Source organism: Myiozetetes cayanensis, unplaced genomic scaffold (assembly GCF_022539395.1).
Source record: "Myiozetetes cayanensis isolate MyiCay16 unplaced genomic scaffold, myiCay2020 scf1, whole genome shotgun sequence".
Taxonomy (NCBI): Eukaryota; Metazoa; Chordata; class Aves; order Passeriformes; family Tyrannidae; genus Myiozetetes; species Myiozetetes cayanensis.
The window spans coordinates 27,088,727-27,232,905 of NW_026086604.1; the positions used below are offsets into that span (position 1 = coordinate 27,088,727).

The window sequence follows — 144,179 nt, forward strand, 5'->3', positions numbered from 1 at the left end:
TCTAGCCTCACTTACCTTTCTCACAACAACTCTTGGGGTTTTTTTGACATCTCTCCCTACACTTGCAATACCTGCCACTTCCATTATATTCAGCCACAGCAATCTTTTCATTTAAAAGACATCCTAAAGATTGCCTTCCTTGTGAGCACATAGAAGGATATTATTCATTCATACAACTGTCTAATTTTCCCCTTCATTTAAAATTATTGAGTTTTGGGGAATGCTGCAATATGCTAGTGATCATCTGTGTCTGTTTCTAGGTGAAACTACCACTACTACCTCTAAGTTTTGGTACCTGAGACTCATCCCCAAACTTGGTGTGAGACATGGCTGTATCCTACCAGCATGCTGGCACCACCCTACCTTCTGCTTCTCTCCCATACTCTCACATTCACTGTGAAATAAGACATGTGGGCAGTCCAGAAGGAAAGGATCAGCATTCCAGACACTGGAACTGTGTTCAGATGACATCAAGACAAGTAGTGCAGAGCACACTGTGCAGTGGACTTGCCTCTCAGTTTCTGTGGTTTAGGGGTTTCCTACCACGCTTACTCAGTGAAACTTGACAGAGATCAGATCTGCTAAGGAATTCCCACTAGAGCTCATCTCTCCTAAAAAAAGCCTTTGTTCCATGTAATCATCCACCACGATAAACACTGCCTAATAATAAATTCTATGTCAAGGCCTCAGATGAGTGATTGATCTTCCTGTGATAACTCTTGTTCTATCTTATCAACTTCAGTCTGAATTGTTTCTTATCACTTGTTTCATCCTGTTCAATATAAAGTTACAAATCCAGCCAAAAATAATTATGCTTTTTTACATGCCTGCAAATGTTTAGCACACTTCTGGGCTCTGCAAGATAGCAATAATGATAACCACTAAACAGCAGCCTCCAGCCTTAGAATAGCCTGCAAATGTTAATGCCTAATTAACATGCCAGTGTGCGACATACCCTTGAACTGGAATTCACAAGGTAAAGTTGAAATAGAAAGACACCAAAAGGCTAAATAAACAGAAAGCAATGGATAGAGTCCTTCTCTGAAGGACAGAGATTTTGTTCTTCTTCAAAGCCAAAAATTTGTATTATCTGCAGAATTTTCTACCATAAATGAAGTACACTATTGTATAATATTCATTTAGAACAAACTCCATTTTGCTACTTCACAAGGCATGATTCTATCCAACTTTACATGCATGGAAGTCAGGTACAGCAGTACTTCAAAGTCTACTTCTAACAGAGAAGGAAAAGCCACTTGAATTTTGGCGAGCTCAACACAACTGAGCACAATGCAGAAGCTCACTTAAGTGTGGCAGTACTGAACATTGCCACCCTGGCACTTACTGAAGCACAGGGTGTGCTCATTTCCATATCAATGCGACACATGTTTCTCCAAGACAAAGCTGTTTCACACCACTGCTGCTATTTGAACTTTGGAAATAAATGGAAAGGTTTCTGTGTTATTGTTAAAAAACAATGAATTTCATATCCTTTGTGCACAGGATACAGTTAATGAACACTGCCCTTTGTAGGGCTGTATTAGTGATTGTGGGCAGAAGGAATGCATTGTGACAGAGCTGTGTTGTGCAGGAAAGACGAGCATCACTTTAAATTCAGAACACAGGGCTGCCCAAGTAATAGTGATGCCTTTCAGATTAGAAGATTATATTCACTGCAACTTTGTTAGCTTGCTTAATGAGCCTATAGCAAAACCTGGGAATAGACAATAAAGTGAAATTTAAGTCATTTTACCAAGGTCACAGAGAAACCTGTGAAACAATGAACTGTCTATCACACTTATGTGTCTGCTCATGTTTTAACAAGTTTCTTCTTTGCCCCACAGAGAAAGAAATACTTTTGAGACCTCTCACAAATCAAGAATAAAATATATTGTGCCATACAAAACAGTAAGATGTAGAGCATTAGGAGGGAAAAAACAAACCTTCAACAAAGGCTGTATCAAAGGACTAGAAGCTCTGTCACATCACATTACAACCTAGGGCACCATTGTGTCCAAAAGGGTATTACTGGGAAAGAACCACCTCTTCCCTGCAAGTGAATGTTTCAGTGATGTAAAACAAAGACCATTTAAAATCACTACTTTTAGCTAAGAGCAAACTAACCATTTTTAAACTTGAATCTTCAGAGGCATGTAAAGAACTCATTATTGTACATGAATGTGACTCCTCAACCAAAATGCCTAAAATCCCTGCCATAATAATTTTATTTAGATTGAAAAGCAATCATGTAGTCTACTACTCAATTAACAATAATTCCTTATTCTGTGCTCCCTGGGTTTTCCTTACAATGTTCTTTTCACAATGATTACAGGGAAGAAAAAAGAAGGCAATAAAAAAATCCCTTATTCGGAAAAAAAGTATCAGAAAGTACATTCAAAGATTACCTGTCAACTTGCCACAAGTTGAATTTTATTTCATCACAAAACAGCAAATGAGAGCAATTTTTGCTCCCATACTCTTTGAAGAATAGATGCTTTTAGATACTTTTAAGAAAACAGAAATAGAAAAGGTGCCTGGTATCCTTTTGTTCTGCAGCAACAGCAGGATAGCAGGCTCTAAGCTCACAAAATCACAGAAGGATTGTGGTTGCAAAGGACCACTCAAAAACATCTAACCCAGCCTCTGCTTAAAAGCAGGGTCAGGTAGAGCAAGTTGTTCATGGCTGTGTCCAGTCAGGTTTTAAATATGATCAAGCAACTACCCCACGGGGAAATCTATTCCATTGTTTGATCACCCTTACAGTAAAATGTGCTTTCTTATGTTCAGATAGAACCTTCTGTATTTCCATTTGTGCCCTCTGACTCTTGTCCTGTCCCTGGGTACCACTGAGAAAAGCCTGGTTCCAACTTCTTTGCACAGTCCCATCAGGTATTTCTGCACATGGGTAAGACACCACTGAACCTTCTGTTCTCCAGGATGAATAATCCCAGCTTTCTCAGCTTCTCCTCATTGTCAGATGCTCCTAGTTCACAATCATCATCATGGCCCTCTCCTGTACTTACTTCAGTGTGTCTCCATCTCTCCTGTACTGTGGAGGCCAGAACCAGACACAGCTCTCAGACGTTACTCACCACTGCTAAGCTGCAGGGATGGATCACCTCTCTCAACCTGCTGGCAACACTCCTCCTAATGCAGCCCAGGATACCATGAGCTGCCTTTGCAGCAAGGGCTCATTGCTGGTTCCTCTTCAGCTTGGTGTCCACCAGGACTTCTTCTGCAAAGCTGCTTTCCAGCTATGCCTCCCCAGGGGCAGGACTTTGCATCTCCTCTCGTTGAATTTCATGAGACTCTTAACAGCCCATATTTTCAGCCTGCTGAGGTCCCTCTAAATGGCATCAAAATTACCTGGCATATCAACCATTCCTCACAGTTTTTTTGTCTACCAAGCAGATGAGTGTGTATTCTATGACAGAATCAAGATTATTAATAAAGATGTTAAACAAGACCAGACTCAGATACACCACTAGTGACTGGACTGCTTTCAGCCAGTTTTCAGTCCACCTTATTGTCCACTTACCTAGACCATACTTCCTCAGTTTCTCTAAGAGGACGTTACATGAGACCACATCAAAAGCCTTTAACAAGTCAAGATAAACAACTTCCATTCCTCTTCCCTCACCCACCAAGGTAGTCATCTCATCACAAGAACTATTAATGTTGGTCAGACATGCTTCCTCCTTCCTAAAACCGTGCTGACTACTCTTAATCACTTTATTGTTGTTTTCAGGAATGGTTTCCCAAATTATTTGCTCTATCCTCTTCTCAGGGATTATATGCTGGCCTGCAGCTCCCCAGATCCACCTTCTCATGATCCTCTTGAAAGAGGATGTGACATTTTTGTCCTGCCAGTCCACAGGAACCTCCCCCAATGACCTTTCAAAGGTGACTGAGAGTGGCCTTGCAGTGACATCAGCCCGTTCCCTCAACAGTCATGGACACATCCCACCAGGTCGCCAGACTTCCATATGTCCAGTTTGTTTAAATGTTCCCAACATACTCCTCTTCCACCAAAGTAAATCTGCCTTGCTTCAGGTGTTCCCACTGACCTCAGGGGACCAGGAATTCCTGAAAGTTTATTTTATCAGTAAAGACAGCAAAGAAGGCAAGGAAAGCAGGACCCCAGTGGAATATCACAAAATCTATCCATTGTCAAAATTAAATGTTTTGTTCTTATTCCAGAAGGGTAGCCAGATGTCAACAAGTCTCCAGTTGTCAATTTTGCCCAAGCATCAGTACAATCAATTACCAGAATACTTCTAAAATATTAATGATACATCACTGTTAGCAGATGGTGAACCTAACTGCTTGCTATGATCAAGCTCAAGCAAGATATATCCAGCTCAGACATGGGCTGAAAATGCTGATGGTGAGAATAAAAAGGAAGAAAGAAGGAAGGACACAATATCCTAGGGATCCTGTTACAGGACAAAAGTAAATGTTGTTACTCATAGTATTTTAAAACCCACACTTAGAGGTTATTCCCCTGAAAAGTCTAGCCATAACACCCATAAGGTTCTCTATCCAGAAGCAATCCTTGAGAGAAATATTCTTTATAACTCAAAGTAGACCTAGCCTGCGGAAGGCAGAAATTTCTTAACTCCTTGGAGGCTGCTGCTTCTGCTTTCCTACTTGAGGACTCTCATCTGAGAGAGAAGCACCATAGACATAACTGAATAGAAAACTTTTAAGTCCCATTCATAGCCCAGTGAATCACCAGAATAATATGCAACAGCTGAACTACACATGTGAACCTGCTATTCCACAAAAAGCCTATCAAGTCTACTTTTATTCCATAAAAAGACTATTATCAGGATACCACCCTGCAACCAACTTAGGTGTAACATGAACTTATGAGTAAGGTTAGGGCATCAGAAGATACAGATGTCACCAGCTGAGAGTAATCAGTTGGGTGCCCAAGGAGCAATCAGTATCCCACACCGCAGCATCTTGGTCAAGGGTCAAGTCTGAAACTCAAAACCTGAGCTAGCAAACATGAAGACCCAGAGCTAAGAAAGAAATGGACTTTGGGAGAGCCTAGTCCTTAGTATGGTACTTTGGACTCCAAACAAGGAGTACAGGCTTCCAGGAGCCTGTACTGCACAAACGAGGTGCCCTGTGATGATTTCAAAGGAAACCTGAATGCAGAGTCAGCCACAGAGCAGTCAATCACCGAAAGTCAGACCAAACCTACAATGAGCCAGCCCACAATGGAATTTCAATCCCATCTCTTACCTCTCCCTCAGTCCCTTTTGACCACTGGATATCTGAAATGGAGTAGTACAACCTCCCAAGGGCAGGAGCTCTCAGACATTATATGTTAAAAAGGTCACGGTTTTTTAGCCTTTCAAAAGACAAGGTCCCCCTGAACACGTGCCGAAGCAGCATCACACAAACAGAGGAAGCATTAAGACACAACACAGACACACATTGATATAATACCTATGAAGTGGTGACACTGTGGAATGACATGGCAACTGCTGAAAGTATTTCACAATCACAAAGCGGGGTCTGGATGCCCACATTTTATGAAATCCCCAGTTTCAGCACCTACGTCTACTTGTAAAGTATCCAGCTGTACTTTAAAGTTGCATACTTTTTACACCTGGAAGGAATTAAACAAATAATTGCCTTTAGGAGAAACTCTATCTCTTCTAACACTTAAGACTCTACAGCTGAGAAAAAAAGCTGGCTGTTTTGCCATAAAATAAAAATCCTCCAAGTCACAGATTTCACAGTATCCTGAAAGACCCAAATCCCATTGGAAAATAATGGGATTGAATGCATGGATTCTAAAATACAATGGAATTTCAATCCAATTGAAATGCAATGAGATTTGAGTACCTAAATCCCATAACCTGATTGGAAGTCTACCTTCACATGATCATGGGGGCAGGTGGGACTTTGAAAACATATCCCATTATGCCTCAACTAGCACAAAAGAAGCTGCATTTAATTCAATAACATTATCCCAGAGTTCTCTCCTATAGGATTATTTTTGGGGGGTTATTTTTTTACAACTGAAGGAGGCATTGCTGAACCACTAGTGTTAAACACAGTTAGCAGTTTCTGCATTCTTCTTCCCAGTAGAGAAAGTGCTGGGAAGTTCACAGAGGTTGCATAAAGTTCTTTTACATTAATAGGCTTTTCTGATTCTGCAAGCCCTTGCCCCCAAACAAGGTTAAATTAAGCTAGCAAACCAGCTAGCATTAGCAAAAATCATGTCTTTGGCACAAAGGATTACAATGGCCAGACTGATTTTGATCAGACCTATAATATATATACACCAATCCTCTGGAAAATCAAATAACTAGCATATGAAGGCAGAACACAGATGACATCTGGTACCGATACGCGAAGAAAAAACCCCAGCAAACACTTTCCGCTGTTTTACACATTTAGCAACTAGTTTTGTTGAACTTTCGCCTCCATGAAGGTGAATTACAAGGTATTGCCACAGGGTGGCTCATCTCGCCTGCTACGGGAGCAACAGACTTATCTGCTTACACAAGCAGCCAAAGCGAGTCTGTTCTTTCTCAAAGCCTTGCGGATTGCTGCAGCCGGAGTACACAGGGAAGAACGACTACAAAGAGAAAACCAGGAAGGGCACAGACCCAGTTTTAATTTATCTTAACCCTGCGTAGTTTGTCTCCTGCCAGTGAAACAACAGTCGTTCCTGATGATTTTGTGGGTGGATCGTGCCTTGTGATGTGAGGGCACTGAGCCCATATTCCTCAGCAGCCAAAAATCCTACGGACTTCTTTGGAATTTCCAAATGACAAAAGAAATGCAGCCTCATGCCTTGTTCCTATACCTGCTCACTGTTACAAAATATATCTTGTTCTCTTCGAAGTATTTGGGATAGGACTCTTATTCGATTGACAGTGGCACAATGAAAACTGACTTCACTATCATTGGGCAGGCTGTTAAAAATTTTATGTTAATCTGTACAATAAAATCATGTCTCACCTCTTATGATAGCAGACCAGCAAACTGAAAAACATGCATTCATAACTATCAAATGCATCTAGATGTGGAAAAAAAAACCCTCATTTGTTTTCAAAAGCTAGCTTGGTGTAGGTAGGGAACTTTATAAATAACTATTTACAGTTAAAAAAATTCAAACACAGAATATACAACAAAATTATTGTAATGGTCAGACATGATCAACTACTATAGAAGAAAGTATTCCGAACAAGTGGAAATTAGAATTATTTTGTTTCTAACAGTTTTTTTCTTTTCTGCTGCTGTATGTTAAACAGCATTTTCATCTTGAGTGATATAAAGTTTAAATTCATAATAGTTACATGCTCTGAATACCTGGATCAGCAGTACAATTTTCAAAATGCAATTGATTAAGTTTCCTCAGATTTAGTATATTTATTACTAAAATGCATTTCTAAAATCCAGTGCATTGTCTCTTCTGAGTACTACATACTTAAAACAGAATTGAGAAGTTAAAGAGGGAATTAGATCCAAAAAAGATCCCCATGGTATGGCTTCTGAACTAATCATTCACAAATGCTTTTCAAAACTATTAATTCTACTCATGACAAATACCAGCTATCCTGCCAAATCTGAGGAAACTGCTTAAAAGACCAGCATCCATAAAAACCACAAAGTTCAAAATTAATTCCAGACAACCCAGCGTACTGCTGAAATAATATGGCACAGGGAAAAACCCAAATGAACAAAAACCCAAAACAAAACAAAACAAACCCACCACCACACCAACTCCCTCGTACTCAAAAGAATATAATTCCTACTCTGATGGTAACAGCAGTCCCCAGGGCAGTATAGTGAGATGGGCAGTGCCTCAGGCCTATACACCTGTCAGCAGTCACAGACCAGATCACCTTACAGCACAGTTTTCGCTGTAAAACACAGTTTTTTGTGTGCCCATGCCCTGCAAAAGGCATGGAGTTTACGATAAATAAGCAGATGAGCTGCACAGCAGGAACAAGAGCTGCCATATCTTCCAGAGCCACGAAACAGGAGAGATGTTCGGCAGCAAGCACAGAGATTGCTCTAGCAGCTGCCAGCACTGTAAAATCCTAAAGAGCCCATGTACCTGCCAGAAAAGAGATTCAAAACAGGGGAAAGGGCAACCCCAGAAAATCACAGGTACGTGGTAACCTCCAGAAGTTGTTCTAGGTACTCTGTTTTTACATGAGGTATAAAAAAAATGCAAATAATGTACTTTTAACACAAACTGTTCTACGTTCATTTCCTCCAGAGTTCCACGCTCCCGTTTACATACCCTAGGTCGCTACGAGATACCGAGATGCTGCTTTATTCTCACCACAGTGATTTCCTCCCCCCCTCCACACCCACCGCCCTCTGTCCCTCGGGAAATTCTCTGATCACTTTCACCCGTGTAATTTCACAGCACTCCACTATTACCCCCGTTCCGCCGCCCCGCCCACACCCCGCGGTACAGCGGGGCTCTGTAGCGGTCCTACGGGAAACCACCCTAACAACGCGCACTTGGGAGCGGCCGAGGGGTGTCCCGCGGCCGGGATCCGGGAAAGCGAATCCTTCCCTTCCCTTCCCTCCCGCTCCTCGTTGCCCACAGGGGGCGCCCCGCCCCGCGGGAGCCGCAGCGCCAGCCGGGGCACTACAACGCCCACAATGCACCGCGCGCCGGGACACGCCGCTCGTGGCCCCGCCCTCCTGCCCCGCAGCTCCGCCCCCGCGCGGGGCGGGGCGGCGGCCGGCGCGGCGGCAGGCGCGGCGAGCGCGCGGCGGCGGGAGCAGGTGAGCGGGGGCGCGCGCCGGGACCGGCGGGGTGGGAGGCGCCGGCACCGGGAATGGGGGGAGCGGGAGCGGCCGGGCGAGCGGAGCGGAACCGAACCGATCCTCGCCGCCGCCCGTCCCACGCCGGGCAAGGACGGCTCTCGCCGCCCCCGCGCCGCGGCGGTGGCGCAGCTCCCGCGCACCTGTGCGGAGGCGGCCGCGGGCGGTGGCACCGCCGGGTCTGGCTGCGCTCGGGCGGGACGGCGGGGACGGCCCCCACCATTGCCCGGGGCGGGGCGGGGGTGAGGAGCGGCGCTTCACCAGCCGCACCTCGGGGTGGTTCCTCCTGCGCCGCGCTGGGACCGGCCGATCCCCGAGCCCCGTGCGAAGGGACGCGGGTTTCGCGGGCCCCGGCGGTACCGCGGGCTCGGCGGCCGCCCCGGGAGTTACGTAAAGCGGCGGCGGCGCTGCCCGAGCGCGGCCCCTGGGCCGGGCCGGCCGGACCGGGTTACCCCGGGCGGTACCGGCGGGGCTGGGGTGGTTCTCCCTTTTCAGAACCGTCCCGTCACGGCCGAGGCAGCGCATCCTGATGTGCAGGTTCTGGGGGCAGGGTACCTTCAGTGGCTTCTAGTTCCATCACAGACTCTTTGAAACAGGAATTGCCCCTCTGTGTGTGTGTATGCACGAGGTGTGATAAATATCCCCCGCAGTTTCTAATTCATAACCAGGTGAAATATGTTGTCAGGTAACTTGGCTGAACGCGGCACAAAATTATTATTATTATTATTAAAAAAAAACCAAACATTAAACCTAGCCCAGAAAGTTGTTTCTCTAAATGTTCCACTTGTTCTTCAGTGGACATTCCGCAGTAGTACTTAAACAGTAAACATCAGAGGCCGGCTTGTCTATGTTCTCCAAACAGAGGCGTAATATATCTAACCAGATCACAAATAGTATTGTATAGCTAAAAGTCTTCTAAATCCAATTATAATTGTTAAGTAAGGATTGCTTTGTTCCCAATCTATTATCCTTGAATCGTGTGGCTTACGTGTTTCTCACTGAACGTACAAACCATTAGCTTAAGAGGGTTTGGAATTGCGATAGCTGCAAGCTGGAGGCGAACCCTTTTTAAGTGGTTTTATTACAGCCTATTTGCTTCACCCGCAGAAAGGAAGGTGGCTGCTGTAAACACCGGGATAAGCTGGTGTCATGCTGCTCTGTAGCATGTGACGGCTTGGTTCCCGGGACTGTCCTATCCTGTTTCAGATCTAGCAGTCCAGTGCTTCCAGCAAATGTCCTCTTCCTTCTGTTTTGTTCTTAACTTAGAGTTGGGAATCAAGCTAAACCAAATACAGCTTCCAAACAAGAAGCCAATTTCCTGCAAAAGTAGAGTGAATATCCAGACAAGAAAGTGCAGTCTCTAGGTTTTCTCAGGGGTGTCGTGAGCGATCTGTTTGCTCTGAAAGTTGGTGTGGTGCAATGATTCTACTGGTTCTGTGCAGTGACACGTGAGACCAGTCTACGGTGAAGCTTGGGGAGTAGCAGAGTGTGCAGCTAAATCTTCCCTCCTCCTTTTTGCACAAACGTAAGCAAGGAGCGATGTGGTTTGTGTAAAAGGGTTTTTGAAATGAAATTATTTGCTTTTCCTCTTACTGCATGAATTTGCAGTAAACTATATTCATACAAAAGGATTGATTCCTAAGATTGTAACCCTCGTTTGAGCATTGTTTGTTTTTCTAATGTTCAGCCTTCATAAAGTGCAAATTAATGTGATTTTAAACACTGTTGTAATTCATAGAATGTAAATATTTTACATATTTGGAAATTGGGATGCTTCTGCAGTTTAATATCGATTTACATACTTATATGTGTATATTTGAGTCTTTTAAGTTCTAATATAGTATTTTTGTATGTTTCTTTTTCGGGTGGTGGGGTTTTTTTCTTTGCTTTTGAAAAAAAAAATCAAATTAAGTGACATGGTGTACCCTTTGCTCATTAGACCTGCCATTTCTGTTGCTCAGATACTACTTTTCTGTGACATGGGTAGTAGCAACCCCTTTTATTTATCTGTGGGTGTGTTACTGTGTCAGATTGGGTCAAGAATGTCCTTTAGAAGAAAACAGAGTCATCATCACCATGTGATGTGTGCTGGCTTGTGATTTGGGGTGGCCTTGCAGAGTACCAGAGAAATTAAACTAGAAATCATACCCTGGGAGCAGCCTTAGTGCAGTCCAGCTGCTAATAAACATTCAGGCAGTGTTACCAAATTACAGCTAGTCTGATATGAAAGCTGCTGAAGCACGTACAGTGTAGGTGTTGGCTTCTTAACACCGAGTACTTTATCCTCAGGTTGATCTGTGTTATGTTGCATGCCAATATTAGGTACAGCTGTTTAGAAATGCATCTCACTTTAAAGAAAAAAGTTGTTCTAGGAAACTGTTCACAAATGTTGTAACTGATGAAAATGTCTGTACAGAGTTTTGGAAGTGTTTGTTTGTTTATTTTTCTTTTCATGAAGTGCTGAAAAGCACAAGTGTTTTATTCTTCTCAAAATTCCACAGACTCCTAAGTGAACTTCAGCAGTGAGCTTCCTAAGTGAACTGAGATGTGAGCTTGCTTTCCTCTGCTGGTTTGTAGTCATGCAGCACAAGATAATCACTTTTTACTTACAAATTCTTTGATTTCTTACAATCTGGACTTGGGTTCTTCTGTTTATAGGGATTTAATATCACGCCACCTAGTAACGTAGCTGTGTTGGACATTCTTTAAGGTGTGTTCTCAATTCCTTATGCTGGTAACATGGAAGAGTCACTGAAGTAGCAAGTGAAAACCTTTCTCAGTGTTTCATTTAGATATTTATTTATTTATTTATTTAGAGAATACTGCTTGAGAAAATTTACCAGACAGTACCTCATACCTTGATGTTTCTATTTGTATAAAGAAAACTTATTGCAAAGCTTACTGTTCAGGGCAGAAAAGAGATTTGCTTACTGAGATACAGGTGGAAAAGGGAATTTAGATCTTGGTGGAGCTCCAGGAGAACATCTTGTCTCGGGTGCAGGTGTGACTTGTTTTCTCTCATACTGAGGAGGCTGGAGCAGGTCAGCTTCCTGACACGTGGCGTCAGTCACACAAGCAAGCACAGGACTGTGCTGCAACAGAAGCTGCTGGATAGTCCAAAGCCTGTGCCTGACCAGCAAAGTCAATCAGCAGGAGTTTATGATACTGACGTTCCATCTCCCTCAGATGCTGCTGAGTGTCCAGCCTTATCCACAGTGGAGGTTTTCCTGAGGAATCACTGCCAGTTTGAAATTGTTCTTGCTGATGAAGTTACCTGAGCTTTCTGACAGAGTCTGTGAGGACTTCGTGATACAACTAAAAGGATAACTGAGTTTGGTTTTTCCTTCACTCAAGGAATTTGTTCAAGAGCATTTTTCAGTCTTGCTGATGCTGGTTCATTTAAAATTTATTTCCTTATTCATGTTCTTTAAGATTTATTTAGAGCAAGAGAATAAATGCATCACTTTACCCTCACAATTAGCAAACTCATTTGGTTTTTGCTGCAGTAGATGATTGATAATATGATGTGAGTCAGGTTGACCATTTCCCATTCCACAGCCTCCTGTGGCATCATAGTTGATTGATATACACCTGGGTGATGTCTCAAATCCTGTTAGTCCAAAAAGGTGACATTTAATTTGTGTCTTAAAAGAGTTCTTCTTTGGGTACTTTGCTAAAATAAGAAGTTTTTTGGCAGTTTGATACTGCTGTCTTAATTTTATTTTGCTTTTTTTAAGAAATGTACACACATGCACACAAATGATTGGTTTGTAATGGTTTTGTTGAAGAAAAAATATTAAGCAATGTATTTATCTTTTTTGCCTATTTTTTTTCCATTTTAATCTGCTGGAATGGAAAACTGGCTGCTGTTAAAACCCTGCTTCTGATGTGCATGCTTGTAAAACTTAATTGCTGCAATTCAGACTCCAGAAAATATGCCCATTTAACATTGTGACAGATACCTGCAGCATTATATGCAACAGAGTTGTTTTGAAAAACATTGAAAACAGATCCATTATACTTCAGTGAATGTGCAATGTGCAAATATATTTTTCACCTAATTTGTTTACTGTCATGTCTTTTTGATTCATGTCATGTATATTGTTGCATGTGTGTTTGGCTCATATAGTCTGCTCCGGATGTCTTACAGAAGCAATTCTGAGAAAACCTCTTGTGCTGTTAAACACTCTCTACAGCTACTTCAGCTTTTTCTATGCCACAAAATTGCTGACACTTTGGATGAAACAAAATAGTACTTAAATCACGAAGGACAAAAATATTTTTCTCTTTGTAATCTTGCTTTAACTTTTAGTCATTTTAATTTTAACAGTTGTGAAAGAGCGGTAAAGCTCTCTGTCAAATGGTAGAATACAATCTAAAAACAGCATTTTATATGAAACCTAAGTCCTTGTGAAAATGTTTAGCCATCAATACTGCTATATACCACCTCAAAACTCATGCAGATTTTTTTCCAAATCAGTATTTTACTCTTGCTTTGACTTAGAAATGACAGCAGTATTTTCTGCCTTTCACTGCAGGTACTGTTCCTGAAAAGAAGAGGAAACATGGCTTATACACTGAATGAAGCTTAAAGTCCTGGACCGAAAACTGAGGGGTTTCTTCGTGAAGAATGGCAACACCATATGTTCCTGTTCCTATTCCTATTGGAAGTTCATCATCCAGCTTTACAAACAGAAACCAAAGAAGTTCTTCTTTTGGGAGCATCTCGACAAGTTCGAGCTCCTCCAAAGGACAGCTGGAGGACTGTACAATTGGTAGTTTTAAAAAGATGAGCGTGCCTGACCAGATTGGTTCTACGTCATCTGCATGTAGCAGTCCACTTGTTAGGACTAAATTTACAGGTCTGGATCCATCCATAGAATATTGTACTCAGCCTGTGGAAGAAATAGAGCAGAATACAGATTCCAGGAGCTGGGAAGATCGACCGTCCACGCCTACTATACTGGGCTATGAGGTGATGGAGGAAAGGGCAAAATTCACTGTAAGTTTTTGGGGATAGTATAGTTCATCCTGTAACTCTAAGATAACAATTGAATGTGCTTTGCATTCTTTTTTAGTAATTAATCCTGCAGTTCGGGGATGTTGGAGTGCTTTACTAGTTTAACAACTTAGCTTCAAAGTACTACCTGACAGGAAAGTATCATTCCCGTTACACAGGTGGAAAAACTAGAACTTGGAAGCAGTCTTTCCTGTAATTGTGTATATGTGGAATAGTAGGAATTCATTCTACTTTAGGTATCAATTTCTGCTGGAAAAGTCAGGAATTCCTTGCAGAGATACAATTCCTTGTGAAATTGAACTTGTAGGAGTTCTAAGTAGCTAAACATCTGAAATCAAATGTAGGTTTTTGTTTGAAACGAATTATAAGAAACCCTGATATTTTCCTTTTACAGTTATTAGTAGCTTCAAGTATTTGTATTGAAGTGCAAACACGTAGGTTTCAACTTCTTGCCCTGCTGAGTTCAGTCTCTAGTAAGGGGAAGTCTGTTCTGCAAACATCAGAGTGAGAAGTCACTTATGCCATATCTCATGCCAGAACACCAGCTTAACTGGTTTGTATTTATTTTTCTCAAAGTGTACTGTAGCTGGCAGTTCATTTTTTTTTTTACATGCCATAAATATCAACGCATTTCTACATTTGTTTTTGTACATGTGGCTGAAACATTTCTTTGAGATAATTCAGTAATGCTTGTGGGACTGATGCAAGCTGTTTGTTAGTGATTATTAATTACTTCAGATGACCAACATTAATCAGAAATAGACAAAATTCTTTTCCTTCCTCTTTTCTTTTATATTAGTGTGGAATCTAATGCCTTTATTGCAGTTAAAATACTAATGACGTCAAGTTCTTTTTGCAATATATTAAATAATGCTTCTTTTTCAGTATTTGAGAATGATAGCCTGTCTTTTCCTAAAATTTTTCATTTCTAACATGTTCATGCATGGTAGCATAGGAGAAGAGCAGAATTTTTTTTCACGTGTAGATTAAAAAATTCCTTTTAAAAAATAACCTTTAAAACTAAAGCAATTATTAATATTGTTATATGGACAAAGATTAGACTGAAAATATCACAGAATCATTTAGGTTGGAAAAGACCTCCAGGATCGGGTCCAACCTTTGATCACTGCAATTAGACAATTGACAATTAGACCATGGCCCTAAGTGCCATGTGCAGTAGTTTCTTGAACACTTCCGGATGACTTCCACCTCTCTGGGCAGTCCATTCCAAAGTTTAACAGCCTTTTCTGTGAAGGAATTCCTAACCTGATGTCTAGCCTGAACCTCCCTGGCGCAGCAAGAGGCTGTGTTCACTCCTCCTGTCACTCATTACCTGGGAGAAGAGGCCAAATCCCACCTGGCTATGTCCTCCTTTCAGGGAGTTGTAGAGAGCAATAAGGTCTCCCCTGAGCCTCCTTTTCTCCAGGTTAAACACCCCCAGCTCCCTCATCTGCTGCCTATAGGACTTGTGCTCCAGCCCCTTCACCAGCTCCATTGTCCTTCTCTGGACGCACTCCAACACCTCCATCTCTTCCTTGAAGAAGGAATATGTCAAAAATATGCCAAGGCATATTCCAGTGTGCATGTAAGGTCTCCTTCAGCTGTAGTTACAATGACTCTTTTTTTTTATACATAAGGCCAGTTGACAGTACAAGTGAAACACTCTTCAGTGATTAAAATGCTTGAATGCGTTTTTGCCCTTCCTGAATTCGCTTCTACTGCTGTGTTTGTTTCTGAAAACACGTAATTAACTGTTTGTTTTCAGTGGGATGTTGAAAATAAGCTTGCTATTGTGCATTAAGGCCAGCAAGTAATTAGTCCTAAAAATTTGGTTTGCTTCTGCAGTGCTAAATCAATAGGATGGAAGACAGTGGAAGTTAAATTGAGATCACCTGTAAATGAGAAGAGACTTAATTGCTAAGTTTGTTTTTTCACTGTTGGTAGCATCTCATTGTTGCCAAAAATATGAATCTGAACTACCTAAGCTGGATGATGTCCTAACGTCAACAGTTAGGTGTTAGTGCATGTTGGAGTGCGTGGCTGCTGAAGCTTATGTGACAGAAAACCTAGGCTGAAAAACATCTCTTTGTAAGCAGTTGGTCTCAAGTGGATTACCAGTCCTGGAATGTTCAATTAGCACTTTTTTTCTTTCTTTTAAGCCAAGTAGAAATGATAATGAGATGCTGAACTGGCCAGAGATTGCTACTAAATATTGGCATATTTTCATGGAATATTTTATATTTGTGGAATAAGGCAATTCATGATTGATTGGAATTAACTAAATTTGTTGAATTAATTTGTAATTTTTTCCAAGATCTTACATGAAGGAGTTAAGAGCTGGGTTTTTTAATACTCTAGTTCTGGTTTATTGATTAGTAATCTTTAAAATAAAAACTAAACAAAAAAAAATTTATTTTCAACTTATGGGGGAAAACCAAACATGTTTGGTTTGGATTGACTGTGTCTTTGGGAACCATTAATCACAAGCTGATTGCACTCCTTATTACACTTCAGTTGACCATAATTTGTGAAGACTTTAAAAAAAAAAAAATAAACAACTTGCCTAATGTTTACTTGGAAACCATTTAAAGTGAAGCTCAGACTAAATGAATTTTGTTTATGTGTGAATTTTTAAGCAATGCCTTTACAGAACTTTTAGTAGAATAAAAGGATGTAATAGAATACTGATTAGCAAATACTTCTGCAATAATATTCCAAAGTTTCTTGTTCTGTGTTTTACTGTGTACTAGCAAAGGGTCTTCACAATTTTACATTTCTTTCTTTATTTGTTTTATTTATGAAAATAAAACCATTTATACTTCTAGTGTGATCGGAAAGCTAAAATATTTGGACAAGCTTTTATACATAAAATGCAAGACAGAAGAATTACGTTTTAATGCTCTTTGTAGGCATGTCATACAGCTTGAATTATAAAAGATAATAGCTCTCTCCTCAGTCGCAATCCATGACTTCCAGAGATGATGTTACTTAAAAGTGAAATTCTGTGTTTAAAACATAGATAAGTACTTGCTGAAAAATTGCTATTAATTTGCACTGTAGTTATCTGTAGTTTCTGTAACTGTTTGCTACTTAATGTATTATAGCATACAAAATTGCTAAAACCAGTCTCGCACATGTACAGAGGCTGGCAACCACAAGGGTTATCGTGTTGCGACTGCAACAAGAAAAATACATTTATCAGCTAAGAAAACCTGCTGTGAAAGCATGAAATACTGGAAAATATTTTACTGTGTAACAGATTAGAAAATATAGATATTCATACTAGAAAATATAAGATTTTAAATAGAACTTGGTTAAGTGCCTGTAAGGGATTTTTTTATGGTTACTATTTTAATATCTTTTTCTGTGTAGTTTTTTTTTTTTTTTTTTTTTAAACTAGAGACGTGTAGACTGGGAACACTAACCCAGTACAGTTGCAGAACCTTTCTTTCCTTACCTTGGAGAAAGTAACGTTATGACAGTAGACACTGTTTAATGTTTTCTAGTTGAAGTTATGTTGTCAGATTCATTGTGTTCGGGCATTTGAGTATTAGTCCTCCTAAAAAGTAATTGTTTTATTTTTTTGTTTGATTATTGTTTTGTTTATTTATCCATTTGCTTTTGAATAGGAGTATAGTACTGCTGGGCTATTGTGTTGCTAAATCTGATTCAAAGGATCATTTCTTCAGCTATATATGGTGCCAGTATAATCATTCTGATGCAGTTATCAGAATGAAATCATATTTTACCTGGAAAGACAAAACCTAATTTTCGAGACAAATGCAACCAAAGGAGGATATAATTTTATTCTGCTTCACTTTTCCTTGTGAAGTGAGTCAGATGAGACCTTTTAAAACAATATCACAGTACCTTATTATTAACAGTCATCTTAAAAACAGATTGCCTTCAGTGAATAAATCAATGAATAAAACTATAATTTAGCAAAGGTTAAAGTAGATCCCTAAAACATACTTCCTTTACCTCTTTGATAGCTGAGACTTGTGTTTTGCAGGAGAACAAATTTGGGTACAGTTTCACAGACCCTTTCTTAGAGACAAAAATAGTTAAATATATTTAGGAATTGCAGTAACTCGCTTTCTTAAATTCTGAAATTAATTTATACTGTTTGTACTGATAATTAAGTTATTTTCTTTTAATAGATTTTCTTTTAATCTATTAAGAATTTTTTTTAACCATGAATTTGTTTCCTTAAGAAATAAAGGATAATTTCAACCTTCCAGAGAATGCACTGTGATATTCCTGTCTTTCTACACAGGTATACAAAATACTGGTAAAAAGAAGTCCAGAGGAAAGTTGGGTAGTTTTCAGACGATACACTGACTTCTCCAGGCTTAATGACAAGGTGGGAATTTTATACACTGTTAAATTCTCAGCTGTCATGCCTTACTCTCCTTTCATGTCTCATTTTCTTTGTCTCTCACGTTTTTGTCACTTCCGAAATCACTACACCTTATATAAAGAAGGTGTAACAGCTACATCTGAAGCTTAATGTGCTTCAGACTTTGTATTTGTTCTTAGTCTATGTGGTAAAGGAAATTAACTCTTCAATATTTATCCCCTGCGTGGCAATAGAACTAGGGACTTGTATTCTCTTGCAGGAATGATCCAGTAATTATTCAGTCCATTTCTACCTAACAAACTCTACTTTTTTCATGATAAACCTGAAGTTTCACAAAGCTCTTTATGTGTTGGTCAGTCTTCAGTTGCTTTCAATGTCTTCAAAGTTAATTGCTAAATACTATATGAGAACTTTAAAGATGGAGATAATTAGGAATTCTGGGTCAGCAACTCAATATTTTAAGAACACTTGAAAGCAAAAAATTCTTGTCTGAAAAACAGAAGTTTTTATTATTGTTAAATTGTACTTGGCAACCGAAAGTAGAAAAACAGAATTACAGTTTTCTTTTTCCACTCTTCACTCCTAAGAATAATCTTCCATTGCCAGTTTAACATATTTTCTGCTATTATGTTCTTTCATGTTTCAATTTGTAACCTTTATAACACTCCTTTACCAATGGTAAGGAATTTTTTTGCATGCCTTATCTGCTTTGATTTATGTGCCCGTTCTGCTAAGAACTTAATTGAGCTGAAATTTTGAACATGAACTTGAACTTACACATTTCTCTGTGTTCTTGGTTTGACATGCTTATTTATCTTCTAGGCTACCTTTAAAACATAAGTGCAGTCTGAAACAAAATTGTTGAATGTTAATTAGTTTACAGACTTCTTTTTGAAGAAATTTCCATCTTTTTAGATAGCCCTAAATGAAGGAATGTCTTGGTAATCACAAAAGCATGACTTCTGTTGAGATGATGATCTTGGTATTTCAACTCAAATTTTGGAAGTCACATCATACAGCAGTTTGTATCTTGATCAACTGTGTCCAGTATAGGTCAAGAATTGAGTGCATTGAATGCTATTGTGGTTATCAGTGTTTTGAAAAATTAAAATGCCACAGGTATTAATTTTAGAATAAATATTTTGATTTTACAAGTGAAGTCCTTAGTCTTTGACATCAAAACTTTGACAAAAGTGTTTGGCTTCTAGCATGATTTCTAGGTATGAGGATTTCTGTTTAAAAGGAAAATGTTTATTTTTTCCTTGGGTCACTGTCTGAAGCTTTTTCATCTATCAGTATACATCTAAAGTTTTATTATGTTATTTTTCTGTAATTCTCTAGAATGTCCAGAATGATGATATGTTTCAGTTCCCAGAGCTGGCGTTTCTGTATTAGAAAAAGCATAGTGTCTTACAGACCAAAGAGTAAATGGTTGTATGCAAGCATCAGTCATTAAAAGGCACAGAGCAACACTTGCAGCTCTTTGTTCTCTAATGACAAATATAGATGTGCAGTGGCATGCATGTAAACTTCTGAGATTTTCTGTACCCTTTCTCCTAGAAATCCAGCATAAGCAAAACACATGCACTATCTTGAAAGTCCTTTTCTCCACCACCCTTCTCAAGGTTGGTGGCAAGTTATTAATTCCCTGAAATGGTACTAGAAACTTGGCATTAAATGCCAATTGAACTGAATAATCAATCACTGTGATTGCTGTGTGAATCAGTTTGAGAGGTTAACATAGCAGGAATGGCCTCTCAGGAAAACCAGGTAAAGACAAAGAGCACTAAGTTTTTTGTATGTGTCAGGTATATACTTATTCATGAGTCCAAACTGAACTGAGAGTTGGACTTCAGCAGTTGCTAAAAATGGAGAAAAGGTGAGAGTAGATACAGTGTCACAATGGGGGCATGTGTAGATAAAATCAGGAGTAGATGAACAAATACAGCTCAGCTAACTAAAAAAAAAGGGAGTTACTGAACTTATAGTAATAGCATTCTTTATTTGCCCTGATCTCTTAAAGAACATAACGAAGGCAAAATAGCAGTAGGATCCTAGAAAGTGTTTTGTACTTTAACTATTTTCTGAAATATTTTTAGTAGGGAACAGCTAATAAAATAGAAATGAAGTAAAAGAGCTCAAAATCATTAACTCCCCTTTTATGAATGAAATCAGTAAGTACAGCAACGAGTTAAGACCTGAACAGATTTCAAGTGAGGAACAAATTCTTTGAATGTCAAAGTTGTCTACTTTCCAGGCAATGAAAAGGTTATGAAAACTCCATAACTACTGAAAGAAGACAAATAGAAGATGATGGCAAAGGAAACATAAGTATGGTTACACAAGAGGCCACATAATGATCTCAAAGTCAAAAGTAATTAAAAAATATACAAGGTTAGTACAAGGAGGGTAGTACAGACTTCTGAAGACTAAGATGAAAGGGCTGAGATGCAAAGTGGACTGACATGGGATGCTAACAGCAATGAGAAAAGTATTATAAATCATTAAAGACAGAAGTAATGGAAAGAGACAATAAAATAAGAGATCCATTGTTTGACAGCAAACTATGGAAAGCAAATAGTAAATGTTACAGCAAAACTGTAATAGTGTCTTTTGCCGTATTATTAACAAAAATTTAGTCTTAGTGGTTGTTGGAACATGCTAGAATGAGAGGTTAGGAGCAAAGACTAAAATGCAGACATTTGGCTAGATGCTTAGGGTTTGTTTGTTTATAGCACCTACTGGATTGGAGAAGTGTGAGAAGTACTTTGATCCCAAAGAACTATGAGAAAAGAACTTTCTAAAGTTTGTTACTGTGCTGGTAGAGATGTTGAACAGATAATGAAATGATCAATCTTAAGAACCAAAAAGTTAACCACTTTTCCCCAAGACTGCCTCATGTGAGGTGCATAATGTATCACATGATGATGTTGGAGAGAGACAAGTAGGAAAGGTGCTGGATACAAGGAAGCAATCATGGCCAGAATAACTTGTCTGACCTTCCTGCTGTGTCTGAGGAGTGTTCAAGAAAGAATGCCCCAGGAGCGTGCTGTTGAAAATTAGTCTGCTGACAGCAGCTGGCTTTCTCATATTCCTCATCCACAAGAGTAATCTGTGGGTAGGCATACTCTTTCCTTAGAAATAAATTACATGATCTGTGTGACCAGACAAGTGAAATTACCATTAAGCAGAAATCTGTGTGGTTGAAAAGCTTTCCCAGCAATGGTTATCTGCGGTCTTCTGTACAACTAACACAGGAACTCATTTTGTTATATTCTCTGGGTTCAGTTCTTTTCAGTATTTTATCAACTTAAGAGCTGTTATGGAACGTAGAAGATACTTATATATGTGGTATTTATGATTACTTGGTAATAGATGAAGGAACTGCTGATGACCAAAGATAAACTTAAAAATATCAAGAGGAATCTAATATCGAGATGAAATTCAGTAAGAGGAAAACATACACTTAAATAATTGAATGCAGAAGTAAAGAGCAAGGCTTTGATGGTAAATTATTCATAAGAAACTTGTATTTATCATGGGATATTTCAATATACAATACTTGTGATGTTTAAAAGGTACCCTTCTTATGCTGTGAAATGGTACTTACATGAGTAAAGGTGATCCATTAACGTGGTTCTTCCTTGAAACTGTGTAGAGAGATTCTATGTGAAATGCAGTATCTGTAAAAACTTAATCTGCTGAAAAAGCTACCTGTTAGACATTTTCTGTGAGTCCATAAAGAGTAGTTAAATAGATAACACTTATTGTCAAAAGGTTTAAATTTTGCTCAGCAAGGATCTGGACACCCACTGAAGAATTACACTGCAGCTTCGTAAATGCTGAGTGCTGAACTGTTTTCAAGGCAGATTCTAAAATCCCTGCCACTGCAACATTCATGTGAATATATTAGGTGTATGCAGTACATCTCTGACGAAAGTTGTCTTGATCCTGTATTTAGAAAAAAGATTAAACAATTCTTGTGGCAGTTGGGATATCAGATTTTGTAAAATTAGTTTGCATTTTCCTGCTGGTTGTAAGTCTTCCAAGATTTTTCTGTGTCAAGCATCCCTTCTTAGAAAAGGCTTCAAAAATTGTTTTTTATGGAACTGTTAGTGGTTTTTTTGATAGTTAAACATATTAGAAAAATAATTGGCATCTTTGGATAAGTCCATTATAATATAGTTTCATGCTTCCATTCCCTTGAATATTTAATTTCTGAATTAAAAAAATTCTAGATATTTTTAATGTCAGCTATACCCCATTGCTATTTCAGTAACTCAGTACAATTTTGCATGTTACTACTGGGGTTTGAACTATACATGCATATTGAAATTTTAATATATTCTGGGTGTACAGAGAGCTACTTTATACTGTAAGTGTCTTAGGCAAGTTTTGTAATTTAGTGTGCTAGCTCCCCAAAAAAGACAAGTTGCAGAATTGTAGATCTGTAATGGAGATAGATAGATAGATAGATAGATAGATAGATAGATAGATAGATAGATAGATAGATAGATAGATAGATAGATAGATAGTACTTATTGTCCCTGAGTACTTTGGAAGAAACACCACTGAAATGCTTACCCATGTGATAACAAAGCAAAGGTTTTCATTCCCGTTTTTATCTTGTAAATTTGAGAGGTCATTGGATTGAATAAGGCAACACAGCAAGTGACATAACTGTGTCCACAATTTATGCTGTAATTTGAATTGTACTTATGGTTGAGACTTACCTTGTGCTTGAACTTAGCGGAAGTCAGAAAGGTCTTGTAATTCTGAGTAAAGTCAGTGCACTCTGTGTCAAAATGAGTATTTTGACAAGACTCTTTTCTTGGTGTTTTGTTGCTTTGTTTTTTTTTTTTTAATTGGCTTTGATTTCGATTTCAGCTAAAAGATATGTTTCCGGGCTTTCGGTTGGCCCTTCCACCAAAGCGCTGGTTCAAGGATAATTATAATCCTGACTTTTTGGAAGATCGACAGTTGGGACTGCAAGCATTCCTCCAGAACCTCGTAGCTCATAAAGATATTGCTAACTGGTACGTGATTAAACTTTGCTTTTGCATTTGGTTTTTTTTTTTTATTTTCCAAACTGCTCTTACCAACTCCTAGACTCTAGCAGTGTGTATTTGAGCAATGTGGTAAGGGATTTAATTAGCATTCATTTTGTGCATTTGGTCATTATGTGAATTATTTAGTGTCCTTTTAAATTAATCTTATCTTAACATAAACAAAAGAGAAGAATTGCAGTATTTTGAATTGTACGTGGATAACTACTAAAAGTTGTAATATTTAAAATGTTAGACTAATCCCATATTTACTCCTAAAACATTACTTCTCTCTGCTTAATGTGGAATTGATATATTGTTAATTTGTACTAGGATTAAAAGTTATGCTTTCATAGTGGAAAGTACCTACACTGTTATGGAATCGGTTCTTAAAATGAAAATACAGGTTTTTAACTTACATGATGCAATGATAATAGGAGTAGTCTGTAGGTTGCTACATGTAAGTAGATTGAAACCACAAAAAAAAATTTCTGAAGAGTTTAAAAAACATATGTTTAATCAACAAAGTCTTTTTGAGCAGTATCTTTTTTCATACAAAGTGGGAGATTCTTCCAAAGCTGGAAGATGAATAGAGCATAATTCTGGCAAATTAAGTGTAAAATCATTTTAATACAGGCCAGAAGAGAACTTGAGTAAGCAGATTGCTAGATGCAGAGCAGTTAGTTCTAAAAACTTTTTCCAGCAGCAGAAATAAAAAAGTTGAGGTTATTGTACCAGAGATTTTGTGAGGAATGAGTCTGAGGATGTATCATCTGAAACCTCATTCAAAACAAAGAATAAGAAATTTGCTAAAGCAAACAGCATTGCCTCAAGAATTTTAAAGGAACTAAAATGTAAAATTACCAAGCTGTAGTGTGAGACCATATAATGCTTATATCTACTTTACTTTTTAGTAGAAGGGCTATTACTACTTTTGGCACATTTTTATAAGGTGTTTGACTGCTGAGTCTAGAAACTAGAGATTCATATATAAGTCTGACTTTTGGTACTGCTTAAAATAAAAAAACCAAACAAAGTGGTTAGCAGGTCAATAACAATAATACTTGAAAAAGCACTATTGTCTTTTGTAGAGGGAAATCTAACAAGCAAATAGTTATGACAAGGCTTGTATAGAATGGTTAGAAGACAAGGGGAAAAGGATTGATGGAAATTTAGGAGCATTACATGTGGAAAGCTAGATCACAGTTATCGACACATGTTCAGGAACATCTTGAAATTATCTGGAATATGGAATGAACAAAGAGATCGTGACCTATTATGGAAGAATCAAGAGGCACTGAGTGACTAATATTAATTTTCTTGTCTTGAAGTACAAAATGACAGCAACTATATCTATGCAGATTTGTAAACTGTTTTTTACAACCTGGAAAATAACTATTGGTACTGATATCACTGGTTTTCTGAATCAGTTCAATATTCAGCAATAGTCAAAAATTTTCTTTAAAATAGTCAGAGGAACTTAAAAGGGGAAACAAAATTATTGCTGTGGGAATCGCAATTGTATTTCCACATAGTCCAGTGGTAAAACATAGCATTCAGTTTCGAAAGAGGTGTCTGCTAGAGGTACAGAGAAAGCAAACAACAGATGAAGTTACAGGAAAATTTCCCTGCAAGAAGAGTTCTTTTCTCTTTAGTCTGTTGTCTTGGGTAAGAGCTGGCTAAACAAGGCATGTGAAATCATCAAAGGGGATAGGGAAGGTGAGTAAAGAATGTTAATATTTAGATGATTCATAGTCATCTTGCAGTATGTCACACTGAGTGGTGAAGCTTTGTTACGAGATGTCAAAGACAAAGCTTAAATGGTTTCAAAAAGAAATTGAGATCAACCTGTGAACTTCTGTGTCAATGGCTATTAAATATAATTATGTGGGTGAAGTATGCAACCAAGCAGTTTAAGAACTTCCTGATTGCTAAATTACTTAATTATAGGTGTGCCAAAAAAAAGGAATTATTCTCTGATATTCCCTAAATGTCACTTGTGTTATGCTGCTGGAGACAGACTAGTGGGCAGAACAGACTTTTAGTCTACTTGAATGGATCTGAAGGCTTTGTGCTTCATGTTGTTACAGCTAGTTTGGTACTTTAACTAGCTGGTTTATATCATAATAATGGAACATGTTGGACAAAATACTCTGTCATAATTTAAGGCAAAAACCCAAACCAGAACTTACAGACTGCATTGCTCCTAAGATACAAAAAGGAAATGTTTGTGGAATCACTTCGTTTCTGGCTAATGAACAGATAGTTGCCTGAAATGTGACATTGGGAATTCTGATCTTGGCTGTGTAAGACTCTTCATAGAGATGAAGTTTTTTAAGAAACTTTATATCCTATGGATACAGGTTGTAGTCTAATATAACCTATGGAAGGTCTGAATTCCTCAGGAGGTGATTATAAGTAGTGAGGTTTGATCTATCTTAATATTTGTACCCACTTATCACAGAATAAAGGTTACTGTTAATGGAAATTAGTATTTGCACCTCACATGAGCAGTGGTGAGAATCTGACCATGCTTTCTCCTTTCAAGTTCACCATTTACTTCTACAGTTTTGCAAATAAGTCAAAATGCTTCGGTCACACCAAAAACAAATGAACCTTTTGTCTTTGTAGAGAAGTCTCTTTATTTCTCTTTGTGTTTTATGTGCTTTATTATCATTGAGGCACTGACAGTAGGAATTTTGCCCTTCAGGGATAGGAGACCTCATTTGGTTATACCTATTTTTTGATAAAACTAGAGTCACAAAGTAATTTAAAGATAAAATGTAGGATGGTGTGAAGGGGAGAAAATTTAGCACCTGTTTTATGGATTTCTTCTCATATTTTGCATTGTATTAAAGTTTTAGTGAAAGATCAGATTGAAATTCTCCCAGAGTCTAATGTGCTCAAGAAAATGTCCTATAACTCATGAAGTGGGAGAAAGAAGTTTAACCTGCTGAACAGAAGTGTCATTTATAGAGATGACACAGCTCTCCTGCCCTCCGCCCTGTATAAGAAGTTTGGTCAGCTTTGAGTCAGGGATCCAGTGTGCCACGCTGCCCCGATGCTGGCATTGCTGCCTCTCTGGAGAGGGGTGTCAGCCAGCACGTGAGCGAAGAAAGAAGCCGTGTACAGGAAGCTCTGCCAAATGTGACACAAAAGATTTCTGTGATACTTTTAAGGCAGTCTTCTGTTTATTAAATGAAAGAGGTGTAACACGTGGAGGGGAAAGCAGTGTCAGAGCAGACTGAGTACAAGCTCGGTTGCAGATAAATGTTTATGCCATCAGGTGCATATTTTAGCTAAAGAAACAATGTTTTAGGTGACCTGTGGCTTTAGGCTTCCTGACCTCTTTATGTAAAATAATGAATCTACAGCTTTCGATTTCAAGTAGTTTTGAAAACTGTAGAAAAAGACACAATTTTCTGCCAGCAGCCACAGGGAAAGCAGAAAAGTATGACCTGATCTAAGTAGATGATATATGTAGGTTAGATATTTTTTACATTTATTTTTCTGGGTATTTTGGTTTTCCCTTACAAGCATTACTATATGTTATGCCATGTTAATGTTACATTTTAATATCTCAAGAAAATTACTGAATACTTTTAAAATATGTTTGAGCTGCACATGTGAATAAGGATTAAGATGCTGAGGAAAAGTGGTTTCTCCACATAATGAGTTCTTCTGTACTGGGCAAATATGAGTTCCTGCAGCGTCTTAACAGTTGAATTGTTCTTTTCATTTAAAAAAATGGACTTGAGCATCATGTCAGAAAAGGGTCAACTCAAACATATTAAACTATTTGAAGAAGGGGGAAAAAATCAACCCTGCTCTTCTCCTTGAAGTGTACTTTATATGCCTGAATAACTTTCATTTGGTTTCAAGTTATGTTTTCTAATCATTTCCCTGATGAATTGCTGCCAGTTATCATTTTTTGTGCTAATTGCAGTGATAATCTTGGTTAAGGTGGCAGAATTTTTCCTTATTTATTTGAGTACATGAGAGAAACTGTTTTAATAGTACAGTTTTAGGCTTATGGCTTGCACAGATCACGGACTGATAATTAAAACATTTGTCACATAAATTTAACTAGGGAAAGGAATGATCATAGAGAAGGAAAAAATTCAGTTTGGTGTAAAGGCTGATGAGGTAAAAGTAGATACAAAGATAAGATTTCTCACCAACCTTTGGCCACCTGTTTCTACACATACGCAATAAGTGAAAGCAGACTTACAAAAATCAAACAACAAAATAAGCATTCAGTGTAGTTTAGATAAATATTCTTAAGAGCCTTTTTAGAACTAAAAGTGATGCTATAATCAATGATTAGTGTTTGAAGAAATTTCTCCTCATTTTGCTTACCACACCTGAAGTTTTTTTATTAGATTAGTAGCTGGGTGAAAGTTTCCTTTCTTGTGTTTGTACTTTGTGTCTACCTCAAATGCAGAGAATGAGTGGAAGGCAGAAAATTACTGCCTTTTGCCCCCACGTTTCCCTGGGATGAAGGAGGTGGGAGGAGGAGACAGGAAATTATATTTAGATTCATATCTTCCATTTCTGTGCATTCATTGCAGTAGGATTTAAAGTAGTGAGTACAAGCAAAGCATTGCTCATGTTAATACTTGCTAATTAATTGTGAATACAGTGTTCTGATTGGAGGTTATTTGTAGAAGAATGAGTACAACCAAGCAGGAAAGTCTTAAAAAAGGTGGATGAAGGGGTGTGTTTGGGAATGTTTCAGTTCTCTGAGAAGTAGTCTAAACTTGGAAGGTAGAATGAGCAAGATGCTTGAAATACTCTGTAGTAAACCACAGGATTACACATACTTCCTTCTTCTGACTTTTGCAAAACAATTCACAGAGGGGGATGACAGCTGTTACACAATTCTAAGTGGAATGCATTAGTTTAAAATGTATGTCTAGAGATGGCTGTGTAGTATATCCATGACACATTAACTTTGTCTCTTATTATTTTATAACTTATTCTTTTTATAAAAATTATTTACTATCTGTATAAAAATATGTACTGTGTATATGTCAGTGGATTATGATCTTAGCAAAGTGGAGACAGGTGGACATGATTCAGTACTGATGCTTAGTTCCCATGATACTACCTGAAGGGATCTGCATATGGACATTAACAGCAAACTTTTTCATCCATATTATTTATTTTTCACCAGGGGAATTTTTCATACATCTTCAATACCAAAGTGATAAACTTGTCAGTTGTCATGTAGTAACAAATTGTATTAAAATTTAAAACAAACAAACAAAAAACCCCCACACACAAAAACCAACAAAAAAAAAAACCAACAAAAAACAAAAAAAAACCAAAAAAAACAAACAAACAAAAAAAAACAAACAAAAAAAAACACCCAACCAAGAAGCCACACACACACACACAAAAATCAAACCACAAAATGATGTTCTAAAACTGCTTACTCATCTTTGTAAGTTACATTTTAAATACTCTTCCTGGTCAACACATACAACTGAGACTTAATACTTTGTTAATATTATTTCGCCTTCTTGGGGTTAAAATTTGAGGCTAGGTGTTTGTGTCCCTTAAAGAAATACTTCCTTTGTATGATCATATTTGTTATTGCTGGTTTTGTACTTCAGTAATTCACTCTCTTTTATTTGGTAAAGCCTTGCAGTGAGAGAATTTCTTTGTCTGGATGATCCTCCGGGTCCTTTTGACAGTCTAGAAGAGAGCAGGGTAAGTGCTAAGCAATAGGATAAAATCAGAATGCAAAAGGCAGTTGTTATTAGAATATTGTAAGATCTGTTGCATGGTATAGAATGAAACACTTCTGTTTCTGTTCTTTCACAAAAATCCCAAAATACTGTCTTTATGAAATGGGTCCAGTCTGGTTAATGGTGCATGCTGATCGTCTTTGACTGCTGTACTTCATCCCTGTCCCAAAATATATCGTCTTCCTTTTTGTCTTTTATGAGCTGGGGGTGAAGTTTGTTTTTTAAGGCAATTGCAAGTGCTTATATAAGGGAACCACTGAATATAAGGAGAGATTTTATAAGTTTACATTCAGCACATTGTTACAATGCTTATGCCTTGGACTTCAGGTTTTGCAGTGAAATGCTTCTTGCTATAAAATGATACAATAGTTTGGGTTGGAAGGTATTAAAGATCATCTAGTTCCAACACACCTGTCGTGGGAAGGGACACCTTCCCATGTAATGAATGTAATGACCACCAAAAACAGTATTCTTGCAGCAAATTAATTAGTGACAAGTAGCTTTGTAAAACAGCAGCCTTGCAACATGCATATGAGCACATTGAACAAATAATACTGTGTGCTGCAGCCTATTTTATTAGAAGTAAATTTCATTGGCATGCAGAGCTATATTGAGTCTGCCTAGAATAGATGATGTTAGTTTTCTTGCTTTACAGAATAACTGTGTTTTAGAATTGTACATACATTGTTAGTCTCGTAGAAATTATGAATGTTAAGTGATGCTCCTTCAACTAAACTTATATTTACCAGTTTGTTTTGTATGTAAGTAGGAGTGCCTTGGCTCTTGTTACATTACTATGTGCGTGTTTTTTGTCACAAGCTCATATTTGATTTCTGTATAATCACTTTTCATCATTGCTATTTAAGCTGATGAAAATTTTAAAAAATTACTGTAATTATTTGTCCACATAATTAAAAAAATCTAAGTGCCACCTTCACTGAAATTTCGATAATGCCTACTGTGATGAAGTCTCAGTGTTAATCTCCCACCATAAAAATTTAATCAAACCATTAAAATAGCTGTATTCTGTTATTAGAGACAGCTCTTAAACTTCTGCTCCCCCAAGGGACACTCCACCTCTTTACAGAGTGATTGAAGTTGGAAGGGACCTCTTGAGATCATCTAGGCCAACCCTGCTGCTCAAGTAAGGTCAGCTACTGCAGGTTGCCTAGGACCATGTCCAGTCAGGTTTTCAGTATTTTACAGAGGAGACTTCACAACCTCTCTGTGCAACCTGTTCCGGTTTTGGATCACCATCACAGTAAAAAAGTGTTTTCAGGTGTTCAGATTTCCTGGGTTTTAATTTGTGCTCTTTGTCTCTTGTCCTGTCAGTGGGCACCACTGAAAAGTATCTGTCTCCCTCTTTTGAGTCCCTCCCATCACGTGTTTATACCCATGGATAAGATCACTCCAAGCCTTGTCTTCTCCAGACTAAAGTCTCTCAGCTTTCTCTTCCTTTTACCACATGAAAGATGCTCAAGTCCATTAATTATCTTTTATTATGGTATTTGAATCATGAGACCTGGAGTTCTGGTAGACAAGAAGCCAGCACTCTTAGCACCCACAGGTGCAATCTGTCAGGCCCTATGGACTTGCATGTTCAAGCTGTTTAAGTGCTCCCTGACCTGGTCCTTCTCCACTAAGGGTAGATTTGTCCTGCCCTTCCTTATCTTTTCCTCTGGCTGCAGAGGTCTGGAATTACTGAAGGCTGGTCTTTGCCAATCAAGACAACAGGTCCATGGTTCCCCTCGTCTTCCTTTTGTTGATTATGTATTTGTAGAATCCTTTCTTGTTTTCTTTGCTAGATTCAGCTCCAGGTTGTCCTTTACTTTCTTAACACTGTTCCTGTAAGATCAGACAACAACATTTTGTTCTTTCTGGGTCACCTCTCCATGCTTCCACCCCTAGTACACTTACTTTTTATATGTCTGGTCAGTTAGGAGTTCCTTGCTCATCCATACAGGCCTCCTGCAACCTTTGCTTGATTTCATACTTTTTGAGCTCTACCTACTGACCCAGAAGGTGGTGATCCTTAAATATCAACCAGCTCTCCTGGAATATTCTTCTCTCCAGGGTAGTTTCCCATGGATTCTTTCTTCCAAGCAGGTTTCTGAAGAGACTGAAGTCTGTTCAACCTAAAATCCATGGTCATGGTTTTTGCTTCTGGCTGTTAGGAGCCTGAACTCCTGCCAAATACCAAAAGTATCTTATATTCCTCCCATGCAGTTTGTTGTTTTTCTTTTCCTAAACTGCTTAACTACAGGAAAAGCACTAAGGTTCTTGTATTTATTCCTGGAGTTCATTTTTAAAGGTATCTCAAAAATTACTTCTGTTTTGCCTTACTATTTTCATACAAAGCATTGCCAGGAAAAAAATCTTCTGTCACTGTTTTCCTGATAATGGAAATATGGATATCTTCTATTTGGTTTATGTCCTATTATCCCAGTTCCATAAGGACTTGCTAAAACATATTTATCTTTTTAGAGGGAGGGATACAGGCATATCCTCTATTAGAGGCTAATTAGACTTTACAGAAATTTAATCACAGAAAAGTAGACAAAATACTCACTAAAACAATCTTTTTTGTCATATCCTTGGTAGTTGTGTGCACAGATCCTTTCCCAGCCATCTGTGTTTCATGATCCACTGAAGAAGGAAGCAAAGCTGTCTTCCCAGCTGGCTTAGTTAGTTCTGTTGCCCTTTCAGAGCTACAGGGAAAATTGGTCCAACCTGGGTGTTAGAACTGTCCCAGACTCCAGGTTTGCAGCTATTTAAAGAGCAAGATATCTCATTACACATCATTATTCTCTTTCTCAGCTTTGGTTCACCTTTCTGCTATTACAGCCTCCTTCAGAATATGTTGATGTTTTCTTACTCATTGAGAACAGTGACTTCTTTCCTTGGGCAGCTGATACCCAGATTGCACTGGAGATGAGTTTTTCCAAAGGGCTTTGTTAATTCTCATACAGAGCAATAAAACAGTTTACAACACTCATGCAGTATTTTTAGCTATTTTGTGAATAGGGAAATTTTCATGCATGTAAATATAAAGGTAGAAATAATATAACTTCATTATATTCTTAAATAATGGCCAGTTTTGAGCTAGGGGTCAGCAACACTGAATATTTTTATAAAATACAGTAAAATTTGTTTAATTGGCTTGGATGAGACAAGATGACTGCTTAATTGGAGTGATAGCTAAAGCAATCACTGCAAATGCTGTGTGAAGGGTAAATTGCATGCCACATGTTCTTGGCTCTAGTAGACATGAATAAAATTGTGATTTAACTGATGACTGGTCTTCAGTGTCTCAACAAAGATAAATTTCTTACCTGAATCAATTAAATAAGTTAAAATTCAATGAAAAAATATGGTCAGTTGGATTGAAAAACTCTGCATTTGTTTAAATTGTACAATTACAGGAAAACTTAACATTTTGAGGATGATGAATCTGCTTCAATTAAAGCCAAGGATAGTATCTTCTTGATGTTAGTAGCCTGTTTTAAAACTTTAGGAAAACAGTGTCTTAACAGCATTGTTCTTAACTGAGCTCCTATAAAATGTTTACATTTGTCGGACTCTGAATTAGTGGCTGGTTGCAGGTAATGTTAACCCAGGAAAGCCCACATGGGATTTTTACTTACTGAGAACATGTAAATTATTAAATCAGAATTGCACAGTACTGCTGCAAGACTTGTGCTTTCCAGTAATAGATGAGCAGGCTCTGTGCCAAGGCTTCTGTCACTTCCTGCATTCAGTGGATGTTGCATTAGACACTGGCTCATCACGTTAAGTTTTGAGATTGCTCATTGACAAATCCATCAGGCTGTACTATAAATACATGTCATGCTCAGCAGAGGAGCACGGCACGTTTGTGATGGCTGAGTAGTTGGTGTTCACAGCATTCCATTAAACTTCTTCAAAATGTTTCTGTATTGGTCTTCTGACTCTCATGATTCCATAGTTGTAATGGGTGTTTGGTACAGAACTGTACAGCTTTGTCTTTATCTTGGGTAACAAACATGTACTCAATCCAAATATTCTTTGCATCGTCAGAATAATTAGATACTTTCCAAATCATGTGGAAGCAAAGCTTCAGGGGGAGGAAAGGGAGCAGGGAGTTCAGTTTATGTTCTGTATAGGCAAGAATGTTCAAAATCAGGCACTACTTTTCTAAAGTTTCTCTTTAGAGTTTTGTGAGACAAATGATGTGATAAAATATTTGCATTGCAGCTTAGTATAATAAATTCACTGTTCAAAGCAGCATTATTTTATTAAGGACAGAACTTTTTTTAAAATGTACATAGCTTTTTATAGTAATCAGCCTGAAGAAAAGCAGCTACAATTCTGTTACAGGTTGGTATTTCTAAAAGAAAATAAAATAAAGGCAGTCCACTGAAGCTAAATTGAAGACGCTCTTAAATTTGTCTTTTAGGCTTTCTGTGAAACTCTGGAGGAAACAAATTACCGCCTACAAAAAGAATTGCTTGAAAAACAAAGGGAAGTTGAATCGCTGAAGAAATTGCTAAGTGAAAAGCAACTTCATATAGATGCTGTTGAAAGAAGAATTAGGTATGTTGAAATTTTATGGGGTTCAGGAGTTTATCTCCATAAAAGTATTTTCTCTATCTAGTCACAAGCACCAGCTTTAGATACATTCTTAGAAAACATTTTGCCTACATAACCACACAAAGCAATATCTTCAGTAAGCTCTTTCTCATATGCTGGCTAAAAGTTATTTAGTACAAATGACTGAGAAACTTGTCCTATCTTTTTCCTTTACAGTAACTTTGATTGTTTTCTAGTCCTTTAAGTTCTGTAAAGATAGAGCAAGATTCTCTTCTGCTTTTGAAATGTTGGAAACATGAAATGCCCTGCTAGAGATGAGAGGAGTGGAAAAATTGCTTTGAGTTACAAAATTCTCCCTGTACTCAAAGCTTTGACAGAACATAGTGATCAAGCAATTACATGTCTCTATTAATGTCTTTACCTTTGTTCTGAATTGCCAGAAGTGATGCTGAAGGTAACGTAAATAGCACTGGAGATTGTCCATTTAAACCCAAGGAAAAAATGGTGGAGTATTATGGTGCCTGTCTGCTAAATTTTGTAGCAGGGGCAGGGAAGTTGATGGGCTATTCAGTGTCCCATTAGAGCTGCTGATTCAGTCATTGCAGCATTTTCTTAGCAAAAGAGTAAATTCCCATGGTCCCACTAGAATTCTGGAGAATCACAGAATGGTTTGGGTTGAAAGGTACCTTAAAGATCATCTAATTCCAACTCCTCTGCCATGGGCAGAGATACCACCCACTAGACCCCTGAGAGTCCCATCCAACCTGGCCTTGAGCACTTTCAGGGATGGAGCATCCACAACTGCTCTGTGCAGCCTTTTCCAGTTAGTGTCTTACTACCCTCACAGGAAATAATTTCTTCCTAATAGTAAAGAAATTCTTCTCTAATGAAATTCTTCATAATGAGATCAAATGAAAAAACATCCCCTGTGTGTGTGTGTGTGTGTATGACCAGGAGCAGTGACAGAACTAAAAAATTATTTTCAAAATAAATTTTATATTAATACAGCCTGGGTTTTTGAGTCTGGCATATCCAGATTGACTGAAAAATCGTGCCTTGTCAGTTTCAAGTGAACTATAATGGGAAAAGATTTAAGGGGAGTTGTTGTGGCTTACTGAAAATTCTCATCAGAATACCATATTCAGTTTGTCGCTTATTCCTGAAGGCAAGTAATTACATTTGAAAGATGCTTTCCCTGTTTGACAAGAGAGATATGATGTGCTACTGGCTTAAATAGAGAAATAGTCAATAAAAATTAAATAACTTGCATTTGGCTAAAACGTAATGATAAGAAATTCTGTATGGCTAAAGATAAGAAGGCATGAATAGCAAAAAGGGATTTTACTTTTTAGTGCTTTCCCTGAAGATAGATAGATAGACTGTGTTTTTAAATATACAAACACCCTGCCAGTTTCCCAGACATATAAAATTACTGAAAATCAGCCAAGTAGTGTCTGCAGTCTTGATAGAAAATAACTCCTGTGATCCATAGTTGTAAAAATTACCAAGCAAACTTGTGATCTTGTTTAAGAACTTCGACTTGTCTGTCTGATGGAGAAATGAATCCAAAAGAAGTAAGACCCTGAGATCAGCTCAGTTGGTTGGACCATGACGCTAATAATGTCAAGGTTGTGGGCTCGATCCCTATATGGGCCATTAATTTAAGAGTTGGACTCTGATCATTGTTGGTCCCTTCCAACTCAGAATATTCTGTGAAATGTGTTTGTCTTTGGCCTTGTTGAAGTGGAATTTTTATCTGATGGCCAGCAAGAATTAAGCATCTTATGCCTATATACTCTAAAGGCCAAGTACCTAAAATGTGCATGAGGTAGAAGGGGATGACAGCTGGACAAGACATGAGACTTGTAGGCCTTTATATATTGCTGACTTTGGCCAATAATCATGTTAAAGAATACTGCTGAGGTATTACTTAAAATACATGCATTAAAATAAAACAATAGCAACAGCAGGTAATTTAAAAAGGGGGTGACATATATCACTTTCAACACAAAATGGGTCACAAGTTTTTATTTCCAATTCAAGTCACAGCTTTCGGTTCTAAATTGATGTATGTTTTCCACACAGAGCAATGCTTTGGAAGAAAGGATTTACTTGGTCAATTAATATGATTGTATTGCCATTTATATACAGGCTAGTTGGACTGTTATCTTGTGTTGCCATTAATAAAAAAATATTACCTGTCTCTTTATCATTAATGGGAAAACATTCTGAAACGTAATATGTGACTTTGTAAAGTTACAGTGAGAAACTTGAGAAACTCTTGAGGAAATCGTTTTATCACCCTGCCTGCCTTACTTCTGACTACGTTTCAGTTATAACCCCCTTCTAACATTTAGGCAAGATGTGTGTGGCTTAGATCTTCTGCTTGTAATTTTTACCTAAAGTCATACACACTCCTCTGGGACTTGAATTTTGTAAAGCTACAAAATTGTGATGCAACCAGAGAATCATAGAATGGCCTGGTTTGGAAAGGACCTTAAAGATCATCTTGTTCCAACACCCCAGCCACAGACAGGGACACCTTCCACTAGACCAGGTTGCTCAGAGCCCTATCCAGCCTGGCCTTGAACATTTCCAGGAATGGGGCATCCACCACTTCTCTGGGCAACCTGTTCCAGTGCCTCACCACCCACACAGTAAAGAATTTCTTCCTAATATCTAATTTAAACCTATTCTCTTTAAGTTTAAACCATTCCCCCTTGTCCTGCAGCACTACATGCTTTTATAAATAGTCTCTCTTCATCTTGTAGGCTCCCTTCAGATACTGGAAGGCTACAATTAGTTCACCCTGAAGCCTTCTCTTTTCTAGTCTTGAGCAATTCCAGTTCTCTCAGCCTTTCCTCATAGGAGAGGTGCTCCATTGCTCTAATTGTCTTGGTAGCCCAGAGATTCAGAGGACTGAGTTTAGTTCAGGAATAAGCAGCTGGAGCAAATAAACTGTTTAAATAGCTACCCAGTGCAGACCCTGCCTATTTGAACTAATAAAAGAAAATGAGCATGTAGGAGTGAGATTGAGAGGTTCCCAGAAACTGCAAAGGTTAAAATGAAACAAACAGTTCTTCAGTGATGAATGTTTGCACTAAGGATTGGTGGTACTCTGTTCTTATCTGTTGTAGGGATTTATCTTTAGGAAAAATGACTCGCCAAATGTCAGGAGAAGAAAGTGAGTGCAGTGGTGAGGTGGAATCTTCTGCAGTAGAAGCAGACCAGGGTACCCTGGGTGAGGACAGCTGGTAAATACTGTTATTTTACTTATATTTTAGTTATTCTTAAAGTATGTTTTTTAAAATGTTCGGTCTTGCATAAATTCTGCACAGCTGAGGAATTCAGCATTTTATTGCACACCTCTGCTGCATAAAGGCCCTCAGGATAGATAATTTTAGATCTGGAATACAATAAATTGAAAAAGTGTTTTAAATGTTTTGTGGACTGTCTGCATAAAATTACTATGGAGGATCATACTAGGTCCCATTTGACAAAGCTTATTGATCTGTCATTGCAGCTCAGACAAAGAGAACCATGAGCCATGCTGGAGTGGCTCTTTGGCTGGAAATCCTGTCCCAGAAATTGAGGTCGCTGAAGTAGCGTATACCGTGGATGAAGAATAGATGAGCAGCAGCTGCTGTTACAGGTTCATGTTTGGGATGTATCTGAGGGTAGGAGCATAGAGTAGCTGTGAAGAATTTACAGCAAAGAGCAAGAATGCACAATTGAATGTTTACATAAATCCTTACAAATTATTAATGTAAGAAATATACCCAGAGCTGCTTTGATTTCAGTTTTTATCTAGCCTTTATATATTTAATATATTGAAGTCTAATAAGGGCTAAAATCAGCTGAAGTTTAGATAGTGTACATACACAATTTGGCTGACTTTCCTAGCGGAATGACAAGTTCCACACTAAATCACTGAACACATCTAACTCCCATGTCATATGTTGCCACTGTTGTGACATGTTTGATGTGTTCATCTGTTTGGTATTTGTGTTTTCATATTCTTATAGCCATAAATTAATGCTTGCTGAAGTAAAAATGGACTCATCTATGTGTAAGAGTGGAGAATGCGTTGGTTTTAAATTCTGAAGTTGAAGAATGTTTCCCTGGAAATTTTAATGCAATGCAATAGGAAAAATTCCAGTACCAAGAGAGGAGTACTTACAAAATGGGATTATAGTTGGACATTTTAAAACTGGTCATTTTTGCTGAAGGAATTAATATGAGACCCCCAAAACACTGTGTATTTTCATCCCAAAATAGCATGCTGTAATACTTTTTGTTCAGTAATGCTGCTTTGAAAATCTGGGATACCTTTGCTATATACCCATGTAACAATAAAATCAGTAAGTTTGCCTTTTACTCAGAACACTACCTCTTACCACCTTACTTATGCATTTATGTTTGTTTAAAAATATTCAAGATTATATGGAGGTTATTGAAAGACTTGTAAAGAAGCCATATTTTTTTCCTGCACACTTCATAACTAGATTGAATCTAGTTGCAATGTATTTTTGTTTCAATATATTTTACACATGGGGATGTTGGTACCTATGTTGTATAGCCTATTTTTCAAAATGTATTAAGACAGGAGATGCACTTTATAATTAAGACTCCATTGTGCCAAGTTCAGTTGGCTAATTGGTTGAGAAAGGGGAGTTGCAGGGAGAGGATTATGTAGTGCCTTTTTGTATTTTACTTGTTCATTACTGCAGAATTTTGTTACAGTGCTCTCGGTCAGTTCTGTGGAATCTTTGATACAGCTTGTTTCTGTTCTTCACTTATTTACTGAAAGTGCCTTGTTTTATTCTGCTTTTCCAATAGGAAGAATGCTGTTTTGTTTTAAGTTTTTTTCCCTATACCAACCACATCGTTGTTTAATGTTGTCAATATGCAGTGTCTTTGTGCTGGAGTTTTCAAAGGGAGCTTTGTACTTCAGACTGTGCATACAATGACCTTTATGCAGAACTGTATCAACCTTCCTGGTGAAATAAAACTATGGACAAAACACCTGTCTTCTTTTTTCCATTGTAGAAAAGACCAAAATGTTTAATGCCTTGTCTAGCAGAAGGATAAAACACTGTTAGGAGACGTTTCTTACCTCAGTGATTTCATATAGTTACTCAGCTTTTGGTCTTGAGTCCTTTTTGTACCAAAAATTGTCTGCATGAAAATAAATGAGAATGCCATAACAGACACCAGGAAATTTACTATACTTCTGTTGGAGTTAAAATACAAAAGGAACTCATCTTTTTTTTTATATTCTACATGAATCTTTGTAGATGTTGAGTGAACTCAATAAAGTTTTGAAACATTATTGAAAATACATCAAATCTTGTGTCAGATATTACATATTTGAAAAGAGTGAACCCTGCCTATTAAAATAGTGTTAGGTTTACAGTTATAAATGTATAAATGCTTTTAAAATCTTGAAAAGCTGCTTGGGTTATACATGCTAATGATTTCTGAAGCACAGCAGGTACATCTGCAAATCTAGATGCTAAAGAAAGTATTAATATAATTTACAGTTTAGTCATGAGAGAGCAAAGGAATGGAAGCTTCAAGGTTTGTAAGATATTTTGTTAACCCAAAATATTCAGTATCACCTGAATAGACATTTTTGTTCAGCGGACCTTGATTTTTAGTTAAACAGAGCTGGAAAATGGGAACTTGTTCAGTAGCCATGTGGTAACACTTCACCTATGCTACTGTTTAATGAATGGTTACCTCCCTGAGGGACATTGAGAAATTGAGGTGCCTGACCCATCGTGGCCTTGAACATCTTGATCAAAGTCGATTCCAAGTCTGTCCCATACTGAATTTTTTCTGGTGCACTTGCTTCTATTCTGGCACTATTTTCCCACCCATTTCCTTCTCTTTTTACTCATTGCTGCAATTTTAGTACAGAAGCAGCCAAGTTTCAACTATTTCATTTTAAGAATTTGGCAGTGGAATTCTGTGCCCTGTAGGTTGTGCAGAGGAATATTCCAACTGGAATTGTAGCAGAGTGAACTAATACAAGATTTGCAACTAGTAACGTTCTTTTCTGTTGTAGGTGATTGTCTTAATAGTTCAGCCACAGATTTACTGTGGGGTTTTTTTCCCCTTAGTTTTAGATTTTAATACATTGTACCCAAGTTAATACTCCAGGGGTTTTGATTTTCTTTAATAATACACCTTTTAATAATCCTGAAGGATTTTTATATCCTCCAAAGCCCTTGTGGTCTGCCCATACCCCTTCCTTCCTTTTGATTTGCATACTCCTAAATCAGTTAAGATACTGACTAGCATTGAATCAAGAATGAGTCCTTATAAAACTCCCACTCCATACTTTTCCCAGTATGACAACCATTAGTTACTGTGAGTACAACAGTCCCATTGAACGAGGTTGAGGAAGGTTGAACACTGCACCTGCCAGTGGTAGGAGAGGGCAACCTACATTGTGCAGGGTAAGCTCTTTTCTAGGTATGTCTGTCCCAAATTAGTTTTACTCTCTGAATCTCGTTAGAGCACTAAGTAATTTGATTTTTTTCTCTCTTTGTGGTTTCTATTCCTTTGTTGAAATGTAGCTATGGAGCAGCAGCAATTGTCCTGTCAGAAAAAAGTAGAACACAAAAAAATGCCCTGCCATTTCTAGTAGAACTTTCTATATCACTTATGTGATTTTGTTTGGAGAGTTTTTTTTCCTGGTCTATCAGATTCTATTACATACTGGGGGAGGAATTTGGAGGAGTTATGCTCTGAAGTCGCTGTTGCAATGAGTTTTTGTAGGAAATGTCAGATAAATAAATATTCCAAGGTCACAGATACCCAAAGAAGAGAAGAATCCTGTAGGAAACACTCCATTTATGGAATACTGGGTCTTAGGAGTCTTTCTTCCTATCATTCGTTTCTATATTTCAGTTAAGTCTTTGTGCCAGAGATCAGAACATTCAGTTTACTAACACAGGTCCAACATTTAAAACCAGGTATTTTCCTATAAAATACAGGACGTGCTTTAAGGGATGCTTGGGTAACTGAATTGTATCCTCATATCCATGTTTATTTGCATCTAGAGAACTGATAATGCAGCCATCTCCAAAAGATGTCTCTTTTAAACAGTTTGTACTCTGGCTGACTAGTCAGTGTACTGACCAATGGAGTTGTTGTTCTGTATTTTTATTATCTTCACATTTTTAATGCATAGATCTTAACCTCCTAGAGGAAAGATGAGAGAGAATGGAAAAGGCAGAGGAGAAAGGGGATTTTCTTGTCCATAGTTTACACTGGAGCATTTGTCCCCTTTGAAAGTGAAAATTCATTCACTCGTTTGCTGACCAGAATCGCATTTCCACTCTATGTTGGTTTCTGTGTTGTGAGTGGTTTTAGGTTCTGTGTTAGCATAACTCATTCAGGAACCTCTTTATAAGGTATGTTCTCCCATAGCACTGGTTTCTTTGCCATCCCTTGCTGCACTAACCTTTATCCCAGTCTTGTTTCAAAGGGCAACCTTTTGTATTTGGTCCTTCTCAGGTTTTGCATTGCAAGAAAAACACTGAGCTGAGGACTTTTTTTCAATGTTTTTGATCTCCTTCCAAAGTTTGACTTACCTCTTGTTTCTGATGCAACTGTACAGATTTGGAGGAGTGGCAAGGTAGGGAAAATGCATTCTATTACACTAAACTCTAAAAGAATAATGTATTCTTATCTTGTAATAGGTACAAATGACAAATTTATGTCATCTCAGAGTACTAGTGACTGTTGGCCATATATATCCTGCTGTTACTTATCATTCTCCAGTTGGATAGCTTGAGCTTCAAGCTGGAGTACAAAATGTTTCTCTTGAAAGTTCTCCTTGAGTTGATGAATTCTAAACCATTCTGGTGGTAGTTCCAGAGTCAGGAAAAGGCTATCATGAGACATGTCTAAGCATGACCCCATGTCACATACAAAGCATCTTTTTTCTTCTGGTGGGCACATTTTAAAGCCCTGAACTGCAGTTTTAACCAGCATCATCAAAATAAAGTGATACTGGTGTTGAAGGATCTTGTTTAACAAGGGTCAGGCAGAGTTACACTCGGGCTGCCCAGAGTGCAGGATGTGCACAGGCGGGGTGTATCCGAGACAAGCATTTTTCACTATCGTGTAGAGGTAACAGGACAGCTGAAGGAGCTTTGTAAATGGCTGAGTCCTCAAATGGCATTCTCTTTAGCTGGATAAATCAGAAAGCGTGATGTGACAGAGAATTAAAATTCCTAACATGAAGTCTTTCTGCAACAGAACAGCACCTGACACTGAAATTGCAATTCAGGAAATATAGTGATGTTCTAACTCAACTAGCAAGGCTTCTCTTTTTATACCTTTAACCTCCATCCAAAAGGGAGAAAAGTAGCCTGTGATGCATTTGTCTTGTGTATAACTCAAAGCCTTACAATCTTCCTGTCCCTCCCTGTTTGTGTGACTTGTGCCTTTTCTGTCTCATAATGAATATCAGAGCATCCAGCCCAGGCTGGAATTCTGGTATTCCTTGTAAAGATTCCAAACTGCAAGCAGGGCAGCATGGCTCTGAAGAGGAAGAGGCTTGGAAGTGGGAGTGCTGAAGTTGATTAATAATTTTAGTCCTCAAAAGTGCTGTCCCTGCTAGTCAGAGCTGAACCCTTCAGCTTTGGGAGACAGGGACATCAGAGAAGAGATCACTCCCTCACAGTGCAGAAACCCTCGGTCTGGGTCTTCCTGCCAGTGGGGGCCAGGGTTCACGTGACTAAAGCACTGGTGTAATAAATTGGATTCTGGGATCAGCTCCCAGCTCTGGCTGAGTCTTATCTGTCTTAAGGGAAGTTGGCAGGTTCTGCACCTTAAAACTTTGCTAAGCCTTGAGAAGCAGTATTCCAACCTATGTTTTCCTGGTTTTCAGCACAATCTTCGTGGAGACCTTTCCCCTTCTTACGCCTTTTAAGCTCTTCATGGAGACCTTAAAGTCTTGCTGATTCATACTCAGCACTTCTTTTACTTGAGGATCACCAGGGTGCTCTCCAAATTCAAGAGTTTGTCCCCATTTTGTATCTGAGAGATAGGTATTGTATTTCCTTCTGCTCTGCAAATGAGACTGAGGAAGAAAGCAATTACATGATTCACTCTAATAGCACAGTAAGTCAGTAAGTGCAGTCCTAGTGTTACTGCGGCTCCCATAAACTTGTCAGCAGGTTTAAATTAGATGATTCGCTGATCTGGTGAGACTGTTGTCTGTATCATACAGGAACTTTGTCTTGGAATATCTCAGCTGGGTTTCAAGTAGGTCTAAATATCCTTGCTGATACATTACTAGCTGCTGTTGGATTTTATAATACTCCTTTCCTCTGTGAGTTCAAACTGAAAACACTAGGGGGGTTGCATTAATATAGTGAAGAAACAAGCCTCTGCTTTCTGAACCCCCTGTGGATTAATGCTTCTCATGTAGACGAAACCACAGCTGTTTTATGGAAATGTTGAGAATGACTACGAAATGCTGCTTGCTGTTTGTTTGGCAGTTAATGTGGGTTCGTCAAGCATTGCTCATCTGACAAGCGCCTACTGGGAGAAGGTTGCACACTGACCTTTCAAGATCTCATTATTGTTTTGAATGTTCAATAGATAGATAGATAGGAGATAGCTTAGGAAGCAGTTGTAACATGGCAAACCTACAGCATCTCTCCTCCCAGATTTCCTGTGGCCCTTTCCTAGACATTCTCAGTATTTCTGATAACAAGATTATGAGGTGTATTTTTTGTGATGTGAAAGGGGGTCTCCCTTTCCCCCTCATTTTGCAGTATAAACATGCCTGTTACACGGATGAGCAGAGACAAGGGGAAAGAGCTCTACCCTGTTATGGCAGCCACTTTGTACATTAAGAGAAAGTCTTGCTCTGAGAAGTTTATTTTTTGTGTGTATGTGCAATATATGGGCAAGGGTACAATAAGTTGTATTGGAAGAAGCAGACAAGAAAACTGTCTCATTCTGTGTAATCTTTTGAAAAAAATCAGCCATTCAGTAAGATGCTGATGTGCCTGTAGAGGCATTGCTCCTGCTTAGGTCTACAAAAGCAGACCAGAAAACTGAGGTTCTTGTGGAGGTAATTGTGGAGGACACCAGTCAGATCTGACTTTGTTGTCCCTACCTAAATAGGCAATTAAAAAAATAAGTTGAGAATGTTGCAAAATAAATGTGCAAAGTAATGTGTTATGAAAGAACATTAAACAATTAAAAATTAAACTCAACCTTGCTGTGAGTTAACCCGAGAAAGAGAACATGTGCAAATAATAACTTTTATCTGTTTCTGCTGTCAGTGTGTTGCAGTTCACTACTGACATCCTCTGAGACATGTTTCAGTTCTGAATCTAGAAAACCACAGAAAGACCAGCATCTTTCAGTTTTCAAATGATGTGAGTTGCACAAGACTCATGATCATTCCAAGGTCAGAGCACAAGATCTCTCAATAAAGAGGCTTCTCTGTTCTGCTCCAGTGAAGCAGCTGTTGGCTCAGATTTCAGTTTATTCAGACACAATATGTGCTCTAGACAGATTCTCAGGCTACATAAATTAATGTCTCAACTAGTTATCACTTTCCCTCATCATTTTCTCCTATTGTCTTCTTTATAAAATAAACCCCTTTGTGTTCACCCACAGGCGCCTGATACAACACAGATCTGTTCTCAGGTTAGTGCTGTTACAGACCTTTTCCAGATCTTCTTGGTTCACGCAGGAGGATTTTTTTTTTCCCCTAGCTCAGTAAGCTGAAGTGACACATTTTGCTGACAACTTGCAAAGCATTGGGAGCTGAAGGTTTTTACCTGAAAAGTGTGAGGTAGTGTCTGCTAGCCCCACATTCAGCTATGAACTTCTGAAGCTGTGAGCCCAGCCATAGGAAGCTGTCAGTTCACACAGAGCTTCCTGTGCCAAATAAGCCCTCTTCTTGGTAAATCAGTGCGATTAATTCTAAACACCAACACCTCAACAGCCTCAAAACCAGCAGCTGCAGTACCTGCCTACAGGCATGTACCACCTGTTCCCACCTAACCCAAGGTCGTGCTGGCATTACCACACAATAGACGTGCTCTGAACCCTCACAGGGTCTGAGACTTGACCGAGAAATCCCTGTCCACAGTTCAGCATCCTCAGCCTGCTGCAATAACGTTGAGCTGCAGCCAGTCACTGCAAGGCACAGTTTGCTGAACCAGTATTCAACTTTTCCATGGAAATGGGTACTTTTGACTGATTTAAAGCTTCGAGCTTTGTCTTAGCTCCAGTTTGTCATGGCATGAATGCATAAAAAGGGGGCTGGTGAACTTCTACATGAAGGTCTCCTTCTAAGGTCCTGCATCAGTCCAGAGGAGGGAACAAAGCTGGGTGTCAAGGTGGCCACAGACAGGTGAAGGGAAGAGAAGGAGGCCAGAAAAGCAGCCAGGAAGGTGGGTTAATATTTCAAAGAGCATTTTAGCTTTGAAAAAGGGAGGATTTGTGGAGGGTTTCACCCCTGCTTTTTGAGCTGCAGGCTCCAGCCTGCTGGAGTTTCATGCTGTATGCTGAATCCAGAGCTCCTCCTGGAGGTCCACAGAGTCCCAGCCCTGCAGCTGACAGAGCTCACTGCTGCTGGGCAGCAACAGCAGCACACCAGGCACTCCAACACCCCTTACACATACAGGGTACATACAGCAACCATACATATGCCCATAGGTCTGCAGTCCTAGCTGCCTCTGGTTAGTCCAGCCCCTTCGATAAGCTGAGTCCAATCACAAAAGTAAAGCTAAGACATCTGGATATATTTACGTATGAAATACATCTGATGACTCATAGTCCTCCTAAAGTGAATGTTTTATTTTTTGATGAAAGAGTCCATCTCAGGATGGAGATGGGGGGATTGTCCATGTAAATCCTGTTTGAACCCACAAAACACTCCTTACCCCTTTTAAAACAGTAAATCTGCAAATGCTGATGTCAGAGCAATGGGAGGTATCAACACTCATTACCTCCATGGAAACAGACCACCAGCTCAGACCAACTGGCCTCCCACCTATTTTATTAAATTGAACTCACAAACCACAGATCGTTAACACACCCTGCCATTCAATCCTAGGAGAACCAGCTGCCTGCTCTTTGAGAAAGCTATCTGAGGGGGTACCTACTGCCCTGCTGGCCTTAAAAACCAGCCTGTGTAGCACTGGCTGGTGAGGCAGCACAGGGGTGTAAAGGGTTTGGGCTTGTCCCTCACCCATCCTCTCCCAGACAGCTTTTGCCTGAAGCTGACCTTGGCAAAGAGGAAGACAACAATCAACTGTATTACACAGCAGGTGGGGAATTACCAGGAGACTGCAGTTGCAAGGAGGGAAAGTCATCTAGGCAGACACACAAACAAAACATAAAAACACAAGGATGTGTAGAGTGCAGTAGAGGAGGGGAGCAGGGCAGCAGAGGGGCCAGTGTGACCCTACCAGACACAGCCATCCTAACTATACAAGGTTGTTCAGGAATTTCTGGTCACACATTAACATTTCATAACTATATCTTCTGGCTTTATCTGCAGATATTGATCCCAAGTGTATAGTTCAGCAACAGCCAGGTAAATTGCACTTTGATAACAAAACAATAAACCACTTATACTGTGATCAAAGTGACATCAACCAGCTACATTTTTCCTACAATATACAGCTGACTGAACACTGCTATGACAGTGGGTCTTGCCAGTCTCTGCAATGGGGACAGATGTGAGAAAATAGAGCAGCTACGTGAGATTATAGTATTTGTAATTTCTTAAGATGTTCAAGCTAATCCCTGCTGTTAAATCATTTCTGAGATGAAAGCTTCCTCATGTTTCTAAAAAAATTACATCATTAAAATAATATAAGCTCTACATGAGGAAAAACTGTGATATTTTCTCATTGCAAATATTCCCTATGCACTCCCAACCCATTCTTCCACCCCCTACAGCCACATATGCAGCCAGCATGTGTACATGCTGCAGCAGTCACTGGACATTTTGTGACACCTTAGGGATTTACAGCCAAACACAAGCTGCCAAAGCAATTGAAATCTTTCAACACCAGACAATGATCAGTGGTCTCAAATCACTGCTCCAGTACTTTATACATATGTATAAATGCATGTATATAAAATGGGAGACACTGTACACACACACTTTAAGTAGAGATTCTAATGAGATGCATGAAAAAATGCATTTTTTATTTGTGTCACTTCATATTTGCCTATAGTATTTTTTTCTTTTTTCATGTTTAAAAGACTTGATCATTCTTCCTTTCAACTAAGCCCTGGAAAATGAAACACTCAGTATTTCTGAAACAATGAGATCTTTGGGTCAGAGGTGGGGAGGAGGTATTTTGGGCACATTAAAATAAAAGAATCTCTCACAACACAACTGTTAAGTGTGAAGGAATGCAGCCCAAACACCACAGCATACACTGGGGTGGAGTGTTTTTGTTGGTTGGTTGTTTTTATCAACCAAATCACCTTTGAAGAATTCTTGAGTTCTAGCCTGATGAAAGATCAATACATCAAAAAAAAAAGTTTATGAATGTTCTCATATCATCTAAAGAGCACTGTATCTTTAGACTTAAGGAGGGTACTTACACTTTTGCCTAATAGGAAGAGAAATTTAATGCAACCATGTAAAACAAACATGACACTCAAATATTTATTTGCTACATATATATATTAATTATTTTCACTTTTTATTAATATATTTTCACCTTTTTAAAGCTATCCAGGTTAAAAATGTCCAAGCCTGTTAAGAGAAGTAAACATTTTCAAAATAAATAAGGAACAAGAAAGGAAGTCAGCTATAGTACACCATCTGCTGCCACAGTCCTCTTGTAAAATATTCCAGTTAATAGAGAATACATTTACAGTAACATGTGACATTATTCACTCTCAACTGCTTACATACTGAACAAATACCATCTTGACATGAAGTGAGACATATGTTCAAAAAAATAAAGGGCCATTTGTCCCAGTGTTATCTGAATTTACACAGGAAAAAGCCACTCCCTCAGCTGAATTAAATCCCTAGAACCCCTTTGCCTTTGAAGAAAACCGGTCTCCCAAAGAAATACAGCAACAAGCACTTCAGTTCTGGAGGTCCCTGGTGAATTTTGGTTTGTGTACATCACTATAATGTTTCTGAGTGTAGCTTTACCAACCACACATGTCCTAGCTGTGAACTGGTACGTGAGTCTGCCCTCCAGAATCACCAGCCTCTACACAAAGACTTGCAGAGCAGCTCACATGAATGACCAATGTAATTTCTTCACTTTCATAAATACTGTTCCTCAAGTGTCCGGTCTGACATCAATAAGCTGAGGACATCTGAAGCTTCCCAGGATCAACACTTGGCCAAAACATTGTTGGAGATCAGCAATCAGATGCTGGCTTGCAAAGGATAAGACCTTCCCTAGGATTTTTTCTCCGCTGTGAAGGGTGTTCATATGGAAAATGGTTACACAAAACCAGCAGGTCCACATTTTCCAAAGCAGACTGAAAGTCACTTCAGTTTCAAACTGGAGGCTTAACAGACCTATTTTGGTTAGGTTGCAGAGAGCTTCAAGTATGCCAAGTGCTACAAGTATGCCAAGTGCCAAGTATTGGTAAACTACTAATTTGACCAAGAACAGATGCTAAAAGCCAGCTTTTCCGAGCTAACCATGGGACTACGTTGGCACAGCCCCATATTTAGCAATACCACAAGTGTGCACACAGCCAGCCTTGCATGGTGACTCACCCAGGGCATGCTAATGCATTCTGTACCCAATTCGGACACTTGCATAGACTGCACACCTTGAAAACAGGATTCAAGCCAGAAAAATTAGCAAATGGATTTGAAATAACTCAAAATATTTGTTATTTTGTAAAATAATCCTGCTTTCAGCTGGCATTTCATCCAGAATTTCATCAAGCAGTAAAACCAGTAACATTTTTTTAGTGTTTGGTTTCCTACTGAAAGTTCAAAATGTATTTTTAAATTTATGGTAGTTCTTTCTTACTTTCCTTCTTTCTTTTTCTGTTTTGTTTTTAAATCAAAAATTTAATAGTTCCAGATTTTCTTAGTCACAAAAAACCCAGACAATTTTCCTGGTACCTCCAAAATTTAGGACAGAGTTCACACACTTAATTTTTTCCAATAGGAAATTTATCCAAAGTAAAGTGGCAAGGCTTGATTCACCTTTCCTATGCATACAAACCGAAAGCAATTCCACCACAGATAATGAAAGTCCTGACAAACTGAATCTTTCCACAGGGTTTATACATTTTGGGTTTCATCCACGGAACTCATCTTGAAAGGTTCTGAGTATGCCATGTCCAGAAACACACATTTCCTTATGCTTAACCCAAAATCCACTACACTGAACCCTACTGTAGCTTGTCAAAGCTAAACACCCAACAAATCACAGGCTACAGTCTGCAGGAGAAGGAGTCAGTCTTGCTACAGATCTAGAGAAACCAAGTGTCCCACTATTCACCAAGTGGTTCAATCATCAGTAAAATTTAAATTCATTTGAAAATAAGAAACCTAGATCAAGGACTCTGCTTCCTACACCCCTAGGAACCCCAGTGTTTTACTATTTCCTTGTGATTGACATCAGTCTGCTAGCATAGAGCTTCAGTCTTATTTAATAAACTTTGTAAGTACAAAGCAGCCTATTTAATTTTTGGCTGGCATTTGAACAGTGATTTCCCATATATGTGGCAGTTTAGCAACCAAGAGTGGCATTTGTTCCTTAGGCTAAAAAACTGTCAGTTGGGCAATAACTCATCAACTTTACAAGTAATCCAGAACTTTTAACCAGAGTTAAAAAGGCATTTCAAATGGAATGCACTGGTATTATTTCCATTCATAAACTGAGTAATAGAAAAGACTCAAATGCTCAGAAATTAGAACTATTTTGAAACTGTATCATTAAAAATGTGTTACTAATTCCTTTGAGGATGAGTATTATCACGCAAAGTAAAGACTCAGCCTAGAAAGACAAGACAGAGGAAAAACAGACAGAAATCTCTTCTAGATTTTTGACAGAGTTAGTGAAAATCAGTTTTGTTTGGCAGGGATATATAGGAACTTGGACATTGCATTTTCCTCAATCACTGTAATTCTACAACCAAGTTGGAAATAGTTCAAAATGCAGTTCAAGCTGACCTATAGAAGTACATGGGATATTTTTGCCAGTTAAAACAAAACAAATAACCTATCCCACTTCAAAAAACCTACAGAAGAGTCTCCTCTTAATATCTAGGACACCATAAGCTGCTCCAGGGAGAGCTTCATGCACAAATAAACAGCTATTAGCTCATAAGCTCAAAGGAACTTGCAAGTCAGGGCATGTATAAAGATGAAAACAGCTAATATTCAAATAGTCTGAACCAAATAACCCCTTAGTATAGGGCCCTGATGACTGACTTAACTTTCTCATTTCAACAATGAATCCAGATTTGTGCATAAGTGAGGCACATAGGTTTTACAAACCAGAAGACATGGTAAAATATAAATAAAAAAAATAAAACCTCTCACTAATAACAAAACAAATCTCTGACTGACGCTGAAAAAAATTTGATGCTTGGAGGTTTTGGCAACTATTGCAATTTTTGTTTGCTGGTTTTTAAACTAGTTTTGTAATATGGCAGTAACAGTATTGTTAATAAGATCAGCCATAAAAAACTCAGCCTGTACGAAGTGTAACCACACTAAATCAGTAAGGTTATAAAACAGCATTGCAGCTCTTTACACTTGCACCATAATGCATAGAGTTATAAAACACTGTGCTCTTATGAAGCCCAGGCAGCCAGCTTCTTCATCTCATCTTCATCCTCTGCTCTCCTCCTGGTTGATGCTGCAGAGAAAAAGACAATAACCATCAACTAATGTAACAGTCAGAACCATTTTATCTTTTAGCATGAGGACTTGCACAGTGCTTTTCAGTTTGAAGAGCTCAGATCAATTTACTGAGTAGCAAGTTCAACATGGATAATGCAGAAATGAAGCTCATGAGAGATGTGACTATTTTGCCTCACCATCATCTCACACATAACCCTGAGGTTAAAAATACAGGTCTGATGTAATTCCTGCTGAAAGACTCCTGCAGAAGACACATTTAATCTCTAAAAGCTGTCACAGACAGAAATTACCCACAAGATGCTGCCAGTTCTCTCATCACCATGTAAACAGGCACGAGTGACCCACCCCAGCCAGCTGCACATCCTGCTACCTTTCCAAATAGGGCTGAAAGGTTCTGCATATGCAAGTTCAGTCTCCAGGTAAACTCACCCCATTTTAAAGGGAGGTATCATTTATTAAAAGGGACAAAGAAATTCCTGAACATCAGTTAACTCCAACATCAGCATCAGCAACCCCCAGCTCTGTATCAGGTCCCACACACACTTTCTCCTTTTGCACCCAAATCTCCTATCACACATCTGCATTCACCAAACTAAAACCTTGCCCAAATAGTCTTCACTTGCTGACCTACAGACTCGATGCCCTACAGCCCAGGTTCAATTTCAGGCTGTCTCCATCTGTGTGTGAGCTGTGTGTGTCAGGACTGGCACCTCTCCCAACACCAGTGGAACACTTGCTGGGTGCACCACCCTCCTGTGCACCTTTACAGCAGCCAGCTGGCTCCTGCCTGCAGCAGCCACAGGGCCAGGAGCCACCCTGTTGGGGGTGAGGGGAGGGACTGCAGCTACCACCTTCAGGGAAAGGATGTGGGAGAGCACAGGTCCTGTCCCTATTCTGTAAATGCCACTGGCTCACTGTGTGACTGGGGAAGGTCACTGCGCCTTGCTCCATTCACAGTTTCCTCATCTTCTTAGGAGGGTAACATGCATCTCCAATCAGAAGCATTATAGGTCCATTAACTGTACTGATTTTGCTGTTGCTGTATAACAGTAAGCACCGAGGTTCAGAAAACATAAGCCAGTTTTGCAAGGCCCTAAACTATATAATCGTAAACAGCTAATTTTGCCTGAAGTAACCACACAGACAGATGAAGTAGAAAATTAAGATAGTGAGAAGTACATGGAGATGGCCTGGGTTTAAGAAAAATGTCAACTGCTATAGCTAGATCTGGAAGACAGTGCATGAACAAGCCATAATTGGCCAGGGCGCAATTTGCACTGCTGTTCTGCATTTTTTAATTTTTTTTACTAGCTGTTCTGCGATTGACTTCTGTAGATGAGGCCACAGTCCCAGTCTGAATGTTTGAAACTATTTCCCAGGATTTAAATGCCATCTGCCAAAACACATGTAATAGTCACTGAGTTGAGCTGGTCTAGGTAACCTGTTCTGCAGCAGAACACACCATAAACAACCTGTGTCACGTGTGTGCTGTCCCTACCATCAAATATTTATATTCTTTTATTAGCCTCAGTACACAGTAAGTCTTTCAGCTGATAGAGGATAACAGGGATATGGTGAAAGGTGGAGTAAAAGTTGACTGTCTCTGGCTTAATTCAAAATGAACAAGGCAGAACTATAGAAAAATAAGACTACAGCTTAATACAGGAATAAGCCTATTCAGTAGAAAGAAAGGAAACGGAATAAAATACTTCTTTAAATGTGTGCTTCCTGCTGCATCCTTCATTTCTAATTAAAACACCAGTGGCAAATATCAAACCACTACCCCACAAAGCTGGATCTTTGTGATGCTAACATTCTGAATCTAGGTCAGGCTCTAATTAAAAGAGACTAAGGATTTAATTGCAAAAAAAAAAAAAAGTGTCTTCCCATTCCTCAATAATCTCACTACATTTCAGTTGGAGATTCATCAGTATATCTGCAAGGTCAAGTTCCTGAGTTTGTCTCCCCAAATCTACAGAGCATTTAGGCCTAAATGCTTTCATAGAGAAAAACAGATTTACATTTTGCTTTTTCTGTTAAACAAAAGCAAGAAAAGGAATTTCTAACACTTAAATAGTTAAAACAGAGTTAAATACATGTCTGAAACTCTCTCTTCCTCTCCCCTTTCTCACAGCATGATTTAATAATAAGCAAAGTAAAAGGGCAAGCAGGCAGTTTACCAGGGCGAGAAGGCAGCGATGTGGACGGAACACTTGGCAACCTGACATCTCTCATTCCCTTGTTCAGTTCTTCTTGCTCCAGTTCTTCTAATTCTGCCATCAACTCATCCTAAATTCAAGGAAAACATTACTTACAAATTCATTGTACTGACAGGGATTGGAGGCAAGGGCACATTTAAACACCATGAAGCAAAGCGCTACTGAAGAAACAATTTACATCTGAAAACACATATCAAAACTCAGAATATTAAAAGTATAATTTTTACTAAATATGGGCAATAACAATAAACCTTAACTAAACACTGAAAGAAGGATCATGGAAGTTAGAAACAGGACAAGGAACAAAATTAGAAACAAAACTGACAGCAGTACAGTACTTGTCAAAAACTCAGTGGGGAAAAAGATTCTCTGCTGTCCTCAGGTTTGTTCCAAATCTAGACACTGTACTCTTCAATGGATTCTAATTTTACCATGCTATTTCTCCCATTTTAAAAAGCAAACAGGTTCCATTGGTTATAAGGTAGACTGCCATTAAACATTATAGTTCAGCCTTATCACACAAGTCCAGGATTATATACGATTTCAAAGCAGCACTGGAATCAGAAATGTCCTCTGGGTCCTGCTCTTCACTCCTGAAGCACACAGCACTCTTGAGCTTTCAGCTGCAGAAGCTGATTTGGACAGATATCTAATCCACTTGTACAATGCTAAAAATAAAAAAGCTGTACACTTCTTAAAAAAGCAAAGAACCTACTCCTTGGCTGGAGTTTCCCAAAGAAAGGAAGCTAAATGCTACATTATTTGTAGAGAAATGGACCACTGCCACACTGATAAAATGGTTTCAAAAGAAACAATGGGCAAAAGTGGCTCAGGAAAACATGTCTGTGAAATAGGCTTTGTCTACACAGGCCCCCAAAAGTTAAGCACTGATGAAAAGTAAGACACTGAACAGGTGCTTGGGATGGCAGTATGTTTTTCAGTTGTTTGAAGCCCAGTTCATACAGGTCAAATCCCATTCCTTGTGCCAGTAATGGCACATGTTTCTTGGAAAGTCTATTTACATTCAAAGTGGAAAAACAGGAAAGCAGATAATGGGAACAAAATATAAAGAATTATTCCTATTTTCAACAAATTATAACTGTTGAATGAAACCTTCCCTTCCTCCTAATCAAGCAAATATGTGTGATATCACATTTATATTTTTCTTTGTTGTCTATTTGGGTACACAGGAACAAATTAGTTCGGGATAGAGTGAATTGTTTAATTATTCAGGACATTCTTCAAATAATCCCTGATGATCCCAAATCAACAAAAATGAAAAACAAAACCAAACTGATTGTGATACTGAACCTGATCCCCAGCTCTGCATTTCACAAGAATTTTGATCACAAGATCACAAGAATTTTGAGTACTTTTGACCTTTGAGTCCTCAGCCATGGTTGGATCAGAAATAAGTAATAACGTGCCTAGATATACAAAACCAAATCCAGGGACACTGGATGGAAGTTACTGCAACAAATTTTCAGAATGGTCTAAATGCCTTGTGGGCATTTCAGAAGAAAAGAGCTCAAGGAAGAAACCTTATTGCTTCCAACAGGTATTACTTTTGTGTAATGCATCTACTTCTGTAGAAAATCTGGGAAAAAAAGGAAAGGACCTGCATCTCCCAGTACCAAAAGTGACCTTAAAAAATGGTCCAAATATTCAGAATTGTGAACAGCAGCCTGTTCACAGTGCAGGAACTGCACTTAGTCAAACGGATGTCTATTTGGAGCACAAAAAATTATATGTTTCAGTGTCCACTTAGAGTAGTACAAATTACATGTTTTATTGATCTCCTCCTTCCATGGTTCAAATGAGAAAAACAACTACAGGAGTGTAGTTAAAAAGGCTTTTCTTAAAATTTATATATAAATAACAGTAGTTTTTATATTTTACATATATATTTTAGTATATATTTTATATATTAATATTTTTAAGTTAATTTTTATATTTATATAAAAAATATACACTTGTCCTAGATAGAACCAAGGAATTTCACATCCATACCTTTTAAAAAACAAACCACTGCACAACCAAATAACTATGGAGTCATCTAATAACTAAAAGTCGCAGGCCAGAAGTACTAACCTCATCAAACTCATCACCAAAGGTGGCTCGGTTTGAAATAGCATCTGAAATTTCCTGGGCAACATCTTGCTGTTCAGTGATATCTTGCATCAAATCATCAATTTTGTTTAAGTCCCTGGAAAGATAACATAGAAACATATTTTTAAATATGTATCACTCAAATCCTAGAGAAGAGACTCGCTGGAACAGACTCTATTTTCTTTTTATGCCCATGGTGGTATAAACACCAGAACTCACAGGGAATAATTTTCCTCACCCAGACCTTAATGCCTACACTAAAAGCTTCTGTGTGCTTTGGCCAATCCAACTTCTTCTACTTTGGGATTATAACAAAAGTTAAGCTGCAGCAGAGTGTGTCTTTCTACCCCTCTGGGCTTCTCAGACCTCTGCCAGGCAACAGTCACACCCCTGGGCAGATCCCCCAAGGCCAGCATCTTTACAGGCCTTTCAGTACTTGAAGGGAGCTTATAAGAAAGATAGCGATGAACATTTTTGCAGGGCCTGTTGCAACAGGACAGAGGGTAACGGCTTTAAACTAAAAGAGGGTCAATTTAGACTTGACACAAGGAAGAAGTGTTTTACACTGAGGGTGGTGAAACATCAGCACAGGTTGCCCAGAGAGGTGGTGGATGCTCCCTCCCTGGAAACATTCTAGGTCAGGCTGGGCAGACTGAGCAACATGATCTAGTTGAGGATGTCCCTGTTCACTGCAGGGTGTCTGGAAAAGATGACCTTTAAAGGTCACTTCTAACCCAATCTATTCTATGATTATATGGATCTTTTTTGATGTTAAGCTTTCACCAGAACCGAGGGCAACTTAAGAGAACTGCACCCCATTTAAAGGCTTCCCGTATTGTTAACTTCATTATTGTTTCAATTCCTGTTTGCTTCTTCCAGAAAAACCTTTCTGATTTAACTCTGTTTATTCAGGCACGAAAACACCCCTTGAAACAATATAGGACATAGAAAAGAAAAAAAAAGGGATAATTTTTTTTGTCCGTGTCATATCTTTATTCAGGTCTAACTAGTACTTTGGATCCCACAATCCAGCTTATAGATTCTGAGGAAAAGAGTTCACTTAGTTTCTATAACTAAATTTTCTTCTGGACAAACCAAGGGCAGAGGCCAGTCTCCACTGCCAAGATAGATGAAAAAAACCAGGTAACACACAGATCTCACTAGTTAAGTGAACTTCCTTCTAGAGCTGACATTAAGAAAAGATATTTTTTTGCCAAATATAACCCTACAGCACCAATAGCATTCCTAACATTAGATGCTTGAACCAAAAATGAAGTAAAAACTGTCTAACTTGATACAAGAGTCTGCAGTGATGGAACAGTTTGAAAGTGGTCAGTAAGCTCAGCTTGGAAGCTATTAGAAAGCACTTACATATTTTCATGTACTTTTTTCATAGCTTGTGCAGCATAACCCATATTCTTGAGCACTTCTGTGTTCGTGTGGGAATTCTCCAGTGCCTCTCTCTGGAACTCAATGGTCGAAAGTGTCCCATCAATTTGACTCAACTGTTTCTCATATCTCTTTTTCCTCTTCAGTGCTTGTAAGGCAGCTGGAATAGGAAGAGGCAAAGTGCACTGTGTGTTTTCATAGCAAAATGCAAGGCCCAAGTAGTTCAGCACCAAGCTGACCTGCAGAATTTATAATTCTCACCCTCCTACCTTACTAGTAGGGAGACAAACTTTGACCACAGCACATCAGCAGCCTGTTTATCACCAGCATGCTGTTGCATGAACATGCTGGGAAGCCTCTTTTAGATTAACTCCTTTTAGAATCACAGGAAGAGCAGCTTCTTCCTCCACTGCGGGAGATCTTGAACTCCATCCTGTGCGCATAGGCAGAGCAGGGAAAATGGGGAGGAAAAAGAAAAACATGAGAGAGGAGTCAGAAAGGAGAAAACAGAGGAAAGGAGAAAGTAAAAACTAAAGAAGACAGCATAAGAAGATCTGTCATGATAACCACATCTCCAGCAATGCTGCTTTCTAAACTTTGTCTCAACAGCAGTAACTGTGAAGTGCAATGGAAAGCCCAAATGGCCCAACCAGGCAGGTGGGTTGGATCAAAGGAGGACTTACATTTCTCTGGCTTTCAGCTGAATCTATTTCTTACAATCACTTAGGAAGATGATCTTTAAACCTTAGAATCTGAAAACATATAGAACTGTGTAGACATAGGAACAGTCAAACTCAGCTACATCTCAGTATCTTTGTAAATTGTCGAGATTAGTCTTTTATATTTGCTAAGTTATGAGCAGTATACTTTGCTCAGAGTAAATCATTACCAGAACTTGGGACTTTCTCTTGGCCTCAGGGTGTGGAACACACACAATCCTGCCACAAGCATTTCCTGACCACTGTCCCTTGAAAACTACAGATGTGCCAGGCAAAAAAAACACCAATAAAAACAGGAGACTGAGTTAACCCATTGTTTTTTCAATGCTATTTACACCTATGTTCCTCCCCTTGTCTTCTACATTTAATTTTTTAATCAGGTTCAGAGCCTGCAAGCCCCCCCAGACTCAACCAACAGCAGCAACTATTGTTGCCATCCATTCAAATAATTGCTCATATACAGTAACACTGAACCTTGACACTGGGGTACACAACTTTTCAAATGAAGTTAGGATCCCTCCAAAGAGGGAGCACAGATTTTTGATGTGTAACAACACACTAGAAAAATTAGTGCTTAGTTGACAAATGCTTGAATCAGCATGGTCAGAATTGCACACCAGGAGCTGTGCAAGGACAGGCATTCACACAGGCTAAGGTTCTAGAACATGCAGTAAGATGTTTCAGGATAGTAAACTGCAATCATAACAGATTAATCATGGTAATCAAGTTCAAGGTTTTCCCAGGTTTTGGGGGAGGGTCCAAAGATCATGCATATTCCAAACGACATGCATGAACACCAGATGATGTCTTACAAATGGCAAATGTGAGAACTGTAAAATTCTCACTGGCAATTCCAAAATACATCATTTTTACTTAATCCCAAATAATCTTTACCTACTTATTATTTTCCTATATATTTATGCTTATTATTGGTAGTGTTAGCACATCAGCTATTTCCTTCCTTAGCTTCCCTTGAATCAAATTTGATCCTGGATTCTTCCTAGGAAGCTAAAGATTGCAGACAAATATAAAAGTCTGAAACTGTACCTAGCATGAGCTGTGCCAAAGAGGACCCTAAAGCCCTGTGGACAGAGGAGCACTAAGCAGCTGATGAGAAAGGGTTCAATTGGAATAAGCATCTACCATGGAGCAGTATTTCCAGTCAGCGTTATTCAGAAATGGGACTCTGCAATGGGGCTGTTATTATTGGCTGCTCAGAGAGAAAATGGATTTCCGCAGTGACACACAAAGCAGTTGTTTTTAAAATCCTGAAGATCATTTAATTAAACCACACCCAAATTAAGAAACCACAGGAGAAGCTAAAGTCCTTGACTTCACCTATTCATAAACATATTTTCCTCATTATTGTAGTGCAATATTCATTCTCTTTAGTTTTACCAGTAACTTACAGAACAAATCACTTCGGAGGAGATTAATTCGTCCTTCTTCATTATCAACCACGGCATAATAAATTCCCACACCACACTGTATGATTTTCCTGATTTGTATTAAATGAATGCCCTTTATTGCACAAGGGTTTGTTATAGTAGCTCCTATAGGCAACTTATGAGTATTTCCTTGTTATTTGAAATCTATTTTTCTGTGTTTTGCAGAGTATCATGAACTTTTAGTGCTTTTCTACTGCACATCACAAGCATTTTAAACTTTCTGTGCAACTCTGACAGGATTAAAATGCTTCTGCATTATAATGCTACTGCATTATAATTACCAAACTGCAGAAGAACAAATCTCTTAAAAATAATGAAATGGAGCACCGAACACAAACTTACTTCGATGAAGGTCTAAGAATGGCATTGAAAAATGGTGCTGCCCATTCCAAATATCTCAAAAAAGAAGATGCCCATGGAGGATGGGTCTAAGCAGGAACACAGTCTGAAGAAGCAAGTGTAATTAATACCAACTGAACAAGAAGAGATGGAGGTCTTCTCCAGGAGAAAAAAAAAAAATCAGTATCATATTTTTTCTGTTGTGCTCCAAAGAAGCCGATTGAACTCCTGCATTTCATAATGGTTAATAGTTGTCTGGGCTTTAGCACATTTCCTGTACTTCTGAGTCCAGCAAGCAGGATACAGCTCATAGATTAGAAACAACTGCTTTTAATGTGAGCTTTTATTTTATAGTTAAGATAAGTGCCTGGAACAACAGAAGACTATTATGTCAGTTTAAGTATGTATATGAATGAACTACTATTATTAACATACAGAAGGGCACTTTTCCAATATCACTACTATGCTGATAGTTTATTAAGGAAGAAGAAAGGGCCAGCTGGGCAATAGTAATCCTGGCCACACTGAGTATCCAGGTTTCAAAAGGAAAGGTCAAAAGCAGTGAAATAGGAAGAGCTGTGGCACCCTCCTCATGGTTTCAGGACAGATCACAATGAAAAGAGAGCACAGTGGTAACAACACCTTTACCTGTCAATCCCACCACCAACACCCATCAGTACAGGAAGCACCAATAATCTCATCTTCTGTAGTATAAATAAATGGATTGTCTAATAATCCTTAAAATTCCCAGGAAGAAGAAAATGAGTGTTTCTTCAGAAGATGTAACACCATGGTGAAAACGATGGATCTCAGTTTTGGATATAGCTCACAAACCTCCACTTCGGCCCTGCAACGGATCAATGGATTGCAACTTCTGATCTCCCTTACACCAGGGACAACCAAAGGCAATGCTGCTGAGGCCATAAAAATCATAGTTCACTGCCAGTGTGCACAATCCTTAAAGCCTTGTGGAGGAAGCCACACACATTTACAACCGAATTCAAGAGCAATAATATACTGAACTGGTTATAAGTATTCCAGTTCATGGCAAGACACTTGAAACACGATCGTGAAGATCAAAGAACAATTGCTGCAACCCGCAGAACGAAGACAAAACTAAGGGCTTCCTCGTATTTCCCTGCCAGAAACCCTCATTCCCAGTCTGCCCCACACCCTGCCACAGGCATGACTGTTCTGTCCATAGCACACACAACTGCCACACAGTTGTTTGGTTTCAGTGGCCTCCTGGTTACAAGTACCTCACTGAAAAGGAATGCTACACAGCTACATAAGCACTGCATGAACATAACACACAACATAGTTAGCAGCATCTACCTGTAAACCCCCCCTTGCTATTTCAACTTTCTTCTAAGGTTTTGTCCTTAGTAGTACGAGGTGGTTCTTTACAGTTGAAATTTAATCCTATTCTAGATGGTTTCTCTCAACTTTATTCTTTTTTTTAGTTTGGTTTTGGGTTTTTTTACCATCTGTGACACACATTCATATGTATGTTATCTTCACAGTTACCACTGCACTTCAGAAAATACATTTCCTTTTAAACAGTTTTCAAATATTCAGTATCACTTTCTGTCCTTTAATTTCTCCTGTATGACCTTCAAAATAATGGAGAAGAAAGGCCAGTTCATTGATGGAGTTGGCAGCTGTGCACTGACTGAAACTGAGATACCCCAAAAAGTACAGAAAGAGGTAAAAACAAAACAAACAAACAAAAAATTCCCACAAAAAGCGTGTGTGGAATGGGAAGAGATTAAAAGGCAGTGTTAACTGTGAAAAAAAATACTGTTTATCATCACAACCTCTGCAGGACAAATTCCAACAAACACTGTTGCTTCAAAAACCCTGAAGCCATCTAGCCACAATAAGATATTAATGGGGAATGCTGGAAATGTATTTAATAGCCAATTTCAGACTAGGTACAGGAACTGCGGAGATATTCGCTTCATAAAGGAAAAGCCAGAAGTATTTAAGTGATGTTTCACATCTGTTTGCATAGCTAATGCATTACAGCTTTTACATCAAGTAAAGCCTACTGATGTCACATGAACCCATTCAAGAGTCATATGAACACATATGAGAAATTGCTGGTGCTTGAATCTGCCCTCTCTCGTGTTAGTATTACTGACTCAGACTCATGCACCTAAAAATCAAATGAGATCATGCTGATTTGATACATTTTCTATCTCTAGATAGAAATCTTACTCCAGTCTTGAGCAGTCGCATTTCAGTTTCCACAGGCTTCTCTACAGATGCAATTAAGAAAAATTAAAACAAAAATTAAAAATCAAGAAAAAAATCACCCCCACATTAAAAATTACCTGTGAGGTCCCTTTGAAACATTCCCTTTAACAAGGCAATGTAGATTAAAACCTTCATTCTCTCATTTGTGCTGGTTAGCACAGATTTTCTCTGAACTATACAGTACAGTAGGCCGTATGTAATATGTTGTTATATGTAAATCAACAGCAATTAAACTGTAAAGCAATTCACGTATCAAATGAAGACATTATCAAGGATTTAAGTTCACTCAATATCCTGCTAATTCAAGCACTTTGGCACAGCAAGGTGAGTTTATATTGTTTCTCCTCTGACTATACTAACATTATTTCATTTTGGCTTTAGAACCATTTTTTGCATGGAAAAACTGACACACTGCAATTCATGCCCTGCTCCTGCCTCTTAACTGTCCTTAAGTGTTGGTACCTGAGCAACTGGCCAGATAAAAGGGAGTTATTTTTAACTATGATCAGCTCAACAATTCAGTTTGCAGCATCACTTCATGAACAATTTCAAAGATTAAAAACCAGGGGAACTGCATATTGAGCACAGAAGTGGAAACAATGATCTGGAAGAAAAGCTTCAGATATCAAACACTGCATGCCTGAAGCACCAGGCCAACAAATACCTGAAACCAGCAACAACCAGCTGAGTTAAAGGAGAAGCAAATTCACCTTCTCCCAACAACAAGCTTTTATTCCTGCTTGTGCACCATCCTCTCCTTTGCAGGTACACAAGCACTCCATGCAGCTTCCAGGTCAACTGAACAAGGAGGACTTAAATTAGCCTGTGTAAAAAAGATAACCCAGACAAAAAGCCCCACAATATTTTACAGCTGCATCCAGCTTTCTGAAACACACCCTTCAAGGAGTTCTGCTAAGGGAAAGGAAGGGAGCAGCACAGGGGCCAGAGTAAGGCAGGAAGCATTTCTTCCTCCTGCAAATGTGCCAGCTTATAGTCCAGGTTTGGGATAAAGTTCCAGAGTAGGATGTCTGAATTTAACCAGGAATTGCTATAGTCAAAAAACCAGCCTGTTTTCTTGCATCAGCCCTGCAGCTTGGGCTTTTGCACAATGAACTCAGCCTCAGGAGCAACCTGGTCATTTTGTCCCATAGCAAATTAGTTTCCAGTATCACCTTCCTGAATTAGCTCACTGCAACAGCAGAGAGGTGACAGTACCTGGACAAGAGAACAAGAGACACTCCAGCTGAAGCCAGGGGAATAGAAAGTGTGGGATTGTGACTACCCTGACAGGTCCCATGCTGCAGAGCAGCTGGCTTAGATGTGCTGCTCAACTGGCTTTAGTCCCTCTGACTGTACATTCCAACCTGTCCCATCTTGACCCATGATTTTAAATCCTTTCTAACTAAAAGTTAGGTAAGTTAAACTGCCTTTGGCTAATAGTTATTAAATGCTAAAGTATTATAAATACATAATAGGGCTAACCAAAACACTTCTAACATGCAGCTCCTCACTAGTTCTGTTACATAGCATTATTTTTTTAATTATTAAGTAACAGAAAGAGCAGACAAAAAGCTACTTTGTCCTTCCATCAGAAATCTTTAATTCTAATTTTCCTTCTGTTTTAAAGCATTTAAATAAAAATACAGCTCAGAGTAGACAAACAGGTCTTTAGTTGACTTCAGGAAGTAATTAACTTGTTTTTCAAAGCCCTTTATATCCCCAAGACACAGACTACCATCATGTGCTTCCCAGAGACAACAACATCAGTATAGGCAGGAGCCAGACCTTATTACCCCTTAGTATCCTCTCCTTTGCAGCTAACAGCAGCCCAGACCAATAATCACTAATGCTCTAAACTATCATTCATTTTTTGGTTTTATGATGTACATCCTATATGATTTGAAGCAAATCACTGAATCAGTTTGTTCCTCAGTTGCCACCAGTGGGGATAATATGCATTTATTCATGAATACAGGAGATCCTCACATCCTTCAACTCCTTTTCCACCCGCCCAACCAATGCTCAACCTCCAAGCTCTGATCCCCTCCCCACATTGAATAGCAGTATTTTGCGTTCCGTGTATCCAGCCGATACCTGTGTATCGCACAGGGAGCCACAGACAGTAAATCAGTGCGGAATAAAGCATCTTACTACCACCCCACCGTAATGAATCCACAGTACATTAAATGCTAATAGATGCCAAAGACCATCCCGCCTCGCGTGTGTTAATACTTGCTGGGAGCCCACAGCCGACTCACACTGCACACCTGCGGAGCCAGGTGACCCGGCCCTGCCACAGCCTCGGCGAGACCCGAGTCCCCGCTTCCGAACAGATCCCAGGACCCAGAGGCGCTCCAGCCCTGGGATTAAAAGCCTTGCAAGCCCGGCGGGGACGGAGGGCAGCACTCACCTCGCCTGTTCTTGGTGCCGTGCTGCCGGGCTACCGCCAGCTCCCGCTCGATCCGCGTCTCCAGGTACTCCTGCTTCTTGCTGAGCATCTCCTCCGTCTCCCGCAGCCGGGCAAGAGCCTCCTGCGGCGAAGGGCCCCCGCGGCCCTTGGAGGCGGCCGAGCCGCCCCCCTTGAAAAACCTGGAGATCTTGCTCATGGCGGCGGCCCCGGTTCGGCGCCCGCCGACGAGAAGATGTGCCCAGGCCGGTCCGGCCCGCAAGAACCTCCCGCCCGGCACAAGCCGTGACGGCACTTCCTGAGCCCAGGGCTGGCGGCACCGCACCTGGCGGCGGGGCGGGCCCGGGGGCGGCCCCGGGGAGGCCGAGCTGCCGCTGCCCTCCGCCAGCCCGGGAGGAGCCGGGGAGCTGCGCGGGGCGGCTGTGGGGACCCGGGCCTGGCGGGTGCTGCCCGCGCTGCGGAGGCCGCTGCCGAGTTTGCACTTTCCCCACATCTTTTCCCCGTGTCACAGAATTACGGAATGGTAAGGTTGGAAGGAACCACAGTGGATCATCTGGTCCAACCTCTAAAGGTCATCTTAGAGCACAGGATTGTGTCCAGACGGTTATTAAATATCTCCAGCGAGGGAGACTCCACAGCCTCTCTGAGCAACCTGTTCCAGTGGTCGGTCACCTGCACAGTAAAGTTCTTCCTCAGCCCAACTCTCTCAGCTTTTCCTCGTAAGAGAGATGCTCCCGTCCCTTGATCACCTTTGTAGCTCTCCACTGGATCGGTTCCAGGAGCTTCTTGTCTCTCTTGTTATGAGAGGCATAGAACTGGGCACAGGCCGCAGGAAGGTGTGTTTGGGGAGCACAGCGCACTCAGGCACAGGTGTGCACGCGTGTCGAGGCTGGGAAAATAACACCAAATTTTGAAGGAATGTGGCTTTTTACAAAACTGGCGGCTGCGCCGCTAAGGAAACCGCAGGTCATAGGATGCAAGAAGCGCCTCGGAAAGCCGGGCTGCCTCCCATCCGCCTCGGGTAGAGGCCCTGCCCCGAAGGACGACGCAAACAGCGACAGAAACAAGACACGAGACATGTTTTCCCCTGTAACAGCCCAAGGAGCACCAGCCGCGGCTCTGGGCTCACTGGAATCTGAGGCGCCGACATGGCCTCGTCAGCGCAGGTTCTGCCGAAGCCGGCAAGGCAGCAGCGCCTGCCGGCGCTGTGCCACCTCCCGATCCTACGGAGCCAACTCAGCCCGTCTGTGCTGCGACTCCCGCTTGGAGCAGGCGGACAGACTCTCACCATCCCCGCCCCGGGGCGGGTCCCGCCGGCCCCTCCCCAGCGCGGCCCCGCCCGTCGCCGCCGCTCCTCCGCCCCCCCGCCCGCCCCCAGCGTCCCGCGGCCATGGCGGAGCTGGAGCTGGGGCAGCACTGCGGGGTGCCCGACTGCCGCCAGCTCGGTAAGGGACAGCGCGGCGGAGGCGGGGGTGGTGAGCAGGGGCGGTGCGGGGCTTGTGTGGTGCTTCCCTCCTGCTCGGGGAGTCCTCCGTGCTGCTGCAGCCCTTCCGCGGCCCAGTGTCGGGGCCTGTCGTCTCGGCTGTATCCCTTTGTGGTTAATTCCCCTGCTTTCCCGATCCTCCTCCTTACTTGCCTTCAGTGATCTCGGAAAGTGTCACTGAAAATGTGATCTCTCAGAAAGAGACAGCAAAACAGCTTGTAACGAAGGCTTTCTGATGGGACCACTCGGTCTCAGGGATGAAGTGACTGAGATCGTCGTGACCTGAGCTCTGTAATCCAGTTTCATGGTAGTCTCCTAACATCAAATCTGAAGGATGGAGAAGTGAAGTAATGGGCTAGAGTAGAGGGCATTTGCTGCCATTGGTGATGTGGTTGAGTTCAGCGGACAACAAAGTGATTTTATATATAAGAACTGATGCAGTAAGTAGGGGGTGTGTACATACATGCAATTTAAATTACAAGGATGCTATGTATGATATGATATGATATGAAGGATAGAGAAGAAGGGGCAGGATCATCATGCCCTGTCAAATGGAGGAGATGCTATCCCTTTTAAAAGAGCCATCTCCTCCAGTTGGCAACCTGTAAAATAAAAATGTAAGTTGTCCAATGTCAGTACATAGTATTCTGAGTAGTCTCACAATAAATTAAATTTTTAGCATAACTTAACTGGTAAGTTTGATGGCTAGCCAAATGTTCCAGTATCAAAGTTTGATATTTTAAAAAATTTTAATTTAAAGCCTAATTTCAACTTCTGGAATGTATGTAAGTATAATTTAGATACTCATATGTTTTCTGTACTAGTGATTGGGGAAGTTAGCAGTGTAACTGTATTACAAAAGCCACTTCTAGGTAAAGTGTAGATGCAGTTGCTGAATATCCTTGTAAAGATACCTATGCTATGGTATAGGGAAGCAAAAGGTAACCATGAAAATTAAGCTAGAAACTACTAGCAAAACAAAAACAGTGCTGTCTAACTGAAAACAAATCTCTTTGTTTCAGATTTTCTCCCCTTTATATGTGATGGCTGTTCAGGTGTCTTTTGGTAAGCTCATTAGAGTACCTCAAATTGGAAGGATCCTATAAGAATCAACAAGTCCAACTCCCTGCTTCGCACAGGACTAAAACTAAACCATACGACTAAGTGTCATTCAGACACTCCTTGAACTCTGACAGGTTTGGTGCTGTCACCACTTCCCTGAGGAGCCTGTTCCAATGCCCACCACCCTCTCAGTGAAGAACCTTTTCCAAATATTCAACATCAACTTCCCATGATGCACCTTCTTTCCATTTCCTCATGTTGGTACTGGCACCAGAGAGGAGCTCAGCACCTTCCACTCTGCTGCCCCCCTTGAGGAAGCTGTGATGAGGTCACCCTCAGCCTTGTCTTTTCCAAGATGAACAAACCAAGTGACCTCAGTTGTTCCTCCTAAGTCTGGCCCTTGAGGCCCTTCACCATCTTGGTCACTCTCTAAACACACTCTAATAGTCTGACACCCTTCCTATATTGTGGTACCAAAAACTGCTCACAGTACTCAAGGTGAGGCTGCACAAGTGCACTGTACAGCTGGGATAGTCACCCAGGAATGCTGTGCTTGGTGTTCCCCAGAACATGGTTGGCCCTTTTGGCTGCCATGGCACATTGTTGGCTCGTGTTCAACTTGCCATCGACCCAAACCCAGAGATCTCTTTCTGCAGGGCTGCTTTCCAGCCTCTCATCCCCCAGTTTGTATGTATAACCAGGATTACCTCATCCCAGGTGAAGAATCCTGCACTTGCTCTTGTTAAATTTCATGCAGTTGGCGACTGCCCAGGTCTCTAGTTTATCGAGAATCTGTCTGTAAGACTTCACCCTCCAGGGCTCCACAGCTACTCCTAGTTTAGTATTGGTGGCAAACTTAATTTGTGTCTGGATCACTTATAAAATATTAAAGAGCACTGGCCCTAAAACTGAGCTATGGGAACTCTGCTGGTGACTGGCCATCAGCCTGATGCAATTGCATTTATTATAACTCTTTGAGCCCAAACCATCAGCCACCCATCGAATTGTCTAAGTGTGTGCAGGACTTTTTGTCCAGAGAGATGCTGTGAGAGACAGTGTCAAAAGCTTTGCTGAAATGCAAAACACCACATCTACGGGCTTCCCAAGGTCAACTCGATGAGTAAGCTTGTCATTTTTAGTTCCAGAAAAAAATTTGAAGTTTCTTCTAAGGTTGAAATTGGGGCCTGCACTTTGATTTACACTTCAGATTAGCAGAGGGCAACTGAGTTAAACTCAGGTAGACCGAGGGCAGATTTCACCTCTAAAATGTCATAAGCCCTCAAGAGATTTCTGCTGTTGTGGATGGTGAGTGAAAATCCATTAAAATGGAAAGGCGCAAGTTGAAGTTGCTTTGAGCTGAATTCTTAAGCATACTAATGTCCTTATTCTCTTGAAATGGTTTGTTTACTTGAGGCCTAAGTTCCAAGAGCTAAATGTTTTACAAACTGAGGAAGAGTATGATCAGTCAGTCATTCAAGACGTGAAGTTCCTAGGTTAGAACAAACTTTGTAGAAGATTCATTATCTAATTGAAGTGTTCTCATGATAAAACTGATCAGATCACTCTTTAAATAGTTAAATGTTTTCATATATGGTTTTCTTTTCCTGAAATGTTTCTTTTTCTTCTTTTTCCACAAAGCCTTCAGCACAGGAGCCGGGATGCTCATGGGTGTTCTGAGGTAATCTAATAATATATGACCTGCCTTAGAATTAAAATTCCATACAACTTAGCTGTGTATTTTCAGACTAGATGAATACATATCATGGCTAGGCTTTGCAAACAAAGATTTGAGAGGGGCTCTACCCATGCTTGCTACAAGTGAGATGAATACATATATAAGTATGCATTATTTAACTGTGAATGTGAAAAGCTTAAAAAAATGAATTTACTCTTTTTCTGCCTCTCGGAAGTAAATTGAGTCTGAGTAGAGTAATGGTTCTATATCTAACTCTGAGCTAAACATAACCAGGACAAAAATAGGAGAATAGAATGGAGAGCTAGGACAGTTCTTTGGGAAAGATGGGTGGTGACTTGTATCTGTAGTGTCTGTTTATTTACACAGAATATTTTGTACTAATGCCTAGGTGAATATAAGAAACAATTCTGTAAAACCTGACCAGCACAGGTCTTACCCATGCTCATACAAGGACTGTAATGGAAAGGAGCTTTTGCCAGTTTTATGTCCCTTCTGCGAAAAACATTTTTGCCTAAGGTGAGTGGAACAGAGTGTTTAAACATAAATACCCATTCATTAGAGTATGGAGAAGGTATTAAAAGTTTTATGCTGTTGTTTACAGACATCGCCATCAATCAGACCATGAATGTGAGAAGCTGGACACGCCGAAACCTCGAATGGCTACCACCCAGCAGCTAGTTAAAGATATTATAGGCAAGTACAGCAGAATACATATTCTGCAGTTTCTTCAGAAGACTATTTGAACTTCTGACCTCCTCTGAAGGGGTCAGGTTCAACCAAATAAGAAAAGATGGGGGTTCCTTGGTTAAATAGCCCTAAACTCACATGTAATACTGTTCATCTATGCTGAAGCGAAGCAACAGTACGAAGAGAATCTTTAAAGATTAAATAGGACTCAGGTTTCTTTCAGAAGTATTGTCTTCTACAAATACTATAATGTAATGAACTGTACCTAGTCATTATTATTTACATATTGATTCATGTGCAAATAATGCAATTGCATTGGGTGTGCATGCCAGTCTGTTAGGATTTCACCTACACAACAAAAACGGCAAAAAAAAAAGTGATCCTATAATGTTATGTTTTGCAGATTTTAAAAAAGTTCGAGGATGGGAAAGAGAATAAACAAAACTGCCCAACGGGACAGTGGGGTTGTGTAGAAAGGAGGGCTTGAAACTGCTGTCATACGAATGCTGTGCCGGCCACAGTTGTTGAAATTTTTGAATTGTATTGAATTCTATTTGGCTCTTGCAGCCTGTGTGTACATCATGACAGTGTTCATCTGCTTTTCAGTCTAAAGGAGTTCTGCTAGAGCTGTAACAATTCCAAATACTCTTGAATAGGAGTATCTGGTAGATGACCTTGGGAGGACATGAATGGACATGAAAGGGATGGGAACCTTGGAGATACAGTGAGGCCCAAAAGGCTAATTCTAAGATATGTTCAGGAAACAATCTGAATCATTGCACTAATAGGAATAATATTGTTCTCAGATTCTAAAAAAAGTGAGGAAGCAAAAAGCAAAAAACGCAAAGGAGCAAAAAACAGTGAGACTGCAGCAAAAGTGGCATTAATGAAACTGAAAATGCATGCATGTGGGGACAAGGCCTTACCTCAGGTCAGTGATGTTTGTTTTCAATAATTGAATTTTCAGAGGAAATGGAAAATTCTCTAAATTTCTCAATCTTCATCTAGTTCCTTCAGTTTGGTTTTGGATTTAATTTTTAAATACCACAATCACATATGTATATTTCAGCCTGGTCCCCAAAAGCACTCTCACTAGTCTTATGTCTGTTGTAAGATGTCTGTGTGGAGTTTGGGTCAATTTTTTTATTTTATAGTAGAAATGTATTTTCCTGACACATGGCTGTCACTCAACACTGTGGGGACAGACAGGTTCTTTTCCTTGGTAGAATGATGACAGCTTTAAATTGCATTAAAACTTTATTATTTTATCAGAATTTCATGATCAGCAGAGCAAAGAACTTTATTATTAGAGTAGAACAGGATTTTTAGAATCACTGTAACAGTTTTATAAGTAGCATAGCACAGAATTGTATAACACATCTTAGCTGCTTATGGTTCCTAATCACCTGGACCCTCTGCAGATTGGTTCATTGGGTCAAATCTTAATATTTGGCTTGCTATTGTAATATTTGAGTGATCATCTAGACTCAAAACATGTAATTGCTTGGTTTTCCCACCCAGACTGAATGTATATGTTGGGGCATTTGCAGTGTACCATGTATTTTTATCATGAGAATGTGCCTTAACCATTTGAGTTTGATAATTTGGAGAGTTGGGGAGTAAGTAGGTACCAACTTAGGTTGGTAATAAGGTGTTTAAGGAGCAGGTTCATCTACCCATCCAGTATCAGCATCTGAAGATGGAGGGTGTTGTAAACAATACAATTTGTATGTGTAAAAAACCCATTTAAGAAATGAACTTCATAAACTGAATGACACAGTTATCATCCCATTCTTGAAACAGAGAGGAAGGAGGTACACATAAGGTCAGTAAAATACAGTGGATATTGTGATCATCTTTTTACAGCTGAGGTTTCTACGAAGGTGAAGTCACGATTCCTTGGGCACACTCCAGGTTTGTTCAGGCTAAAGAATCTATCAAAGTTATCATTCATCACCTGAAACATTAGGAAATCTCTTATTCTTGAGAACTACCCAAACCTCAGTGAAAGTTAAAGGAAGTCTGCATTTATAAAGTTTTCCATGTGCCCTGTACTCAAGGAGTTAGTAAAGTGACAGATATTTTAGGCATCATAGGGTAGTTACTAAGAACATTGTCACCCTGAGAAAAATGATGGACTGATGGGGGAAAGTTTAGGCATTTTATTGGTTAGACAGGAAGAAAATGAGCTTGTTCTACCGTGCATCTGGTGGGTGTCTGCTTATTTAAGCATCTAACAGATTTAAGTAGGACTTTACTGCATTTTCCTCTATGGAAACTTTGCCCTAGAGCTCATTTTAGTAGGCTTTTCCACTTCTCAACTGCACTGTTACTTTGAAGTCTGTAGGACAGGTGGAACTGGACCCAGACAATTCCATGGTCTTCACACCATTCCTGGATTTTTAATTTTTTTTTTTTTTGATGAATGCCATTATCAAACTGCACAGCAGAGGGCATGGGAGTGTCAGCAAACCATAGATCAAATCCTGCCAGAGTGGTAAAACCATCAGCTTTCCAGCAAGAAAAACTACCTTATTTTAACTCCAGTAAGGATATAACGCCACCCCTTGGGTGTTCAGGAGGGGAAGTCCAACTTAACAATTTGCCAAGTGGACCAGGGGACTTATTTACTGCCCACAATCCATTTGGTCCCTCAAAAAGGTGACCTTTTGTCTGGGGCCCTGGCATTCTTTCTTCATCAGTTGTTTCAATAGCCCAGTTGGTGTTGCTCTGAATCCAGCCCACAGAACAGCCATACCAAACTTATTTAGGTTTCCTGGTTGCATTTGCTATTTTTGGGGGATGGAGAGAGACAAAAGGAAGTTCTAATTTTACCTTAGCTTCTTGAATAAGAAGCTCCATTTACTCCAGTTAGTAATATTTTCTGATGTTTCAGTGGGATAGCTCCAGGACAGGATTCTGCTTCAATAATGAATAGTTGTGCTCCACTATCCATGAAGAAATCAGTCTTTAATTTATTGTTTACTATGGCCTCAAGTGGCAGAGAGTAGGGCCACTTGTACCTCTGCCAGTCTGATCCCTTCACTTGGTTTCCCTGATACTGCTCTCTAGTAGGAGAGATAAGTTAGGATATCCTTGTGGTTTAAAGGAGTTTCCATTTATGGAAGGGGTACTAGGTAGAGTTGTGGATAGTTTTTCCTCCTTTTCTCTGTCCTTCACTAGCAACTGTAGTTTTTCGGTAGGTAAACTGTGAAGCCTTTACTTTCTTTGATTTTTGTAGTTTTTCAGAGATTACTTGTTGCTTTTTACTGTCAAGGTCAGTCACACCTGGTGTTCAGGTATTTTCGCATGCCATGTTATGTTGGGTTTAGAAATACCTTGGTTCTTTCATCAAGGGTTTCACTTTAGATCTGCACTTATGCATCCTCTTAAAACAACTGTATTTAGATTACTTTTTTGCCACATTGCTGTGTTGGAGCCCACCAAGTTTAAGCCTGTTATATTGTTTTTAGAATACTGAAAACATTCTGTATGATGGTATTATTATTAGGTTTTATCTTAGTAGAGTATATTTCATAATATCACAGAACCATAGAATGCTTTGGGTTGGAAGGGACTTCAAAGATCATCTAGCTCCAACCCCTCTGCCATGGGCAAGGACACCTTCCACCATGCCACCATCCAGGGCCCCATCCAGTGTGGCCTTAAACACTTCCAGATACCCTGAAATTCCAGATACACTGGAATTTAATTATATATTTAAAAAAAACAACAAAAACAAACAAAAAACCCCACACAACAACAGCTATTTGATTGCTGAGTCTTCTTATGAATTTCTTTCTTTATACTTGTTTAGAAACCACATAACTCTGCTGAGGAAGATGTCATAATACAAAGACCTTCCAGTAGCATTCTTCACAAGTAGTACCACTGTAATAAATATGGGCTAGAGGGAAAGCAAGTAATTTCAGATATTGTGGAACATAACTTTAAAAACCATTCTCAATATATATAAAAAAAAATTAAAGTTGCTTCCTAATTCCAAAGTCAGTAAACTAAATAGTGTACCACAAATTCCTGTACGCTAATTTCTCTTACCAGACATTTTTTCCTGGATATTAATTGTTTAATCATCCATGTTTAATCATCTAGAATATCAATAATTGTAACACTGATCAATTAAGTATGTTATCCTTCAGCACCTCTCAAATTGCTTCCTAGACTGCTTTTAGCTTTTTTCTGCCTAGATTGTTCTAGTTTGATGACAGATTTTTTTAAATATGAGGTTTCTGGAATGCCTTTTAGGCATATTAGTTCTCTTATCACAATGTAGAGAAGATTGACACATTTATCTTAGAGGTGCACAGCAAAAGGACAGGGTCAATGGGCACAGGCTGCAATGTTTGTGAAATTCCAATTAAGGTATTATGAAGAAAAATCACAAAGTGAGGATGGTCAGACTTTGGAACAAGCCGTTCTGAAAATTTGTGGAATCAACATCTTTGAGATGAATTCAAGACTTGATTGAATCTGACTTGGAGCAACCTCTTACCAACCTTTTTAGTCAAGTCCAGCTTTAAATTTCCCCCTGATTTAAGCATGATTTTGGACCATGTGACACCAGAGTGTCCTTCCTCACCTTTCTTACTCTATGTTCAGGAAAATCCTGCTATCTTAGAAATATCATTTCTCTGACCTCTTTGTTCAGATCAGCTTTTTGCCAGTGATTGCTTCTTTTGATATCAGACCTCATGAGCGTTGTCCCTCTGGAGACTGACCAGCTCAAAACAGGAGGGCCATGCTATGGAATTGTTAGTTATTGTGTCCCTGATTGGTCAGTATTTTCTTGAATATGACAAAGAAATTTCAGGAGGCATATCCTGTAGTTACAGGGATGCAACAGTAGAATTAACTGGTTTGGGAATTAAGTTCCTGTGAACTGTGGGAAACTATCTTATCATCCTTAGAACTGGAGGACCAACTAGGAATGTGCTGGGGCACTGGTAGCAATTGAGTGATGTTAGCACATGTCCATAATAGGAGGGCTGTTTTATTGGCTGTTCTAGAAGTTCTGGTCATTTACATTTGAGCAAGATTCAGGTCCTGCTTCCTTTGCCCCTTTGTAATATTACTGGATGTTGAAGATTTTTCTCAAGCACACTTAGATTTTGAGGAAAATGCACAAGTTGAAATTCAGATTCAGTTTTATGAACATAACTGGGGTAGTTCTATGTTTCTAGGGAAGGCATAAATAAAACCCTTAAAAAGAGACTTCTGTCATGTTTGATAGTGTCTGGCTTGGATTCAGCAAGGGCAGTCCTACCTGATGAATGTAGCAGTCATGCTTGCTCTATGTCTTCTCTTTAAATAAATCTGAAGAAGAGATTGTCCCAGTCCTGTTCAAAATCTCTCTTATGTTACTCTTGAAATTTCTTAAACAAATGTTTCAGTCAGAAGGAAGAGTTTTTAGTACATAAAACGAGGAAAACCAGGTAAAGGATTAGCTGACTATGACCAGATTCTTGTTCAGGGAGTTGTTCTAACTGCTTTTGCATTCCAATTTGAGACACTGTACTGCTGCCAAAAGCCACTACTGCTTATTAAAACTCACCTTTTTTTCCCGAGGGCAGATACCTTTTCCTGTCTATATATAACAGTGTAGCTGTAGGACTCATGGCAAAAGATGGTCTCTTCACCTTTTAGACTTACAGTCCATCATATACGTGCCTGCAGCTGGAGAGGATTGGATTTGATGATCTCAGTCTCTCAGTCATTTATATTCTGCAGTAAAATGGTCCTGATGGAATAGAACAAGTTTCAGTTGGTAATTTTATGACTGAAGTTTTTTACTGCAAAACTATTATATGTGTATGACTGGAATTGCCTCTTTCTTCTGTGAATAATTTTGTTTTATTTGTCATGTTTTTCTAGACAGAAAGAATTTACTTTCAAGTATTTTTACCAAAGGGGAACAAAGAGAAAAGCAAACCTATGTTCTTTTGCAGTAAGTGGAGTATTGGCAAAGTAGTAGATTTTGCAGCTTCCTTAGCAAGCCTTAAAAATGACAACAACAAATCAACATCCCAGGTAAATCAGTAATAACAAACATTTTCCAGATTGTTGCACTTTGATTTTAATTTTCTTTAGCCTTTTGGTCCCTCTTCCACCCCATGTCTTTCATCTTGGATAGGCAAATCTTGATGTTAACTTCTGTGCTATTTGTCTTACAGAAATTGAGATTATGCCATACTGCCTCTGGAGAAGCCTTGCCATTTGAACATACACTGGAACACTGGCTATCTGATAAAGACTATCCACTGTACAACGGAGGAAATATAATTCTGGAGTATCTTGATTATGATGTTCTATTTATAGAAGATACAGAGTCATACTTTAGTTAGTAAATTATTACAAAAAAAAAAAAAAGGCAAGATTTTTTAGAAGCATGGTATTTGAGCAAATCCAGTTTTCTTTTAAAATCACTGGTATGCCAGAATCTCCTCAGTTTTAAAGACAGTTCCCATCAATTTCCAGGTTGCTTGACTGACAGAAGAACAAATTCATGAAAGGAAAATTAGTTATTATAATAACTAATATTACAGATATTTCCATTCTAGAATAACTTCTTGCTCTATTGAGCTGTATAATATCAAGAATGTTTTCTTAATTTTTATATTTATTTTTGTGTAAATGTCGGGGACAGTATGTATAAATAAATAATGAAAATGTAAACTTGCAGTGTATCAGTTCTCTGAAGGAAAGAAATACATTACACTATTGCAGCATCTTTTCTATGTCTACAGGAACAGATTTCATTGAGTTTGGAAACCAGCACTATCCATATTCCACATCCACACTTTCTTCTCATAATAGCTTAGTGACTTTTAGAAGGAAAACTTTCTGAAGCAAAAGTAAATCCACACAGATGTCATCCTTGTGTGTGCAAATCTCATTGTGTGATTAGATGGGGGATAAAAAGAGGACTTAAAATTTTCCTTTTCTAATTCCTGTGTAAAACAGGAAGAAATATGGTCACAGAGAAAGAAATATAATTTAACTAAAAGCGTAGCATTTTAACAGCTTGGAGTATCATCTGGGCACTTCCAATCTTAGGTAAATCCTCTTCAGCAGTCAGCAAGGTGATTTATTAAGATTTAAAGTGGTTATTTACAGTGATTGTACATAAAGAAGTTACACCTCTGAGTGAATAAGAATGACCTATACAATTGTTGGTGTCCTGTTTGTTGCTCATTAAGAAGGCAATTCATAATATCAGTAGTTGATGTACTCCAGATTTTGGATCTCCTTCAAAGCTGGATTGAAAATTCAAAGTGAACATAGGAAGTAAGAACCATGAGATCGTTTTCATCACAGTCACATCTGTTTTGAATTGCTGAAACACAAAACCACATAATGTGCCACACAAATAGTAGGGCCAGCACTCCTCTAACTGTAAGTCCTGATGTGTAATCAGAGAGCCTTGCTTTACCTTTCTGAACAGACCCGTTACAACATAAACTTGTCATCCAGTGGCCTTGAGCCTGTCTCTGTTTAAGCTAGAGGAGTAGAACCCATTCAAGACTAATCCTTCCAATTTGCTTTCACCTGTTTACAACTATTCTGTCAATATTCTCCAAGAAAAGGACAGTGGATGAACAGATGTGAACAGAGCAGTGGAAAGCACAAGCCTTATTTGCAAAGCTGTAGTGTGTTTCTGCTGCTCTCTGGGGCTGTGCAGAGTGAATGAACTACTGAAGCAAACCTATTCACTGGATACTAAAGAGGCTTAGCAAGATTTTTAGCTGCAGCATGGAAGGTGTGATCCATTGCTACTGAGATGACCTAGTGGCTTGTGATTAGAGCACAGTATTCAGACCAAGGGGGAGAAATCTCTGTCTTCCACAGTGTGACTCACTGCTTGATCACTGTGACTCACCTTTAAATAAGTTTGAAAAGGGAAGAGCTACCTTTCTTTTTTAGACAATGGGGCACTTTCTTTCAGGCAACTGTCTTTGTGTGCTATTCTCGTGTTTGCAAGGATGTTCCAGCTTCTACGTGCACCAGGACTGAATGTACTCAGTGACACCTGGAGGTGTAACTGGGCCACAAGGAGATGGACGTCTACATTGTTCAAAAATGTCAATATGATGCATTCCAAGTACATTGTCCTGCCACTGCAGGACATACACAGAAGAGGGGAAAAATTCTATGAAGAGGGCAGGGGACATAAGGTTAAGGAATATTGGTGGTCCTGTGAGAAATGTAGTTTCAGTTCAGAGAGCTGGCATGAGGTGGAGAGATGTACGACTCAGACAGGAAAGTAGAAACACAATTCACCACAGTCACTTGGGCATTCACCAGATCTGGATTTGGTCGTTGGGCTCATTCAGTTACCACGTTCACTAACTGAGAAAAAGTGTCCACGTTTTTCTCCACTATGTGCTTGCCTAAAAACACTGTCCACGTTAGTTTGTGGTTCATTTATAACAGTTTGAAGACAAACAGACGTGTGATATACACATTCTAGGAACAGCTGCAATAAAAAAAAAAATATCACAATGTAAGGGGAATCTGGCATCTTTTTCAAAGGTACTGCCCCATTTGGCATAACAGTAATGTGGTCTTGTTCAAGGGGTCTAAAGTGTTGTGGTTTTCATTACTACTAAGCAATAGTTCCTTTGTAACAATTTAGGAATATCTGTAGGATTATTATGTATTGATTTGACTTGCATAAAAACCCAAAAAGATCCCAGTAAGCATGTCACTGTTAGTTGTTTCTCGTTTTGCTTTATGGTACTCTTTACTGTAGTTTTAACATGACTTGGGAATTGATAAATTATTTTACTGGATTTGGTATGAATGTCACAGAAAGGGAGATGTTTATGGTTTCCATGAAGGAAAGGGTTTTCAGTGGCTGGATATTTTTTAAGTGTTTGTTTCCTGGCAGCAGAAATTATAGGGGCATTTCTCTGGCCTGTCTCCTGCTGTTATCTTCCCTTCGAGTACAAGAGGAACAGTTCCTTTTTCTCTTGTTATTTCTTTTCCTCCATTTCCCTTTCAATTTTCTATTCATCTTTCTTTGCATCTTAGGCTGCTGTTGTATGGAATATGCAGTAAGAGGCCAACCATCTTTGTGGGACCAGTGATTTGGGGAAGAGCCCTAAACAGAACTTGCTCCCTGCACTGTTGTTACAAAAGCAAGTGGAAAATGCTGCTACGCAACAGGGTCTTTTTTTTTTTTTCATCAGAAAATCCTCATTCTCTACTTACACCCTTTCTCCTGCCCCTGATTTTTCTGCATTAGCAGTTAAAGGCAAAATAATTGAAATAACATTTGTTGTGGATAAAGGGAAGATAGACTTGGGATACAGCAAATAAATCTTTGGGGAGACCTCAAAGGTTTTACCAGGATAATTGCTTTCATCAATCGCCAGCAATTGCTGAGGGCTAGCAGCCTGTAATGACAATACAAACATGGCAAGTCACAGTTGATAAGACTCCAAAAAGTTTTCACATTCATCTTATTCCAGAAATGTGTCTATGATTGTACTAGAAGCTAATTTCACTTAGTTTTTAGAAACTGAGAACCAAAACCAAATTAAGCTAGTCTGACAAGTAAATAATTGAGGAGAGGTGAAAAATCTACCCTAAACAATTGTACTAGGAACAAAAGCAGACACTTTCCCAGAGCCTCACTATCTTGCCTAGGCTAGAATTGCTCACATTTTACCCTTTTAGACTCTAGCATATCTTTACTTAGCATATATATTTTTTTTGGTTTTTTTCTAAAGCTTATTATCTTAGCACATTTTCATAGGGAAAGTTAAACAATTGTTTTGAAAAAAATAATAAAACTCTTTGGAGAAACATTTGACATTTGAAACCACTGTTAATTTTACAGCCCTGTGTTTAGAATGTGCTGAATTGTTTTAATTCAAAGTTAATAAATAAAATGTTTAACCTCACTTCTAGTAGTTGCAAAGAAAATGTATGCAAAGTTACTTAAACGAGAAGAAGAATTTGTTGAAAGAAATACATAATGATTTTAAAATAAACAGTATTTTCAGCCAAATACTAAAATAGGTCAATATCAAGCTTTTTGGTTGTTCTATCTGTACAGTAATATTAGAGAATGCAAGAGGTCAAAGCTTTGCAAACATGCTTCTGGTAGCAGCTCCCGGTCTTGTTCCAGTTCAAACACTGCTACAAAGTTGCCTGGAATAAATTTGTAATATACGCAACACAGTTTGGAAACAACAGTTTGCTTGCATTTAATACTGACAGCTCAATTCTTCTTGGATATGTGAGCCATTAGACCAGCTGGGCAATGCTGTAGTAAACAAAATACAATATATCACACTAACAAAGCAGGCAGTAATCTCTCATACTTTTATTTTTAGCATTTTCCATCTCTATGTCTGCTTTAGAAAAGTATGTGTTCTGGAGTGATCAGTCTGGTTTGAAGACTTTTTATCAATAGATCACCCCTGTTCATCTTGTTTATCAAATGTCAGTTGAAAATACATCTCTTTGCAGCTTAGTTCTCCTCACAGTAGCCACTTATAGAAAATACAAAATTTTGTTTCAGCTGGAATGATAACTGTGGTTTGGATTAGGGAAATTCTTTCCCTTATTAGGCATTCCTGTTTACTTCTGCTGATTTTAGGATCAATGCAGAATTTGAAATCCCCTGTAAAACCCTTGCTGTAATGTTAAGTATACTATTAACAATGTCAAAGAAGCCGTTTTCCATAATACTTTTGCAGTCCTATATAGGTTTTACTGAGGCATGTTTGGCAGCTTGCCTGAATAAAACACGAATCTGAAACAAAGTGCCTCTTTCAATTGGCTGTGTGCTATTTGTAAAACCTCATAAAGAATTTCGTCCAAAATAATTAGTAAAAAGACAACTTATCATCTCTGTAGTTCTTCAGTGACTGTGCATACTTTAAAAAGCAGGCTTATATCACTATTCCTGTTTATGAGGAGAGAAGGAGGAAAAGTGAAATGGCACAGTGACTTGTTCGACACAAGAGCATTGCTGGGAGTGGGAACTGTATCTTCACAGATGTGGAAAGGATCTAGCTGTGGGTTGGATTGCCAGTAGGGAAATGGCATAATACTGTGTCCTTGGGTAATGTAGATATTTTATCATTATTTTAAGTATAAAGCAAACTACATTCCTTGTCCTATTTACAGCAGATAATTGATTTACGTATGACAGTAAATTACATTTGTAATTTGTAAATTACAGTTGTAATTTGTGAAGACAAGACAATCCCTCAGTGTCTCCCCTTTGATCACAGACAACAGAGTCAAAACACCACAAGTAAATAAAAAAGAAAGTGGTATCAGTCAGGCTTAGGAAGGAAAGCTTTAGGCTTGGAAAGGAAAGCTTTTTTCCTCTGTATGATTTTAATTAATCTTAGAAATGCACCGGTTGAACTGCAAGTTATTTTCAAAAATCTTTGAACCCTGTGAACTCACCCTCCGTGAGGGTGGTGAGGCACTGGAACAGTCTCCCCAGAGTTGTGGATGCCCCACCCCTGGAAGTGTCCAAGGCCAGGTTGGATGGGGCTTTCACCAACCTCGTCTAGTTGGAAAATGTCCCTGCCCGCGGCAGGGGGGATTGTTCATGACCTTCAAAGCCCCTTCCAACCCAAACCATTCTGTGATTCTGTGGTAAACTCCAATCGCGTGCTCCATGGGAGAGCATTTACGGTTATCTCCACGCCGCCGCGTCCAATTATTAACAAGAACTCGACATCAAAGGCTAATTTCAAGCACTTTCACTATACCCTTGGACAGCCCTGACACCGAAACAGCCCCTCCGAACCCCCACACGCAGGCGCGGGAGGCGGGCAGGGGGCGGGCGGCAGGAGGAGGCGGGCAGGGGGCAGGGGGCGGGCGGCAGGAGGAGGCGGGCAGGGGGCAGGCGGCAGGAGGAGGCGGGCAGGGGGCAGGCGGCAGGAGGAGGCGGCTCCGCGGGATCGGCCCGGCGCCTGCGCCTCGGGGGAGCGGAGACGGCGGCGGAGGGCGGTGAGTGCCGGCTGCGGCTCCGGGTCCTTCCCCGGCTCCTGCTCCGCCCGCGGCCGCCATTTCGGGGCGCCGTGAGGGCGCTGCGACGTCCGGCCATCGCTGGGGACGGGCGCAGCCCGCGGGACCGCACGGCCCCGGAGCGTGGCGGGGCGTGCTCGCCGGGGTGTTCCTGGTTTGCTAGGCTGTGTCTCAGTAGGAAACTTGGATTTTGTAAAGGAAAAAAAAAATCAAAAGAATAGCCATAATAATTTTTGCGGTAATCTCTCCTTTTGCTAGGCTGCTTACCTCCGAAAAGATGGCAGATCCCTGGCAAGAGTGTATGGATTATGCAGTTGGTTTAGCAAGGAAAGCTGGGGAGGTATGTATAAACTCTTTATAAATAATAGCATGTATAGTATGTATGTAGTTTTTGAAGGAGGTTGATGTCGAAATTTATTCTAGAGAGTCAAAAACATAAATTAGAATTGTTCATAATGTTCAAGTTCAAAATTAGAGTCTTATTTTTGCAACGTGGTTAATTTAAGAGAACAGCTTTGCACTTTTCTGTAGGTTAGAGTCTGATTAAAGACTAAGGAGTAACTTTTGTTCCTTAAATCTGATTTAAAAGTAGAATTAAATTCAGAATCGTGGTAAACAAAGATCATCTCAATTTTCCCCCTTAAACTGCCCCTGTCTACCTTATTTTACCACTTGAAAACTGATGACAGTCTTCCTTGTGAATGCCTCCATAAGCTTTACACAGTGGCTTCTTGTTGGGAGACAGTGCCGTACTATGTTCTCTCCATCCCTGGAAGTGCTCAAGGCCAGGTTGGATGGAGCTCTGAGCAGTCTGGTCTAGTGGAAGGTGTCCCTGTCCGTGCCTGGGGTGTTGGAACTAGATTGTCTTTAAGGTTCCTTCCAACCCAGGCCATTCTAGGATTCCGTGTTTCTCTTCATGAAGACTGCTTTGTTTGCAGTATGCATCCCTTGCAGTGCTGGTTCTTTGCCCTTTTGTGATCTAAGACGCCTTGGAACAAGGAGTTTGTACATCCTGGCAGAGCCTCAGCACGAGTGCTTACCAAATGTTCAGTTCTTGGTAATTCTGCTTGGTACATTTGAATGCCCGGCAGCCAGGCAGGATGGTACATGTACTAATTCTGTCCCTTGGAGCTGCAGAATCTGCAGAAAACTGTTTGTGCAATGACCTCATTAAAGTCTTCCCTCAGAAAATCTTTCTGACTTATAGTAAAAAAAAATCTGAGAGCTGTGAGGCATGGATTCTTGCTTAGCTGATTCTGATAGTTTTAAGATCATAAATGCAGGCTGTGGCTAAAAATAGCTGACTTGAACTCTATATTAGGCGTTTATTCAACTCTGTTATTTAAATTTAAAAATCTAAAATTTATCCTAACAAAATGGACCCTGGTTTCGTGTACCAGTGGATCTTCCTGAATCTTAGATTTAAAGGTCATGTGAAACTCTGTACTGAGTAGGGACTGGAGATGCAAGGCTAAGTCCTAGCTCCTACAGTTAAATCCAGGTTTTGTCACTGCTTGCTTTAGTGTTTTGTATGTGCAGTATAGAAAATAACTGTAAAAATTATGCTCAAATTTTGGGGGAAAACTAATATTTTTCATTCTGTTAATAGGGAAAGATCTTTTTTATTTTTATTTTATTTTAACAGATAATCCGTGGAGCACTCAAAGAAGAAATATCTGTTATGACTAAAAGTTCACCAGTAGATTTGGTGACAGAAACTGATCAAAAAGTAGAAAACTTCATTATTTCTTTGATAAAGGAAAAGTATCCATCTCACAGGTATGACTTCTTATGAGTACGCTTTTGACAGAAGGGGAGAGGTGACTGGAAAAAGAAAATTGAAAGTTTATGATTTTGCTTGATAAAATTACGATTGGCATGCTGTGAAGTTGTACCATTCAGTAAATACCTTCAATAAAATTAACTACTCTAGAGTAGTAGTAGTAGGTTGAGGTTTTGCCCAGGGCTGTAGTAACAGAACAAGGTGTCTGCAGGTCTAGTGATGTGACCTTAGTCTTGCTCCAGACTTGATGCTGAGAGTCACTTCCAGTTGAGGCAGCTGTAAGTAACTTCTGGGTTGTTTGTGTTGGAGAATCAAGGGTGGCCCCAGGATACCCAGAACCCACATTTCTTGTCTGCTCTTTAAACTAGTGTGCCTTTGCTGTCTGTGTTGGACGGGGCCCATGGAACGTGAGTGTGCCTTTGGCAAATCTTGTACGGTTCGAGAACATTAAACATCCCTAAAAGAAGGCAGGATCTTCTGATTCTGCATAACTGAAAGTCTGTCATACAAAATACTGTATTTTGTATTCTCTACGTTGCTCTTCTCTTCCACTCCTTCCCCTACCCCAAAAAAATTTATTCTTGAAGGACGAATTACAGATTTTTCATTTACACGGTCTTTCTTTCCTATTTTGACATAGTGGCTCAAGGTTAGTACTGTTTCCCTAAAGTAAGTTTGCTATTTTTTAATTTAATTTTCTTGGAGATTTTGTTATTGTAGCTATATATGTGGAATGTAGGAAATATGTGTAAACTGGAACAGCTGAAGTTATGCAAAAGTTCAATAAGCTAACTAAATTACTGTGAGGATACAGACCTGTGGAATGACCTTGAAATAACAGCTTCTGTGACCTTGATAAGCATTTTAGAATATTTTATCTGCTTTTTATTTTAGATAATTGGTGTCACATTAGTCATAACGGTTTTAAACTTCTCTTTCTAATGAATTACTCATCCACCTAAAGAATTATTCATTCTCTCATCTCTTTGTGAAGATCTGCAGCTTTTTGGAAACATGATGTTCCTTTCTGATTAGTCATCTTCACGTCTGTTAATCCTAAAACTCCTAATCAATATTAAAGAGACCTTATTTGTTTCCTCTCTTTTTGCACCAAACACATACTTTCCTCCACAAATATGTAAACTTTTCATGGGTTGAGTAACGTGCAATAAATTGTAACAATGTACAAAAGGTGTAGAAGAGGATTCCACCCACTTCATCCTAATAATTTTGCAATTCAGAACAAATGCTTTTGTGAGCAGCAAAAAGTGTGAAATTTGGTTTCCTGTGGCATTGTGCCTCTGTGTCCCTTGGGTTTAGTACTGTATTTGAGCATGCACTCCACAGTCTTCTTCAGCAGCTCTTGTTTGGATTTCCTCCCTTCACCGTCTTACCATTTTATAATGCTTGTAAAACTAAATGCCAGTGTTTTGAATGCTAAATTCCAGTAATGTATATTGAAACACAAAATTCTTTTCCCCACATATTGTGCTTATCTTTGACATCACAAATATCGATGCAAGCTTGGTTGAATGTGGTTGGTGCTTTTTAGATAGTGCTTTTTCACATGATCACTGGTGGTACAGAAAGCTTCATCTCACTTTTAAGAATTTTAGTGTCAAGGACAGTGTTGTAATTCAGACTTTTTAATTAATTTCTTTTTATTTTTTAAATGTGTTTGCTATTTTAGCTTTATTGGGGAAGAATCTGTTGCAGCTGGACAGGGCAGCATTCTGACAGATAACCCCACATGGATTATAGACCCTATTGATGGAACTACCAACTTCGTACACAGGTCCACCTTTCTTTTTTTTTCTGTTAGCAACCTCAGCTGATTACTCTCTTTCTTTCTCCAGTTCCATGAAAGTAAGGTTGTTTTAAACTTTCAGATTGCTTTAAAAGAGATACTATGAACTTGTTAATAGTTACAGATTGCTATTTGCATTTTTGGAGAGCCCTTGGGCAGTTTTTGTAAACATTTTAGTATTTCCGTAAGTGTTTTAATAGTCTCACTATGTAACCAACACCAGGTGTTCCAGGAGAGGCCTGTACTATATAGTGGGTGTCACCAGTCTTGGCATAGATGCCAAAGGAAGGTGGGCAGATTTCAACAGTAAAGGTACAGGGCTCAGAATTAGGAGTTGCAGCATCTTCAGAGAGGCAGTAACAGCTCCAGGTGATGATTTCTAAGAAATTTTAAATCCATTGAGATGTAGGAGGCTCTACTAAAAGAGAAAGCAGAAACCATCGGTAACTGTCAATGGTATTTTACACTAGGATGGGGAGGGGACTATAGTGTAATGCTGACAGCCTATTCCTTGTAGCAATAGTCTTTGAAACATGATGGATTTTGGCCCCAGTGAGCTTTTCAGAGTTTACTTGATTCCTGTTTTGAAATGACTGCTGCTATGTGCCCCATGTTTTTTAAACAGCTACTGACTCCTGCTAAATAACATGTTCAAAAAGCTCTAAGAAAATAACCCATTCTGCTGGATTTACAGGCTTAAAAGTCTGTATTATTTGCAGATAGTAATAAAAGCAAATGTTTGAAACTTACGACTGAGATACAGCCCACCATGTCCTGTATACTCCCACTGTCTGTACTCTTCCTGCATTCTCTGGTATCTGACTTTTTCATTGATGGAGAAAGGGGAGGTGGGGGGAGAGGTGATTTGGTTTTGGAACCGTTTTGGCCAGTTTGTTCCTTCTGAGAAAGGTCAGTAGCACAGAGGCCTGTTTGTATTCTGTGTTGTAGAGCAACAGTCCCTGAGCTAGTAACAGCTGTAACAAGCATAGTTTCAGTGGGTGGAAAAGTTTGTGCTTTAAATGGTAATCAGTGGTGGTGGGTCTATTTTCAACTCGGTTGTGCAAATTCCAGAAAACTATTTTCTTTATAGTCCAAGTTTCTTTTTGAAGTATAGGTTAGTTTTAACTTTTACATGTTAAGAGTAAGCGTTGTAATGAAAGTGTAGTATCTCACTATAAATTAGTGAAATGTTTTGTTTTGTAGGTTTCCATTTGTGGCAGTTTCAATTGGCTTTGTTGTAAACAAAAAGGTATACTTTTTATTACTTAATATCTAATCAAACCCAAATTAATTGCTTGTTGCTAGTTACAACTAAGTTCTGTGATTCACAGTAAATAGGAAGGAAAGGAAAAAAACCTCAAGGTATTTTAATTTTTTTCTTGCAGATGGAGTTTGGAATTGTGTATAGTTGTATAGAAGACAAGATGTATACTGCCCGAAAAGGAAAAGGTGCGTTTTGCAATGGTCAGAAGCTTCAAGTATCAGGCCAAGAAGGTAAGCTGAACTGAGTAGCTTGTTTCTGCTAATTACCAGATTGCAAATAAGACAGCAACAGATTTACATCTGAATATATTGCTGTTTCTTAGCTCATAGTTTTGTTTTGCAAGGCTTTCTTTGGCCATGGGCTGTTTAGTTTTGAGAAACAGCTCTAATGTTCTCTTTGGGTATAACATGATCTGTGCAAAATCAGGACTGAGCAGTTGAAGGTTTTGTTCCCTGTGTGTCTGTGTCGTGGCTTTGTCAGTTTGTTTTTTTGTTTTTAATTCCCTATGTGTCTGTAATCTGCCTGTGATTGTTCTTTAGAGTCTATAACAAATTTGCCAAACAATTCATCTTCTCCCAGCTGTGACCTAGTGGTTGAAGCCAGTAGCACTCTTTTATACTTACAATCCATGCAAAGTACAATCCACTCTTCAAATGGGACCTTTAAAGATCTCAGGATTGTGTTAATTTTTATAGCAATAGAATTTGATTTATTAATGGCATTGATTAATGTATATGCACCAGATCATGCTTTGTTCCTTGTATTTTATTTTTTCCTGCCATTTTCCAATTAAGAACAGATTTTTATGTATCTGTGTAATATTTAATTAAGATACTTTTATTCAGTCTTGCAAGAAAGCAATTAAGTAAACTCTGCTAGTTACTGTTATTATTTAAGTTGTGCTGTTGGAAGAGTGAGGTTTTGTTTCTTTTCCAGACATTACAAAATCCCTTTTAGTAACAGAATTGGGGTCAAATCGTGACCCAGAGACTATAAAAATAATTCTTTCTAACATGGAAAGACTTCTCAGTATTCCTATTCATGGGTAAGATACTTCCTATTTTTATATATATTTATATATACTGACAATGATTAATGTTGTTAATATAATCATTTTTAGGAAGGATTAGTTGTATTACATTTGACACCTTAAATGTGAAATATAATTTAAATGTTTCTGTCTAGCAGCCTCTGCAGAGAAACTAATTGTATTTAACTTTTTCAAGCTGGGACATATATAAGAGAACCCTAACAACCAGTATTGAGAAGCAAGTACTGTATTTACAAGTTAAAAAATTGAAATACAATTTTGTGCCTTTTTCCCCCCTGGAAACACACATGGAGTAAAACTGGATCGAGCTTTATTACATTTCTTAGCTTCCTTTCCTCATAGTAATGAAAATTGTTGGGTTTTTTATATGTATCAGGAGTCTTTCATCCTTCAAAGCTGTACAATTTTTTTTAATTTGTCCAAGCAGTTGGAATTGTCTATATACTTCTCTTATTTTGGCTACATTCCCTGCTTCCTCTCCTCCAGATAAACCAAAGCCTACATTTAAACAAACTATTTTACATTTAAAGGAGGTTTCAGCAAATAGTTTTTTGTTACTCAGCTGTATTCTCTGAATAGTTCATCCTTTTAGTTCATTTCTGAACTAAAAAGGTTTGTAGTTTTATGCTGGGATTCTCGGGTTTCACTTAACATGCAGATTTTTTTCTACTTCCAAAAGTCTTCTGATGTTGTTAAAGAATATTTGCTGTTATAAGTAGGGAACACATTTGAGGTGTGTTATCAATTCAACTTTGGCATTTTATTTGTAAACAGTAATTTGAGATTGGAATTGATTAAAGCCACTTCTTGAAATAAAACAGCTACTACCAATTACAATTTAATGTATATTTTACTGATAATTGAAATAACTGCAATTATTTGTACAAGCCACACTTAGTAAATGTATCCACATTTCCAAAAGAAACTGAAATTTGTGACACAAGGGTTTGATGAAGTTATCCAGACCAAATTTATGCTGTTTAATTTATTTTTTGTGTTAACTGTTATAAGGTTTTGTAAGTCAGAGATGCTTACCGAGCATCACCAGAGAAAGTGAAATAACTGTTTTTTCAGCTCTGAGTAATGCATACTCTATTTGAATTCTTGTATTCAAAGAGCAAAGCAGAATATCTGTTACTATTTTGACATGTAGATTATCTTCCATAATATGTTTTAGGTTAAGAAATTGTTTAAGATGTGTTTAAAACAAAATTGATTAACAGAATTTGTAAATACAGTTTCTGGAAATTTGCTGTATTTGGAGAACTCTTCAAGCTACTTAAGCAAAACTTGATTCCCACTTCTTTACAAGTTTCACTGCAGCATTCTGTCACAGTTCACTTTGCATATGACACTTCTGTGTTCTCTGTGCAGTGTACACAGACACTGTAACTTTTTAACAAACTGTTCTCAGTTAAAACAACAACTATATCTCCTTTAGGATTAGAGCTGTTGGTACAGCAGCTGTGAACATGTGCCTTGTGGCAACGGGTGGAGCTGATGCCTATTATGAAATGGGTATTCACTGTTGGGATATGGCAGGAGCTGGAATCATCATTACTGAAGCTGGTGGAGTACTGCTGGATGTAACAGGTAGATACACGGGTCTGCACAATACTCTCTCGTCCTTTTAAATGGCTAACTGGGAGCAAAATGTAGCTGAAACGAGAAGGCAAAGAGTTCTTTTAAATCCTCTTTTCAAGCTGCCACTACTGAATGGAGTTCCCATCCCATTAATAGCCAAGGAGAGGGACAACTGTATGTTTTAAGCTACAAGACAGCCTTTTACTGTCTTGGCTGGACATGTGAAAGAGTGAAAAAAAGACAGTAAATATATACTGAAGAGAATTTAAGTGTAGCTCATACAAGACACCTGTCTTTTTTTTTTCAATGCTTATTTTCTTACCAGCTTTTAATTTTCTCCATATATAAGCTGGTTTCTTTGTTTGCTTTGGTTTCTAGGTGGACCATTTGATTTGATGTCTCGAAGAATAATTGCAGCAAGTAGTCGAGCTATAGCAGAGAGAATAGCCAAAACACTTCAAGTAATTCCTCTGAGAAGAGATGATGCAGCTAACTGAATACCAAAGCTACACCTGAAATGTCATTATCTAATGTTGTCTCATATTCCCACGTGGTGCTTGTTCTACACCTTGAATAGATGGTAGTCTTTCAGTACTGGTGTGACTGCTAAGTAGAGCTTTGAGATTGGAACAACATTCTAAGTAAGCTTTAACTGTTGAGTATTTTATGTAACATCACAATTAGATAAAATTCTACAAAAAGAAGCAAATATATGCAACTAGTATTTTCAGGTTTTATACTGCACTGGAAGACGTAGCAAGAGACTCTTTGACATATGGATAAGTAAAGATCTCTAGTTCTGTAAGTGACAAAACAAAAAATCACTCTCTTAACAACACATCATCGCATCTGATCCTGAACCCAGAAAGATGAAGGCATTACTCTTTACCGAGTCTCTATCTTATCTTCAGTGTATCCATTTCCTTACTTTGTTACAGTTTTTGGAGAGGTAGTTCCTACATTTGCAAACTTGTTAGTTGCTTGTAGTTTTGGCTCCAGTTTAAAGCCTTTGTTACTTAACTGTCATTGTTTTTGTAGGCATCATTCTCCCTTTCTTATGGTAGATGAACACAATCTCTTCTTTAGCTTCGTACGTGGCCAGTACCCTTGCAAATCCATTACAGTTGCAGAAGTAAGAGATATTGTGCCAGAAAATACTTGCATCTCACAGAACTTCTGAGCACACCTTTTATCGCCAAATGTTCTTACTCTAAATCAAGATGAAGTATAATTTGCATTTTGCTAATTTTGCTTGAGTTTCTTCATGGATCAGTGTGTTTCAAAGTCTAAGAACTCATTATATCCCAGAGAGTTTTCAATAACTCAGACAGCGAAAAAATAAGCCTATAGTCCATATTTTTTACATAATTATCTGTAAGTTACGAAAACAGTGACCAACCAGGACCAGGTTTCTGTTATGTTGTAGAGTGTGCAGACACAAAAGAAGATACATATCTAAACCTAAACTGTTTATAAATCTAAGAACTATTAGCAATTTAGTTCTTGGTCTGAGTTGTTCTGAACTTTGAAAACTGTACTGGTTCTTTGAATTTTTGTATTTAAGATTGTTAAAAGCATCAGTGCACTGTTCAAATAATTAATGCACTTTAATTTAAAGATGTAACTTAAAGCTATTTTTAGACTTTTTTGTTGTGTCAAAAAGTTGTCTCATTGGTTGCTTAGTCAAGACACAACAATGCTTTGGAAAACCTGACTTTTTGTACTGCTGTCCCACTTCTTATTTTGGAAAATGGTGTACTCTGTATTGAAGTTTCAACAGATTGCTTATTATAAATTTTAGTCTTTTATATCAGTTGATTTTCACAGATTTTGTAGAACTACTTAATATTAAGTTGTATCTAGTGCCAGATGATTATTGTTAATGAGGTCAGCCTACTGTTTAAAGGTCTTGTCAAAAAGCCAGACTTACATGAATTTTACTTTTTAAATTCCCACTGACAAGGATGGAAACCTTTTGAGCATTTCACTGTAACTTTGTTGCTGTAAATGATGTGGGATCATCATTATTTTTGAGAATTATGTCTCCTGTACCATTTCTGTGGCTTTTGTATAACAAATTCTGCATAACTTTATGAAATAGAGACGTCTAAAAATACTTGAGATGGGAGAACATGTTAGAAATAAATACACTTTAGCAGCAGTGGCTTCAGGTGTGCTTCCTTTCTTACCATTCATCATACTGCAATGCTGCATCCCAAAAAGGTGGATTTGTGGGCCTCAAACTTCATCTGATGGGAATGCTCTCTTATTCTTGGCCTCTGATGTGCATAGATCATAAACTGTTATGCTTTTGGATGTGGGGTTGTGTGTATGCACCTACAGTTGGGGTTTTGAGTGAATATTTCAACCACTTCCAGTGGGATCATGGTGCGTTAATGATCTCCAATCTCAGACTCAAACTTTATGGGTTATCTTGCCTGTCGTTTGTTTTGGAGGTCCACCAGCTGGTTGAAGCATGAAGCTTTCTCACTGTTAGCTTTCCTAATAATGCTATTTGAGGAAAAATTTATTTGAATTTCTTGTCTTGGCCGTCTCATTCTATTTGTATATGAGACCAGCATGATTGAGAGTTTTTGACTCTCTAAATGGCACTGCTCTCTTTTTAATGTTAGTCACCTTTTGAGAAGGATCAGAAATCCCAGTTTGCTGCTTTGCTAAGTATTATCTTTTCAGATACCTCTTCATTTAATATGTGGCCACTTCTTTCATCATGTGAAAGGACACCAAAATGTAACTATTAACTTTAAAAGCACTTTGTTTCTGTGCTAGGCTGCAATTTTGACAAGTTTTTGTAATAAAACAGAAGTCATGATTGCTGTGTAATCAAAATGCTTTTGAGACTTTATATATGAAGTAGTCTGAATGTTCAAAACAAAATGGATGGATTTGTTGCTTTGAAATATGGAGTGGCAGAGTTAACCATCTTAAATTATTAAAAAAAAATCTAAGATAATATTATGTATTTACAAAATAGCTTTTGCTGGACAATGAGACAATTGGGAAGGAAAACCAGTTACCACAAATAGACAGACTTGTCAAATTAAGATCATGAATACTTCTCATGAAGACATAACAGTCCAGTGCACGGGAAGCTTTCTTGCACAGATTTTCAGTGGACAACTTGGGACTTCAGCTGGGGAATGCCACCATGATCTGAACCTCAACTCTGAGTGAAGAGCACTCAAAACTTAAGGGTGCAAGAAGACGACCAAGTGGATGAAGTCAGCAACTGGAGCAAGTGAAAAAATCCAATAAATACTATGGGAAATTAAAGGACCATATGAGCAAATTTCACCAGTCCCTTGACCTTAGAGAATTTGACTGTAAACCTATATTATATATTGGTTATATTATATATAACCTATATTATAAACTATATTTGAGGTATGAAAGAGGGGAGGTAACCTTAGTCTACCATCCTGGCTATCATCCATCACTGGTGCTCTCCATTTATTGATTTGATGATAGTTTGTGATTCTTTTCTATGACAACCTGCAGAGCTTTGCTCTGTCTGCAAAGCAGGCTATTCCAGTATATTCAATCCTTCAGAGCTTTTTCCACCATGAAATATTGCCAAATTCATAAAGGCTTCGGGTTCTTGTCCAGCCCTCTTAAGAAGCCCTTCAGAAAGTCCCTCCTCTACCCCCCCATTCCCCTATTCCTCATAATAGCTCTGACCCAAAGGTATGGTTTAATTTGCATAGTCTAATGTCTAGGTGTGAACTAGACATTCTGACTAGATATAAAAGTTGTCCTGTGGCCTTGGTATGAAGCATTTTCAATAGAGGAGATCTCTTCCTGAGCTTCTTCCCATCCTTTAAAGCCAGCTGCTAATCTAGCTCTATTCGCTACCTATGAGTGAGGTAATTGCTTCCCTCATAAGTCTGATCCTGTTGCTAAAGTGCTGGCAGGCAACCTTCCAGCATCACATTGTTTTTGGATCTATAGCAGCTTGCATGGCTGCCTTCATTTGCACAAACTCCAAGCATCAGAAGGATGTTGTCAGTGATGTAACATCACAAGAGTGTCAGCCAGATCTCCCATAACAGCATAAGCCATTCAGTCTGGATTATCACTAGTTCAGTACCAAAACTGACAGTGAATGTACTCTGTCACATCACTCTCCAATTTGGACAATCCTCACACAAAGATCTGCAGCTTCTCAAAGATCAGTAGGAGCTTCTGAAATGTCCTCTGTGCCCACTCTCTGCTGTCTGCCTGCTACAACAACAGGGCAAAGAAAATCTGACACACTTCAAAGCCATGTGCAGCATCTGGAACAAACAAACTGGAGGACATTATGGCACTGTATGAAAGAGCTAGAGACTCTTGCCTTTTTGAGAAGGAGAGTGGATTAGATCTCCCACAGTAGAGCAGAACTAATTTCCTAGCACAATTCAAGCTATTAAGACGCTAAAAATAATGGTGAGTGTACATCCTTTTCGAGAAGCTTATAGCCTGTGTTGGTGACTGGTACATTAGCTTGAGTTCATACATCGTGTGTCACACTCTTGCTTTGCACAGTTGCAGTTATGATTTTTACACTGAGGTGACTCTCCCTGTACCAAAGCTGCATTAGTTGGGAATCAGGCCTTCTGCACTCCCATTTAAATGGAAGGAAAAGAAGCCCAAAATGCAACAGCAATGGCTGTGCCACAGCAATAAGGAAGAACAGAAGCCGACGCCCCTTTTATGCAGTGGAAGGTTAAGGTTTAGTTTTTGTCTCTCCTTAGCTCAGCAGAGACCACGTTTATAACCGTGTGAAGCACTTAATTCAGAAGTGATTCTACCTCAAATACTTGAGAACTAATTTCATAGGAGCTCTTCCTCAGCTTACTGGGTTCCGTCTTCCTCTGCTGCTGTCTGTCCCTCGGAGAGGTGGTTCCGCGCTATTTATGCTGCCCGTGGACGTAGGCGGAGGTCGGTCTCTGAGAAGATGCACAAACTCCTCATGAGCCGCGCCCCTCACCGTGCCCGGCAGAACACTAGATGGCAGCCGGAGCCAGGGAAACACCGAGAGGCTCAGGGTTCCTTTTCTTTAGAGAATATTCCCTTTTCCACGCCTCCCTTTCATCCTCCTCCCGCTCCCTGTAATTATTGTTGGATACAACTGAGAGCTGAGAACTATTCTGAAATAATTATACCACAATTTTTTGAGGACTTCGTTTCTGTGTTTCTGTGACTTGAGAAGGACTTGTGCCAGCAGCATTAACATTTGCTTCTTTTCAAAGTATGTTGAAGACTGTGATATCTATCACAGGAACAAAAATATGAATTCTAAAATAAGATAAAAGCTATACAAGTTATCAGATTATACTGCATTTAAGGCTTTAGTAATTTCCCCTAGACGATGGCTTTTTTAGAAGACTTTTTTATCCCTACCAGATAATCATCTGGGCAAGGATGTATTAATCTGTATGCAGGTACAACAACCCTGGGACAATAAACCCAGACACAAATGAGCAGGTCTTTATGATCTTTGAGATGCAACTGTTTTATTTTCCAAAGAGAATGCAAGCTCAATATTTTGCATCCAAATATGTTGTGATTATGCGTAGGAATTTTATCAGCTGTGTCTGCACTGTTCCTGGACTGTATAGTGTATTGACTGTATTTTTCAGAACCTGTTCAAGCATGGGTAGGTAATTCATCCCTTATTTCAATATTTCATGGGTCTCTTCTGCATCCTATAAGAAGTTTGTTTGTATTTATGATCTTGCCTAGGAAAGTAGCACCCTAAAGATTAGGTACCAGTGCATTACTGACCAAAGGATCACTCTTTATCAAAATGTGGCTCGTTAAGGATTGCCTCAACACTGTTCTCAGGAAAAGACTTTCCTGCCCTGCCTGCAATGTGTCTAGAGATGCCCTGCTAGAGCACAACATCCAGAATATTCCCACTGTAAGGACACTGCTGAGCACATATGCACAGGCTGTTGGGCAGGCCCCAAGGTATTCTGCATCCTAATAGCAATAGCAAAAGGAGAGGGATGTTGTGAACTGTCTGCAATGCCATTTCAGTACAGGCTGGGGTGACTTAAAATGATCAAGTTACTGTAGTATGGATCAGCATGATACAACTCTGTTCTACTTTGATTTCTCTATGGTGTTGCAAGACAGCTACACTATCCTTCATTCTGCTGTCCTCAGTTTCAGATTCTCATTTGGACAATGGAAAAGCTCAAAGTGCTGTTTCTGGTAGGGGGGTCCTTGGCTGCAGAAAGAGAGTCCCAGGTGAGATGTATTGACCTGGGGAATGCTGAGGGAAGGTAAGAGAGGAGCTTGGCCAGAGTAGACCAACAGCAGCAGGGACAGGAGTTCGTAGTTTGGTACCAGTTTATATTAGTACCTGCAGGGAATATCTCTAGTTTTAGAAAAGTCATTCTTTTCATCTATATAGTTATATAGGAAGCCTCTGTAGGGATTTCCAATTTTCTATAGTTTTTCCAGAACAACAAAAAATAAATTCAGGTATAAAAGTTCATCAGGATGCCTTTATTATTAGTGGCAGAAACCTCCACTTTAGTGGATGTTTGCGTTGACCCACTGTAAGCAAACATAAAAAATACTCATTATTTTCACCTCACTATTAAAAGTTAAAATAATAAAATAATAAAAGCTCCCTTTATTTCTGCTTCATTATATCTGAAATTGTGGTTACAGTTCTCAACAGTTCTCCTGCAAAACATGTTTAAAAGAGAGTAATGGTTAATGTTATTAGAAATTCCTGTTCCAATATTTATTTAGTTGTAATTAGCAATGTATTAGCTGTGTAAAAGTAAATTATATCCCACTTCATCTGTGCACCTTGTTCAGCTCACTATGTTGAAATGGAATTCATAATGACAAACTGTCGTAGCAGGGGGAGGTTAAAAGCTTTACTTCTGTAGGCACTTAGATATTAATAGCAGTTTCCACTGAAAGGAAGTGCAAACCCAGACATAATGATTCCCATCAACAGTCATTTGTGTAGCTGACACTGAAAAAAACACTGCTATGCAGTCAGCTGGATCAATTAAGAGAGAAAATATGTTTTCCACTAGTGTGCACTCCAGTTCCATTATTTTCTCCTATCTTTTATTTAAATATCATGGAAAATTAATAACTAATAGGCTCAGAAGCATTTCTTTTTGCCTCTTGGGTACCTGCCAACTACTAAGCCTAATACTTGAGATTTTAGGAAATGCTAGCCCAACTCCATACTCAAGTTAGTTCCTCCAGTTCATCAGACTCTGTTACTAGTGTTTATTTCTTCCTCCTGAAGTTTTCATTACAATCTTCAGTGCATTTCAACTGAAGTCAAGTGGATTATATCTCCTTGGGAATCCAGAATAGAGAGTTGATTGTCTAGCTTTTTTTCATTTTAAATGAAAGAATTACGGTCAAAATGTACAAAGGATGGGAAGTAGAGAGAGAAATCATGACCCCATTCCCTCTCTCAGGCACACGTGTTCTTCACTGTAGTACTGATTTCTTTAGGCTAGAATACCCTCCTCTCTTCCCTTTCAGAGGGACACAACTTCTGGAAGTTTTAAAAAAAAAAAAAAAGGACCATAAAAGTAAATCCCTTGATGTACTTGAAATGGACACTAACCTCAGTCACTTCCAACTCCATGCATGGCTCTGCTCTAGAAGGGTCTGACTTACATGGAGCCCTGCGGATCTGATGTAATCCATAACAAAGCTTTTAGAGTGCACTCTCTGGAAAGCAGGTATTTGCATCTATTTAAAAATCATTTCATTTTAGCAGAACATCTAGGAAAAGAAATAGTCAGTTTTTCCACAAATATTTAGAGCTATTACATAGGCTTAACCTTCACAAGAAAAGGCACCATCTGCATAGAAGATGGAACAGAAGATAAGTAAGCAGGAAAAACTCACTAATGGTTTTAACCTACAAAGAGACTAATGATTTTCTAAAAAGAGACCAATGATTTTCTAAAGGTGACAACAAAAAAACCCAAATCCAATTACAGCTGGTGAGATAGTCTAAACAGCAAATAAAATAAAATCAGTCAGATTTTTCTCCTCTGTTCGTCTTTTCCTGAGCATGCTTATTAACAATTTGTTTCATTTGAAGGCTTTTTTTCCCCCCCATTTGCTTCATATCTTCCAACATTTGCATGATGTCACACAGAGGCAGAGTCTCGGATGTGTGACTCTTCCATTACAGTCTGTGAAATTTATCCCTAGCGTTTCCATACACAGTGCAGCAACTGTTAATCCACTCCCACCCTGCCTGTTCAAATGTCTTCTGTCAACAACTTCAGAGACGGCACGAACTTAATGAACTCAGACTGCAACACCGTTAAAGACAGGATGCATTTAGTTTTAAATAGGGTGTGTAAGGAGGAGTCTGTCTTATGGTGGCAGAGACCTTGCAAGCTAATGGTAGAGAGGACACTTTGCAATAGCTTTCCACTAGAGGGAAGATGTTTGGGTAAAGTGAAGCTGCATGCAAAAGAGATTGCTTGGGTTGATTTAATTTCATCTCTTAATTTAGTGGCTTTTTAAAGCAGAAACATTCACAGCAGGAACGTAGGTGGGCCTGAAGAGACATACAGCAGGTACTTTGTCATGTTAAACCAGATTGTAGTTGATGCAATTTGAGCTAATTAGGTGACTGAACGTAGGTGAGGAAACCGAGATGGGAAAAGTAGTTCTATGTGTAACTCCACTGATTTCATGCTGCCATATTTAGGAGCCACAGAAATGACTCCTGATAGAATCATGATAAAATGTTACAGTATTCCACCAAAATCCATACATCTATTATACATACTTATTACCTTGCTAATGTCCACATACATAAAAAAACCTTCGATTTGGAAAAGCTAAAATTCCTGTATAAACTCATGTATAAATTCATGTATGATAAGTTTAAATTTTTCGACTTTAACTTGATAAATGCTAATTAAATTTGTACCCATCAATTTGCTTTGTCATTGTTTGGCTTGGGACACCTGGTGCTAAATATTTTCTGCTCATCACCACCAAAATGCTTTACATCCCTGAGCAGTCACTTTTAGCAGTGGCAAACCAACAACATGCCAGAGAGGAGCAGGTGGTAATGGTGAACAGTCCCTTTTTCCCCAGCTTCTGAGAGGACAAATGTTCAGATCACCATCTGTTTCTTCAGCAGCAGCTGGACAATAGCTGCATGCTCAGCAGCCTGACCCTGCAACACCACGAGAAGATCTGAATTAAGAGAGCAGCGTGTTCTCAAACATCTTCAGTGGATGACATGCCATTTGATTAATGCAGGTGTATCTTCCTTTCCTTGAACCTCCTACGTGATCCTGTCTGTGGTGGGATGTTATTGACTTTTACAGCTTCATGTACATCCAGCAATGCTTACCTCTCATGTCAATGCTTACCTGAACCTGTAGGTTCACTTGTAATCCCAATGACACCATGGAGTATACTTAGGAAAATTAAGCACATGCCTGGGAATATTTCACAACCTAACAGGCTACTTGGCTTGTGGGAGGGTAGAGATTATGACCATGGTTTGTAGGACTCTGTGACTCTGTACACAAAGGCACAGAGGCTTTTATCCTTTAAATTTCTCTACCTTATTACAGATTATCACAAATAGCACAAAAAAATCAATATCAAGTATACCTATGTTTATTGAAGTGAATATATACATATATCAAACTATTACAAATGACAATAATCAACCAATGACCCGGTATCAATCATTACTATGGCAGATAATAATATCAGCAGCCAGTTGTGTAGCAGTAGCAAGGAAGTTATATACTATTACAGGTTACTAGAAGCATAATTAGTAAAGCAATTTATGAACAGTATAGCAGCAGATATACTTATGATAGATTACTCATATGGGTGGAGCCCCTGGTGGTCTAGTGGTTAAGGGTGCGGCGCTGTCACTGCCGAGGCCTGGGTTCGATTCCCGGTCAGGGCCACTCCCGGGCAGGTGGGGCTCGTTAGCCTTAAAGGCAACCCACCTACGTCCTAAGGACCTCGCTGCCACCGTCCAAGCTCGCTTGGCCCCGGCAGATGAACCTTAGGATTAAAGGGTGGGCTCAGTTCTGCGCACACTGTGTCTCACCTAAAAAATCCAATGTGCAGGCTGGAAGGTGAAAAGACCTTCCCCGGATCTTCACTCACGAAGACTGGCCATTATTATTATTATATGGGTATATAGACTGGATGGTATCAAGTGAATTAGACTGATTTCAGAAGGGGTCAAACCACACCAAATGAGAGGACAAACTGATCCAGGAGGGGTACTCAGCCATCCCAGAGGCGGTAGGACAATCCCCCAAAACTGTGCCCAGAGGAAGTCCGATAAGATAGTTAGGCAGAGCTTTGGAGATGATCTGTGTCACCAAGCCTGGAGTCAGCCAGGCATCCTTGGTGAGTGTCCAAGTGCTCGTTGAAAGTTTTTGTTGGATTTGACCTGTTTAGGAAAGGAAAAGCAAGTGAGGCATGGGAAGTACTTGGAGAGAAGGACTTCATTTTGGAAAAAAGCACATCTTGGCTCATAGAGGCATAAGGGGTTTAGGACATCACCACCTCAAATAGTCAACAGGTACTATTAATTTCCATTTTTTGCATATGACAGCCAACAGATGATGCTGTTTGCTGTTCCTTTAGAACATTTTATTTTCCCAAACTGTGTACACTTTTTCAGACACTGAGTTGCTGTTACAGTTTCTTTTTTGGGGGCTTGTCGATAATGTCTCAGGCTGTCTCTTGTTTCCAGGTACCCAGCTGAACTCCAAAGATGCCAGCTGCACCTCTCAAGATTGTTTATCTTTCCCAAGCCTAGTCCTCCATATCACAGTTTCAGGCTGGCAAGCTTTTCTCTGTCAGTATTTTTCAGCAAAACATTTTCTTTTGCTCAGTAATTTTCATTCTTCCAAGCAGGCCACTTTTATGGCTGTTCACATTAGGACATGCAAAGAGTTGAGGGTGTTCCTGGAGCAGAGCCCTCCATCCCAGAGGGCAAATGTTGAGACTGAGGAGGTAACACTGACATTTCTTTTTAACAATTACATCTGATGAAGTGTTCTTTTGTTATGTTCGTTTGTTGGAATTATTTTCTCCATGTTGCTACTGCTTCTCCTGATAAGTGCCTGTATTTCTGTTAGTCTTCCAAACTCAGTCTCCCACAAAAACCACTTTTTTTTATATTCCCTGCCATGAATGTTCATCATTTAATTAACAGCACCAGAGACTATTAGGTGTCTCAACCATGCCACTGCAAAGCGAGAAACTTGAACATGAACCACAACAGCAAGGATGGAATTTAATTATGATTACAGCTGTTAGAAATGAAGATAAAAGATACAGATTAATAGAAAAACTAGGCCTTCCATTTTGACAATGAATCATGGAGAAATAGTCTTCTTTGTGTTTTTCTTCTGATTTCATCCTACCTGTGCCTCCTTAACACCCCTGTAAGAGCATTGAAAGGGAGTGTCACAAGCTCCTATTAAAGTCAGGACAGATGGTGTATTACTTCTTCCCTAACCATAGGACCAATTATCCTTTTGATAAAGAATATACATTGAAATGACATAATTTGCTCTTGACATCTATCTTGGTGAGTACCAGAATTTTTTTCAATACCCAGATACTTACAATTAGTTTTTCAATTTTTGCTAGTAAGGCCCGTTATTCCCTATATCCTCTCCAATTCTTTCCCTCTCCCCTAAGACAGGTGTTTTCCCAGAACTCTTGTTCCCCTCCTATGTATTCTCCACTGAGGTTGCTTCAGCCTGTCTTTAAATATTATACTGGGCAATTTATCAGGCATGATGAAACATCAGACATCTAAGCATTTTGCCTTCCAGGAACTCCCTATCCCATCCTTCATCTACTCCAGACTGAAATCTTACACTTTCTGAACGGGTATTAATTATTACAGAGATACTTATCATTGAACTTTTTATGAAAAGCTAAGCAAAAGAAAGAACTGAATGTTTTGACCCTCTCCAAATCAAGCTGTTTTGCAAATGAAGCAGAGGCCACCTTCTTGCCTGGTTCTTCCCTTACTAAGGCTATTTATAGCCAAATTCCTTGTTATTTGCCATTTTTCTTATGCCTTGGTCTTTCGTATTCTGTCTCTAATTGCTCAAGCTCATTCTTCTTTTCCTGTAACTATGAATATGACCTCCTTTCCATTTTTTTTTCTCTTGCATTTGAGGACAGAGCTGAAATGACAGAGAGGCAAACTGCCTGTGTCCTGGCTCAATATTTCTGCATCTGTCCTTCCTATCATTCCTTTCTGAATGACAGCCATCCTCCTCAGCTTAATTTTCCCTCCCATCAATTTCCCATGAAATTTTAGTGATGCAGTACCTGAATTTAGTCAAATGTACCTTTTCCAAGGTCTATTGTTTTGATTTGCCAGTCAACCTTTTTCTTCACCTCTTAATTGTGTATTCCCTTTATTTTGGCAACATTCATGCAAGCTAATGTCAATATCTAATTCTCTCTAATGGTTGTTAAGTAATTTACAAAATTAACTTAATGACAACTTAAATTAAAACAACAGAGATAAGAAAACCTATGAGAATTAGGCACTACAATACTCCTGAATGGCTGAATTAGAAATGTGCATCCTTATTTTCACAGAATCACAGAATATGCTGAGTTGGAAGGGACCCACAAGGATCATCAAGTCCAACTCCCGGCCCTGCACAGGACCTTCCCCAAGAGTCACAGCTTGTTCCCGAGAGTATTGTCCAAACACTTCTTGAACACTGTCAGGCTTGGTGCTGTGACCACTTCTCTGTAGACTGTGATGAGGTCTCCCCTCAGTCTCCTCTTCTCCAGGCTGAACAGACCAAGTGCCCTAAGCCACTCCTCACACGGCTTCGCCTCAAGGCCCTTCACCATCTTTGCTGCCCTCCTTTGGACACTGTCTAATAGCTTAATACCTTTCTTATATTGTTTTTTCTTATATTATTTCTTAAACTGCACAAAATATTCCAGGTGAGGCCGCCCCAGTGCAGAGCAGAGCAGGACAATCCCCTCCCTTGATAAGCTGGTGATGCTTTGCCTGATGCCTCCCCAGGACACAGTGGGCCCTCGTGGCTTCCAGCGCACTGCTGACTCACATTCAACTTGCTGTCGACCAGGAGCACACCTAGCAATACAGCAGTCTGAAACTCCCTGGGGAAAAGTTTGTAGTAAACTGCCATAATTAGATAAAATTTCTTTGATGAATTTGAGTAAGAAGGTTATGTTAATTAATTGGTGCTCTGTTCTCTAAGATGAAATTTAACAATTTTAAGAGGAGTCAACATCCCTTAACACATTAGTAGGTATAATAGGACTGAGTTTCATTCGAGAGATGTCTCATTGTACCAGGACACAAGGAGTTCCCAGATTTATAGTTTTCTTGCGTGTTCTTAGGAGGGCAATTTAAATTTAACTCCAATTGTTTAACCCTCAAGATCTTTGTTCATTAGTACTTCACCATAAAGAGAGGTGGGTTTCTGCCATGACCTCCATTCTGCAGATCCATTTCTGGGCCCTTTGGGATGGCCATGTGTAGCTCAACCCCTGCCCTCCCTTGTCTGTATCCCTTCAGATACTCACCTGCCTGCCTTGTGGGTAAGGTCGTGGTAAGCTCCCAAATTCGGATCCACATAAAGCCCAATGGAAGCTGCTGCTTTCCTTCAAAATGGAGGGAGAATGTTAAATACTCTGCAGCAACTATGAAGAAGTGTGCTTCAGGGTTTGTTCTTCTCTTTGTGGGAAAGGATTCAAACCACCATTGCTCACCTTCCAAAGGGTGTGTAACTGAGGGCAGGGAAGGCTCTGCTTCACCTGCTGAACTTGTTTCACTGTGTGGAAAAGTTAAATGCTCAGTGAGTCACAGAAAGTAAGCACGATTCCTGAGAAAAGCAGTTAGAGGTGGAGAGTGATGCATGCTCTTTCAGCCAAAGTTTGTGTATGCATTTTGCATGAAACAAATATTGCATAAAATATTGATGCAATCCTTGTGGCCAGACCCAAACCGACTTTTCCAAGCTTTGACATAAGGAGCTAATTGCAAGACTAAAAGTCACAGTCTTGCTTTCCAGTGCAATGAAACTGTTTGTCATATCAAGCGGGGCATTGCAAAAGGGGAAAACTGTGAGCAATCTGTGGACAAGGTACCTGAGTGCAAATTATGAGCCTGCACTCACTAGGCAAAAGAGGACACTGAACCAATTTTCCTCATTTTGCATGAGTGCTCCACTATAGAGTGATTTATAAAGAGAGTTTGTTCCTCCTGACAATCTGCTTTGAAGAAAGAGAATGACCTCTGCATCTGATGCCAAAGGAGAGGCTCTGGGTGAAGGCTCAGAGCTGTGAAACCTGTTTGTAGGAAAACATCACTTCATAGCACTGGCTCGGACATCAATGGCCCAGAGAGGGAGGAACTTAAGTAAAATGTTAGACCTCAGCACTTACAGCCACCTATTTTGCATAACTCCCTGTCAGGTTTGCTGCAGTCATGCTCAGATACACGTATGTATATACACAGGTCTCTTTGGGTTCGTGCTTTCAAGATATTTAAGTGGTTCACTCTCTTATGGCAGTTGTACTAGAGATAAATAAAAATATTACCTTTCTCTGATCAGACTGCTTTCTTCTCTAAAGATAAGTTCTATCTAAATTACACATTAGGAAAATGAGTGAGTGTAGTTAAGCACTGGAATAAATTGCCTGAGGAAATCTGTGAAAAGCTTTATCATGGGAGACTTTTACCAAGACATAAGACAAATATCTGCCAGAAAAGTTGTAGGTAGAGTTTATCCAGTGTCTAGGTGGGAGGTAGAATGATTGATCTGCAGAAGCCCTTTCCAGACATAATTTTCTATGATTCAGACACCTCTGACAGTAGAGATTGCTTCATATCGTGTGTGCATAATAGCCTCTTGATCCTGATAACAGTGCTAGATCCAAACCTACTGTGTCACTTTCACACTTTATAAAAGTTTATTCAGTGAAGACACCATATAAAACCTACACAGGGCAAGGAAGTTAGCCCTGTGTTCTGGCAGCAGATAAGTTGCACTGGAAAACATTGTCATGTCTGCTGAGTTCTCAACAGTCAGTACTCTGTCCATACAGCTTCAAAGCAGCACCCTCTCTGTCCATGTGCTGCAACCTCTAGATCTCTCTGGTTAGGATCTGGTTAGGATCATTAATGCTTCTTTCAGAAACCCATCTCACCAAATGCTGCTCAATTTGCTCACAAAGAACCTGCCTCTCTTTCAACACATACATGGGTCATAGGCCTTTCCTCCTACTTGCAGGTCTGTACATGGAAGATTTTTGGACCTGCTTTTGCACAAATGCCTTTGAATTTCTGCCAGAAGAATGACTAAGAAATCAAAGCCAAACACTGTAGCTATCCTCATAAGCTGGTTTTATATATCTCAGAACAAAAGAACATTTTCAACTAGTTTCTGCAGAAGGACCAGCCACAGAATCATACTGAAGGGTGTTTTGCTGCTCATTACTGAATAGTGTGCTAAGCACTGGAGAAGCAGCAAGTTAGAGAAGTCCATCTTACTGTGTTTGTCAGGGGCAGATCAGGAAAAGACAAGAGGAAAGATCAGGCACCTGAAAGACTCAGGCTGTGAAGAAGTGATGTTGTTGAACAAAGATGAGAAAACTGAGGGTATATTTATTATTTATGATTACCTGAAATGGTCAGACAGCTGCTGAAAAAGTAAAGGAATGAATATTGGGTGAAGACAGAACAAGAAATCATAGATTTAAAGTGAGGCAAGAAAGATAAATTCTAATTAGAAAAAAAAATCTCAGAGAGATTGGGAAATAGCTACTTGCAAGTTGTCAAGAATATTCATCAGACATGTGAGGTTAGTGCTCATCTCTTCAGGGCCAATGACTTCTCAAAGTCCTTTCCAGCCATTTGCCTTTACTTCTATGATAAGATACAAAACAGATGCAGATTTGACAGGATACATTAGAAACTGAAGGAAAATCCATCTAAAAACTTGTAAAAGTTGCTCTCCCTTGTTGCTTTGTCTCAGGAGACTGGAAGGTCCCTGGGGCAGTGTTTGAATATAAAAAGCAGAAATCAAAACCTTTGCTTATATGGTAAGTGTAAAGATACTTGGAAACAGAAAACTTGCATTACTCTTGGGCATATTGCAGAGTTGGAAGATGTATAAATATTAATAGTAACAGGTAAAAGTAGACTTCTCATTTTCTGTGATGGCACCAGGAAGGAATGGAAAGCTTCTCTAATTATCAGTATGCATCACCACAAAATCCAACAGTTTTAATGACAGCACCCATCAAGACCTTAGGTATTAGTTATGGCATTAGCTACACCTCTAACAAAATGGTAGAACTGAGGTCACATACAGAAAATCCTGGTCTTGAAGAGGTATATTGCACCAGATCCAGTGATTTGGTTTTTGTCCAGATGAGGGTGGGAAGACTTGTTGTTAAGACATTCCTGAAGACGGCCAAAGGTGTCCCATTTGTTTCTCAGGTGAGCTCATCCTGAGCTGTCAGATGTGATCCACCAAAGAAGAGCATGAAGCTGTTACACCATCTGAGCACTGAAGTTTTTTCTTTGTTGCTACCTGTACACTCAGCAAAAAACCTGTAATGAATACAACTGGCTTGTTAAAACAAGACCTGCTGATTTTTGATCTCAGCTTTTTGGACATTCTCCCTCTACTCTCAGCCACTTTTGCAGTAAAATGCAAGTGGCCCAACCCAGGCATTTTGTAATGCTACCAAATCCTCTACCAATTATGCAATGCAGGAAAAGAATAAAAAGATGCTCTGGAAAAAAAAATTACAATTGTCTAGGGTGATGCTTACCTAAAAAAAATTTTGAAACTGGAATTTTACAAGTATTCTGGGGCAGCTCAATTGAGCTTAGAGGGCTCACGGGGTCGCACTGAGCAAAAGGAGAAATAGGGCCCAAGCTGCAAAGCAGGAACTGACATGCACAGAAATGCAAATGCACACCTCAGCAGTGCAGGATGTTGTGGTTTGACCCCAGCCAACAGCCAGGCACCACACAGCCCACTCACTCCCCCACCAGTAGGATCAGGGAGAGAAGTGAAAGGGTAAAAGCCAGAGAACTCGTGGGTTGAGCTAAAGACAATTTAATAGGGAAAGCAAAAGCCACACCCACAAGCAAAGAAAAACAGGGAATTAATTCACTGCTTCCCATGGGCAGGCAGGTGTTCAGCCATCTCCAGGAAAGCAGGCCCCATCACGCATAACAATTACTTGGGAAGACAAACGGCATCATTCCAAACGTCCCCTCCCACTTCATATACTGAGCCCAATGTCATACGGTATGGAATAGCCTTTTGGTCACCTGGCCCAGCTGTATCTCCTCCCAGACTCCCATGCACCCCCGATTTCCTCGCCAGTGTGGCAGTACAAAAAGCAGAAAAGGCCTCGGCTCTGTGCAAACACTGCTCAGCAAGAACAAAAACATCTATCTCTATATTATCAACCCTGTGTGCAGCACAAATCCAAAACAAGACCCTCATACCAGCCACTGTGAAGAAAATTAACCCTATCCCAACCAAAACCACATATAGGGTGACCAGTGTGTGTCCCAGCAGGCTCCAGGGACTCTAATGCCGGCTGCCTGGAGCATGTAGTGTCTTGTCTCAGGTCTCCTTCTTTTACAAGGCAGCTGAGAGTGCTAGGAGCAAAGAACAGGCAACAAAGGTAGGCTCGTAGGGATGGCACACACAAAAGCCAGCACACAGAGCGTGGTTGGAGGCAACTCAAAGTAGGTAAGGAGTGGAAGAAGCCCCAAGCAGCTCAGATTTACCTGATTTTTACCCAGGTTGGGGAAAGGCTCATCCATCCAGTCAAAGATCAATTCTTTTCCTAGAGTCAGATAATTTCTGGCTCATGCCAGAAAACAAGTAGCAAGGAATCTAGAATCTCCATACCTGGCATAGTTTGAAATGAGAAATCCAGGTTAAAATACTTTCTACCCCTAATTCGGCACAGCAAGGCCTCCTTTTAAGACTAATGACCTAGTTGAAAAGCTGTAGGGCATTGTGGAAGCCAACTGTCTCAGCCTATCTCCCAGATGATGTTCTACTGTGTATGAACCACATTTTGGAGCCCAAAAGGGAGTTAAAAATTACTTGTTAGGATCTTTGGGCCTCTGCTATTTTAAGGAAAATGTTTCTTCTTAAAAATGCTGTTGCAATCTGTTGCTCTTAGCTACGAACTGTTTAAATCCAAGTGGGTGATGCTGAGTGTGATGGATGCTCAGTAGTACTAGTGTGTAAAATGAAGGCAGAGATGGGGGTTTATAGGATCCACTTGAGTTTAGACCCTTCAATTTTCAGGCCTTTTAAAACTAACCACATCAATAATTTCCAAAGGAAATCGCACACAAGTTCACTTTTATATGTGTATTCTCTGCCTGGATTAGGCAGCCCTCACTCAGCACGATGGCTGTTATTCACGCTGTTCTTAGAGACCTTTCCCTGTCCAGGTATTTTATAATTCATCCACAGTGAACCAGGTCCTTTATCTAGTGCCTTTCTTTTGCTTTTGCCATGTCAGTTTGACAATAACATAAGTCTTGTTTACCGTGAAAAAGCAAACCCTTCTTTTCCTGCCTAAGCCATCAGTCTGACAGCATCACTGGACTTCCTAAAGACCTGCTGGCCTTTTTTTAATGGCTGCAGAAAGGTTAACTGTGAGCTTGTATTAAGCTGCGGAATGTTTCATAAATTTGTGTGTTTTCTTTCTTAGTTTAGAAGACTTTTTTTTCCTCCTCAAAACTCTATTAGAAGCAGAGAAATTGCACATAAAACTTCTGTCTGAAGAGTGTGTTTTTCACCCTCCTAGATGCAGGGAAATTCAGAATACTCTGAAGACCTAGAAGTAAATGGAAAGAAACCAAACTATATTATTCAAATTGAATTTATTTTAAAGGCTTCTCATTTTAGGGGATGGTGACAGAAGCAAGGAGGCAAGGTACTGGTGAATAGTTTTGGGGTTATTTTTTTCTGTGTTCTGAGTGCTCTGTCCCAGTTTGTCTCTGAAATTCAAAAATTCCTTTCCCCTTACTGGACAAAATTAGAAAGCAGTAGTTTGGGCCCTGTAGTTTTAGTTTTCATGGAGGAAGAGAAGACTAAGTTTAAAATGTTTTCCAAATAATCCACCCAGCTATTTGTGTATGTGTATCCATGCACAGTGTTTGAGGGTGAGAAATCTTTTTGAATCTGTCATTATGATGATATCAGAAAAGTATTGCTGCATCACTAGTAGCTTTAAGGTTTCTTGGATGATTGGTCCATAACATTACAGGTCCTGTGGGAATGTTCTCTTGCCTGCTCACCATCTTTCCATTACCTGCTCACTGCTTCTGCCCCTGGATCTGGGACCTGTCCTCAGGAGACCTCATTCTGGAGCAGAGGCTGCAGTGCCACAGAGCGATGGGTGATGGGAGTGAGATGCCATGCATGGCTCACACTGCAAGTGTGATCTGGGAAAACCAGGAGGGGACAAAGGCCAGAGCCATGACTACCATGGCAATAATAAAGGTGGCCAATGCTTCTGGTACTGCTGGGCATCAGAGCTATTCAGAATGACCACACTGCCCATTCTGAGGAACTTTTCCAGGTCTTGGAGCTAACACCTAATTTCCTGCAAATGATCCATTGCCATGTCCAGCCTTAATGCCTGGTGGGAAACCCTCCGAGTAAAAGTGAGCTATCCAGCTCACAAGGAGCTTGTTACAGCCTGCAGAACTCCTGACAAACTGACAAAAACACAAGTTTTAGGGCTGCTGTTAGAGTTTGGGTGATTTTAGGCAGAGGGCAACCTCGTGTGTCTTTTACCTCATGGGCAGTAGCTCACAGGGCTGATGCACCTGCAGTCCTGTGTACATAAAAGACTGAAAATCAAAGACAACCATGGGAGAGCTGATGTGCCCAAAAGCTAGTCCATTTTTTTCCTGTAGATCAGCTGGTCTGTAAATACTGTTCTTGTCCTTGCAAACCCTGCCGCAGTCTTACATGTCTTCCTGGGTTTAGGTCAGCAGAAATTAACAGTCTTCTGATGGTGCAAGGCAGAGGAGACTGGGTCTCCTCTTTAGTTAGAGCTATCACACAGCTGATATTAGCACAGACGTAGTCAGTCAGCCCATCAACACCAAGATCTGACAAGGCACACAACAAATAAATAAATAAATAAATAAATAAATAAATAAATAAATAAATAAATATGAGGAAATTCAGTGTAGTCAGTCCCTAACATTAAAAAAAAAAGCAAACAACAACCAACCATGAGCTCATATAGCCAATTTAAAATATATGTAGCTTGAATCAATAAATTAGGTGTTATTTCTTTTCCATTACACATTTTCAGGTTTTATTGTTTGTTTGTTTGTTTTCCTTAACTTAGCAAAGCTATAAACTCAGATTTTAAATGAAAGCTTCTGTCTCCCATGGGACTTGAAATAGTTACTGAATATTGAAAAATACAGGTAAACCCATCAGCTGGCAACAATGATAGCAGAGTAGAGGTATTCTGTGCAGGTACTATGGGAAATGTCATCAAAACTGATGGAATCAGAAAACAGTCACATTTCTTCCAAAAAACATGTTCTAAAGAAAGCTATAAGAAAGGTCAGACTTGTTATAGTGCTTTGACTGGTTTTGTATGCTTTTCAGAATGAGCTTATGATAACACAGAATAAGGCTTCCAGAGCAGTTGCACTCACCAAAGGTGAAACCATCCAGCTACAAACTATTTTTCGTCATCAATTCCTGTCAGGGCTTTGGCACATTTTGAATTGCTTTTCTTAGCAAGGCACCTGCTGCATTTGGAAAAAAACCCTTCACTTCCCCAGAAAGAAAATGCTGTGGCAGCAATCTGCCAGCCTTGCTGCTACATCTGAGACGTTTATCAGCCAGCCCTGCCTGCACATGTAAGACTCCTGTCAGGTGCTGGAAGGTGCGTGTATTTTTCCAGGTAAGTTCTCAAGGGCAAACTGCACATGTCTTGTGAAGGTGTGGGAAGAGCATTTGGACTGTTATGCCCTACAGGTGATAAAACCGCTGTTTAAAGAGTCTCTTCTTGAATAACAAGTTTTCACCACATCACAAAGCTTTTTCCATTACTGAGCAATATTCAGTATTTTTTATACACGAGATCTATGAGTCACTTGCTCCCCAGTCAAGGATTTATTTTAAAACTTCAAACTCAGAATATTCTTGCATTTCTTCAATGGGTTTCTGCAGTTCCCTACATTAGATGATTGTTCAGGGTAGCGTGTGGGGAGGAAACCCTCAGGCAAAACATCAGCAGGCTGTCAAATTCTTTTTAATCCTATTCAGCAGAAGTAAACTAAGCCTTAGTGACTTTCATATTTGTGAGATACCTTCATTTTCCTGAGTCTCAGCCCATTGAGAAGATCAGTATTTTAATCCTGCTTTACCTGGTACTGCTTTCTCTCTGTTGTTTAGAACAGGATTTAGGGAAAAGAAGATTAGGCAAAGTAAGTAAGGTCACGGAGAGCTGCCCACCAGAAAAACACATTGGTAGCTTGAATAATTGGCCAGTGTTAGCTGCAGTAGGATGCATCTCATTGGGATTAAGCTTCAGTGTTTCCCAGGTCCTTTCACAGAGAGTCATGAAGCAACAGATTTTCAGCAGGAAACATTAATCTTAGTCTTTGTAGCTATACTTGCTTACATCACTCCCTGTTGCTTTGGGCACAAGCCCTCTGCAGGTTGCACAATGAATTGAGCAGAGGGTCACCCACCCTCTCTCCCCCCTGGCATGAGTCTAACAGAGCTCCCTGAACATCCAGGGTGGTGGGCTACATTCAGACTCCACATCACACCAGATTTTATATAATGACAGATTTGGACTATCTAAAAAGCCCTTCAAGGTGACTCCCAAGCAAGCAGTATTTTTCATCTGTGCTTTGCAATTATAAACAAATCTGGAGTCTGAATGTAACGTGCAGGGGAAAAAAAGCAGTTGATAAATACAGCCAACCAGCAGTAAGAAATTCCTTTGAGAAAATCTTTATGTTTCCAAGTCAACCTTAGTTTTCCAGATGATTACATCCATTTCAGATCTGCAGAGAAGTCTTATGAAAGTAGAAGTGTGTTTGTCTTTGCCCTCAATGATTTTATTTGTTTAGATTACCAACTAATAAAGGTATTAAAGATATTACATCCCCTTTGGAATAAGCCACTCCAAAGACATGCAGGTTTTTGCTGAATTCTAGAATAATTATTTGTTCAATTCCTTTATTTTTGTCCAGTAGAAGTTAAATGTGAATTTATTTTAAAATGCCATGTGCCAGAGGACCTACAGGAAATGAAATAGTTGGAAAACTAACCATGTGATGACGGTAAAGAGTTACAGAATGAGCTGCTGCTTCTAACACCAAGGAAGGACCTAAGCAATAGAAAGCACAAATGAGGATTTCAGTATACCTCTCTACCCATTAAATTTATTTTTCCTTAGGTTTCCCTATAGGAATCTCGCTTAGAGATTAAATCCTCACTGGCTATTGCAAAAAAGGCAACACTAACAAGGACTGTGGTACACAACACATAGTATAGCCAGACAACCAGATGGGACCTGCTGAGGCACTGCGAAGTGCTTTGTGATGCGGCATTCCTGTTCCACAGCTAACAGTGGCATTTGTAGAGTCTCCCCACTCCAGCCCTTCTATGCTATAATGGAGAAGCAGGCTCAAAACCCAGATCAAAAACACTTAGCACCAGCAAAAGACAGAGGCAGTTGTTTGGTTAATATTTAAACTTACGTACATCTTTCAACCCAGGGCAACAGGTATTTCCATCAACCATGTTCAAGAAGTCCTTGAATCCTGCTTGGATAGCTCCCAACTCCTGTGCCTTCTCTGGATATTTGAAATTGTGTTTGGCAGGTTTCCCCCCAAACACTCAGACTGAGTAGAGTTCTTCATGCTAGTCATGTTTTCTTTCCTGTTTGCTGCCAACAGCCAGAAGTGATCTCATTGTTTCTCCACTTGTAGTAGATCCCTGAATCTCCTCACCTCCTTTTCGATGGCAATCACTTCCTCCCCAGTTCCCCCAGACATTTCACCTCCGTCTTGTCTTTCAAAGGCTCCAGAAAAAGTCTTTTGAATTTGTAGAATCAACTTCTCAAAACCACAAATTCCTATCTTCTTAACTCTCATTTCTTCCTCTGCTCTTTTCTTCAGCCTTAACCCTTCATTTGCCACATCTTAAACCCAGATTTACTAATTATCCCTATGTTTCCCAAGAGGACCTTCACTCCCTCCCTCTGATGTCTCCTGCCTGTTCAGCCAAGGACCAGAGTACTGAACATCCATTGCCTCAGGGCAGCCTCACCAGCATCATCAGCCTCCCTCTAAACTGCAAAGTCACCTATCTAGACTTGCCCTCTGATGCTTTTGATGGCAGAGGAATGGGTTTGCTGAGTCTTGGAGCAGCCAGATCAGGTGGGAGAGTGTTCCTGCCTGTGGTAGAGGGTAGGAACGATGATCTTTGGGATCACTTCCAACCCCGTCCACTCTGTGTTTCTATGATTCTACTGTTCTATAATTTCACTGAAAATAGCAAACCATTGCCAAAAAAAAAGCAAGTATTAGTATTTATAATTTGAAAACCATCTCTGACCCCAATAAGCTGATGATAAAACTGGGTAGGAGCCTCATTTTGTATATTTGGGTATTCCTCCTTGGTTATATTGGTGGTTAAGGGCCTGATCCAGCACCTGGTCAAGCCAGCAGCTATCTCCCTTTTGACTTGAGCTGGCCTTGGTGACCCCAAACTACAAATGGTCATGAGAACCTGCAAGGGAAAGATCTGGGCTTGCCTGAGCTAGTACAATTCTCTGTCTTGACATTTATGTTGGACATCAGGAAGAATTTCTTCCCTGAAAGGGTTGTCAGGCATTGGAACAGGATGCCCAGGAAGGTGGTGGAGTCACCATCCCTGGAAGTGTTCAAGAAATAGCTGGATGTTGCACTTAGTGCCCAAAGGTTGGACTCAATGATCTTGGAGGTCTCTTCCAACCTCAGTGATTTTGTGTGATTGTATGATTCAGTCCTGCTTGTGTTTGGTTCTAGCTGCTGCTTTTATTCAGGCTCAGCTACACTGCTCTACCCTCCTGAGTCATCCCTCCTGGGATGAAAACTGAGATATGAAAGTGAAGTGCTTGTGCATTGGCTTCTGGGACACTTTTCCCCATCAGTCTTGGATAAGTGGCACATATCGTCATACACGAGAAAATTCTGTTTTCTATGTCTCACATGAAGGGACACTTAGGGACACATTGTAAATGAATCCCCTTTGGATCATGCCAGTAAAACAGTCTTTTTTATTATAAGAATAAAAATCAGGTGGTTTATTCTTCAGAAGCAGCACTGCACCACATCCAGTAGGGTCACTGATCATCTTTTAGGAATCTGTGATCAACTTCCAGTGAAAAATTTTATGAATATATAAAAGAACAACGTGAGATATTATTTTTATATACATTTTTATATATTTAGAGACAGAGAAAGGATTAAATAATTTGCTATCTCATTTAAAATGATAAAGTGGCAATAACTATGAAGACATTGAATATCCTGAAGGGAAAGAAGAAATATTAGACTGGGCAAGGGCTGGAAATGAAACTGCAGGGGCTAACCTATTTTGTGAGGAAACAGCCTGTGTAATCTGCTCCACTTGGAAAAGAGTGTCAACTCACTGGTATTACGTTCACTTACTAATAACCCCACCCACTTACTAATAATCCATATGTCACACTGACACAAGCAGTTTTGGTAAAGATTTTAAAAGGTAAGATATGTTTTCATAGCTTAAAGATCATTTTTGTTTCTCATGAAAAAAAGGGAAATATTTTTTGACGGAAAACATCAAACTCCTAATCAAAATGATGAAATTTTACATCTATGCTTTAATGAAAATCCATTTAAATACCAAGAACACTTTCAAAAAAACAAAATTTGGAAGAAAAAGAAGATAAGAGCAGGGACACTTGCTCTTCATTTGCTAGAAATAAGTAAGTTACTTGACAGGGAAGTATTTGTTTGTTTGTTTGTTGTTGTTTTATGTTTTGTGATGTTCCCACAATATAATATTGGGATATTTACAGCTAATTTCAGCCGTCTTTTCTACCCTGAGATATGCCTGTTCAATAATAATTTTCCAAATTCATCTGCTTCTGGCAGGTGTCCCCTGAACACTGAGTTCACCTATCTTAAGATATCTTAAGAGTAGAACTGCTTTTCATTAATAAAAATATTTTGCTCTCCTAGAGGTGTAACAGAACATTCCTAGGGGACTGCTAGTAGGATTTTCTTGTGATGGTCCTTCCTTCAGACTTGTCTTTCTCAGGCATGAAGTTCAAAGAGATCATTTTGTCTCAGTTTTTATGATCTGTAAAATCATTGATATTTGCATGAAAAATACTTGCAGAATTGTTCTCTGTGAAACATCTTTATCCAGCACTGAGACAGACCGAGTTCAGACCATGATAGCAATGCTCAGGGAAAGATCTCATCAAACAACAGACATAATGGTACTCACCATAGCAGGAATTATACATTATACATTTTATTAGCGCTCGTCTTCCACTTTTGAAAACCCAGTGCTAGAAATTAATACAAGGCAGCTGTGGTAGGACTGTCTTTGGAGAAGGTTCCTAATAGATTTCTGCAAAGGGCACAGACATAAGAACATTGCAAATATTTCTCATGAGATTGATCAGATGGTTTTGTTTCAGCTTGCTCAGTCTACTTAGCAGCTCTCGCAAATCCTGGATTTTTCCTTCAGTCTTGTGGTTCATCCTCAATCAGCTTGGGAGAAGTTTTGATTGTGCAGGTGCAGGGCCAGGTAGATACAGGTGTGTTCTGCAGCTGTTTACACAATGTAGTGCTGATCAGCAGGGACATCTCTGCAGGTGTGAGCACCCTCCAGTCTGCAGCAGAGCTGTCAGGCACAGCATCCTTATCAGGAACATTCACATGTCTGTACCTACAGCTTGCAGTGCACGCGGTGACTTTGTTTTCAGCTTTGAACCATCCAGGCAGCTGGGATGCAAGTTCAGGATAAAATTTCACGTTTCTTTTAACATCAGGCAACCTGGCAATAACTCAGTTGGTAGCACTCCCAGGAATTAGCAGGGCACTGCATTTTGCTCTTTCTCAGCCCTTTTTGGATTCTACAGTCACTCTCCTTTTTATTCTGAGCACCAAATCTCTGTGAAACTGCCTTCTCTGACACAAGATTGATTATTATGCTAAACACTCATGATCTTTTCTCATTTCATTATGAAATGGGATGGGTTGATTATAAGCTGCAGGTGAATACCATACAGCAATAGTATGATCACCTTTTTTTGTAGGCAGCATCTCAGATAACAAGATTCAACTAGTTGGACTGCTACATGATCTTCATTCTTCAATTGTCTCCAGACTCTAGAATAATACTGCTATGGGAGTGAGTCAGTCTGCCTCTCTCTCTGGTTTGTTTTCACCCTGATGCTGGTGGGATGTTTAAATCTTTTATTTCAGCTTCTCTGGTCATGAGAACTTTGGCAATAAATGGAGCTGGTGGGCAGAAACCCTACAGCTCTAGGTGTTATTAGGCCCCTTGATTTCTTCACAGAGTCAGTGCATAATTCAATACATAGCCTTATTGCTGCTCAGCTCCCCATTTAGTGGGTTATTAACAATGTTTTATCCCAGTAGGAATGCTAGGAAGGGAAAGCACTATTGCCCTTAGCAATAATTCACATTATGAAGATGGTTTAATGTAGGCCTTTACCCTCATCTCATGAAGTGCATTCGGATCACAACTGCAGGGTTGATGTCACAGTTCAACATGTATGTAGAATATTCTATGAAACATTTCTAAGGCAATTGTAAAAGATTCCAGTGACCTGACAATGATGGAAAATGTCTCTCCTACTTTGTAAATAAGAGCCACTGACTTTAATAAATGATAAATCACATCCTATCCTCAGCAGGAAACTACATATTGCAGATGCTATGAGCTCTTCAAGACCACATACTATGCAATGTTTGCATTTCCCATCAGTGCCACTTTTCTCTTTACAAGACATTCAATTCCAAAAGAGTTTGTTCAGGTTTCTGGCAGAGATTATAAAATTTAATATTTTTTTCTTTCTTTTTTGTTTTATTTTTTGAGTGGTTTTATCCTCAAGGAAACCAGGCAGGCTAGCCAAGCCCAGCATGACAATCGGTGCTGGAAGGCGCGTGTTCACCATCAAAACAAAAAGTGCTTTTAAAGCAACACAATCTCCTCCACACTGGGTGAGAAGTTCAATCAAACCACACCACATGACTGTAAAACTGAGGTAAAATGAACTTCAGTTTCCACTAGATTGCCCATATTTCCAGAAGAGCGAGAAAAGACATACAGATTATAAGCAATAACATTGGTGAAACCCAACTGCTTTTGGAAAAAAACATTGAAATGGAAATAAATATTCTATACCCAGCAATAGAACTGACCAAGGATTTTTAAAAAAACATGAGGGGTCTGATTCATGGAAGTTAAGGTATTAATCTGGCTAAACTTTTGTTTTTCCTAAATCATTCAACTTCGCACAGTAGAGACTGGAAGTGGAACAGATAATTTTAATTTGACTAAAATATATCTTCTGGAGACATGGTGATGATGATGATAAAAATAACTGGTACTTACTTGTAAACAAGATACAGAGAAATTCTGTCAGGCTTTATTAATCTCAATTGCTTAGGGAGTGTACCTAAGTTCTATTTTTAGTTTGTCCAGTTTCCGCTTTGAGACAGGGGCTGTTGTTATGCCTTAAAATATGGAGTTATAACAACATAACAGTAACTTTTTGCTGTGTGTTTGCAGAGAAGGCAAGATGATTACACTGCATTCAGCTTCCTTCTAAGTCTTTGTTTCTGTGCAACTCAAGCCATATATGCCCTTCACTGAGAGACACACTTTCTATCCCTCAGAAAATCTGAACAGCCTTCTCAATTAATCCAGTAGTCTTAATACCATAAAAGTATCCTACTCCTCTTAACACCCACTAAAATCACATCAACCCTGTTTATCACATTGTTAGAGTGGTGTTAACACTTGGTGGTCTGGTCAAACTCCTTTACTTTCCAGTATCCCATTTTATATGCATACTGCAGCACATTTTGTTTGTTACCAAGTCCAGCTCATGCTGCATTGCCAGCCCTTCATCTGTCATAATTTATCATTCTTCCAGTCTTTGTGTCTTCCACAGGATTTATTGGTAAGGATTTTATATCTATTTCCATCTTTAATAGAGGTATTAGATCAAACCAGTACTGACTGCTGCCCAGTAGTTTTACACAAAACCAGTCAAGTGAATGATCGGCAGCATGAAACCCCAGGATAGCATACGGGCATTTCTGAGTTTTGGATAATCACTCCTTGATTCTGCAAAATCAAAATCTGTTCAGGCAGTAGATCTAAGTTTTAGATATTAATTTATGTTCCCTCTGTAGCCAATGGAAAGATAAATTTACTTCCACGTGCATCCTGCCATAAAACATACCCCGTTAATATATGGCCTGGATCTGCCTCTCTAACTGAACCTTGTCTGTAGGTGGAGCTTAGTGAACTAGTTTAGCTGAGTTGACTAATTAATTGTGGAATAGCTGAGATTAAGTGAAATCAACCCAAGATTCTATGCTTCTGTAGCTACAGTAGAACAGAAACACCATTCTAAGTGAACTGAAATATCACTTTGATCTCAAGTATCACTGTGGCATGAACAGGAGGCTTGTGGTTATCTTTGCACTTCCTCAGAGCATTTTGGCTGTGGAGAGCAGGTCACCAAACGAGGTCCAGAAATGGGACAGCACAGAGTACGTAATCAAGAGACAAACAACAGAGGGGAAAATGGTGGCAGAAGCCTATTCTCTGTCTTCAATCCACTGAGAGAGTGGCTCAGCATGTGCCTTGACATCTTCTCTCTCTTCTCTGCATAGTCAGGTCACACTCTAGGAACAAGATCCACTGAAGGGTAAGTTTGAAGTAAATTAACATAATAGACTCTATGATAATTAGATGTTCATTATGAACAACAGCTTCTGATTTATTGCCAAGTCTAAAATAACTGAAATAATCTTTACTGGAACTGTTGTATATCTGGTAGTGGATTGACCCTGGTTGGATACCATGTACTCGCTATATCCACTTTCTCACTCCCCCTCTGCAACTGGACAGAGGAGAGAGAAGAAAACAGCTAAGGATTCATGGGTTGAGATAACAGCTGGAAGAGGTCAGTTACTGATTACCTTCACAGGCAAAACAGACCCAAAGTGGGGATATTACTTAAACGTGTTACTAACAGGATCAGAGCAAAAGAGTGAGAAGTAAAATAATCTTAAAAACACCTTCCCCCCACCCCTCCTTCCTTCCATGTACTCCCTCCTCAGGGAATGAGGGTTACAGTCAGTTGTTGTTTGTGCTGCTGCTCAGGGAGAGGAGTTCTTCCTCTACTCCCATGGGAGGCAGGCCTTGATGGACCTCTCCAGTGTGAGTCCATCCCTCAGGCAGCAGTTCTTTCCAGACTGCTGTCTTGTGGGTCACTCCTCCATGGGGTGAAGTCTTTGATGGATGATAACCTTCAGATATCCACCTGCTCCAGCGTGGGCTCCTCCATGGGCTGCAGGTGTGTCTCTGCACCCCAATGGTCCTCCATGGGCTGCAGGGGCACAGCTGCCCCATCATGGTCTGCACCACGGGCTGCAGGGCCTCAGCTCTGGTGCCTGGAGCACCTCCTGCCCCTCCTTCTGCACTGACCTTAGCATCTTCAATGTTGTTCCCATGTTCTCACTCCACTCTTCCCTGGCTGGAATTCTTCCCATGCAACACCTTCCTGTTCTCAAATATGTTATCACGGAGGCATTACTATTACTCCTGATTGGCTTGGCCTTGGCCAGTGGCAGGAATTCCATCCATGGAGCTGGCTGGCATTGGCTTCATAGGACAGGGAAGCTTCTAGCAGCTTCTAACAGAAGCCACCCCTGTAGCCCCCCTCCCACTACCAAAACCTAGCCACAGAAACCCACTATACTGTCCTTCCTTTTTGGGTGAAGAAAATTCAAAGGAAGCCACAAGCAGTGTATCAATCACATCAATATCTGCAGTAGAAGGAGAGTAATTGAGTTTGTTGAAACAGACACTGCCTGGAAATCTAGAAGAATCGGGGGCGTTGTTCTGACTGCTTTCTACCTCTTTGACTACCTGTACAACTGACTGGGTGGCTGAAGGCTGGGATGCTGTCTTGTTCAGTCATTAGACACTAAGTTTCTTAAATACACAGCACTTGCCCAAAACTGTGAAGATGATGTGCCATATTAAACCTTCTACTTTCACCAAAGGAAGCAGAAGCATATTTGTTGCCAATTTGAAGCCTATTTTTCAACTCAATAGAAGCACATTATCAGCTTTTGTTAAGAAATAAAAAATAAAGGCAGGGGAGTTTTAAAAACAACATTCTTCTATGTAGGAATACTTCTTCTTTCCCAAAATTATACAAAATTATGATAATCAGAATTTACATTTTTTGTAATATATTTATTATTCAAATTGTTAACCTAAATATTACATTGTTGAGATTATGTTATTTTATCCGCTGTGCTTTATTAGCTCCCCAATGATTATAGAGAAACACAGCAGTGGTTACTCAGGGCCAAGATGTCATCTGAATATTAGAATTACAATGACAAAGAGACAACATTGAAGATCAAGGATATGATTCATGGCTTTATACACAGAAGACTGAATGGTGACCGGTGTTTCAAGGTATTATTGGAAAAATTTACTTGGAGGTCTACCACTACTTGGTGATCATCTAGATTATGATTCAAGAGCAAAGCACTAATTACTAGAGACAGGGACAATCATAATTTTATAATTCCTCAATTGCTCAAGTTCAGTTAACGTAAATGGATAAAAACCTTGAGTGCATCCTACCCTCATCATAGTTATCATGATGTTGAATGAACTTCACCTTCAGTTTTGACATGAAGGTACAGAGCTTCACATAGGAGCACTCTTGCTTATTTTTACAAGATAACAACACAATCGACACAAGTATTTTTCTAGCATAGGCAATGACCTTCAAATGAGTGCATTTGTGCTCTGTGATGCACCACTGGACCTCTGTTGAATATAAAGATAAATCCAAGATTACTTGCTTTGATATAGATACCCATTTTCTAGACATCCACATTTGTTCAGGACAGTTTCATCCAGGGTATCATCCAAACCACACTAGTCAGAAAATATAAAACAATTTAGCTTACCTTTACCAACAAAAAACCCTGTGTTTGACATAGGGAGGGGACACAAGGACAAAGTCCAAGTACAGATCGCTCTCTTGGTGGCCACAGAACATCTGGTGAATTGCCCATACTGCAGCTCAGGAAATTGTAACCTTATGACTGAATTAAGGTTATCTGGTTTTAATTATCACAACTGAGGTTGAAGATCCAAACCAACAACTCCTTCTGGTTTGCAAGTACATGCTACTGTGAGACTGGGCCATGTGGAAATAGATAACTTAGTGACTTTATTTCAGTGTTTTGAGAAAGGATTACTTTAGGGTCCAAATACTTGTAGGGATTGAGCTTGGAGTTTAATTTGTGATAACGCGGTTCTTTCATACATGATGTTTTATTGCAGTAGTATCACAACACAGAATTTCCAGTAAGAATGTTAGACATAAGCAAATAGCTCACTTTTTCCAGATGCCAGAAACTCAACACTGCTTTGAAGTAAATCCCTAGTTAATCTTCAAAATTGTAGCATTATAAAATGTAAGGAGTAAGAAATTTCTTCCTTGTGCTTTAGGAATAGTTCTTTTGGGGGATGAAAAAACGTGTGAGTGATTTGTTTGGTTCCTATAGCTGGAAACACTTACCGTCCACCACATACTTGCTTCATTCCTTGGGCTCCAGAGACCTGATTTTCAGGTTTGTCCTGAGAAGGGAAGTTGCTGCTTTCTCACCTACACTAAAACAATTCTATAGAGTCAGAAAATGGAATAAAGCTATTTGATTTTAGAGGATATGTTATACCAAGTTAATGAAAGGCTTAATTTCACCATTCTGTTAAGAAAAAAATAAAAATTTTCAGGAGCCTTGCCTTGCTTTTTTCCACCTTTATGTGTTCACTAAGTAGACTCCCCATTTGATAGGCACACAGAGGGAGAAAAAAATTCAGCAGTACTTGAAAACGGAATGAGAATAGCTGGGCCTGAGGAGAGGCAGCAAAGAGGCTCTCAAAATGCAAGGGCTTGAGTTTGGACAGCAGGAAAGTTACTTAAGTAGAAAGTAATCAAGATGGTGTTAAATAATTAATTTTAAAATAACGTTATGCTAACCTACAGTATTGATATGAGGTGAGAGATCTTCCAAATTTCAGCTTAAGTAGATCTGAATCCAAAGGCCTTCTCTTCTAACTTATTCAGGTTGATTATGAATGTAGGACTTCTAATCTAGATTCCACACTAACCCAATTGTACATGAAAGATAAGACTTATCTTTCAGCCTCAGCCCAATCACTTTGAAACATGATAGGTACAACCTCCAAAGAACACTGAACAGCACTTTCAAGTGGCAGTGAGGATAGTGGGTTAAGCCCGTCTGCTTTGATCCTACAAATGGCTGCCTGATAGAAAGATTTTTTGAAAACAGTTACTACACTCAGGTTCTGCATCAGCAAATGTTCAGGAAACACATGGGTAATTTGCTGTACCAGTTGAGAAAGCAGCCTCCAACATTTTCTGCTTCACAGAGCAGAAGATGTTATGCAGCTAGATTAGGTCATATTAAGCACATAGTGTTTTTGCAGTGCCAACAGACTTCATGAGTTGTTTGGTTATAGAGATCCATGCTTACCCAAGGATAGCCAGTTTGTTGACCTGGACTATTAAGTCTTAGACTACCTCTATACCATTATAGGAAACAACTTCAGCATTGCTCAAACTAGTTCCTTTGGCAGCAAATTCAGCAAATTAATTTCTTTGTGTGTTTGTAAGTTTTAATTAACAACATAACTGGCAGATTAGTTGCAGGGATGCTTTCAATACGCTTGTGTCGTGGTTTAGGAATGGTGTTCCCCAATCCAGCATTCCCATTGAAACACTCCAAACCATGTGTTACTCACTCCCCCGCCTCTCCTCCCCCCTGCAGTGAGATGGTGAGAATTGGAGTCACAAAAGGTAAAGATCACAGGTTGAGACAAGAACTACTTACTACAAACAGCAATGAAATGAGGAAACAAATGGTAACAACAACAATATTAATGAAACTTTGTACAAGAAAGGCCAGTGATTCACATGTGAAATGCTCACCAAGCAGAAATTGGCAATATACAAACCACCACCACACTTCCTGGACCTGGAAGGGACTCTTTTCCCCATTCCTGGAAAATGACATAAGGTGGTATAGAATAAACTCTGGGTCTTAGCCATGCCCCCTCCTGGCTACTACAAAAATTAACCCTGTCCTGGCAGGAACCAGGACAATTGTAAGACTTTTTATTATTGCTTTTATAAATTTCTGATTGCACATCTCAAATATAATCAAAACAGTTCACAAGCAAGTTCTCATGCTACATGGAGGAGTTTCTCATCAGTGCTCTTGTAGATAATTTTAAATTATATTCCTAATGGGACGTAGAAGGACACTGAAACTGAAGAAGAACAATCATGATTTAGGACTAGTGAACATAACTACTCTTTCCTTTAAATCCATGCAGAATTGTACCAGTGTGAACTGAACTACCAAGCACTTTCCTTGATGGCTTACAAAATCAGGAAGGATCTTGGCCTTGTTAGCAATTACATTTGGCCCATTGTGAGACTTCTTTCTGCAGACTTAGTTACACAGCATCTACATCTGCCATCACAGTTACTAATACTGCATTTTTCACTGCTGCAATAAATGGAATTTGCCTGTGTGGAATCTGCCCAGAGATGCAAGCAGCTCTTTCGAGACACAGTCATCCACTGTGGCATCAAATGATACCCAAGTACTGTGGATAATGCCACTTTCTCTTTAGGCAGTGAGTCCTCAGAGACACATTGCTCAGTGTGGCCAAGATTTTGTACTTTTCCATGGCGAAGTCCAGAAACATCCTGATGATCTGTAACTCTCAAAATCTACCTGAATGGGTATTAAGGTGATCACGGTGATCATTTGAGCCCTTCCCTCCACTCATTCCACAAGAGAACCCAGGTAACAGCAGGTGGAGATTTGAACCAGAACTAATTACCACTCCTTTTTGTCTTGGTATTAACTACCTTGCTTAGGTAATGAAGGTGGATTCAGTGGTTTTCAACTGCCCAGTGCCTTTCCCAAGCCCATCTTCCTGCAGGAAGGAATGTGAATTGGCTGGTATTTTTCACTCAATGAGCACCTTGAATATGACCCTAAAGGTGGCTTCTTTAGAACTAATTTTGAAGACTTCACGTATCAAGTACTCCCACCTCATAAATGTTAGGGATGTCAGTAAATGAGATTGAGACATAGTACCAGAAGAATACAAATTTATGCTGTTGCAGTGTGTAATAAGCTGTTAGCTGGAACAGTAAATGATAGACTAAAACAAAAACAAAACCCAAACCAACCAACCATCAGATGCTTAACACTTAAACTGAAGTCTGAAAGGAAGAATTGTCAATGCCAAGGTAAATGGGAAACTCTTCATATTCAAAATACAAAGAACTATAGGTCCTAAAGAGAAGGATCTCCACTACTGACCATGCCATGGGAAGAAATGCCCATGCCAGCTCAGTGAAGGAGAAGGAGCGTTCTCTGAAGCCCTCTCCTTCCATAGGAACTTCCATGAAACTTTAACAGCTGTGAACATATTTTTGATCCATGCAGATACAGACAACTGTCTTATTAATAAAATGTAACCAAAACAGCTGAATGAAGCTTCCCTATCTCCCATTCTCTGAATATCAGGAGTTGTAGCTACTGTAGCCACTTCAGCCTCAGGGAATTTAAGCCTGCATACCCCACCTCCCACTAGCACACTCAAAGTGTCAGCTTTCCTGCAGAGAAGGCACTCTACTCCTCCCATTGAAGATGAGGCATGCCAGCCCTGGACAAAAGTTGAGTATATAACTACCAGACTAATTCCAGGGAAAAGGGATGTGGGTTTGTCATAGGAAATAACTGGAAATTGGATGAACAACAGTGCAACACAAACAATTAAATTTTCCTTCTACCAAGCCCATTTCTGTAAAACAAACCCATGCCAGATGTTCATGAACCAACCAATGTCCTTGGCTCAGGCTCTGTGACTCAGGGATTCATCCTCAACAGTCGAAAGCAGCACTTTGACACTATGAGGTTCAAAAAGGTGAAGTGCCAGGGCCTGTACTTGGGATGAAACAACCCCATGCAGTGCTACAGGCTTGGGAAAGAGTGGCTGGAAAGTGGCCCGGCAGAAAAGGACCTGGGGGTGCTGGTTGAGAGTTGGTTGAACATGAGCCAGCAGTGTGCCCAGGTGGTCAAGAAGGCCAGTGGCAACCTGGCTTGTATCAGGAGTAATGGGGCCAACAGGACCAGGGTAATGATTCTCCCCCTGTACTCAGCACTGGTGAGGCCACACTTCAAGTGCTGTGTCCAGTTCTGGGCACTGAGAGGCTGGAGAGTGTACAGAGAAGGGCAACGAAGCTGGTGAAGAAGCTAGAACAGAAGTCATATGAGAAGCAGCTGAGGGAACTTGGGTTGTTTAGCCCAGTGAAAATGAGACTCAGGGGAGATCTTATCATTCTCTACAACTATGTGAAAGGAGACTGGAGCCAGGTGGGGGTCGACCTCTTCTCTGAGGCAATGAATGACAGGACAAGAGAAAATGGCCTCAAGCTACACCAGGGGAGGTTCAGGTTGGACATTAGGAAGAATTTCTTCATGCAAAAGGTTGTTAAACATTTGAATGGACCACCCAGAGAGGTGGTAGAATCATCATCCCTGGAAGCATTTAAGAAACCACTGGACATGGCACTTAGTGCTATGGTCTAAGTATTTGGTCAAAGGCTGGACTTGATGATCTTAGATGTCTTTTCAAACCTAAATGATTCTGTTCTCTGTGGTTCTATGAGCTGTTATACAGGCAGGGGAAGAATCTAAGGTGTTACAGCTGCAGGGGGTTTCTTCAAGATTTGGTGACTGTGCCAAGGTGTCACAGTCATGTCTTAACTGTAGGGAGCAGTTTGAAGGAGCAATAAGCCAGTCAGTAAATTAAAAATGACAGAAGAGATTTTAAGATACTTCAATACAATTTCAGCAAGTTAGTATAGGCTTACCAGAAGTCCACATTAACAAAACTAATGCAGAAAGTAGTGTTAGAGCAAGGATATGTACAACCTAAAACCTCAGATCATAAAAGCAATTAAGTTATGTTCAGCTGAAATAATTTGACAGCACGACTAAAATGATATCAGAGAACACCTGCAGGGGTAGAGGAAGAAACTGTCTGTTAAAAAAAGAGTCTCCAGTACAGATCTACAATTTCCCATGCTTGCCAGCTGTGATGAGATCCTCCAAAGGGGAAAAAGTAGAAGGCACAGAGCATTTTAAAGTAATTTTTTGGCTACAGGTCCATTTTAGGATTCAGCTAGGTGCTGTTATTGTCACTAGCAGCTTTAGAGACCCTGTGTATGTCAAAACTGAGGTTTGGCTATGGTTAGGGATTTGGTCACCAAGAACCATAGGGATATACGTTGCCTACATCTGTTGAATATGCCTGCTGGGAGGGATGCAGCAAACTTCATCCTCCCTGTGCAAGCTACCCTGTGCTTTCCATCCCCCCAGAGCATCCTGAGTGGGATCTGGTTTACCACTTGACATAAAGTAATGCATTTTATAGGCACTCCCTCACTGGAGATGTGATGTGAGTTTTTACGTGCCAAACATAAGCAATGTTGATTAGTTCCTGGCAAGATAACTGTCCAGAGCAGGAAGAGTATGAGTAATGGATTACTTTAGAAAACCCCTTGCATTTCTTTCCTCGGAGATCCTTTTGGTTCCCAGCCTACTTTATCTGGTACAAGATAAGGTGAAATGAGATTGGCAGTGACACTGGAATTCAGTGGCGAGGTTGCAGTGGAGGCAGCTGTAAGAGGCCACTAGACCAGGCAAGGTGAGTGTCTGGGCAGGAGCTGCTGGGTCCTTCTCCTTCCCTCCACCTGGCAGCACCCGGGGGCAGCAGTCAGCTGCAGAGCACTGCAGAGAGCCAGAGAGCTGCCAGCCTTCCCACCTACCAGCTCCTCAGCCACACACAGAGGGAGAGGGCTCTTCTTGGTTAGGCTCCCAGTCTGAACTCAGGGCATTTCATGCTTGGATTTTTTTTACTTTCCTCTACATAGAGCACTTGGTTTTTGGATGTGGTCCAAATGCATCTGTAACAACAGATAGCTTTCTGGCAAATACAAGAGATCTCTGAAAATTTTAGAGCAAGCTGTCAGATTAAAAGCATAGCTAGCCGTAAACTGCAGCATGCAGAATGAAGATATGCAGAAACAAGGCTGCAAAAAAACATGTATATTTACTCAGAGTGCTGGTTCAGCAGACCTTAAATGTTTGTATAGGGTTCTTTTGTTGAAATATAGTTCTTACACTTTCTTCTTTCTTTTGCTGTCTCAGACATAAGTGAAATTCTGGAAATGCTCTTGCTTCACAAGAGGGCAACTGTTAAGGAATAGGCATAGTGATAGGAATAGTTTAAACTTACAAAACATTACATGTTACCAAAGTGCACTAGTCTGTCATTTTTATTTGAAGATTTTTTCCTCAACTTGCTAAAAAATGTTTAGCAAGAAACAAACAAACAAACAAACAGTGGAAGAATTCTAGATGCAGAACCACGTGGAAATAGGACAGGCAGTATCATATGAGCTGCAGTAACAAGGCAGAGCCAGGATGGAGTCCTCTTGGGCAGTCCCAAAGCAGATGTAACCAACAGTCTCAATGCTTTGTTCAGATGGATGCTTCAAGAGAGGGTTTCAGCAGAATGATCTGGAATAATTCAGATGAGCATCTGAGGAAGACTGTAAAGGATTTTTCAGAACATTATAAGCAGGTCTTCAAATTACTAGAAGAAATCCAAAAGTGATTTGAGAAGTGGATTGCTTTCTTCATTTGCAAGTCTGCTGCAATATTTAAATTTAGAGAAAAGTGTAGAAAGAAAGAAGTAAGAAAACAAAGCACCTTTTCTCTTTTTTTGAGGGTAAGAGGAGGAAAATGTGGGGAAGGAAAAAGAATCAAGATTTATGTACTCTGAGGCAAGTCTAGGGAAATGAAGCCCAAGGACAAGATAAAGTAGGACTCGGAAAAAAGATTGATTTTCATTCTATAATCTAAAGGGGAAAAGCTCTGATGTTAGGTGCAAGACTTGTATCATATACTTAAAAAAGAGTTGGACAGATTTGAGAATCAGAAACTTCAGACAACAACCCTAAACTTGTTCTTTAAGCAAAGGAAATCAGTAGGGAGTTAGAAACGTTAAACATCTGCAGTAACTACTTCATAGGCAGCAAACCAAGAACTTCTCTCATATAAACCTTTATAAGTCATGAAGTTTGATTTATCACTAATCCCCCTGTGACATTTGCTGAGTACAGCATAGATGAGGTGGAGTTATCATATTTTGAATATTCTTATACAGAAATGCCCACATTGTGTTCTGGAAGTCTCTCACCTGCCTGTAGGAGCCAGAGTACCTGCATTTCTTCTCATTGCAATGTGAAAAACCAACAAACCCAATATGCAAATACTCCTCCTCTCTTACTTTTCTGATATTTCTTTGAAGTCACTCGGTGCAATTCATAGCATTGCTTGATGGAATTCGCACTGCAAACAGCCTTGCTCCAGGATTGAGGGATATACATGTTAGAGCAGCGTATGATAAGCGAGGGTTTTCCTCAGGAATAGCAATCCCCTGTCATAAGCCACAGATGTTTGAGAGCATATATTATTGCCATGCCATCTGCTGAGAAAACTCAGAATCTCAGCTGTCAACACTACTCTCATGAGAAGGCAAGGGTCCAGAGGCTTGCCATTCCCTCCAGGCATATCAGCATTTTTTCTTCCTCTTTAAAGCAAGTTCAGAAAATGTAATTATGCATATTTTAATTGCAAGTTGATGGTGTCAACCCCCAAGTTTTGTTTTGGGTTTGATCTTACTATGCCCCAGAGTTATGAGATTTCATTTCTGTTCTTACCATTACCACAAACTTAGCTTGGTGTTTCAGAAATACTTTTTAGATGTTCAATTTTCACAGTCCTGCTTTCAGATATTGGAAATATATTTAAGCACATGGACACTCACTGGTTGGACTGAAGTTCAGGAAGAAATGCAAGAAGGCAGAATCACTAAAAGTAAAAAATCAAGTGCTGGGACGTACCAGCCTGAGGTGTACAAATGCCACAGCTCAGCAGTGTAATCGGGTCAACAAATGGTTTGTTGTTGCTGGTAAATCTGACTCCTTCAACAAAGTGACCATTTGCAATAGTACCCTCAGTCCTGACTGAGGTCTGAAGTCACAATCACAAGTGGGGGAGCGTCAGCTTGGTGCTGGGGACTGAGCACAGGAAAAAGGACCTGCTGTTTTTCCTGCTCACCTCCTTCCCCACCACTGAAATACCACTGAAAATCAATTGGCCTTTTGAACTTTCAAACCAACTGAAGTCAGCACTTTGTAAAGTCAGTGCCTCACATCATGAGTACTGAACCTTTAGTTATTCCTTTTCCTGGCTAAGCAGAAATCTAAGGCAATTCACCTGACTCAAACATTAATCAGAAATGAAAGTAGCTAGTTGGTGAGCAGAGATGGGCATTATTTTAACTGTTCCTGTGTGCTCTTCAGCATTAGATTCCTTTTCCTGACATTACCCTGGGCCTTAGAAGAGACTCCCACTCCTGTATCCAACTAGACAAGTATTAAGAAAACTTCCTACTTTGGTCTAATTTGCAGCAGTACCAGACATCGTGACAGGGTCCCTCCCTCCTGACATGAGGGCTGCTATAATAGGTATTACTGCATCAAATAATAGGTATTACTGCATCAAGGAAGCTTGCATCAAAGCTGCAGTTCCTTCCCTGCTTAAGGAAAAATCCCCATTTTTAGTAGCTTTGGCAAGAATATGTATTTTTTTTTTACTATGAATATTGCCACCTGTGCCACTAATAACCCCACAGAGAGGCCACATTTCTTTTAAGGAAGTTTTCAACAGAAGTCATTGTTAATGGGCTAATAGTCTGCTATGGCATCTGGTGTGGAATTGAGTATGGATGCATTTTCATTCCTGTTTTTGATTCAAAGAGTAGCATAACTATGGAGACAAGTGTGTAAGGCCAATACACTGCTTCTCATTGGTAGCCACTGCTTCAATACCCACAGCAGTCAAAGGAGTTGTATATTGCTGCCCTTCTGGAACAAGAAGGAATTGAAGAAAGAAGTTTTTATTTAAGCAGAGTGCTGCTAATAGTGATAATTTTTAATTTATGTTTTCACACTTCAGAGTAAGCTGTATTTTTACTTTGATAATTCCACACTTACATAAAATACCAGGGAAGCTTTGGCACAGTCCTCAGCTAAAAGCTGTCCTAAGTGATAGATCTTCACTACAGGAATAAACATCTTCTTTCTCACGTACTGTAGTGGAAGGAGCGTCATTCCTCCTGCAAGCCTGAAAGAGCCAAAGGGAGGTTACTATTGTGCTTATTTTTGTAAAAAGGAGTTTATCTCAAGTAGATCTCCACCATCTCTGACTCACAGAATAAGAGTTAATCTGTCGTCATCACCTTCCCATCCACTGGTTTCCCCTGCACAGCTGTTGCTTTGCTATTCCACTTCACAGGAATCACAGAATTCAGTGATCTGTGATCACTTCTACATCTCCTGCATCAGGAACTGTCTTCAAAGGTCATAGCACCTCAAAACCACATTGCAGACAGTGTATCATTGTTTGTAGACTTGAGCTGTATCAGTTTGTATCCGGATTAAGAGATGAATTTCCATTACCAGCATTTCCTCACTGTGATGGACCCTCACCGGCTTCCTTTTCTTGGTTTACCTCTTACCTGCTGTGGTTTCTTCAAAGTTTCTGCTTATTTTGAAGGAAGTTTCTACTCTTTCGAGGATGCCCTTTCGTTTGGTGGTATTAGATCACATCAATGCCCATGACCACAGGGCTGTTTAGCCAGATTGCCCAGCTCTTGCTGGCAAGACACTTCTGCAAGTGACAGGAATCACAGGTTTGCTTGGAATTCCAGGCTCAGAAGTCATACTGATTTCTTCATGACGATTAAAAACTTCAGTCTTTATCAGCAGGGCTGTATGTCCTTGCCCCAGAGAGCAGGCATGATTTGTATTAGATGACATCACTGCCACAAGTTTATCTCTTGTCACTGGAAGTCTTTCCTGAGGGAAAGGAGACTGTTGGTAAGATACTTTCCAAATGACAGCCATAAGCCTGCTCCCAGATAGCTGCTTGCTTTGAAATAAACAAGCAAGTCAACCCACCAGCTGGCTTTTTTGAGTCATCAGTTTGCAAGATATCTACAAATAGCTCAGATTCACCTTAAATAAATGCAAGTAATTAACTGCATATGGAGGGTGCACTTGTCTGCTCCAAACTGATTTACATGGAAAGGTGCTTTGACCCTCCCAAAAACGTCTTCCAGCAGCACCAGCATTGCAGACAGTAGTTAACACCAAAGGAAGGCCAATTCCCCCTGCCAGGCTTTAGTTTTGAATATAAAAGCTCTATTTCCCCTCCAAAGAAATGAAGGCTAATTGTAGTAAGCCACACACACAGCAGTTCCCAAAAGGCAAGAAAAGTACCAACAGGAACTGAGTTCTTCCAGGTCACATCCTTTCTATCCAGAGCACTGCAGCAATCCTCACCTGGTACTTTCAGTTCTCATTATTTAAATGATGGATTTGAGTTTTCATATTCCTACAAACTGCTCACACACAGTGCAGTGTTTCTCAAACCAAGAGTCCCAAGTAAAAATACCTCAATATAATGACACAAACTTGAGGACCCCTCAGAGTTTCCTTTTAAAGAGGACTTGAGCATGTGACACTCTGAGAAAACAGACCAAAAAAGTCATCAGTGGCTTCAATATTTAGAATATTGTTTTATTTATTTTGGGATTAGTCCAAAGTCAGTGGATATGGAAAAAAAAAAAATCAAAAACGAATAGGCCAAATCTAAGATTAGCTATCCTAGGGGGAAAAAAAAAAAAGTAAAAAAGAATAACTTTCCCCATAGACTGCCATCTTAAAGGCACAAGAGGGTAACTAATTATGTAAAAACATACTCAGCTATCACAGCAATCCAGGCTGGGTGGACACTGGCTAGGGAGAAGCTCTGCAGAAAAGGTTCTCAGGGTCCTGATGGGCAGTGATCTGAGCTCTGCCAGCAGAAGGGCCAAAAACATCCTAGGCTGTATAAACAGAAGTACAGCCAGTAGGTTGACGGGCATGATTATTCCCCTCATCTCAGCACTCAATAGGTTGGATCCAGAGTACTGCATCAGTTTAAGAGTGAGTTCAGCAGAAGGTCTGCAGGATGCTCAGGGGTCTGGAGCACTTGTCTTATGAAAAAAAACTGTGACATTGAGGTGGTTCATCCTGGTTAAACTTCGAGAGTGCTTACAACAGCTCTCAACACCTGTGGGAAAGAAACCAAGGAGTTGTGTGAGGCTTTTCACAGCAATGAATGGTGGGAGGATGAGAAACTATGAACAAAAGCTGTAAGTAGAGAGGTTCAGAGAGAAGATAAGGAGATCCTCTCCCCCTGGGGACAGATAGGCAGTGGTGCAGGTTGCCCAGGGAAGTTGTACTGGCTCCATCCATGGAGTTTTCCAAGGAAAACTCCTGAGTGGGAGGGTACACTGGAGTCCTCCTGACCTCCCTTCCCTTTCAAATATGCCTATGATCTTGCAATCCTTTATAAATAATTTTTTTTTACAGCATTATTACTTACAAAATTATGTGGACCACAATATCTGATGCCTAGCAACCAGCAGAGCAATTCCTGGAAATCCACATAAAGAGAATAGCAGGGGCTGGACTCTGCACTTATTAGGTGCTTTTTACCATTGAAATGGCACATTATACCCAAAGGAAAGTCTAAGAAATTGTTTGACTGCTTTCTGATACAGATGTGACAGAGCTTAGGGGATTAGTCAAGACGGACTAAGTCATTATGTCAGGCCTGTGCACGTTGTGCCTCAAACACATTGTTCGTTGTGCCTCAAACAGATTGTTACCTGATCAGCACGAATAGAAAACAAATGAAGGGTCCAGGGACCTTTTGAAGGTCAATACTGGAGTCTAGCTTTATGCCATGCCTACTCATAATGCTAGACATCGGGACATAGATCTTCAGAAAGCACGGGAGCAAAAGGGAGAGAAATTCCCTGTGTTGTTACTTTTCTTCTCACAGAGCCCCATATCCCCTCTCCATCAGACAAAAACAGATTAAAGACCTATTGTTCAATTGATTCAGGTGGTGCAATGACAAGGATATCCCAAGCAAGGAAGCAGTTTTATTGCCTTACCTTCTACAGCCACAAGCACTCTCTGCTCCAAATCCACTTCTTCCTGTAATTCTGTGCTTCTCTGGAAAATATTTCTGACTGAGGGTGTGCAGAAAGCAAACTAAATTATCCCAACGAGCCTTTTGGATCTTAGAGTCTAGGAATTGAGCTGTGTCCATTTGATATAGTAGACTGAAATGAAATAAAAGAGTATGAGAGAGAACATAACCCTCTGTGGGCTGAGCCTACCTTTTTATTCTGAAAGCCTGTTTGATTTAATTACTTGCCCTTAAGGTGAAGCGTTCTTAAATGACAAAAATAATTAAATAAAAACAAGACAGTGATCTTTGTGCTAGTAAGGGCATATGAATAATAACACTATGACCTACTGGCAAAGGCGGGGTAGGGGAGGAAGAAAAACACTGGGTGCTGGGACTCCCTCTTCATTGGTCATCCCAGAGCATCATGTGGCCACGGCTCCTTTTTAAAGATAAGTCCTCATCTTCTGGAGCTCATAATATCCTCCTGTCCTGCATTTCTGTTTGAACCTGTGGAAGACATCTTTCTAGCCTAACAAGATGTGCGACCAGTTTGTGGGCACCTGGAAGCTCCTTTCTAGTGAAAACTTTGAGGACTATATGAAAGAACTGGGTGAGAACTGTTATTTTGAGTTGTTGTATTTGGGAAAGGGGAATATACTGATTTTGAACTTTATTCTTTACTTGCTTTTTCTGGCTATGCTGTTTATCAAAGGGGTTTTAGTCCTACTATTTTGATCAGATGGTCTTTAACTGGAGAACTCAGCTGTTGAATTAGTGGTATTAAATTACTATAAAGTAGAAAAACCTTGATAGGGAGGAATAATTGCAGGTAAATCAAGTCTGTGCATGCGTGAATTAGCTTTTATCCTTGGACGTGCAAATTGGTGTGGTGCTAGAAAGCAGCAAGCTTCTCTATGTCTAAAAGCAACACACCCGAACAACTTTGCATTGTTACTGGACTAAGACACCAATTAATTGCCATGGCTATTATAGTTAATGAAACTCTACATGTGCCTCCAGTGAATATTAACAAAGCAAATTGTATGGAGTCATGCAGATACTTGCAAAGATTTGATGTCTAACACTTTTCTTTAAAAGTGTAGGCTTCTGGCTTAAAACTGGGCTTTAAAAATTTTCGACATTCTGTTAGTGTGGAGGAAGCATGGGGTAACTTGCACTGTTCAATTAGTACATGGTAAAAAGCTGGGGGGTTATTTGCAGATTAGGGGTAAAGTACTCACTGTGACTTATGCAGCATCCAAAAGCTTTCAGAGAGTGAGACTCCTGCACTCTTAATCTTTACTCCAGATTTTACTCAGGACGTAACCATTGCCAGCTATTTCTTAATCATTTCCTTATATTCAGCCTAGCCACTGATAAATCTAAAAAGTTCTTGCTTTTTTTTCCCCTTGTTTGTTAGTTTCATTGTTTTTGTGGCTCAGAAACTGTCATGTATTTCTGCTTATTTATGTTTAGATAGCTTTAGCATACAAGTTGGAGTGCAAGCTATCTCAGTTGTTCTGAACAAGTTCATGTGCAAAAATCTGACATTAAAACCTTGTCTTGGTCTTCACACTATTTTGAAAATGACAGAGTAGAGAATTTCCTTACATCAACCCACCCAACTTGGTTTATAGTAGTTCCAAGCTAGTGAGATGTTACAAAGAAACGTCTGCAACATAGAATTATTAAAATTCAGAAAGCAATAGGAGAAACAGCACTGAAGGTTTGGGATTATTTTTTTTTTTTTTGCAACACATAAAAAACCCCATTGAGTAAAGATAAAAATTGGTGTCTTATTTATAGGTGTGGGGTTTGCTACCAGGAAGATGGCTGGTGTGGCCAAGCCCAATGTAACCATCAGCATCAGTGGTGATGTGATAACCATCAAAACAGAAAGTACCTTCAAAAATACAGAGATCTCTTTCAAGCTGGGTGAAGAGTTTGATGAGACCACAGCAGATGACAGAAAAACAAAGGTGAGTTCAAAACCGGCACTTTGCAAGTACATCTCTCAAATGGGATGTGGGAGCAGGAGGGCAGAGCTGTGATTTTGACACTCAGTGTAGAAATGCTGCCTTCAGAGGTAAGACTGCAATGGGTGCTTGTGTTCAGTGGACATGGAGATAGTATTCTCTTCAGCCCAGAGCAGCCTGATGAAACAGCCACACTTTGTTTTTTTTCTTTGGCAGAATGTCATAACCCTAGACAACGGCGTACTGAACCAGGTGCAGAAGTGGGATGGAAAAGAGACCATCATAAAGAGAAAAGTGGTGGATGGAAACCTGGTGGTGGTGGGTTCATTTTTGTTAATTAAGCTCTGAATTCAGCATGCAGAATTCATGTTTGGCTGATGTATGACTTTGGATTTAAAGGAAAAGGGAAAAGAATCATAAAGGTTTCTGTGCACTTGGTGAGAAGTCTCTCTGAATGAGTCTGGAGTACGCGTTAGAATTGAAATGTTGGGGTTAGAATTGAAATGCTAAACTTATGGAATGGTATGGAGGTGCCTGTCTCCATTCATAGCAAGGCATGCTTAGGAAAGTGTAGGAAGAAAAAAAACAATATCCCTATGAGGGAAATTTTTATTTTTAGATATCAGAATCTCCAAGTCCTGGATAGTATAGAGGAAGCATTAGCAATGCCCATGTTAAGTGCATCCACTGTAAGAACTCTGCTGTTCATCTTCAGCAGAGGCTCAAAATCCATCTGTGGGAACCATCTCATGCATCATCAACAACTGTGTCAATAATATGATGTTTGAGATAAAAAGGAAACCTGTGTCCAAGCTCTCTGTTGGTTGGGTTTATCTGGTCATAGACTGTTGTGCTTTACTTGGTGCCAGTAAGGCCCACCTACAGTCCGGGGCTTCCCAGCACAGTTTTAGGAAATACACTTTGAAGACTCTGGGAGAGGACTAAAACTGTGTTCATTTTTGGCAGCTGAGATTCCTACATGCTGCAAAATGATACACATACATGAAATTCCCAAAGAGTTCTGCCCTCGCCTAGGGAAAAATAATATGTCCATAAATTTAATATTTAAATTTCTTTGGATAGACACCAGAGGAGAAGAAATAGAAATAGTTTTTAATAACAGCTTCATTAAGAAGGACTGAACAAAACAGAGTTTGATCTAACAGAAAAACAGATGAGGACAGAGCCTAACATGCAGAGGCTGACACCAGCAGCTGCAAGTCTGAAAGCTCCGTGTGTATGCATGTGTTATGCACATGTGAAAAAAGCCACAGCTGCAAAAGGTGAAAGGAAAAAAAGGCTAATGCCCAGCTCCAGAGTCCAGTCATCCTCCACAGAATTCTTAGGAGCCTTCTCTATAGATTTTTAAAAGATTAGTACTCTCCTGGAGGTCGCCAGAGCAGTCCTTTAATGTTCTTTCAGTCCTGTGCTTGTATTTAGACTTCTGTTTCTGAAGATCTCAAGATTGTTTCACTGTTTTGACAACTGGTATTAGAGGAGGAGAAATGCAAATCTTTCTTACACTGATTCCCAATGACAAGTACTTCTCTACCTTCTGACTAACCAACATTTAGTGAGAATTAAAAGCTGATTGAATTCATCTTTCTTTCCAGGAATGCACCATGAATAATGTTTCCTGCAAAAGAGTTTATGAAAAAGCATGAAGAAGACACCTTCACACAGGACTAATGCTTGAAGCTGGAGAAAAACCACTTAACCAAAGGAGAAAAACTCCTCAAATCTGTTTTAAAGAGAACTGTACTTTTTTCATATATATCCCAAAGCAGTTACATGCAGCTAGTCTAATTTGTCGTACCTATTCAATAAAATATTCTGCTTTCTACAACCTGTGCTTGTGCTCGAGTTTGTCAGAAAGGGGAATGTAAGGGGTTGGGGGGAATGTAATGTGGGAAAAGGTGCAGGAAAGCATCATGTGAAAGGCAGTACCACACTCAGTAAATGTGACCCATCTCACTGTGGAAAGAGGATCGGAGTCAATCCAGTGAGTGGCACTTATGTGGCAGTGACAGATGTAGACCTGGACACAGAAACATTGTCTGGTGAGTGCTGTATGTAGGCTCTGCACTACAAGGAGCTTGTGCACACCCAGGGGAATAAAGCTGTTGCTCTTCTTGGCTTGAAGTGAAAGTTGTTGCTCCTAGGGCAGGGAGAAGGATAACCCATGGATGCTTGTGGATGCTGTGGATGGCCAGTGTTGGCTTCCAAACACGAGCAGGGTACCAGGCAGCTCCTCTGTGTACAAATGCAGACAATTTTAAACCTGGGGACCATCTGAAGTGACTTGATGTTGTCCTTTAGCTTTCCAAGAGTGAAATTACAGCTACTGTAGATTTAATCTGTAATTATTTTTTTAATGTGCTTTTCTTTAACATCTCATTTTGTCCTAGATTAGACAAAAAGCCTTGAATTAAGAATCATAGCTTAAAAAGTACTCCCAGGTTTACTAAAAGCCTATACAAGTTTGCTAGTGCTACAACCTCCTTTATTATCTACATGCATTTTCTACTAGCTCATTAGGTTTGATCAGTCTTGGGAACATGAGCTTCTCTAGATGTAAAGCCCTTTGAACACCATGTTTTCAACTCTGCTTATTTTCAAACTATGTTCTTCTCATGCTCATAGGCCTGGTCTCCTATTTCAAAACTTTGCAGCCACAGAAGCTATGATTTCTACACTTGGGAGGACTCAAACTGAGGACAAAAAAATGAGAGTTCTAGGGAAAACCTGGACAATAAATCTCAAAATATGTGCATTAACCACTAAATGGGGAAATGACCGTATCTCAAGCTTTGCGATTAGGATCTGTGAACTAAATTCCTCATATTCTTGACATTCCTGAGGTCAGCTCTCAGAGGGGACCATGCAGCAGAAACCTCACACACACTTGAACTTTCCTCTGCATGACTCAGACTGTTCCCGAGTTTTTGCACTGCTTATACAGCTAAAGAGGGAAAAAGGAAGGACTTCAATACTCTGCATGAGCTGAGGAGTAATTTAAAAGCAGTTTCTGCAGGAAATGTTAAAAGAGCCATGAACAAGCAGCTCCTCTGTTTTAACTTTGGCTTCATTGCTTGTGAAGTCTCATCAACTTAAAAAACAGTAGTTGCAGATTAGTGGTAGAAAACCTACATGGGTGAGATGATTATAAGAAGCAGAAACATTGACTTAAATAAGCTACATATAGACATGAAATATCAGCCCATAATTAAATAAATCCCATTGTCCACAGATTTGGAAATGCTGTATGTCAGAGGTTAAATTTCCTGTATTCGTATAGCAGTCTCTATTTTCCAGAAATCTTGTGTTCTCGATGCAGCCAACAGTTACAATTTGAACATTCACAGCTTAATATTTCAGAGGCAGGTAATCTCTTCTGAAAGTATCACCATTTATTTTAGTACCTGGTGAATTAATTCAAACTTTGTGAATGAATCAAGCCACTTAAAACTTCAATTCTTGGAAATTTCAATAAAGTGACATTCTGTTTATAAATTTTAACAAGTACCGCACCATAACAAAGTATTAGTGAAGCTTTTCTTAGAATATGAATACATCTGGAATTTATTCTCTGAAGAAGGCCAAAATTTATTGTCTGAAAAAGGCAGCAGTCTAGTGACTTATTGAATTAATGGAGGTGATTCCTCTCAGACCTGGACAGAGGTGACAACACACATTTCTATGGACTAAAGGCAGATCAGTGACTTGTCCCTCCCTACAGGGCAGGACAGGTCTCCCTCAGTCTTCTGTTGTGCTGAATTATTCTCCAAAAATCAGAAACCACCTCATAGCATTACTGTCTGGAAAAAAAAGGATCTCCCCAACCATTACAAACCCTTGGGCAACACTCTTATTGAAGCAGGCACCCTTGAATGCTGAGAGGAAGAGATCTTTGCCCCTAAGCATATTCAATCACTACTACAGGTTACTGGGATGACAAGAGAGAAAGGGGACTCACACCTACAGATTTTTAGCAGCTCACGAGAAAGAGGAAGCAAGACTTATTCTGAGCATTGACCTTTCTGTTATTTTTATGTTTATTTTTTAACTCTTTGTTTCCACTGGAAAGGACTTGAAGGACTTTTGCATCCTGGCCAGAGATTCTGTCTGGACTCAATCCCCTGGCCCCAGCCATCCTGGTCTGTTCTTGTAGGCTGCTCCATCTAAGGGAACAAGAAACTATTTGCACTCTCCAGTGTAGCTATTGGGAAGAGGCAGGCTGCTGGCACCATGTTCAGAGTTGATTCTTCAGCTCTGTAGAGTCAGTGTTAAAACATCTTTGGTGTCCTCACAGCAAGTCCTTCTTTGACCTCTGTTCTCCGCTTTCTGTTTCCTTCATTGCTCTCCTGGGAATTTAGTTTAGACTTTTTTTGGCACTGAATTTGCCCAGATCATATTTCCTTTAAAGAAATTGAGATAAATTTACTTTCTGTATTTCTTTTAATAGTACCTTTATTTCTAAATAGTCTCTGAATTTTTAGTTCACTATTTTTATCAAACTTTACCTTCATCTCCATTGCTGCTTCACAATCTCCAAATTCAATGATTTCAAATCCTGTTTTACTCCAACTGTGAGCAAAAAATGGAATCAAAGTTCCACTTTATCATATGTACTTACAATTCTTGACACTTTTTTCTGTTTAAACTTGAAGAAAGGTTGGTTTCCACAACTATTTCTACTGAAATATAATTCCCTGCTCTTTTTCTTTCTAAACTGCAAGGCCTTTAAATGAAAGTACTGATTTTTCTAAGTGACAAAGAGATAGATGGTAGCAATGTCGACATTGTTTGAGACTGCTTAAGACTGGGGTTTTGTCTGTATAAATAATTCTCTGTCACTTTTGTTCTTAAGGTTACTGGTACTGCAGTGTAGCTGTTCTATTCTGACTAATTTGTTCTTCTTGAATTTCTTTGGGCCTGATTTTACAACACCCCAATCATCTTTTATTTCCCAAAGGCACCAGCCTTGTCTTGTTAAAGTGTCTTTATGTGGATAAGACAATTAAATGAAAGAACAAAGAATGCCTGAGGAGCAACGGTAGAATATTTTCATACTATTTCTTGAAAAATAGTGGATAGTTTCATTTAGGAGGAGCTTTCTCATTTCCAGAGAACTGGATAAAAGAGCTAGCTATTCTTTACACAAAATATGATATAATCCATCTCTGTTTTAGGAGAGTTTTGTGTGGACAACACCTTCAAATTTACATATTACATATATTTACGTATTACAGATATAGCATCTGATTCCTATTTTTTTGCCTTGTTTTCTTTTTCAGTCACTCAAGACATTCCCTCCCTGCACTGCAGCGTCATCAGAACCTGGGCAGCAATGGGAAGTTTTGCTCAACCTACCATATTGATGTTATGATCGATGGAATAAAACCATTTGCATATACAACCAAAATTTGTGAGTTAAAACCTTCTTATTTCCCCACAACCACAATATAATCCAAAGATTACAACAGTTTCACTTCTCAGACTGTATTATTTATCTGTTTCAGTGTGTTCCTTTTCTTCTTTATGACAGCTTTCAAGGCAAGACCCAGACCTCACCCTCCTTGGCCCAGCAGTAGCTCCATCTCACTCTTTCAACCCAAAATACAAGAAATTTTGTCACACAATCTATAATCTCAGTATCTCTCCATCCTTACAATGTGGATCTGAAGAGTGGTCATAATCCAGAAAGAGAAATCATACAAAAAAGACAAACAGGTAACTATTGTTCACCCAAGTCAGAAAGAAGCCTCTAATCTTTACATGTACCAAGTAGTAATTTTCTCCAGGAAGATGGTTTAGGAAGAGGAATTACATCTGATGTCGTCTTGCACTAAGTAGTTTCAGATAGTTTGAGGTGTCTTGGATTACAATGCTTTAAAATCCTGACTGTCATATGGTTTATGGATTTGTTCTTTGTGTTTGATTTTTACTAATCACAATACAATAGTTCTAAAAGTGGATTAAAAAAAAAAAAAAAACAAGTTCTGAATGCTGAAAACTCAAATTTTTCAATCTTTCAATTTTGGTTTGGCAGAAAATGTTCTGGGGGCCCTAGTGGACCAAGCTGAATACGAATCAGGAACTAGCCCTGGCAGCAAAAGACAGTGAGAAATATCCTGGGCTGCATTAGGTTGAGGGAAATAATCCTTCCCCTCCACTCAGCACTGATGAGGCCACAGCTGGAATGCTGGGTCCAGTTCAGGGCTCCCCAGTACGAGGAAGACATGGACCCAGGGAGGTTGTGGAGTTTCTTCATGGGAACAGGGAACATTTAGGAAATCTGACAATAATGGGACACACTTGAATGCAATGCCTTATATGACTGTGCTGACTTAAATCTTCCCTTAACTCTGTAACAGACCAACTATCCATGTGCATAAAGACAAAAAGAGAGCAGTATATTCCCTCCTCCCAAGTCAGCAGATCTGCTTGCCTCTCACCAAAGGACTTTGAACTAGAAATAATCACTTTAAAGACTTAGTCATTTTTCATGCCATCCACCTGTGAAGCACAAGAGCTGATCTCCACTGATCTTCTGGATATGTCCAGTTACAGACAAAGAGAGGCAGCGAAGATTGGTTGCTACTTTTTGTGATTTTGCCTGGGATATGAGCAGGGAAGAACCCACCGCTTCGGATCATTTATCTGATGAGGAAAAACAGTATAATTCAGTTCTGCCTTTAAATGATAAAATCCACAGACCCTTTCCAGGGTGGATCATGAAAGTCAAAGAACCCTACAAACCACTTCGTACATCATCTTCTTGACAGTTCCTTCCCAAAATCCACATAGCTTTGATTTATCCTACTAGCACAGAAGTGACAATAGTGGTAACCCTCTCTACAGCTTCCTGAGGAGGGGAAGTGAAGCATGAGGTGCTGATCTCTTCTCTTTGATATCCAGTGATAGGATGAATGGGAATAGTTCAAGTCTGTCTCAAATGTGTTCATGTTTGTCATTAGGAAGCATTTCTTGAGTGAGAGAGTGGTCAAACACTGAACAGACTTCCTAGAGAGGTGGTCAAACCCCAGACCTGTCTGTGTGTAAGAGGCATTTGCTCAATATCCTAAACAAAATGCTTTCATTTTTGGTCAACCCTTGATTGGTTGGGCAGTTGGATGAGATGATCATTACAGATTTCTATTCTATATGGTGATAGCAAGGCAATAAGGTTGGGAGGACAGTCAGAGGTGGATGTCATGAGGATGCAGTGCTCCTGTATTTGTACTTGCTGCTGCAGTACACCCCTACTGCAGTGTCCCCTGCCTGCTCTGGGGGTGCAGTGGTAACATCCCCTCCTCACGTGCCTTCAGTGTCCTGATGTATTCAGTGGAGGGAACAGAGGCAGGAGTCACCCAGAGCCGTGGTACTGGCACGACTGCCTTGGACAAGGTGCACATTGTCTTGCCCTGGCACTGCCTCTCCTACTGGCCCCTCCTGACTGCCACAGGGACTGGACCTCTTTAAAAGGTCAGTGAGATCTGAGTTGGGCACACAATCTCTCTGATTCCCACCAAGAGCTGTTGTGGCCACTGCCTCTCTCTGCAGGACCAACAACTCATAAAGGCTGAACGATGTGTAACCGATTTGTGGGAACCTGGAAACTTGTCTCCAGTGACAATTTTGATGACTATATGAAAGAATTGGGTAAGAAATGTTCTTTCTTTTTTTTTTTTCTCAATAGGTTTCCTTTGGGAGTGCTTTGCCCATAGATGATGCCTTCCTCCTGGCCACAAAAACATTTTAATTACTTTTCTAGCATAATTTAATTTTTCCTTTAACATCTAAAATGAAAAAGGTGGGTGATGAATTACCATAATAAATTGACTTCTATCTAGCTGAACTGATGTAATTTGTTTATCTGTCATGAGATGTAGATTTTTTATGTTCCTCTTGATTGCACTGTTAAACTCACGCCTTGTGATAATTTACAATATATAATGGAGCTGATATCTCATGACACTTCAGTTTCAGACATCTAAATCCTATGAATGAATCTATCTGTTACTGAAGTATGCCAGGAATGTAATAAATTAGGCATTGTTTTTCATTTTAATGCTGGCTTCATTCCTATATAGCAAGTACACAGACAGTCAGCTACTGCATTGCTATTGCTATATAAATGATTCACTGAGACACTGATTCCCTTTATTTGAAATGTTAGACTGAATAACAAAAGAATTGTAGTTAATTAGTTAACCAGAGTGAATGTGGGATGAAAGCCCAGCTAGATATTTTTTCTGAACATTTGAATGGAATTATTTAGTCTAGAATAATTACTGCAAATAGTGTTACACTTTGCAGATAATTTTATACCTTTTTAGACAGATCTTTTTGTCTGAGCACAGCATAGCATTAACAAAGGCAGTAACTACAGCTATTCCCTTTCTGCTTTTATAAAACAGTGATACATTGCCAGTGGCCTTCATTCCTACTTGCTCCAGACTTCACAATGTGTAGAGAATGAACTGGACTGGAAAGCACTAGACAATACAAACGGCTTCTGCCAAGGCATTTCTCCAAAGGTCTTTGCAGCTGTTCACTCTTGTACCTTGACATGTTTTTATATTTCATATTTGTATTTCTCACTGAGGTTTAGATGTAAGGATCCTTAAGAGGTGTTAATAGCAACCTAGGAATTGCCCAGTCTTCATTGTGTTTTACAGAATGAGCACCAGCATATCGACAGTTCAGCATCCAGTTTCTTCCACGTAGCTGTCAAAAAAAGTGCAAATTCTCAGATTTATTAAAAAATCTTTAAAAAGGGTTCTTTCAAGATTTTAGGAGAAACAGACCATTCCTCTGAACTTTTCTGTCCATTCTGTCTTTACACAAATTCACACAGATTTGTAACCAACTATGTTTCTTCTTAGCTAAATATGCACAGATGTATAATCACATATATCTTGACTTCTTGCTGAAGGTGCACTCTATCAACTGGGGCTGCCTCAGCCTCTGAACATTGAGGTTCTCATTGAAGAATTAGCATCTCATCTAAATCAGGCATTAGAGTATTCAGGAAGAAACTGTTTCTTATTCTTCCACTGAAGATTCATGAGAGGATACTGAATTTCTTGCTTTCTAGAATGTAATGCTTGTGTTGTTTCTGATTTCTAGGAGTGGGTTTAGCTGCTCGGAAACTAGGTGGCCTGGCAAGGCCTGATGTGATCATCAGTATGAAAGGAGACATAGTAACCATCAGAACTGAAAGCACATTTAAAAATACAACGATCTCTTTCAAACTGGGCCAGCAGTTTGATGAAACAACGGCAGATGACCGGAAAGTCAAGGTAAGGGGGATGATAATCTCTGAGTGTCTGGACATTTCCTAGAAGAACACCAGGAGGAACTTTTCCTACCCCCTTAGCGCACTATAAGTTTTCCAAACTATTCACTAGCACTGAAAGAAGAAACAGTATGGTGCTGAACCTAATGTTACCAAGTGTGTCATTAGTCATTACCAAGAGTGCATATCTTGCTGAATATAAAGTGAACTGCTACTCTAATCTGCAAAACTCTGACTGCAGTTTGAAACTCTTCTCTTGGCCTTTGCAGAGTGTCGTAACCTTGGAGAAAGGTTCATTGGTGCAAGTGCAGAAGTGGAATGGCAAAGAGACCACGATAAAGAGAAGACTAGTTGATGGGAAAATGGTGGTGGTGAGTTCATGTTCCTTGTATGCTGATAAATGTCAGAAGGATGCAGACTTCAGGTTGTTTCTGTCTAAACAGAGTATCAATTTAGGCTTATCGAGGAGGCAGAAGAAAGAGTGAGCCAAGCTTGGAAAACAAGATGGAAGGAAATAAATATTGTTCCATATAGCATGTTGTCTTTAAAGTGGCTCTAGTAGCAGAGCTACTATAAATTGACAGCATACTTATTGCTCTCAATATTATTATTCTTAAAACAAATAAGGTTTTGAAATAGCAGAAACGGGTAAAATATGAAAAATAGTTTACAAGCTGGGTACTGCTGTCCCTGGAATGGCTCCCTATAATTGGAATAAAGCCTGTCCAACCTTAGAAAACTGGTTTTACATCTTTTCACACATCTATTTCCACTAAAGCCCATCAATTCACACACTTCTGTTTGCTTTTGAACATGAGCATGACGAGTGCACTAAGCAGTTTCTTGAGGTGTAGTGTGTGAAAACCATCAGCTCTGTGTCCCTGCAGCAGGTATTGGCAGATCCTGACAGCCCCACCAAGGTACCCACTGCCATGAAGGAGCCATGTCTTTCCCTGGGGAAGAGTAATGCCTGCTGTTTCTCATCCTCCATTAGATGTTCCTTTCTCTAGCAGCCCTGTGAAAGCTATGGGTTGGCCAAGTCAGGGTGATAACACATTTTAGGGACCCTAGTTGTCAGGGTCACTAGTAAAATTAATATTTCATTTTTTAATGAAATAAAGTACTTTGTTCAATAAAGTTTTTGAAAAGTGGAGTCAAACTAATTTTGGAGACCTGTTTGAAGTCAGCACCATTACACCTTTAGGTATTAGCTTGTTCTGACTATGTTTTTTCATATGCTCTCTTACTTAGAATCAATAACAGTTTTGGTTGGAAGGAACTTTAGAGATCCTCTAGTTCCAACACACTGCCATGGGCAGGGGCACCTTCCACTAGACCAGGTTGCTCAAAGTCCTGTCCAACCTGGCCTTGAAAACTTCCAGAGGTGGGGCATCCAGAACTTCTCTGGGCAACCTGTTCCAGTGCCTCACCATCCTCCCAATAACAAACTTCTTCCTTATGTTCAATCTAATCCTATCCTCTTT

General features: G+C 39.7%; 6 protein-coding genes across 9 annotated transcripts in view; 5 read left to right on the forward strand and 1 right to left on the reverse strand.

The window, feature by feature from the left end:
• The first annotated feature begins 8,746 nt into the window (after positions 1–8,746).
• Positions 8,747–38,909, forward strand: SNX16 (sorting nexin 16). 4 transcript variants are annotated; one of them, XM_050333042.1, is made up of 9 exons: positions 9,254–10,339; positions 11,273–11,361; positions 13,353–13,816; positions 18,111–18,197; positions 23,082–23,230; positions 28,885–28,954; positions 33,428–33,564; positions 36,699–36,815; positions 37,085–38,909. In XM_050333042.1, the coding sequence occupies exons 3-9, from the start codon at positions 13,445–13,447 to the stop codon at positions 37,188–37,190; spliced, it is 1,038 nt and encodes a 345-aa protein (XP_050188999.1). In that variant the 5' UTR covers positions 9,254–10,339; positions 11,273–11,361; positions 13,353–13,444; the 3' UTR covers positions 37,191–38,909. The 4 variants fall into 4 exon arrangements, with proteins under 4 accessions (XP_050189006.1, XP_050189017.1, XP_050188999.1 ...); XM_050333049.1 differs by lacking the exons at positions 9,254–10,339; positions 11,273–11,361 and adding an exon at positions 8,747–8,775; XM_050333032.1 differs by having other exon boundaries at positions 9,254–11,361.
• Positions 38,910–46,757: 7,848 nt separating this feature from the next.
• On the reverse strand, positions 46,758–63,621 carry CHMP4C (charged multivesicular body protein 4C). Its single transcript, XM_050333162.1, has 5 exons — positions 63,321–63,621; positions 56,128–56,305; positions 54,739–54,853; positions 52,609–52,717; positions 46,758–50,423 (listed from the first exon to the last, which is right to left on the reverse strand). The coding sequence occupies exons 1-5, from the start codon at positions 63,514–63,516 to the stop codon at positions 50,359–50,361; spliced, it is 663 nt and encodes a 220-aa protein (XP_050189119.1). The 5' UTR covers positions 63,517–63,621; the 3' UTR covers positions 46,758–50,358.
• Positions 63,622–64,656: 1,035 nt separating this feature from the next.
• On the forward strand, positions 64,657–74,993 carry ZFAND1 (zinc finger AN1-type containing 1). The gene is made up of 8 exons (XM_050333149.1): positions 64,657–64,762; positions 65,823–65,865; positions 67,501–67,540; positions 67,947–68,074; positions 68,160–68,251; positions 69,052–69,176; positions 74,138–74,293; positions 74,437–74,993. The coding sequence occupies exons 1-8, from the start codon at positions 64,708–64,710 to the stop codon at positions 74,605–74,607; spliced, it is 810 nt and encodes a 269-aa protein (XP_050189106.1). The 5' UTR covers positions 64,657–64,707; the 3' UTR covers positions 74,608–74,993.
• A 5,167-nt stretch (positions 74,994–80,160) lies between these two features.
• Positions 80,161–89,913, forward strand: IMPA1 (inositol monophosphatase 1). Its single transcript, XM_050333138.1, has 9 exons — positions 80,161–80,245; positions 80,522–80,603; positions 81,909–82,042; positions 83,737–83,841; positions 85,057–85,102; positions 85,239–85,347; positions 86,054–86,162; positions 87,610–87,761; positions 88,131–89,913. The coding sequence occupies exons 2-9, from the start codon at positions 80,541–80,543 to the stop codon at positions 88,247–88,249; spliced, it is 837 nt and encodes a 278-aa protein (XP_050189095.1). The 5' UTR covers positions 80,161–80,245; positions 80,522–80,540; the 3' UTR covers positions 88,250–89,913.
• A 41,972-nt stretch (positions 89,914–131,885) lies between these two features.
• Positions 131,886–135,237, forward strand: LOC126649228 (fatty acid-binding protein, adipocyte). Its single transcript, XM_050333189.1, has 4 exons — positions 131,886–132,025; positions 133,222–133,394; positions 133,608–133,709; positions 135,005–135,237. Exons 1-4 carry the CDS (start codon positions 131,953–131,955, stop codon positions 135,053–135,055), a joined length of 399 nt encoding a protein of 132 aa, XP_050189146.1. The 5' UTR covers positions 131,886–131,952; the 3' UTR covers positions 135,056–135,237.
• Positions 135,238–140,902: 5,665 nt separating this feature from the next.
• The window catches only part of LOC126649235 (myelin P2 protein-like), a 4,335-nt gene continuing 1,058 nt past the window's right edge, over positions 140,903–144,179 (forward strand). Inside the window, exons 1-3 of the mRNA XM_050333200.1 lie at positions 140,903–141,056; positions 142,527–142,699; positions 142,965–143,066. Coding sequence (XP_050189157.1) covers positions 140,984–141,056; positions 142,527–142,699; positions 142,965–143,066 — 348 coding nt within the window. The 5' untranslated portion in view covers positions 140,903–140,983. The remainder of the gene's footprint in view (positions 141,057–142,526; positions 142,700–142,964; positions 143,067–144,179) is intronic.

Coding starts and splice junctions, on each gene's coding strand:
- SNX16 (XM_050333049.1), top strand. CDS start 13,445: ATGGCAACACCATATGTTCCTGTTCCTATTCCTATTGGAAGTTCATCA. Junction 13,817..18,110: donor AGGAAAGGGCAAAATTCACT/GTAAGTTTTTGG, acceptor CTTTCTACACAG/GTATACAAAATACTGGTAAA. Junction 23,231..28,884: donor CATAAAGATATTGCTAACTG/GTACGTGATTAA, acceptor TATTTGGTAAAG/CCTTGCAGTGAGAGAATTTC.
- CHMP4C (XM_050333162.1), bottom strand. CDS start 63,516: ATGAGCAAGATCTCCAGGTTTTTCAAGGGGGGCGGCTCGGCCGCCTCC. Junction 52,718..54,738: donor TTGGTGATGAGTTTGATGAG/GTTAGTACTTCT, acceptor CCTTGAATTTAG/GATGAGTTGATGGCAGAATT. Junction 50,424..52,608: donor ATCGCTGCCTTCTCGCCCTG/GTAAACTGCCTG, acceptor TTTTCTCTGCAG/CATCAACCAGGAGGAGAGCA.
- ZFAND1 (XM_050333149.1), top strand. CDS start 64,708: ATGGCGGAGCTGGAGCTGGGGCAGCACTGCGGGGTGCCCGACTGCCGC. Junction 67,541..67,946: donor ATGCTCATGGGTGTTCTGAG/GTAATCTAATAA, acceptor ACTAATGCCTAG/GTGAATATAAGAAACAATTC. Junction 68,252..69,051: donor GCTAGTTAAAGATATTATAG/GCAAGTACAGCA, acceptor TATTGTTCTCAG/ATTCTAAAAAAAGTGAGGAA.
- IMPA1 (XM_050333138.1), top strand. CDS start 80,541: ATGGCAGATCCCTGGCAAGAGTGTATGGATTATGCAGTTGGTTTAGCA. Junction 85,103..85,238: donor GCTTTGTTGTAAACAAAAAG/GTATACTTTTTA, acceptor TTTTTCTTGCAG/ATGGAGTTTGGAATTGTGTA. Junction 85,348..86,053: donor TCAAGTATCAGGCCAAGAAG/GTAAGCTGAACT, acceptor TTTCTTTTCCAG/ACATTACAAAATCCCTTTTA.
- LOC126649228 (XM_050333189.1), top strand. CDS start 131,953: ATGTGCGACCAGTTTGTGGGCACCTGGAAGCTCCTTTCTAGTGAAAAC. Junction 132,026..133,221: donor GGACTATATGAAAGAACTGG/GTGAGAACTGTT, acceptor TCTTATTTATAG/GTGTGGGGTTTGCTACCAGG. Junction 133,710..135,004: donor TGGATGGAAACCTGGTGGTG/GTGGGTTCATTT, acceptor CTTTCTTTCCAG/GAATGCACCATGAATAATGT.